The 141,583-nt window shown below is 37.8% G+C and overlaps 3 protein-coding genes across 4 annotated transcripts; 1 reads left to right on the top strand and 2 right to left on the bottom strand.

Annotated features, from left to right (window-relative positions):
- Nucleotides 1-25,909: 25,909 nt before the first annotated feature.
- On the bottom strand, nucleotides 25,910-58,866 carry Dsp1 (Dorsal switch protein 1). Of its 2 annotated transcripts, XM_083129630.1 has the most exons (6): nucleotides 58,841-58,866; nucleotides 43,981-43,996; nucleotides 35,755-35,922; nucleotides 30,614-30,771; nucleotides 28,655-28,829; nucleotides 25,910-27,296 (listed from the first exon to the last, which is right to left on the bottom strand). In XM_083129630.1, exons 2-6 carry the CDS (start codon nucleotides 43,987-43,989, stop codon nucleotides 27,141-27,143), a joined length of 666 nt encoding a protein of 221 aa, XP_082985756.1. In that variant the 5' UTR covers nucleotides 43,990-43,996; nucleotides 58,841-58,866; the 3' UTR covers nucleotides 25,910-27,140. The 2 variants fall into 2 exon arrangements, with proteins under 2 accessions (XP_082985756.1, XP_082985755.1); XM_083129629.1 differs by lacking the exons at nucleotides 43,981-43,996; nucleotides 58,841-58,866 and adding an exon at nucleotides 40,171-40,493.
- A 443-nt stretch (nucleotides 58,867-59,309) lies between these two features.
- Sap30 (SIN3-associated polypeptide 30) lies at nucleotides 59,310-79,071 on the top strand. Its single transcript, XM_083130346.1, has 4 exons — nucleotides 59,310-59,479; nucleotides 66,305-66,524; nucleotides 77,104-77,319; nucleotides 78,433-79,071. Exons 2-4 carry the CDS (start codon nucleotides 66,354-66,356, stop codon nucleotides 78,559-78,561), a joined length of 516 nt encoding a protein of 171 aa, XP_082986472.1. The 5' UTR covers nucleotides 59,310-59,479; nucleotides 66,305-66,353; the 3' UTR covers nucleotides 78,562-79,071.
- A 12,123-nt stretch (nucleotides 79,072-91,194) lies between these two features.
- LOC145994244 (exosome complex component RRP45-like) lies at nucleotides 91,195-138,599 on the bottom strand. The gene is made up of 8 exons (XM_083130345.1): nucleotides 138,462-138,599; nucleotides 136,351-136,445; nucleotides 132,298-132,520; nucleotides 125,876-126,096; nucleotides 120,518-120,739; nucleotides 112,358-112,884; nucleotides 97,963-98,074; nucleotides 91,195-91,423 (listed from the first exon to the last, which is right to left on the bottom strand). Exons 1-8 carry the CDS (start codon nucleotides 138,525-138,527, stop codon nucleotides 91,228-91,230), a joined length of 1,662 nt encoding a protein of 553 aa, XP_082986471.1. The 5' UTR covers nucleotides 138,528-138,599; the 3' UTR covers nucleotides 91,195-91,227.
- Between the last annotated feature and the right edge of the window lie 2,984 nt (nucleotides 138,600-141,583).

Raw genomic sequence — 141,583 nt, 5'->3', positions numbered from 1 at the left:
GTTCTACCCTGCTCGAAAACCTTCGCTATTGTTGCCATATTGTCATTCCATTCCTGGACACACTCGCGCAAACATCATTGAAAACAATTGAATAGCGCTCCAGCTCGCGGTTCACACCGTTCGGCAGGGATGGTAATGTGGCAATATAGCACGGCGTAGTGGTTGCTTCTTTTATGCAGTGCATGTTCATTGGCTAGCTAGTAACTAGTGTTGTCAACTGTAATATATGAAGCACTATTTCTGTCACGGAAGGGGACACACTAGTGAGTTTTGTTGGATTGGAAGCACCATATTTTTATTTTATACTAAGTATTTTACCGGTTTGACGTTGTGTGCGTGTATTGCGTGTGTGTGTGTGTGTGTGTGAAAGTGTGTGTTTGTTAATGAACGTTAAATTCCATAATGCATCCAGTTCTGTCAAAGTAAAAATCAAAAACCTTGCATAGCCAAGCTCGGGAAATTCTAAGCAACGTGCATGAGTTCATGAAGGAGGAAGCCAGTGAAGGTGTTAGCATCCCAATACAGCATTTTGGCAAGAGAGCAGCGGCTGCGACTGGAGTTCCTGAACGAACAATCAGGGCTATCATGAACGAAAGACAATCTCTTGAGATGTCAGAAGGCCCCTCCACATCATTCCACACTCCCGGGAAAGAACGACAAAGACCAGCGACCAAATCGTCAGTGGACGGTTTCGATGAAAATGTTATCCGTAGGCGCATATACGACTACGCTCTGCGTGAAAATGAAGTGCCGACATTGAAAAAATTGCATGTCAAATTACAGGCGGACATACATACATTTTGCGGGAAGTCAAGAGAATTTGCGACGTTTGCTACGAAAGATGGGATTTAGGAGGCTGTCATTTTTGCTGCTTAATGCGATGCATATTGTTTTCTGTGTTAAAATTGACATGCTTTGATGGTTGACCAAGTTCATAGCAGGGCCGGCGGAAGGGGAGGGCGAACCGTGCCACCGGCCAGGGCGGCAAAATTTGAAGAGAAGAAAAAAATAAGCCTATTGAAAACTGTGGTCGAGCGAGTCTTTTGCGCTTAATAGTATTGAAATAGCATAAGAAGTCTCATTATTTATTTTATATTTTGATGTTTTACTTATGAATATATTTATTTTCAATTTCCCGTTGCTACGTAATGGCGGGGGGGGGGGGGGGTTCGAAATGGAGCAGCATCTACCGCCACCACCCGGGGAGGCAAAATGACTAGCGCCAGCCTTGGTTCATAGCAAAAGAAAAAGCCGCGCAGCTTATCGTCTAGTGGCAGTATATGTACGTACAGTGTACTTGTTATTGTTGTGGAAGCTGTCATGGGCATCGTTTGTAAATGTAGAACAAAGGCAACCGACTTTCGCCGATCACAGAGAGGAAATAATAATACTGCTTGAGGAGGAGTGTTGTGGTCCAATTGTCGCGGTTTAACACGTTGGTATGTTGTTATCTGCCGTTGCAGTTCCTTACCAGTGTATACGGGTTTTGGGAGTGAACAGTTAGAACGCCACCAGTGCATTAATGCAATGAAAAATAATATTTTTTTATTTTGCTTGAAATCACTCAAATAAGGAATCGTATGAAGAAGTCTTCTTTGCAGCATTTTTGGTAATTTTACGTATGTGTTAGTTCATATTTTGCGAATTTTTAGTCCATATGTATGTAGCTACACACAAAGCCACTTGTTAGTACATATTAATCCTAGTTCTGGTATAATGCATGACGTTTAAAACTCAACGTTAAATAGACCTGAATTCTCTAATTTCCTTGTTGTACGTAACAGCTGTGCATCGGCGCACTGCAGCGATTTTTCTATCTGCTCCATTAGCAACACTGCTTCTTTAGTTCTGTCGCGCATCGCACGGCAGAAATATCTGTGCTGGACTTCTACAAAAAGAAGTTTCGAACGTAAAGATTGAAACCATAGGCGTGCGCAGACCCTCTGATTAGGGGAGGCAAGAGCCTTGATGGAAGTTCAGTCGGGACAGAAAAACCTAATTTTATCTCACTGTTTAAGTTTTATTGCATTGATGGTTGTGTGTATATATGCACATACATACATAATCAATTCATCCGCCCCATAACAAACCAACAGAAAATATCATATAAATTGTCTCTCAAATGTGCGCGCTTCATTTCCTCCAAACAATTGTTCATGCATTTAAGAGAAATCCATTTAGCAGCAGTGCCTAGTAATGCATCACAGAAAACAAATTGCAAGCGAAGCGAGCAAGAAAATTTTCAGATCTAAACTTTTGTAAAATGGAAACAATATTGATTTAATATGGCGCCAAAATTTTCATAGAACGCCATGGCATTCTATTTTACATTTTTTTTCATTTAGATCGTTCGGCGTCCAGGGCCAACTCCCGCCGACCCCTAGCTACTGCTCTGAACTTGACAAGACTGCAAGAAAAGCAGACATTGCGAGCGAAGCGAGCAAGAAAATTTTATGAAGCGTTTCTTTATTTGTATATAATTTGAGATCGAGGGAGCAATTGCAGCTCTGTTCAACCCCTGCAGGTGCTCTTGGCCATCTGGAAGAAATAATGCAAGAAAGACGTGAAAACTAACTCCATCTTCAGCATCTTTTCTACTCTTAGATTCTGCTAGTCTTGCTTTAATTTACCTCCATGTTTGCCCCCTAAAATTGATATCCGTCCAAGGATGGGGGCCAATGCCCCTGTGGTTGCGCCACTGCACCTCCTTCTCCCGTAGTTACTTTGAACTTTCATAGGCTTGAAAATATTTCATTTCCTTTAAGAGTATACAATCGTTTAATAACTGCGATAAGATTCCTCTATCCTCAATTTCTAGGTGAATACCTATATAATAATATAGGGACATGGACGTCTGGAAGGGGGCAAGGATGGCCACATCTCCTCTTAGAAACCGAGTGTCAAGCCAAAAGTACATTTTTACACGTATAATTTGATTTCAGTCGTAATAATTAACATTAATTATTATAATGGGGATGCAGGAATGCGATAATTTCAAATTCAAGAGGTGTTTTTTGAGTGTGCAACACTATTATTGGGGTAATATGACCAATGGAAAAGTACCTTGCGTGTCCCTTAGTGGAAAAAATCGGCGGATGTCCATGATTAGGATGGCCATTAGCCCCCCCGTGCGCACGACTATGATTGAAACTGAGCATTAACTTATTAATTTTTACCTTTTTGAATGTAGCCATTTTGAGTTTGTTGCTCATTGATTTTATCAGTTCATTTTGAATTTCAATAATGTGAATAATAATTGTGAACTTCATTTCATTGTAGACGGCTATCATCCTGTTTATTTAAAATAGCAAATATTTGACGTTTGATTAAAATTGTGATGTTTAACTAGAATATAAAGGCGGATAAAAAGATAATGTTTTAGTTCGATTCGCCCCTTTTCATCCATTTTTTTCACTTCTATTTATTACATTTTTTTCAAAAATAAGCCCCATGGGACGCGGGGCCCCTTCAGGTGCGAGGGGCGATCGCCCACCCTTTCCTACGGCTCTGAGTACCATAACCCCCTTTGGCCCAGTATTCCTAAAAAAAATGAACATCAATGGTAGGAAATGAGGACTGGCTACTTAGAAAAGTACACGTAACCCCCTTTTCGAAAATCTTGTCTTACCGAAAGCATGGTCTAAGAACATTAAGAAAAAAATAAAGAGGAATCTTCAAAAGTATTACTGAGACCGAGACGTCTTGTAAAAATAGAGTCCAGAATAAGACCACACCCTTGGATTAAATGCATTAATTAGTTTATTTTACTTAGTTTTTCTGCGACTTTTAGCTAACCGCGAAGACGAGAATGATATGATGAAGGGATACTCACACAGAACACCTAAGTGAGAACATGCGTGCCCAAGTAGGGATTCGAACCCGGCACCCCTGATGCCGTAGCTCGTTCTGCTAACCACTCCACCACGGAGGTCAGCACCTGGAACACTTGAAGATTTATCGAGACAAGACAGACGTCTGTAAAATTGAGACGAGACTTTGGTATGAATGATTCCACGTCAAATCAGGCAAATCGGATCTTGACATGTTTTGTGTCACCGCATGAAACTGAAAATTTTACCTAAATCAAATTTACTTTACTTTGCAACTGTTTTACACATACTAAACGGGTATCTTACCTGTAGACAAGTCATATATTTTGCTTGTAGTAATTACAACCTACATGAGGCGTAATAGTTTACACATTTTCACACAGGTAGGGGAACCTGTCCTAAAATGACATACGGTAAGGAAAAAATGCTCTAGCAAGTGTATTAATTACAACTCTTTATTTTTTACATATTAAGAACTCAAAGTATTACCTTTTATATTGTACAGTTAAAAATAATATATGTTATGTTATATACTCTTTACAAAGGTTTTTTGAAAAATGCAACAGTGTGTTATTTTACCTGAGGTACTTAGATAAAATGACATACCCATTTATAACACGTAATTGAATCTTACATACCCATTCATATAACACGTAATTGAAACTTTTTACTTGCATAAATTGCAAGTAAATGTCCTTGATGTCTTTGGTACACCAGCACACTCATTGTGCGCCCACATTGAACTTTGTATGCACTTCAGCCATGTTTCCTTAGGTTTCGAATGACTGAATAAGTCATTGCAATAGATGCATGGCGCATTGTCATCACTATCATGTAGCTCAGAATCATCATCGTCATTATCATCAAACTGAAGTTTAATCTTGGCTTATCGAGCTGCCATCTTGATTATAATAGTTTCTTCTCTGCAACTTTTGTCTTCACTTCGGTGAGAAAACGGCTTCCTGTTAAGACTTGTGGTCCCTCATGCTTCCTTTTTCTGGAGGACCTGGCCTGGGATGTAGAGGGCAGTGATGATATGTCGATTGGTCTGAGCAATGAGTGTGATGAAGTTGCAGTTACAGATGTGGTACCACAAGGTGATGGCATTGCGGATGGCGGAGGAAAAGATTGTGCAATTTCGATTACGGGAGTCAAAGCTGGAGATGATTATGATTCGGCCGCAGTTCCAGGTGTATCAATTCCTGGCTGGGTCCCACCTTCCATATGCCCAGTCTCTTTTTCATAATCCTGATTAGACCTTTCAGTTGTTGCCGCTGCCATCAACATATGGTCTGGAAAGACATCAGGATTAAAGGGTCAGATGCCTGTTTCAGAGAATCCACGAATGGCTTTGATGAAAGTGGCAGCTTTTTCATAAGCCAAAGAAAATAAACTGCCAACTTGGTACTGTGTTACTACCCTCCCGGGATGAGTTTTCAACCATTTGCGGACTTCTTCATTGTAATATGTCTTCAACGGGCCAAAAAAACGTTACATCCAAGGGTTGAAGTCGATGTGTCCATTTATAGCACGTTGCATATTGTCCTTATACCATGACTGTCTGTCAGTTTTTCTTACGTACTCTCCAACCATTTTTTCTGTAGCCTAAAATATTAATAAAAGAAAACATTTTCAGTCTGCTGTCCATAATATCTACAATAATTCAATTGCAATAGTGATTTTATTAATAATTATGGTTACTGTAGCCATTACTGGTATTATTTACACATTGAACAACTTTCAACACTTACATATTTTATGCCTTGGCAATAATAGAATTTCTATTAAATGTGTATGTCCAAAAAATATTTACTCTGGTAAAAGGACATACTATGTCATTTTATCCTAGTTGAGTATGTCATTTTACCCTCTGTCATAACCTCAAACAGGTGTGTTAATGCTCGCGTTTATGAATACTTGCAAGATTTTACAATGGGTTTATAATATGTACAATATAACTATTTCCTTACCTTATTTATACAAATGGGCCCGCTTATTGTAATTGTAGAAATCTGGCATCAAACAATGATCACCTCAAACTTTTACAACTCCGTATTTAAGGATTACGCTCCTGTTCCGAAATCCGTTACACAATGGCACCGCCACTCACACAGTTTCTGTGTTGTCTACTACAGTCAGTGATGTGCCGTAGACTATAGGTTTACGTCTACATGCGTTGTCTACACGTAATCTACGCGTAGATTACATTGGGTTGTAGTTTACATAGGCTACGTAGACAATCTAAAGTGCATTAACATTAATTTTCAAGGGTTTCATGAAAGGAAAGTGACATTTTGAACTGTATTGGTTCCTAACGAAATGAAAAGAACCCTATTTACAACAAAATTTATCTTCTCTTCTATTATCAACTATGGAAGAAGATAAATAGTATGCAAAAAACAACAACAGATGGCAGTCGTGAGGCAAGAGTGGTCTTTTTACCATAAAACACTAGAATATTTCCTGTGTAAAATGTAGACTATCGTTGTTTACGCGTAGACGCACATCACTGACTACAGTACACAATCAGAAACTGAAAATTGCTGCCCCTTGCGGCAGTAACGAGAAACTCAAGTTATGTAAGTTTATCTGAGTATGTCATTTTAGGACAGGTTCCCCTATCTTTCTCGTCTCGAGTTCTACCGACCTTCGCAACGTAAGGTACATGAACCCAATATGGCCTATTTGCTGTTTCCAAGTAGTTACATGGTTAATTCAACAGATGACGCAATATGTCATTTAGACTTCTGAATGACATGATTGAACCTGTTGGCTGTACCTATATAGGACAAAGAAACGAAATAGCTGGTTCTTGTGTTCTACGTGATCTAATATTGCATATTGAAATTATTACTTACTACATTTTCCAAGTGATAGGTGCTTATATCTCAAGTGCATATTATGTAAAAAAAAGTAAAGTAAAGTGCTCCCCTGTGCTTAGCACCACGCCATGAAGGCTTATAGGGGGTGTGGGGGTAACGCCCCACACTTTCTTGATCCGGTCGTGAGTGGGGGTGATGTGATCAGCATCACGCCCCTGACCGCCTTTACCCCCCAATTATGATAGCTCACAGTTTGTACTTTACAATAATGTACTTAGTTTAGACTTCAATCTAAAGTACTGTTTTTAACAAAGGAAAAAAAACACTATGTAAGGTGGACTCAATATGGCCTACATAGGAATGTATTGTGAAGGACATGCACATATGTGACACTTGTTACTATAATGTTCACGTAGTGTGTGTGTGTGTGTAACTCACTAAGGATGATAAAGGACCTTATTTGCTCAGACTGTGATGTATAATCCATGGTCTTCTGGTAACAAATTGTGACATGTCACTCCCTTGTTTATTGGTTTGTAAACAACGTTATTTATTTGTGCAAATCTCATGTCATTACAGCTAGAATTGACCTAATTCACAGCTTTCTAAACCAAGTCCATTTTTCAAAAGTTTAACAGTGTTAAATGAAGGTAAATTATGGGGGGGTATTAAATTACATAAAATTTAGAAACATACAAAAACTACATTTTTCTATATGTTTCAAAACATCACTTGAAGTGTTAATTGATTGCTACTGAAGTCATCCCTTACTACACACTCCATACTACTTCTGATGATACAGATATTTATATCACACAATATTCAATCATAGTGCCTACATTCCACCCCCAGCCGAAGCAATGAAACTCCCGTTCGTTCCCAACACTTAGGATCTGTTGACCTTTGACGCAATGACATGAGTGTCACAGATTTTTGTCTAAACGGGAGGTTGCAACAGGGGCAGCAAAGGTACAGATAAAGAATGTAATTCGCGATTAAAATTAACCGATATGCCATCTGGTGGGATATTTAGGAAGTACTCTAAGTAGGATACTTTGTGTTGAAGTCGTTTAAAGCATGGGGAATATGCGAGAGAGTAAGGTCTACTGTTCAGGTTTTTTTTTTACTCTTTAATGGGTCAGAACAAATTAAAAGTTTTCATGAGTTTCCACCCCGTGGAATCAACAAAATGAAATATGTTAATAAATCAGGGAAAACGTAATTGACAGAAGATTGGTATGGGGGATATAACACTGTAATTCGGCAAGGAAATTACGAAGAATGCACGAGTCTGCTTACTTTATTTTTCGAGAGATAAATATATATTACCATGAAAGTAAATTTTTGAATTGTACTTTATAAATAAAGCTTTTTTTCTTCTTTCTTTTCGAAAAATCATGAAGCACCTTACACAATGGGTCCATGTTTTACCGGTATTACGTAGGTATGTGTGAAATTTGGAACAGGTGCAAGTCGATTAAGAGAGAACATGAAAATAGTTTGAGAATGAATTAATATCAAAAGTAACCAGAAAGAAAAGTGGACATGCTAATGTTACTGTTTCATTCAGTACGATGTCCTTTTTCAGTGAGGATAGCCTGGTCATGAAATCGTGAATATTATTATTAAACCAGCCTTTCTCTTTCGAGAAAGAACTGCAACGATATGTTCGCAATTTTCTCCTGTCCCAGCTTTTCAAGTACAGGTCAATTTCAATTCCTTTATTTTCAAATAATTTCCGAGAACCCCCAGTTACATGACCTGCCGATGATACAGCACTGCTTTGGACAACCAGCCCAGACAACACACTAACGTTGCCACAACGTTGTATGAATGTTGTATTTATGATGAATGTTGTATGTAGGGGAACAACGTTGTGATAACGTTGCCACAACGTTATATTTATGATGAATGTTGTATGTAGGGGAACAACGTTGCATCAACGTTGCAGAAAACATTCCACTGAATACGCTTTAGTTTGGATGATCACCACCATGAGCGCCACAAGCATCAGATCGGAGTGTTTTGTTTAATCTGAATTTGTGTGTGGACTGACCACCAAACCTTATATTTCCTACAGCGTACACTAGATGGCAGTGCGACTCAAATGCAAAACAAACATAACTTTTAGTAACACAAATAAGGATACTTTCGATTGTAATTAGTGAAAAAATGTGTTTTATTACCCTTCGAAAGATGTGTGAATATTGAAGTTGTAAGGAAGATCAGAAAATGAAATGTGTTGAATACAAGTGAACTCCCATGATAAATATTTTTATTCCAGACTATATAATGAGGAGGACTAACAATTTTCCCACAGAGACAATCACCATCCCACAACTGCAGACAATTGAAGCCTTGGCCATCAAAATCATCACACCAACTGAACCGCTGGTTCTTGTTGCAGCATACAAAAGACCGGAAACGAGGGTAGAGCTTCAAGACCTTCAAACACTACAGTCATTAGGCACCAGAGTACTGATAGCTGGAGATTTGAACTCCAAACATCCAGAGTGGAATTCTAGGGTCACCAATCGAAACGGAGTATAGCTGTTCAACCACATACCATTTATAAACCTTGCGGTAACAGCACCAAAGGATCCGACACACTACCCCAAAAATGGAGCTAGGCCGGATGTCTTAGACATCACACTACACAAAGGAATCAACTTCACCGTAGCGCCGTATGTCGTCGCCGATCTCGACTCGGACCATGAGCCGGTTATATGTGTTGTCGCCCATAGACTACTGACGCATCTCACGACCGCACCAACACGACCGCTGACAAATTGGCAGCAGTACAAAACAACTCTTCACGAAGCAATCCAGCTGCCTCTCCACGTTGCAACCCCGGAAGATATCGACACGGCCGTTGAAGAAATTGGTGCCAAGATCATTTCAGCAATTCGAAATAGTACCACCAAACAAAACCGTCAAGAGCAACCAAACACAACGGACCTCAAGCTACACATCCTGTTGCACCTAAAGCGATGGATCAGACGCAAATATCAACAGACACGACATCCACAATACAGGCAGCTCCTCCAGAACTTGAAACGTCGAGTGAGAGGACACCTTCAAAGATCAAGGGAACACCTTTGGGACGAAAAACTGAAGAGCTCGGACAAGCCAAATAACGAATTCTGGAAGCTCGCAAGAAATTTCCGCGGACACACCGCCAGCTCAACGACGCCAGTCCTCCACGACCCACAGGGCAATCTTCTATTTCAACCACAAGAACAAGTTGACGCTATCGCTAACAACCTTGAAGAACAGTTTTCTCCCAATACAGAACCATGCGACGAGGAACAAATAGCAACTGTGGACAACTTCCTGGACACATTCAGAGAGCAGCCGCATGCAGACATACCACACCTAATTACTCCCCGAGCGATTCACACAGTCATACGACGGCTGCCAAACAATAAAGCGCCAGGCCCGGACAAAATACCGACAGAAGCCTTGAAGCAAGCCCCAAGGAAACTCCTGATTGTCCTAACCCAAATATATAACGCCATTCTTCTCACTGGCTACTACCCGAGAGCTTGGAAAACCGCCAGAGTATGTTCAATCCTGAAGAAGGGGAAAAGCCCGCTACACCCACAGAACTATCGGCCAATAAGCTTACTGTCTCACGTCAGCAAGGTCTTCGAGCGCCTCCTCCTGTACCGATTACAAAACCACGTACAACACTTTGATCTACTCCCAGACCACCAATTTGGTTTCAGGCAACACCACAGCACGACCACCCAGCTGGTGAGGGTGGTTGACCATCTCTCGGTACGCTTCAACTGGAAACACCACATACTAGCCATATTCCTCGACATACAGAAGGCCTTCGAAGGACTCATATACAAGCTACACAGACTTGGAATACCTGACTGTTACGTACGCTTGCTGGACAGTTACCTACATCAACGCACCTTCTTCGCAGTGTTTCAAGGAGCCATCTCCACCATTCGAACAACCACGGCTGGAGTACCCCAAGGATCCTCCCTCTCCCCGCTGCTGTACGCCCTGTTTACAGCGGATGTACCAACAGCCTTTGGTTGCCTCCCAGCCACTTTCGCAGACGACACCGCATACTTTGCGGCAGCCAAGGATATTCGTGTTTCCTACATCAGAATGCAAGAACAAATGCAACAATACGATCACTGGGCAAAACAATGGAGAGTGCGAGTGAATCCCGACAAGAGCACCGCCATCGTGTTCTCTCGTAGACGCCGTCCGCGCGAATACCATCTCAGACTACAAGGACAACCTGTTCCCCACAAACAAACCACAACATATCTCGGCATGCTACTAGACAGAGGGCTCTATCTCAGAGACCACATAGCCAAAATCGTCAACCAAGGAAACAAACGCGTGGGAGCACTTTACCCGATGCTACGATCGCCAGGACTGCGGCTGGAAACCAGACTTCAACTGTACAAGGCAATCATCCGACCAGCTCTGCTCTACGCCTGCCCTGCCTGGCAACACCTACTCAAGACGACCCTCCGCAGACTCCAAGTCATACAGAACAGGGTCCTACGTATCATCAGCGGACACGGACGGTATACAACAAACGTCCAACTCCACGAAGACCTCGACATTCCACCCTTAGATGACGTGATCCATCGGACAACCGCCACGTTCTGGGCCAAACTCCAGGAAAACCCAAATCCAACGGCACGAGCCATTGGTACCGCCAACCCACACAGACACACTCATCGTCTACCAAGACCCTGAGCCGACCAGCCACGACAAGTGAAAAGTGACCACAGCCTAACCGCCACTGCCACCCTCACTTTCCCACCCCAAGCGACAGCTGCAGGAGTGGAATTCAACACCGAAAACATCGCACGCCATTTCAAAAACAATTCAAAGAGGAGGCAAGGTGTCCACAGACGCTGGTACTCCACATCATATTGCGCAAAGCAAGCCAAGACTCGTAACTGGTAACTGGTAATTGCCTATTTTGGTGGAGCAGGAAAAGTTTTTTTTTTTTGTAAAGAGAAACTGTTATGTTACAAACATGAGTTTTTCCTGTTACACATATGTATTATATACAAAAATGGCTTACCATGCGAAATAACCATATTTTAAATATGCATTGTTATATTCATAAATTACACAGGCAGCAAGGTAATGTTGCAAAAAAGTTGTGGCAACGTTAAGCCCTGACATACCTAACGTTGCTACATAATGTTCAGTATATGTTGTGACAACGTTGTCAACCAACGTTGCAACAACGTTGAAAAAAATGACCCTTAAACGTTGACACAACGTTTTCACAACGTTGTATCAACATACATTCAACGTTGTAACAACGTTAGGTATGTTAGGGGCTAACGTTGCCACAACGTTGTGGCAACATTACCTTGTTGACTGGGAGTCCGTATACATAGTTTCGTCTGCATTTTCCGTGTTATTTTTGCCTATCATAATTAAATGCTTCATTCTCAGTACAGCTTCACGTTTGTTAGAGTACCTGGAATTAACATCGCATTCGCAATATTTAAAATTAATGCGTAATTTAAACTTTTTCTACCATACCAGTCATGACAACACGCTGCTATTTTGTACAGTGGAATCCACTAGTATTGCTCGGCAAATTGTCCATGACTATTTTCATTAATTTTTCTCTTACATCCTATGTGCTTTTAAGCGATGGATTTTTATGTACGCTGCTGATACAAAAGTTGTCAACAGCTTGTTTTGAGTTTTCTTTTAATTCTTGAAGCTCTTATAGGGTCAAATAAAGTGCACAAACACGGTGATGGACTATTTGCACGGTAATACTTATGGATCCCACTGTACTACTGCTGAATGTAAACAAAGATTTATCCTACTTAGAGTGGCCATATTGGAAGCGACACTAGCGCTCAGGTGGTACTTTTAATCGTGAATAGCTGCTGTTCATGATATGACTTCACCAAAGTTGTGAGAAAAATAATATGTACTGCCTGAATTTTCAATCTTCACTGCAAACAAATTATACACAATAGTTTTAACTAGTGTCAAGGGGGCTGACGGCAGTGGCAATGTGGGCTCAGCCCCCACTGGCCCAAGCCTGTGTCATTATGTAAATAAAATGTAAGTATATCAATATACTTGTCTACCTATAAAAACAACATTGTGGTACTTTCTTTACAATATCTGTTGCATATTTTGATTTGAAAGAAGAAAATATATACACATATGTACCCAATATGGCCTACACATAAATTTTTAACAAATTCTTCCTTACATCCATATCATTATTTGGAATTGGCTCTAATTTTCAGTAAACATCCAGAAATGTTCCCCCTTTTGAATCTTGCCACTAGTTTTACGTTTATGACTTGCTACACATCGCAAACCTTAGGTAGGCCATATTGGGTTAAGGTACCTTAGTTAACACAGCATGCTACTGCACCAGGGGTCCCACTCCCGGGTTCGAATCCTGAACTGTGCATGGATGTTCTTTGTGAGTGTGTGTCCATCAATTTCACATCATCTTTGGGATTAGCCAAAAGCGGCAGAAACGTGAAGCAAATTACTCAAAATACCATCTCGACAGTGGGGCATTATCAAAGTTATCGCAAGTAAACGTTTTCATATATTTTTTTTATAGATTTAGCTTAAAGAAACTTAGATGCTGGCTTATGTACGCCACTGTTCTTTCTTCATGGTAGCCTTCTGACAATGGTAACAGCATTTGCAGGAAACTTCTTGTTCCTTCCTGATTTCTGTGCCATGCTTGGCAGAGACATTTGCACCATGGAAATTTCCCCTGGTGTAGGGAAATCTAGGTCCAATTTTAGGTAAAATGGGAGATTCTATTCTATGAAAAATATAGAAATTGCCACAAAACTTGAAGTTGTCAGATTTGTTTCATGCCTGCATTGGTGTTTTATTTGTTACATTTAATTTAGATGGTGTATCTAATAAATACGTATATACCATGAATAAGAATGGTTACCGTAAAACAGGTCAAATTTTCAGAATATGCCACTGCATCTTGGTCTGAGCTCCATCTTATCTTACCACCATTCATCCTCATCTTCATGATTAGCCAAAGGGGGAGAAAAGTGAAGTAAAATTAACTAAGCAATCATTCACGAGACTTGTCTTGCTCGCTACCATATCTTATTGCAACAAAATCTCCGTATATGCACTCCAGTATAGTTTTCAAACATTGTTGAGAAAATTTATGAAGAATATCGACGAGATCCTGAAGAAATAAGCTGCTGCATACTAAATGTGACACACATCGATGGGAGTATTGCAATTTGGTTGTTTATTATCCTATGTTTCCAGAAAATACAACTATTTGATTATAATGAATCTCACAATCTTAGTTTCCATTATTCCAAATTAAAAAATAGAGTTTGCTGTAAAAGGTCCTAGGAATATCTGCAAATTATGTACCTGTTAAAATTGCATGACATTTTCAATAACTTATTTATAAAGACACAATGTTAATTAGACACTACCCATTGTCTAGTGGAGCAAAAAGTAGTACCGAGTATTTGGTTAGTGTCAGTGACGTGCACTGAGGAGTAGCTAGTCTAGCAGAGATAGGTCAATAAATCTCTCATCTCGAATTATATTCAAATCACAATATTTATTGTCTTGTTAAAGCCGCGGTTCATATGCAACACTTTCTTTTCCATGCGCTTCTCGTCCATCGGTGTAATCCGCGGGCAAAGCTGGCTGGATACCCTAGCTCGCTCTTTCTCCGCCTGACCAGTTTGCAGGTAGAAACGGCCGGCCCAAGGAAATGGAAGATTTCTACCTCTACCTCCCTTGTCCCCTCGACCCCCGCTGCACTGGTTGAAAGCCCAGGCTTTCAGGTCCTCCAGTCTATCTCCTATAGAACAGACAGGGGATTCGTTTCTCATAGATTTTTTTGTAAATCCTCTAAAGAACTCAGGGTAAAATTTTCTGCAGTACTTATGTTCTCTGTATTTACACAACCTTTTACACGTTGTACAATATGTGCGTATGTATAATATGGGATGTAGTTTTATTATTTATGAAATGTGAACGTGTTATGTGCAGACAATAATGTTACGCTTTCTTTCTTTCAAATATAGAATATATAATGATTAAATTACAAATATCTGCTCAGGCTCTCTCTCACTCTCGTTTTAGTAGTGTTTTATTTAAATATACTAATCTCTTGGCCTCTAACAGTCATAAATACGGATGTATTTGGGCAAGAGAACGCGCGTTCATATTGTTGTTGGTTTGGTTTATTTTACTTCGGTTTTCTGCCACATTTGGTTATCGCGAAAATGAGGATGAGTGATGATATGATGACATTGATGAAGGGACCTCATATGAACAATCCAGGCCAGGATTCGAACCCGCAATGAGTGCGCATTCTTGTCCTATGTGTTGCAGTGAATAATGAAATAATTTGGAATGAAAAATGTATCTCAGAACTCAAAAAGTCAAATGAATATCATTGAAGAAACTACAAAAGAGAGTGTTGTGTTTTGTTACCTGTTTTGTTTCTGTGCACAAAGTGTACTTAAAACACCAAATCAACCAACCGTTGGGGAGTGGTTATCACAGCGTGCTACGAAACCAGGTTCGAGCCCAGACCTCGGCATTGGTGTTATTTGTGTTTGTCTCTTCTTTAATTTTATCGCATCATCTTCGCAATTAACCAAATGTGACAAACAAGCGTCGCTAAGTAACAAAAATGAAATCAAATCATTGATTGCTTGATTTGGTTTATTTTACTTCGCTTTTCCGCCACTTTTGGTACGATAAAATTGATGAAGGAGGACACACAAAGAATACCCATGGCCAAGCCGAGATTCGAACCCAGGATGTCTTGCTTAGGGTCAAATCAAATCGTTTTTTATTTTCGAATGTGGGTGGGGGTTACATGTACTTTTTTTTAGTACTCATTCATAATTTTGCAATCTTTTCCTCTTATTGACAATCTTCTCTTTTTTATGAATACTGGGCCCTAAAGGGGAGAGGGGTTTGACACACACCAACCCACCCCTTGAGCATGCCACTGACTGCTACCCCAAGTGTCGACGTCATCACGTGTCACTGGTTAGTGTGTTAGATTGATAGTAAAACCACAGGTCTATCGCAGTTTTGATCCCCACCACCGGTAAACATAATTTTGTACACCTGTAGACAAGAGAAGAGGTGCTCTCTTGAAGCGATCAATAAAGAATCATTGTCACAATATTCCTTGGAAAAAGTTCATCTACAAGCCTCCTCCTTTTGAGTGGTTCTTGAAGCTGAAAGGATACAACGCACGGTACTGGTTCTTCACGATTAACAGTTGCTTTTTACAATTAGTCTTAACGCCATTGCCGCTCTTGTAATAAATAGTAATTGTGGCTCACTAAATTTTGTATTTGTGTTTACTACAGCAGACATTCAATGCACGATGGAACCATCTTCCTGCATCATAAGCCCTACACTACTCTTCACTGCGGGTGATCAATAGTTTACATTCTAACTGCTATGTAAACAAACCGGAATATAAAAGATATATCCTTCTTGCACCAAAATACCTAAGGATCGTCACTGACCTGTGCATTTCAAGAAAAGCATGTCTGAATGGCTGCAGCAGGAGCACCCTACCCTTACTTAGGGTTACCAGACATGTCCTACATTTTCAGCATCGCATAATTTGAATTAAGAAAATGTGTGTTTCAGTTAAACAAAGAGACATCATTAAGTTACCAGTCTGTGGATTACACTTCAAAGCTCAATAGTGAAATTTCTGGCATTTTTAGTACAATGAACTGGTTAGAGTAGTAAAATTGTCAGTCTACTGCTTTAGTATTATTTCAGTTTCATATATTTTGACAACTGAAATTTTTAGAAAAAATAACTCCCATGAGAAGTAAAACTAACATGTGTAGTAAGAAGTGTATTGTTTAATATTGAATAAAAGTTTGGGAATCTTGTAAGAAATCTTGAAGAAAAAATAATAATTAATTTTTAAAAAGTGAAAATATTAATTTAACATTTGCAAACGATTTGTGTCCTATATTTTGACTAAGTACTACATTTTAGGACAGTATGTCCTATTTTAACTTTATAGTGAACTGGTAATCCTACCCTTCAATTGTGTGTGTGGTACAGTCATGTTCAAAAAATCTGTCGCATGGATTTTTTCTAAGTCCAACGTCTTACGAAATTATGTTGGTAGCTCTGAAACAAGGAAGTGTTGTGAAATATACGATCCTCCAATCAGAGTGAAGTTCGATTCGGAGGAGCAGGAGGCGTGACTCACGGTCTTGTCCACAGGAAGTTCAACCAATGCAGCATTTCCAAATATGAGATAACGTCCCCATTGGTTAAATATTGTTTCAATAATGCGAATCGGCAGAAAGATTGAGCAAAAGTTTACTTTGTCGTTTTAATTGCCTTTAATCGTTTCAAATTAGTATTAAATTGTCCCAATTATAGTTCACGAACTTAATATAATGTATTCATGTATGTGTTTGACAATCATATATCACTCATTAGAACCATTTTCACATTGTTTTCACTACGTGAGATGACATTTCATTTACATTTACGATAAAATAGTGGTTTGGGTGTAATAACAGTTTTCATTAATTAATTAGAGATGCATTTTTATTTGTTGAGTTAATGATTAGGTTAATTCGTTATTTCTCGCGAAAAGAGGGAACCACAGCTGAAAGAAAATACACAACTTGTATTATTGAGGTCAAGAGTTCGTTTCAACATTAATTTTTGCACACATAGGCTAATCACGACTCGGGATACATTTAAATTGGAATCTGAAACATTATGCGACCTGACTGGAACTCGGAAAAGGACACACTGATTACAAGACGTCGATACATTACCACTTGGTCTGGCGAACGCCAATAATAATGAGGGGTTGTGAGAGTGGGAGAGGGGTGACGGAAAGTAGAAAATAAATAGTATTTTTGGGGGTATTTAATGTTATATTTATACACATACAAACCTAAGAAAATATTTATTTGTGTGGGGGTGGGGAAGGGGGAAAAGAGAGGGACAGAAAGATATTGGGAGAGACGGGACGAAGAGGTGATTGTGGAAAATGTTTTATTTGACGTTCAGTAATAAAAAACAATCAAATCAATAATGATTATCTTATAAATACCATATTTAATGTAATTTTTTTTAAAAATGGGGGCGGGGAGCTGTTTGTTTTACATTCAGTGCAGGATAACAAGTGGAGACACATAGCGGTTCGTATTTCACTTTAAACTGTAGGTCCAAGCCCCATTAGCCTATCTGTGTATAACGTGGGTTTAGAATTCAGTAGAAAATAACGTCGATCTAGTATTTTGGATTTTAGATGCGTTGAGACCACTAAAATTTCCAATTCCTATAATAAGAAACCTGTCCTCATATTACCATTTTGAAAGAGAGAGAGAGTTAATTGTATAATCTTTCGTTGTTAGTTTCAAAGAAGAGTAATTCAAATAGTAACAATGGGAACGAATAAAGCTTACGAAAAGTTTATGCCACCGTGGGGATTTGAACCTACGACCATTGGAGTGACAACCCAGTGCGATAACCACTATCCCACGAGTTCGTTCCTTCTTACGGCATGATTATGAGTTAAGACCAATTCGTTCAATATGCATTAGAAATATAATCCCCACCCGCCTTTTTATAAACAACACACCCAAACGCTCCTTTGTAGCAAATGAAATAAAGGTGGTATGAATGTCACCAAACATTTGAGCAAAATTTACTATATTTACGACGTAATCGTTTTACATGGAGAGGCTACAGCTTCGAAAATTGAGGTTGTGACGTGGCTTCTTGTAGTGGTAGGGTAGATATTCGTATGGCAAGGTTCCAGCGTGCACTAGCCAGTAATTTCCGAGAAAAAAACTTCAATTTTTCTTATGATGGTAAAGTGGTTCGGTGATAGGCTATCAGTATTATACGCCGAAGATTATAGGTTTGACTTCTGTTCGATTACCCCTATTATTATTATATATAGCAACTAAGTATTGTATTTAATTAATAATTTAAAGAAATAAAAATTTTATATATTTTTTTAAAAAATAACACTCCTTTCTAATGATTTTTCAATGTTATTTTTGAAAATAATTTTTCAGAATATGTTTTTGAATTTCTCATCATTTTACTAGGATTTGCATAAAAATGATCCATGTGTCATATTCGACGAAATGTCATGTTCAGCGAAAGTTATACATTTTTATTTTAGGGAAAATTATCAAGAAACAAAACAAATAAATACTATTGACATCCTTTTGTGAATAGTATTTATTTTACATTATTTTTTGTTCGCCATGCATAGTTGTATTCTTGTAAAAAGCATGAAAAACAATATATTCTCTACATTTCGCAAAGAAAATAATATACGAATTTTCGTAATAAGTAAAATGCAATAAATAATTTTTCGGTTTAATAAGAAATAAAAATCGCTGAGTTAACCGAACGGTGAATCGAACACAGAATTTTACAACTCATAAAATGCCTTGTAGCCTTTGCAATGAAGTGATGTAGATTCAAGTAATAAGATTTCATGCAAAATCGCACGTTATAAGATTGTTCAAATATATTAAATCAATATGTCCATAAGTTATTATACTGTCCGCCATTTGGCACATCTCGTTACAAAATCTCAGCATATCACCATTCACTAGTTAATCGAATTGAATATTGATTCACTTCACAGTTCAATGTTCAACAATAGTTTCGACTCATATCACGTGAGATGTAAACTCAATTCAATTCTCTCATTGTATGTAACTTGTATGTTGAGCTCATGTAGAAATATCAATTATGAGCTCTAAGCTAAATTTGACGCTACAATCGCTTGATCAACTCTTGCGTCTCGCTGCCAGACATTCTACGTTCCTGTTTGCTCCAGGTCGCTTCTGCATTTCATTATCATTGTTTTTACCTCTGTTTCATTCTCATCGTCGTTATAAACCTACGTAATTTCTACTGTTTACAGTAGACAGAATCGACTGTTATCAATTGTAGTACTCTACTGTGTCTCTCGGAAATCTACTCAAAATCAATGATTTCCTACTGAACACTTTCAGTAGGCCTAATGTGTAATTACAGTTGAGGAACTACAAGTGAAATATTCTCTTCAGTACTACATGTAATATTGCATGTAGTGTGTTTGAATTTGAATTCAAAATTTTGGGTGCGTCAGCACTTAGGCTATTTTGCACCTGTCACTTTATACGGGGCCCAGCCCCTTACCAGAACTAAAATAACATAACTATAACGTCTTGTTGTAACTAAAATATTAAAATATTCTGAATTCGGTTAAAGGCTGAGGCTGTAAAGAGGCACTCAGCACCCACAAGGACCAAACACAGGACAACACAGAAAATTATACTGGCCATGGGGCCAGTCGCCAGAACTTCGTTCGTCTGCAAACTGAAGTCCCGGGTGTACTACGTGGAAGCAACAATTGGGTGTACATACTTCGTGGAAGGTCATCCCTTACACCCTTGTAGTGTGTTTAGCTCAGCATGTTAGCTGTAAATATAACTTATTATTCCTCCTCACTAACAATTTGTTTTTATATCTATTTAAAATTTAAACCAACCTCACTTCCATGTAGTACACCCTGAACTGCATTTTGCAGACTAACGAGGCTCTGGTGACTGGACCTACTGTTAGTATAATCTTTGTAGGACTGTGTGTGTGTTGTCCTTGTTTGTGCTGACTGTCTGTCGCTTTACAGGCTCAGCTTTTAACCCAGGTAAGGATATTTTAGTTTTCACACACGCTTTTATTTTTGTCATGATAAGGGGCTGGACCCCGTATAACGTGACGGGCGTAAAATACCCTAAGTTTTCAGGCACACAAATTGTAATTCAAATTTAAAAAATCTAATAGATGTTTCAAAACACCTATTGATCTACTGAAACCAGTACAGTAGAGAAACTGCGAGTGAAATTAATTTATTCAGAATAGTGTATAATATGTTAAGTTTAATATTTTGGCTGTAAATATTAATTTCATATCCCCTTATTATTTTTTGTATTGATATCTTTTTGAAAATCTAAACACAGTAGATGTTTCAAAACACCTATTGATCTACTGAAAACAGTAGACAAAAGTTTCACTGGAGTAGGTAGAAAAGAGTCATGAAATAATACCCAAAGAAGTCAACCATTATGTATTAATGTTACATACTTTATTTCACTTTCCAAAACCTAGGAGCTCGAAATAATACATGGCATGCGATTTACTAGACAGTCTGCTTTTCTGTGATTGATTCGTCGTGCCCAGTCGGGGATAACTTCCGTTCAAGGTAAAAGGGGAAGGGGAAGAAATCCACCACAGTACCATGACGTATGAAGTAACATGTTCACAGGCATCCAATACAACTGATAAGGGTTCACCTGACCTTGGAAGTGTGGAAAACACGTTTCACGCTGGTTTCCAGAATGCTGTGGCTAAATCTGGAACTAACGGTGGAATAAGAAATAGTTTGTAACATTTAACAATGACATTTCGCATTTACAAAATATGAGATATGTAGACTTTGATTTATTTATTATAGTAGACGGTAGAGAATTACTTACCACGAAAGTCAAGTTCTAAATTGCAGACATCAAAATCTACTGCAGGTTGTAAAATACATTTGTGATAGACAGCAGACAGGTTAATAAGGTTTACAAGATTGCTAACGACTCTTAAGACAAACTTTCAACGAAGGTTATTGAGTGAGAAAATGGGAAATTGTTAAAAATAGCGGCCTAGTTGAGTGAAGATCAAAGGTTCGAATCTCTTATAGAACCGGCTATTTTTTACACTAATTTTTGGTGCGTAACATATTTAATGTATTGTCGACATTTATAAGAAACAAAATATGAAAACTCTCCTCCTCGGTAACGTTGCGGTCTAAGACTCTGTGCTTTGGACTCCGACTGCAGCGGGACGGCATGGATTCGAGTCGTCCTGGGTTCTCGACCTGTTATCTGTATAGGACCGGTGGCAACCCACCATCGTGAGGAAATTGGGGAGCTACGAGTGACTGGTGTAAAAAGGTTTCAGATATCTTCTATAATGGCTGAGGGTTCGACGTGCTGACCAACGTCACCTCGTTGCCCGTTGAAGATAACTCTGTGTAGGATTGTGGAAGGGAGACTGGCAGTCGGGAGATAGCCCAAGGCCCTTCGAGGTTTTAAAATATGAAAACTATTCCTTCCGTAAATCTAATTTCTCGTTGTCACGTGAGATTTCTTTTAAGTAAGACTCCTACAATACTAATTAGTTCCTAACTAGGATAATGAGATGGACAGAGAGATATTAAATTATGAGTTCACTGTTTAAAAAATTAGCATTAACACAATTTTATATTCACATACCTCTTTACAAATTCCTGAGCAGGTTACTACAAATGAACCAATCTAGTGCACACTAGAGCCTTGGCTTATCGATACCTATGGGGTATCCTACAATTACAGTCAAACCACAACCTCAATTTTCGAAGCTGTAGCCTCTCCATGTAAAACGATTGCGTCGTAAATATAGTAGATTTTGCTCAAATGTTTGGTGACATTCATACCACCTTTATTTCATTTGCTACAAAGGAGCGTTTGGGTGTGTTGTTTATAAAAAGGCGGGTGGGGATTATATTTCTAATGCATATTGAACGAATTGGTCTTAACTCATAATCATGCCGTAAGAAGGAACGAACTCGTGGGATAGTGGTTATCGCACTGGGTTGTCACTCCAATGGTCGTAGGTTCAAATCCCCACGGTGGCAAAAACTTTTCGTAAGCTTTATTCGTTCCCATTGTTACTATTTGAATTACTCTTCTTTGAAACTAACAACGAAAGATTATACAATTAACTCTCTCTCTTTCAAAATGGTAAGATGAGGACAGGTTTCTTATTATAAGAATTGGAAATTTTAGTGGTCTCAACGCATCTAAAATCCAAAATACTAGATCGACGTTATTTTCTACTGAATTCTAAACCCACGTTATACACAGATAGGCTAATGGGACCTGGACCTACAGTTTAAAGTGAAATACGAACCGCTGTGTGTCTCCACTTGTTATCCTGCACTGAATGTAAAACAAACAGCTCCCCGCCCCCATTTTTAAAAAAAATTACATTAAATATGGTATTTATAAGATAATCATTATTGATTTGATTGTTTTTTATTACTGAACGTCAAATAAAACATTTTCCACAATCTCATCTTCGTCCCGTCTCTCCCAATATCTTTCTGTCCCTCTCTTTTCCCCCTTCCCCACCCCCACACAAATAAATATTTTCTTAGGTTTGTATGTGTATAAATATAACATTAAATACCCCCAAAAATACTATTTATTTTCTACTTTCCGTCACCCCTCTCCCACTCTCACAACCCCTCATTATTATTGGCGTTCGCCAGACCAAGTGGTAATGTATCGACGTCTTGTAATCAGTGTGTCCTTTTCCGAGTTCCAGTCAGGTCGCATAATGTTTCAGATTCCAATTTAAATGTATCCCGAGTCGTGATTAGCCCATGTGTGCAAAAATTAATGTTGAAACGAACTCTTGACCTCAATAATACAAGTTGTGTATTTTCTTTCAGCTGTGGTTCCCTCTTTTCGCGAGAAATAACGAATTAACCTAATCATTAACTCAACAAATAAAAATGCATCTCTAATTAATTAATGAAAACTGTTATTACACCCAAACCACTATTTTATCGTAAATGTAAATGAAATGTCATCTCACGTAGTGAAAACAATGTGAAAATGGTTCTAATGAGTGATATATGATTGTCAAACACATACATGAATACATTATATTAAGTTCGTGAACTATAATTGGGACAATTTAATACTAATTTGAAACGATTAAAGGCAATTAAAACGACAAAGTAAACTTTTGCTCAATCTTTCTGCCGATTCGCATTATTGAAACAATATTTAACCAATGGGGACGTTATCTCATATTTGGAAATGCTGCATTGGTTGAACTTCCTGTGGACAAGACCGTGAGTCACGCCTCCTGCTCCTCCGAATCGAACTTCACTCTGATTGGAGGATCGTATATTTCACAACACTTCCTTGTTTCAGAGCTACCAACATAATTTCGTAAGACGTTGGACTTAGAAAAAATCCATGCGACAGATTTTTTGAACATGACTGTACCATGTGATTGAATTTCCCATGGTCACTGACCTATCCAATAGACTCCACATTCGTAATATGTGCTACTTCAGTAGTCAACGGCTTGTCTGAAATGAGATGTCCTTGGTTTTGACTACTAATGACGATCACTACTAGAACCCTGTTGTCAATTTATGTTTCTTTTACGATTAATGTGGAAAGAATGCCACTTTTTGAGGTCAGTCTGGCATTTTACATTATTCTGGAAACAAAGCTGAAAAACTTTACAATGTAGAATATAACAAGGAAACTTTTATGTTTGGACTATCCAGATTGAATGAATACTGCACGAAAATGTAAAACTGTGGCTGCACTCTAACACCTGTGTGTGCAAGTACATAATTTATATATTTTGGTCTCCTTCCTAGACTTCGTTAATCATGACAATAAGGATATAATGCCATCCTAAATATCCTTTCATCAGCAGCACAATTTAGCTATTTTTCTGTCAGTCCGATATGACATTGGTCTGAACTACCAGACTTGATTGGTAACACGACCTCCAGAGCACTCAGCCTTTTAATCATGTTGCCTCCTCAGGCAAATTGAAACTAAACAGCCTCCCTCTTCAACCTGTAACAATACTGTTAGTTAACTTTAGTAGTTTATTTTGCCGTGACCAAGGTTACATTGATACTGCACCTTTGGTCATGAGCCTCCCTGCTCACCATCAAATTATGTACTTCATTGAAGTTACATGTGTACGAAAATGTGCAAAGTTATTTCAACTGTGTGGAAAGTAGCAGCTATATTGTTAACTTAAATTGCAGGAAAATTATATAACATTTTGCTTCTTGGTACCATGAATATTGCATGTATAATGTATAGTTACGGTGTTGAGATTTTAACAAACCTTCAGTCAGCGGTCCTATATTATAGTCATTAACCTTGCAATGCATAAGAAAATAACACTAGTTTCTTATTGAATTCTGCCCACCTTCTGTTGTGCATAGAAAAGATTAAGACCAGTATTATGCCACGTTGAAAGGCAAATTTTGGAGAAGACCTCGCTCTAGTAATCAATTGAAATACTTAATGGTACAAGAAAAGTGGACTAATGAAATTCTCAACATCACAAAATAGTTGGGAGATATGGTAGGAGCCAGCATACCAAGATATGGAAGAATGGTTGTCCAAAACCATCTGCATGTTACCTTCCCTGCTTACTAGGAGGCTATTCCCTGGCCTGCAAGGTCACCCAACCTGAATACATTTGTCTACGGATATCTCAAATCACTTGTAGAGACCACATTAGACAAGGACACTGAAATAGTTGTCAGGATTCTCGCTACATGTGATTCGCAAAACTCAAGAAAAATCTCATATGCCACTGTCAAGTTTGCATCAAGGTAGGTGGCAGTGATTTTCAACAACTGTTTTGAGGTACCTAATTGTAAGTTAATACAGGTTTGTCAATGCTACGACACTAGTTTCCAAATGTACAAACATGGTACTCGTACATGTAAATCGATGTCAATAAATGTTTGTTACTTGTTGTATATCAGCAGTGTTACTACCAGTCACTTATTTGTCATTCCTATGGATGATGCAAGTGCTAGAGATCCACATGTTTCAGGCGATATCTAGTAATCTATCTGCAACTGTTCAACAGTGTATCACAGAATTCCATTTGGCATGCTTTTACTGGATCAATTGTATATATATATTCTACAGTCTCCTGAAAAACAAATCTTCAAGGTTCCACAGAGGCTAAGCCAAAACCATAATCTATATTCATACAGATTCTCACAGATACTGACGCTTTAAAATTGTGATGTCATCAGCACGCAAGTATTCCACTAATTATATGCATCAATTTGAGTTTTGCTTTAAAATATTAAATTATATCAACATTAAAATATCCATTATGTAATCAAAAAGTTACTGCAATCTGGTATTTTGCAAACTAAAATGCCAGTCAAGTCATTAGCTGCTGAGTAAATAAATTCCAATCAATAATTTCTGATACCCGTACACCAGCACTGGCTAGACAGTTTTAAACCCTTAAGGTTAGCTTCTAGGCCCTCCCGCCAATTAATACAAGTGTCACAACCAGCAAATTTAAGCTGCTTCCAGAAGTAGCTTTGTATACACTTAGAAAGGTAATATTACAAATTAAAAGTCACAATTTTCACACTTTCTAAAAACTTCTTTTTGAAAAGTTTTTTTTATTTTTTTTAATCTATGAGATACAAAACAAACACTGCCTTTTCTAATTATTTTTTCTTCCTAAAAATAACAGAGCATCTGTCATGAAATTCACATGGTGCTTGTTCTGCGACACATTCTGTGCCGTATTAAATTAAAAACAGTTTAAACACAAACCAGCAGTAAAATATGCTACCACTGTACAAATTTACTCGCAATGTTTCCACACTGTTTCAAATTATTATTATTACCATTATTGCACTGTCATGCAAACTGTAAAGATCGGGGAATGTTCAATAAAGAAAACCCATTTCAATTTTATGAACAAGATGAACCGCATCCCAGGTGCACACAGCCTGGTTGAAAAATACAATTTTGATGAAAAAAATAAACTTGTGGAACAGCACTGAAAAAAAGGTCAATGACACACTTTCCTGTCCATAATAATTTGTTATGTTGGTAACAGGTTCAGTCAGTTGACTACAGCATGTGCATCAAAAAAAGTCTAGGTGCACCGCTGTTAACACCCGACACTTGCACCATCTGGCAGCATCTTTTATATACTTTTTTTTTTTAAAACACCTGCTCTGCATTGGCATGAGAGTGAATTTTGTTAACACCTTACTAATGAGAAGTACACATGAATAATTAAAAAATGAACCATGAAATAGATACTGGCGAACACCAAAGCATGCAGCAGGTACAAGAACACATACGTACATACAGCAAAATCCTGATCTCCTGAAAAAATGTTATGGTGACATAACATAACGAGAAGGGAGGGATGTGGTGGTAAGAGGAAAGAAGTAGTTTACGATTGAAGAGAGCTTTGGTGGTGGCCAGCCATCACAAGTAATTTGGAACCCATGGCCTAATTCCTTTTGCCGATCCATGCAAAACTTGAGCAGAAGGAAAGATATATATACTATATATATATATATATTTTACAAACTGACAAAGTAAACGCGGAGTGGTGAAAACAATTTTTCTCAAATCACTGTATCACCGAAAGTGTATTAAACCGACTGCTCTAGTGAGCATACTGCTGTCTATGGAGTTAGTCCATTGGGAACCAACATTGGTATATAAGTACGAAGTGAAACCCAAGTTATGTACAATGGGTATGAATGGGATGAATGGTGTCAGCTCTCTTCACAACATGAAAAAAAGTTTCATCACACACACACACTCTCGTTTCCACCAAAAGTTTATTAGTCATCATCTTCTCCGTCATCGTCATCATCCTCTTCACCATCTTCCTGATCTTCTTCTTCCTCTTCATCTTCACTTTCAGGCTTCTTAATAACGACCGGAGCTGCCATCTGCATTGGTGCACCTTTTGGCTTCTTTTTATATGCTGTCATTTCCTGTGATAAAAAAAGGTACATTTTAACACACATCCATACATTTTATAAAAACTAACTTCAGAGTTGATACTGAAGTATTGGCAGAATTTTCCCCACCAATATCAATGATTTTGAGTGGCCAAACATGACGACTAATCTGAACCTTTGACAGGTTGGAGGGCAGCACATACATTTTCTTACCGACTCTGGATAAACCCAATACCCTCCTGCAAAGTAGGTGACAAAATCAAGGCAGAGTGAAACCTGAACCAAAACATGGCTGTAAAGGCATGTAACTGCCTGGTAAACACTACTATGTAGACAGTATCAAAGAAAATTTATGCAAACTACTACTTACAATAATATGCATAAAATATTAATAAGAAACTTTTACTTTTCATCAACTGGACCTAATATCAATTTTTTTGGTTTTCAATAATGTTAATTTCTTTTTATGCAACTTTTAGCGATCTGAACTACATACACATAAGCTAGACGATGAATATTTCTTGTTATATCTAATACAACCACAACTGACTGTTGCTAACAAGATGATGTGGTATACACCGAGCAGAAACATAGTCTGGTAGTTTAGTTGGTATAGCTGTTTACTCTGCAATTTTCAAATTTTTTTTTGACAAGTTATTACGAGCTCATTTTGTATGCAAGGACAATGTTTTTCTGCATGATATATAATTTCACTTGATTTGAAATATTAACTCAAATGACACTGACAAGTCCTAAGTTAATAATAACAACTGAACACTATAACCCTTTGAATACAGAACACACCACAATAATGAGCACTGTTAAAATTTCACTTATACAAAATTAGAACTTTTATAGTGATTATAGGAGGAATTTTCATACAATTATTTTTAGCTTGTTCCCTGACCTTTTGCTGTTCCATGCTTGGAAAAATTACCTATACTGTTTGTAATTTGAAATTGTTATGAAGGGAACATAGAGTTGTGCATGGTGATGCAATTATCCCATGACAAAAGCCCAAACCAAGCACTATTGTCAAAATGTAAATTTTTCAATAAACATTCTGATTCACAACTGTTTGGATCTACAGAAATTCAGACTGGTCAACATATTGTATTATTGTTAAAAAGGGACATATTTATACTTTCTTGACAAAGTTTATAAAAGTACCCAAATAATAGGATAAAAGTCTCATTTTCCATGCTACCCATCAATACTAGACTCAAAAATTAATAAAGTTTTAAACAAGCAATGAAAGATGGAAAAAGAATCGCAGAGAAGCAAACACTTGTCCAAATCTATATTCATGGGACGAGAGAGCCTAGTTCAAGACTATGAAATGCAAATACTATTAAAAGTTATTACAAAAATCAGTGTTAATTGGTACTTACTCTGTCATATCGAGCTTTATCTTTCTCTGCCATTGCTTCATACTTAGACTTCGTTTCTGGTTGTGCATCTGACCACCGTTTGCCTAGTTCCTTTGCAATATCACCAACTCCAAATTCTGGGTTGGCTGCTTTCACTTTTGGCCTTTCATCATTACAGAACCAAAAGAATGCTGACCTAAAACAAATACAGCACGGTTAATTTTAAAAGCAAAGGAGACAATGCTTTCAAATGTTCAGACTAAAAAAAAAAAAAAGCTTAATTCAATCTGTTGATGAAGTAAGAAAATGCAGTAAATCTCAATAGCTATGATAGATACTCCCTTTAGTCTGCAAGATATCAAGCTATTTATGATTAACCCCTTCAGAACAGTCCTGGAGGGGAAAAAAACAAAACAACTGGCTGCATGTAAATTACAAACTCACTGTGAATGTTGAACATTGGATTCATTGTCATTGCTGGAGATCTCAGAATCACTCAAGACACTCCACTTTCATAGTTAAACAACACACTTATTGCTAAGAGATTAACCAGCAATTTTCATCAGGATACACAGTTACTCAAAAACAGCACTACTTTACCATGCTTTAAATGGCATTTATTGAAGAAAATATGAACAAATTAAGTCGACGCAAATTCCTTAGTGATAAAAATATGCAATCAGAATTTGACACCAGAGGTTACATGTGGAAAGTACTGAAGGGGTTAAAACGCTACTTTGCATCACAACCTATTTATGATAATATTTGAAGCTTGAAAGGAGGTTGAACTTCAAGATTTACATTTTCAAGTTAATTTTCTACCAGTGAAAATTTTCATGACAATTTTGTCTGATAAATTTATGTCATGCCGGAAATCCAAAAACTAGCCACGAACTGAAAAGCATACACTAGAAATGCAATTGAGAACCACATGCGTAATGATAGCAAATTGAAATAATTGAAATGTCCAGGCCTTATTCTGGATTTGAATTTAGAACCTTCTCTCTCTCTCTAGCACACTATGTCAACCTCTCTGCCATACACCCAGTGTCTAGCAGAGAGAACTAGAACAGACAACAAACAAAAACATTGTAATTACACATACAGAAATACTTCGAACTCTATCAATCCAGCATATATCACACTTTTCATTTTAATTTCAAACAATGGCAAAAATACAGAACTGCAAACTGAAATTCTCAAAATAAAAGAACAAAACTGAACACGGGCGATAAAAAGTTCTTCGTTGTAAGACTCAAATCCTAGTTATCATGGTTCCCACCAATTTTAGCAAAACATTTCGGATCTTCTAACAGGTCGACCGGTTTTAAGTATTGAGTGCTCTGAAGGCACATTAAAGCAAATGCCTATGTACAAAAAAAATTGTCAATTTTTTAGCACCAGGCAGAAATGTCAACAATAAGAAGTCAGACAGAAAACTATTTGGAGTTAAAGCTGATACAACAGTGTGATCAATAGTTTCATAAAGCATTTCCTGGGAAGGTTTTTCACTGTACACTAGATTTCAAGCTCTACATGAAGTTTCACCCCACACTATGACCATGCAGTTCAAGGTGCAAGCTGGGCTCCAGCTACAGGACAAGCACAGGTTCAGTCTCCTGGGGGAAGTGTTAACTTTTCCTGAGATTTCAGCCTGTTTTGGGACCAATGGCCACCAACCATTGAGGAAATTGGAGAGCTACGAACGAGTAGCAGGTTCGTCGAGCAGATCATTTTGTAACTAGTAGGTGGGACGAGACCGGAATTCAGTAGGTACTGGCCCTTATGGGCTAACAGCACAGGTTATATGAAGTTTCACCACAAACCAATAATTTGAATAGGCTCCAGTGTGCTCTAATATACCCTGAATATGACAAATATTACAACTAGAGCTAAGCCAATACAGATTCAGGACTTTCTATTAGTATCTTGGGAATTATTTCTAAGCAAAAGTGATTCTTATGATTAAAAGATGCTTACAATGATCTTTTGGGTGCATTTGGGTCCTTCATGTGCTTCCTCTTCTTTCCCCTCTTCTCCCCCTTGGGAGGAATGTAATCCTGCATTTCTAATTCATATCGCTTCTTGTCCTTCTCAGCCATCTCGTGGAATCTCTTCTTTTCCTTGTCTGACATGGTCTAGAGAACAAATTAAATCCAATTATAACAAACTGTAATTGGCTGGAAATAAAATACAACAGTATAAATAGGTATGCATTAATGAAAATAACCAACCACACAAGTGTTATAGCAATTTAAAACTATTTTCTTGGATTGGATTGATTTGGTGTTTTAAGTCCTTTATGCCTATTAAAACTAACTTGTTTTAATAGAACAAGACTTTAATTTGCATACACATACTGGATCTTTTATTTCCAAAACATGAATAATTTGTTTTATCTAAGTACCCAAGTAATCAGCAAAATTCTCATCTTCACAATAATACAAAGCTAAAAATTTTCACACATCTTATTTTGTTGCCATATTTATGCATATATATGAAGAACAAAAAACTGAAGTGTAGCAATATTATATTTGAGTCCCACAACTTTAATGCTGTACATTTTGTAAAAAACTACCAGCATATTGCACGTTTCAGTTTGTGTTCCAACAGTTACTGACTGTAATTTTCTTGAATGCGACACCATCAACTTAAGTTTTGAGATGTACCTTGCTTGAATAAGAGCCATGTTTAAGAGGTGAGTCAACTTAAATGCCAACAGATTGATTTAGATTATTTTACTTCGCCTTTATGCCAGTTTCAGCTAATTGCAAACATTAGATTAATGGTGATAAGATGAGAAGTTGAACAGACAATCGTGTCCAACAGACGATTATACTGGCCGAGTGTAATTAGTGAATGCTAATCTGCAAAATGCAGTCCAGGGCATACAACATGGAAGGGAGGTTGACATTTGGGTGTCTTCGGAAAAGTTATCTTAGCAGATGTTAATTTTGAAATTTGCAAAATTTCCATATTTATCAATACTTCTGTTCCTGCTTTCAACCTTGAGCAAAAAGTTGCCATGTTACCACAATGTAACTAACAAGATACACTGTCAAAATGTTACAACAAAAACTGTGTTTTTATGTTTGTAGCAGCTGTACACTACAAGGGAAACTATTCTTGAACAAAATTCCAAGAAAGTTACTTCAGAAAATAGAAATCTGTCTAGGTCAGTGGTTCTCGAACTGTGATATGGAATCAGCTTCGAAAAGAAATATCAAGAACACCCACAGGACTACATACTTATTTGAGAGTGTTTTTCGACCCATGGTGTACATAAAAAAAAAAGTACACAATTAAAGTTTTTTACATACTTCTTAGCATACATGTTTCACATTTTTATTTGTAAGTAATCATCAAGATTGTAAAAGTAGGAACACCCAATAAAATAAATGCCAGATTCTAAAGTTTAGTTGTTTATTGTGTTTTTTAGAGGGAAATAATACAAGTTAAGAAGGTTAGACAATTGCATGCATACTTGGAGAAGAAAAATCCAAGTTTGTTATAAGTTCACACTTGAGCTCAGACAGGCTAATTGGAACTGGACCTATTATCTAAAGTTGGATCCGAACCATTGCACTGTACTCTCACACTGACCCCTTGAATGTAAAGCAACAGAACTAAGCACCAGGAGAAGTTCCAACTGGGGCATTCCAGTGTTAGAGACATTTCACAAAAAAAAAATTAAAAAAATATTAAAAAATGTAAGGTTCTAGACAAAAGATTGGAATTAAACAAAAATAACTATACCACAGCTTCAATAAGTATTACCGAAACTTATTTCCACACGAGTGACATTTGGTGAAAAGCATTCCAAGACTATAATTAAATTTTCATAAAATTATTGTTTAAATTGCAATGTAAGGATCAAACTGTATTCCTCAATGTAATATGGCAGGAACCTAACTTCATATTACATAAATCAGCAATTAGACGCTGTGCACCAATTTCAATTTTTCCACATATTTGAGGTTCAATGCAAGGACGTATTTAAGGGGGGTATGGAACTCCCATCCCAGAAAGACATATCAGGTACTATAATTAAATAATGAAAAATATACTAATATTGGAAGACAAGGACTATATTGGGATCATACAGCTTTGAAGGACAGGAAGAACGTCTTTAACTACATGTAACAATTTTTGTTATTCGATAAATATTCAATTATTCATCAATTTGACATTAATTTCATTGCCAGGGCACTTGTTTTATGTAAAATATTCCAATCTTAACTACAGGTAAGCTGCATAATGAATATGCACTGTTATTTCAGTATCCTTATACAGTTTTTACCTAATTGTGTAATATTAATTTATGTATTGTAATAAGTATTAATTTGATTTAATACAATTATTTTAATTTTATTCTTAAGGACACATGGTTCGGACCCCCCCCAAACATATTGCTAGATACGTGCCTGGTTCAATGCCAAAAAAATCTTCCATATGTGCCAGTCATTGTAGACTTTGATAAAGAAAACCGAGAGACAGTGGGTGAATATGAATAGTATCATGTAAGCATTTAAAAACTTTCCTTGGCTGATGTCTTGGGCAGCCAGAAGTAAACTAAGACATGATTAAGGAATTAAACACCCTTGAAAAAAAGCATGAATGAGATTGACAAGTCAAATTTCAACATTGTCTTTACATTTTGAAGTTCTCCTACTAAACCTCTGACTTTTACTATTGCGCAACTTGATACCTCTATGACATTGGAAGGGAAGTATAATGACACCCCCCCCTCAACAGATTTTTGCAACAAATATCATAAGAGAAGAACTATGATGTATAAGATGTAAAAAAGAATAAGGTTCCTTAATATAAATCTTTCGATATATTTCAGCCTCTTGGTTGAGCAAAGTCTACAAGGCAGTAGTTTGTTCAGATTTCAGTTCCACTTACATCCTGAATAATTCATATTCAAAATTGCTACTCCACTGTGTGTGGATACGGATACAAGATGAGGTGCAATGAAGTATTTGGTTTTCAAAAGGGACATCACCAAAAGATGTTTAAAATTTCAGTTCAATGTTACGCAAAAAGTAAAAAGTTGGGAATCTTATTTTCTGACATCCCCTCGTATAATTTATTTGTCCAAACGGATTTCTTCATTTTCACACCAGAAACTACTTACAGAAATTAGTTTCTGTTGCATTTAGAAGTTAGTGCAGGTATTTTCTTTTATCATAGAATCTATTTCAACCAGGAAATCATGTATTTTCAACAGCAATATCTTTCAGACGCAAAATTGCTGTCGCTTCCATTGCTTGCACTATGAGAACCCTGTCAATGTTTCGGAACCTCACCAAACCTAACCTTGCTGAGCATGGTTTGTGGGGCTATTCATGAATGCATGATGGTTGCGGTAAATGCAGTTTAAAATTACTTACGTGAAATTTAGAAGATTTCACACTCAAACGCCTTACCCTTTTGTGAATGAAGACAGTGGATCTTTGAAATTAATAGGATTGAACCATTTAATTGTGCAATGCGGAAGTGTGAAATCTTCTAAATTTCACGTAAGTAATTATTCATGAATGGTTCATGGAATATTTCGGTTGACAAGGTTGCAACATTGCCACTGATTATCTACCATGCTAGTCGAGCTGTCTCGCCATATCGTGGAAGCGAAAAAAGGAAGATCAATAATTACTCACGTCACAAATTGAAATTATTTTCGTGAAAAAAGCAAAATACCACCTAGAAGAATCTTTCGCAATGCAGAATAGGTAAGTACAAATGTTAAAAGTGATGAAATGAACGAGTGACAGATGTTGGGACCGTGTCAAACATATACCAAATATTCAAACTTTAAAGAACTCTGGGATGGTTATCACCCCTTAAAATGGGCCCAGACTACCATTCTTGCCTTTAATACAAATGTATGAGTGAAAAACCTCCAAATATACGAAATATTTGTGCCCCACCTCCCCGAAAAAATACAAAAAAAAAACTTGCTCCTTCAATAGTGCATGGGGAAGAACTTTTAGTTGCGGGAAAAACTCACATTTTATTCCAAGTTGCGATTTTTTTTTTTTTTTTTTTTACTAGCTACAACCGTAAAATTAAAGTTTGGGTGGGTAAATCAAATAGCCTGAATCGAATACCATCTGCAGCTTTCCATGTAGGCAGGTGTTAAAAGTAGATAGCGTTGTAACGTTCCATTTCTGTGGGAAGGGAGAATAAATTGCGGAAACCATTTTCAACCCCCTCCCTTCATGGTTACGTTTCGAAAGCAAGCGGCACATGCCGTCATAACGTCCACACAATGAAGCTTGTGCGCGCGCATTCAGAAGGGGAGAAAGAAAGCAGATGGAGGGGGAAGATCCGGGAACGAGCAAGAGCGATAGCCCCCGCCGCACAGAAACAATTCTCAAAACCAGTTTTCCCAAGTAGCGGCGTTGCCGTTCGCTTTCTAAAATATCAACGATGAATGTAGAACGCCCATGTAGCCTCGACGAATCCAACTCTGGAGCAGTGTTCTCATGAAGGCAAACTCTGATCGAATTTTTAAGCCAAAAGGGATATTATATGAAAAAATAAACCAGGGAAATATGAAGATTCGTATTCACATTTTCCATTTACTTATCAGTATAAGCCTCTATTAGTCTTTCTAATATGGTTCATACGTTTTGCCCAGTTTCCCTATTTAAAAAAATGAAAGGCAGGAAATTTGGCAAAATGTAGAGAGACTACTTAAGAAATATACGTAACCACATCTTTTGGCAATCTTGGGCACACCACTGACAAGGATAAACTTATGTAATGGATGATAAAACATGTCCGAGTAGGAATCTAACCAGGGATATTTGGCCCGGTAGAAATAACGTTGGCTATAAGCATGCTTGCGATTAATTTCAGATGTCCGTACATATAGAGTGAACGAACATAATGCTTCTTTAGATGGAGGGAAAACTTGAGCGAAAGGGATATTTTTCTTTCTTCACAATGTGACAACACTGTTCCTTCCGGAGCCTTGGCTGAGAGAAAGCTGCACGAGGGGGAAAATATTTCACAATACAAAGCTCTGCGGGTAGCAACACACATTTATATATAAATACCAGATTCGAAAAATAACGATCGGAGGTTGAAATAATCAATTCTGTTCAACTTACCTTCCACCTCTCGGCACACTTCTTCGAGAACTCGGCAAAAACGACGTTTTCATCTGGGTGCTTTTTCTTATGCTCCTCGCGGCAAGTCTGCACAAAGAAGGCATACGCCGTCATCCTCCCTCGAGGTTTCGAATCTGCTTTTGCACGGGGCATTCTTCCACGATTTTGCTGAAAAAAAAAGATACAATGTGCAATTCAAACAGTAAATCCAAATTTGCAGTGTTTTCGAACAGAATGTATAAAATCCGTATAGCGAAATACTAAAAGAATATTTGGATAGTCAGTAAAACGAATAAACAATAAAACTGGCTGGATCTGGATAATGCAAAGAGTGATAGAAAATTGCCCGATAACCTGATTTGTTCATCCCTACTTCACAAAAGGGCATAAACCCTCGAAAATATACATATGTTTGCAGTTGTCCTGGTGTGACCTTACGATTGCGATAAACAAAATATCTATTTAGCGGGCCAGGTTCAGCGTATGCTGTTCTCCCACCTAACCTATGCCAGGATACAGAGTACGCATATTTACTACGAACGGAATATAAATAGATTTATAAAATGTTCATCACTACATTTTCCGCGATATGAAGGTCTTGAATTGAAATAAAAACGCAAGCTGCTAATTGCACAATAATCAATACGAACTAGAAATGTGATTTTTGTATAAACGGACGTCTGGCGATAGCAAGACACTAAAGTAACGCCATTACAAACTTTCCTTATTGGCTAAATGTCGGAAGAACGTGCAGGTAAACGCGTGTGAAATTTCCCCATGTCATTCGCAGATAGCCGCAAGAATTAGGTATAACAAGCTAAATCAATAATTCACCACACCGGGTGAATTTTTAAAAAAGCCAGGGGGTATCAAAACATAAAATGTTGGTCCGGTATTGACAGCTGGAATTAACCCGCAACTCATGGCTATTGGAAATTGTTAAGGCAAGTGTGGGTTTTAATACAGGATTGAAATACGTCACGATCAGCACGCATCTAAAAATTATTTCCGGATGGGTCACCACAAGCTAAAGTAGTTTGTCAGATACAAGCAACACTACTTATATCTTCCTCTTGTTACCGGTGAATCGAGAACATTTTGCCTAGATGTTTAAATTAATCCCTAAGAAAATATGGCCGGCAGCATAACTTACTCAGAGTTTTCATTATTTAGTGTCAATTTTCTGCTAAACTTGGCTAATCATGACGAAGATGAGTACTGATATGATTAAACTGATGACTAAGAACAGCCATGCCGAGATTCGAACCCGGGACCTCTTGCGTCGTATCGCGCTAAACCCTACGCCACAGAGAGATGCCCAATTACATCGAGGTGTTTCGAATCGATACGCTGATATAGGTCCCACGCAAAATATTTCATTACTAATAAAACTATTTATACAACAGGGTGGCAATCAAGAGGGCTAACAGTGTGTCGCTCACCATAACGCAGACAAAATTGCACACAAGTTTCCATCTTTAGAGGTTAAAAGCCCTCGAGAACACGCATGTTATCTTGGTTATATGGCACGCAGCACACATTCACGGTAACGTCTGGCATTTATATTTTCTTTCTTTCGGAACACAAATTGGACGCAATGGAAACATTATGCAGGCAGGCTGAAGTCGCAAGGTTCAAATCCTCACTGTATCACGCATTTGGTCTCATCCGTGCATGTTTTTCATAAGTTTTGTCCAGATACGCTCCCACTCCTTGATATCTATCAAGTTTTTTTATCGATCGAGAATATATAGCCGCCGCCTTCGACAAAATGGTGACACCTTGTACATAAAGCGGTGAATTAATTCTCGGAATCGCGTTTTAGTAGCGCCGAATATCCTTCGGCATACCCACTTTAATACATTTCACCCACACCTAAAACGGTATTAATTTAGTATCAATCCCCGGCAGCCGGCCCCGTGGTTAGCACATCGCGCTACGACGCCACGGGTTCGATTCCTGGCCTACGCATAACCTTAACGCCTTTTCTCTCCAAACCGGACATCAAAATCCAGCAGTGTGTTATTAGACCATGTAGTTACTCACTTAATTGGTTCGCAATAAAATTTTCGCGTGTTCTATTGTAGAACTGGTCCGATTTTGAAGAATTTAAAAAAGTAAAACTTGATGCAAATGGTAGAATTTAAAGAACGATGATTTTTGCAATATTCTCCTACGACTTGGAAATTACATCGAGCTCACTGGCTTCCAAAAAGTACTTTCCTCACAAATCTGTTTCAAAACGAGACTGACTGTTAGATAAAATTTACGGGTTTCCCTCGATTCCCCCTTCCCTTTTGAGCGCGGAAATATGACTCGCGTAGTTATGGTGGCTAGAATGTATTCCGAAACTGTGGTTTTGGAAGTCCACTTTATGCACAGATAAGCTAACTGGCCTACAGTTTGAAGAGTGATTCAATAAGTAGGAGAGTACACAAGGTATCGAATCCGGGGACGTTTGATTACAAGGGGACAACATCGACACTATTGCATCGGGGAGGTCCTGTGTGAGTCTTCTGGTGCATCCAACTATATTTCATTCGCTCTTTACGGCAATTTCTCGTAATTTGACCAATTGTCTGTCACTCCTCGCCTTTTGTGCCACTTTTGGCTAATTTGCGAAGATTGGGATGAGTGAAGACATGATGAAAGGACACTCGCAAACATCCACGCCCAGGCCGAGATTCGAACCTGGGACCCCTGGCGTCGTAGCGCGATGAGCTAACCACTCCGCCACGGCGGATATGTCATGTAAATCGCAGTGAAATCTTACACACTTGTTATTTAGCGTCGTGTTTCTTCAACTTTTGGCTAATCGCGACGATGAGGTTGAGTGATACCCATGCCCACACCAGGATTCGAAACTGGGACCACTGTTGTCATAGCACGCAACGATAGCCACTTTGCCACTGAGGTTATCTAGGAGTACTAGAAATTGCGGCACAAAACCCACGAATGAGTTCATTTTACACGTGGCATAAAACTAATACAATGCACTCCAACGTATTTAGTCACTCTACTACGTGGAATAAGCGACGTGGTAGAATTAAGAATTTATTTCGCAGTCGGACCTTCATTAATTTTCCCATAATATATATTTGCAATAATTTCCCCTTGACTCTCGCAGCATCGTAAAAACAGGCCAGAGTTATGCGATTACTGAGAAGCCTATATAAATTTAATGTTCCCGGTTTCGCCAAATGATTAGTTTATTTTATCAAAGCTTTCTTCACGGTGGAGTCCCGGGCTGTTTAATCGCGACTAATCCACAATGCGCGAAAAACTTAAATTCGCTAAACGAAACCAGCTAAAAGAAAATACATGAACATTATAAAGTATAAATCAGGAAATACTGCAGTATGATAAATCGCTATTCCACATCTTCATCGATACCACTGCAACAGCAATGAGCGCGCGTCACATTCATTTTACGCACCTGAAAAGAATATCTGCAATGATTACGTCATAGTTTCCATTCCTTTATCATGAGTTCTATTGTTGCCGAAATCCGATCAACACCCGAGTTTAAACCGAACGAAACTAGTTCCACAATGCTGAAGCAACTATTCAACGTTGCGGGAATAAATGCTGCATATTATTAACTTTTTTCTTCATAAAATGAAATAAAATACATTTTTGCTCTTCGCGTATTGTTAATAACTTGAAATAATCAAATTCATGTACAAATATATCAGTAGAATCATTCTCAGATCAACCGATATACATTTCATCGGCATTCGCTGCAGTGGGTATCGAAAACAAAATTCACCCGCATTTCGCTAGTCGACTGCTCCGTCCATTTCGTGATAATATAGAATCCAGTTCCACACACGGCGATTTAACACGATCCCCTCCGAACAAAACCGAGTTGAATCCCAAGCACACCTTACCCGCGGCTCGAATTATCAAGCTTTTCTGCCCGAGGCGGAATAGCGACAAACAAAAGGCCAGATCGCGAGTAGATATAATACCAAATGGAATAAACCCTTTGCAGCCTCACTCAAACATTTATTCTCGACTTTTCTCTACACGAAAACACTGCGACGCAGTGTTTGAAAACATTGACAAATAATACCAAGGCAGCATGGGTAATGCGACGAGTGGAGGGGAGCGGAGAAATCGATTCTGAAACAAAACATTTTTATTGCGAAGCGACGAATCGCCGCAAAGGTGTCATGAATTGATTCATCTGCAGCAAGTTTCCTATTAACAAAATGATTTTTTTGGCACTAAAACATAAGCTCATAACTAATTAAGCAGCCCGTAATATGAAAACTGAATTTCTGTCAAAACGCACGGGAGGTATCCCCCGCTTTGCAACGAAAAAAAAAAAAAAAGTAGCGTAACGCTAAGCTTGACAGATGCCTGACATCTGCTCGGAACCGAGACAAAGGAAAAAACTGAAGAGGTACGTACCATAACAGGGGCGGGGACGTTTGGAATTCCACCCTGCATCCCTGGATACCACCATCCCGTCGTCGCAGCCGCAACCGCCGCCGAACCATCGGGCCTGACGACACCTCGATATTCGTTTTCGTAACTACGCATACACGAAGGAGCTGGGGCGGCACACGAACTTTGCTGAAAGTTTGGCATCTTGTACTGGAACAGAGCAGGAGATCTGCCATCTTCACGGTTTTGTTCGTTCGGCCACCAGACTGCGTCCTCCCGGGTTCCCCAGCGGTGGTCCGACATGGCTTCCTTATAGCGGACTTTGCGGACCAAGAAGGGACTCCGTCTGCGCCTGACGCGAAGCGGTGTTGCCAGAGTTGCGCGTCGCCGGTTCTACACAAAGGGAAAAAATGCATGCCCGCCGCCTTATGCGCATATTCAACTACGTCGATTGTCTTACCGATATAACTCGTAAAAAGCAACGGACTTAACACCTACATAGCGCCTTACTTTTCTTATGCACTTTCTTACTGTCCTCAGGATCGAAATAAACTACTTTAAACATATTACTGAAGACGAGCGTCTTGCTGCTCGTAAGACAACAAATTTAAGAATTAACGCGTAAAACTTATGGCTGGAATGGTTGCAACTTGTGACCGCGGTGCAAAACGAACATTAACAAGTAACTTTTGCACATATATTAACAATACGCAACCAGAAATTAGCTTTCTTGAAACTTACTAATAAGGGGCGGAAACTTAAGAAAAGTATCACAAATTCCTTTCGAAAAAAAAAAATAACCGAACGAATCAACACGTGCGAAGCAAGTTCTCTCAGAATACGTTGTCCAAACGAAATCAACATTTTTTTCGACTTCCAAAAAAAAAAAAAAATATGCATAAATAAATTTTTATTCATTTGGCAACATGGTGTTAGACGACGGTGATGGAGTGCAGCGCCCTCAACACGCAGCGGAGCGGGCAAGAATCAGCAACGCGCGACGATTGTCGAAATCCCTCGCCTTCTCGTACCCGCAAACCATTACATTTCGCCTGGGCCGATACGAGCAGCGACCGAACCGTGACGATTCGTGTTCAACTCCAAACGACGGCCCGGTCAATAAGACGCATAGCTGCGCGGCCTCGAGTTCTGGGACCTCAATTCGCGCTCAGTATCCTGGGGGTTCCGTGCCGTCACGAACCGAGCTAACTCAAGCCAACGCCAGGGCTTGCAAACGGAACCCTCATATACAAGAAGGGAGGGGAGAGAGGGGAAATAAAGCGTCTAGAAAGGAGAATTTGTATAACTTATATCTTTTAATAAGCTTAATATGGCAATCCCCTTACTCTACATTAAGCACCTTGACAATACTACCTAAAATATTCACGGCGGTTATCACCGACGAAGTTTACATTCTATATTACGCGAAACAATATCAATGCTACAAAATAATACACGAATGCCATTGTGAAGAACGCGAAGCCATTTTGATCACGATCTGGCCAAGTTCACCCAAGGCCATTCAGCCTTCTTCGAATACAAAGAAAATACTTGTAGAAAGCAACCTAGCTCCTTTGTCTTTACTGCATCACAACGTATGTCAACACCTTACAATTCTTTAATATCCGCAGCACACACAAAAATACAGAAAATGAAGAATTTGAGCTCATACAGGGACGCCATCTTTATTAAAGATCTTGGTTTATTCACGCACAACAACATTTTGGATACTTTTCGTACAAGACTTGTGTGTGGAGCAGGAAAAGATGAGTTGCACGAATAATTTGATTTTCAACGTCTTGAACGTAACCCGCCAACGATCTTCGTATCTCACGAGAGCGACGAAGGAAAAATGACAAGTGACTAACAAGTTTCGCATTAGCCGGGGCAATTACTATACCGTTGCCTTTCTCTTTAAACAAAATACTATAAATGTTTCAATACATGGCTAACAAATTATTACGCATTTTACTAAAATCAATACAGCTAAGCAAATTAAAGTCATTCTGTAATAATAATCGAAAATGGGGTAAAAGTACGAAAACCTTGCGGACATTTGCACGTCACCCTTGGCCAGATTACAAAAAAAAAAAAAAAGTTTGGTTTCAATCAACACGCATAAAAATTAATAAAACTACAATTTAATGTATTCAGCGCATATCTTATCGTTGGCAATCAACTACGAAACGCTCGGTCAAATGTTTTATGCAATTTGTACACTCGCGTTTATAATACCAGGTACTGGAAGATTAAGGAGTATACGATAAGGTCAAATTTCCTGCGGCCAAAGGCAAGTCTTCAAAAGTGGATCAAAATAAGATGACAATCGTTAACGTTACAAGTGAATTATTTCAATAAGTCCTGTCGGAATTACAACTAACATTTGTTAGGATCAGCCCTAAAGTCCGATCGAGTGACAAAATATTCCGTTGGCACATTCACAGAATGTACAATTTCAAACAAAGCGCCCTTTCAAATATACATGCTGAATGCTGCATCTTGTTCAGGCAAGACTCCTCTCGCAACTAACATATAGCCTAATAAAGTTTTTAGATATTTGCAACGTACTGGAAGCTTGTGGAATAAGAATTATATTTACCAGCCAAACCATTCAATCTGTTAAGAGGATTTATAAACAAATAATTTTGTAGAATATTATCGTTGCCCAATATCTAGTCAAACCTTAACTGCATACATATTTCAAACAAGTTTTCATAAGGCATACATAGTACTGTAACAAAAATTACGCGCATTAAAGAGGACAGACATAACTAAAATTTAGAACTATTTCACAAACTACTACTAACAAATCCAGATGCACAATATCAAACCACCAATACATTCTATTGAGAAAAAAATCTGGCCAAGAAAAAATCAAGGATGTGCAACATGACCTAGAATTGTGCTACTATTGGTCCATAACAGACCCCAAAACTGCCATGATTTATTTTAAATTAGAATAAAGATCTTTATGTCAGATACATAACAAACTTAATTATTAAATTTTCACCCTAAACGTTTCAAGATTCTTCTTGAATGAGGTGTTAATGACATGACATAGGAATATGTCAGCGAATATTCATTCATCAAATTGCAAGTCCCTCCCCAAAGATCTGGTATTTTATGCAAGAATTCCAGATCATTCATCTAATGATCAAATATAGAACCCTCCCCCCATTGATCACATTTTCTCCTGTGTACATGCAACTCAATTATACATAATTCAATGTTTCCTTGCATAATCCCTTAGTGATTTTCTTCACTGGATGTCAAGCATCATTTGGAGTGTGCATGTACATTAGTTTTTTATATATTATATATACAATTTCCTGCAAAATAATCAACCCTAAAACTTCAACAGCTCTACATTTGTAATATACAAACACAGACATGAACTTGGTTGTGAAAGGAACAGCATAATGTTAACAGTAGTTGAAACAAGAAAATGCACAATGGACGAGAAATATAAAATATTATATGAGTGTTTCACCGTACTAACCTCTCACACAGAATTACTGAATCAATTTACACTATAGCCAAGAATGCTAGTAGATTTTAACTTGTTTTAAAACAAGGCAGTACACTATATGGTAGCACCTAATATTTTCAAGGCTCACTTGTATGTTCCTGTTATTTCCAAAACACAATGAGAAAAATATATTAGGAGACAATGTTGATATTCTGATATTCACCTTTTGGGTGAGCCATTAGGCCAAAGACACTATTCAATTTGCATTTGAAGAAAACTAGTCTTATAAAATTAAGAACATGAGAAAACTATTTCTATACCTAAAAATTAAGATCCTAGAAAATGTAAAAATGACCATTACTTACAGAAGACATTCTCGATCTGTAAAATAATACATGTTGGGATGATATATACTCATGAATAAAATAAATCCAAGTCTTCCAATCTCTTTATTCACACACAATAAAGAACTAAATATCAAGGATAGAAGAATGGGAGAAAACAAGTCTGACAAAGCAGTCTACACTTTATAATTACCACATAATTCTCCATAAGTGAAAATGACATTCTAGTTGCATTCTTTAATTATTCTTCATGCAATTTAAAAAAATAAATAATGCTAATACATAAGGATGTCACGAAGTACAGGAAACTTTGGGACACGTACACTAGGTAAACCTATTGACGGATGGCAACATTTTCTTGTGCAGCTTGTAACAATCAACTTCAGAAAGTTGTAATGTACTTGTTAGATATTATGTGAGTTGGCACCTGGCAATATTGTTTACTCTGTTTTCCGGGCAATAGCCTGTGCAGTATTTTCCTTGTTCTATGCTGTGTTATATTACTGTCATCCCGCGCAGAAAAAGTATGAAGATTTTCATGTTTTTTTACTGTGTTCTGTACATGTTCTTGAGAATATAGCCAAAGGATATTAGCAGCGAGTCTTTTATTTCTCGATCCAACATTTATTGGCGACCGTGACAGGACCTGTCTTTTCTTTCTGTGTTGGACCGGAGAAGAAGTAAGTGCAAATATCGGAAAAATGTCAACGGACATTGATCGTCTCAAGAAAAGCCGTGCAGTGGCTAGGTCAGCTTTTACACGTGTTTCGGAGAAGATTGCAAATGAGTTAGCGATGCAAACTCCGGACAGGAATGTTATTCAAGCAAATATCCAGTTGCTTGAAAATAAGGCAAGTGATCTGCATGCTGCTGACATAACTGTTTTTGATTTGATGTTGGAATCTGGTGCTAGTGAAAATGAGTTAGGGAAAGAACAGTCAGTGTCGGATGATTATCAGTGTTCGTTCAACAAGCGACGTATTGAAGTGTCGAACTTTTTGAAGTTGTCGGAAGGAAACTGCTGTCAAGGCGAGTCGTTTTCGGAAGTAAAGAATCGAAGATTCAAGTTACCTAAAATCGAACTGAAGAAGTTTGGAGGGGACTTGAAAGAGTGGTTACATTTTTGGGGACAGTTCAAGAAGATCGATGAAGATGATACAATTCCTGCAGAGGACAAGTTTCAGTATTTGATACAAGCGACAATTGAAGGTTCTCGTGCACGCCAGCTTGTGAACAGTTTTCCACCAACAAAAGAAAATTACCCGAAAGTTGTGCAGTCCATGAAATCACGTTTTGGTCGGGATGATATGCTCGTGGAAGTGTACGTGCGTGAACTGCTAAAATTGGTGTTACAAAAGGTGTTGAACCGTCAAGAAAAAATTGTTTGAGCACTTTGTATGACACACTGGAGTCCCAACTTCAAGCATTAGAATCGATGGGTGTTACCAGCGACAAATATGCAGCAATGCTGTTTCCATTGGTGGAGTCCAGTCTCCCAGAGGATTTGATGCGTGTGTGGCAGAGAAGAACATTGTCTGCTGCTGAGGAAAATAATGAGACAACACCGACCGGAAGACTGCAGTCCTTGATGTCATTCCTGCGATCTGAAGTGGAAGGAGAAGAACGAATCAACCTTGCAGCAGCTGGGTTTGAATTGGATGGTGCAGCAGTGAAAGTTCGGAAGAAAAGGTGTTCTCCACCGCGTCAGCCTATTATCCCCAGTGCGACAGATTTGTTGAGTGTCAGTGGTGGTAGGGAGAAAAGTTGTGTGTTCTGTGGTGGTAAGCACAGTTCATATGATTGCTTTAAAGCCCAGAAAATGTCTCTCTCTGAAAGACAGAAGGTTCTAAAAAATAAAAAGCATTGTTTTGCATGTTTAAAATTTGGTCATTTTTCGAAGAAGTGCAAGGCCAATTTGAAATGTATTGTTTGCAAGAAAAAGCATGTTGTATTGATGTGTCCTAATATTTCAGACAAAGATAATGATTCTGACCATTATTCTGAAGGCAAAGAATCAAATGCTGAGGTAAACAATACACTGATAAACCAACTTGAAAATCCGCATGTATTCATGCAGACATTGGTAGTAGATTTGAAAGGTAACTACAATAGGAGCAGGAATGTGAGAATTCTTATTGACACAGGTTCACAAAAATCGTATATATGCAAATCTCTTGTAACAGGTATGGGTTATAGCTCCATTGGCAAACAAAGTTTGATACATTCACTATTTGGTGGTACCATGTCTAGTCCTTGTAATCATAATGTTTATAATGTTAAGGTATGTAGCATTGAGAGAGAATATTCGTGCACATTTGATGTTCTTGATCAAGATACAATATGTGGTGAGATTCCTTATGTAACACCAGGTGTTTGGTTAAATGAGCTGAACAAAAGTCAAATAAGGTTAACAGATACTGGTAAGATGAAAGGTCCAGTTGAAATTCTTATTGGTGCGGATGTTTGTGGTAAATTACTGACTGGCCATGTTGTGAAATTAAAGTGTGGTTTAGTGGCTGTGGAAACTCAGCTGGGATGGACACTTATGGGTAAAGTTCCAGGTGAAAACAGAAAATCAGATACAGCTTTGTTGGTATCGAATTTATATGTTGGTGAAGCCGTAGCTGATCTGTGGGAACTGGATACCATAGGAATCAAGGATCCCATTGCCAAAAAGTCTGCGGAAGAACACACACAGGCTGTCAAAGAACAATTTTTGCAGACATTGACATTCAATGCTGAAGGAAGATATGAAGTACAGTTACCATGGAAGGAAGATTGTTCGCCTCTCCCCACCAATAAAGATCTAGCAGAAAAACGACTTTGGTCAACTACACAGAAGTTGAAACAAGAACATCTGTTGCAGAGTTACGATGGAGTGCTACAAGAATGGTTGTCCGAGGGAGTTATTGAGGTGGTTCCAGAGGATGAAACAGAGAATTTTGGCCATTACTTACCCCATCGACATGTAGTGAAAGAGAGCAGTAACACGACAAAAATTAGACCAGTGTTTGATGCTTCTGCTAAAGTAAAAGGACAACAGTCTTTGAACCAATGTTTAGAACCTGGACCCAACTTGATTGCTCTTATTGCTGATATTTTACTACATTTTCGGAAAGGAAAAATTGGAGTTATAGCAGATATTAAACGAGCTTTTTTACAAATTGCTGTACACCCTAAAGATAGAGACTACCTGAGATTTCTCTGGTGGCATGATATTAATACTGGAACGGTTCAAGAATTCAGACATACTCGTGTAGTGTTTGGTGTTACGAGCAGTCCATTTCTGTTGGGTGCTGTTATTGAACATCATTTGGATCAAGCATTGCAGAGTTGTCATTTCGGGAAGGAAGACTTAGCTTATACAGAAGATACTATTTTAAAATTACGAGGTTCCTTTTATGTGGACAATTGTGCCACCAGTGTAGACAATCACAAAAATCTCCATAAATTTATAAAAGAATCACGTGCAGTTATGGCTGAAGCAGGTTTTGACCTTAGAGGGTGGGAGTATTCAGTCCCTCAAAGGGTTGATGAGGACATTAGCCCTACTTCAGTGTTAGGACTCAGTTGGAATCCTCAAGCCGATACATTTACAGTTAATTTGGACATTGAAGATGTTGAGCCCAAGACAGTTTCGAAACGTGTGATATTATCTGTAGCACACCGTATATTTGATCCTATAGGTTTTACTTGTCCCGTGACTCTTCTACCAAAATTGTTACTTCAGCAGACTTGGGCAGAGGGGCTCGGATGGGATGAGCAAGTTAGTGAAGAAATAAGAACACAGTTCTTAAACTGGGTACGAGAATTACCGATGCTAAAAGAGGTAAGGATACCCAGAAGTTTCATGAGCTGGGATTATGAATCCAATGAACTTAACTCTATGAGCATTCACGTGTTCTGTGATGCTAGCAAAGTGGCATATGCATCAGCAGTTTTCATGAGGGTTGACACAAGGAGAGGTGTTAGCGTACAATTGATTGAGGCAAAGGCACGAGTGGCTCCAAAGAATAGTACAATTCCTCGGCTAGAATTGCTTGCCGCAATGGTGGGGGCAAGGCTAGCAACCAGGATTCGAGAACATTTGAATTTAAAAGATAACTCCATTATCTTTTGGACTGATTCTTCTACGGTGCTGACTTGGATTCGACGAGAAGGAGTTTGGGGAGTATTTGTTGGGAACAGAGTTAAAGAAATTAGAAAACTGTCTGATCCCAGTGCATGGAAATATGTACCCAGTGAAATGAATCCAGCTGATTTTCCTTCAAGAGGTTGTGATGCAAGGCAGTTGTTGAGATCCTTATGGTGGGAGGGACCTCATTGGTTGAAAAGAACACTCGGAAAATCAGTTTTGTACTACGAAGAAATGACAACAATCCTCTGTGACTGTGAAGCCATAATTAATTCACGTCCACTTACCTACATGTATGAAAGTGAGACAGAATTAGTTCCTCTAACACCTGCTATGTTTTTACAAGAAATCAGGGAGACGGGTGTACCTGATTGTGACCATGTGGATTCTTCAATGCTCAACAATCGTCTCCGTTACTGTCAGAAGTTGAGACAAGATATCAGGCATCGTTTCAGGAATGAGTATCTTGGACAGTTAACGCAAAAGGCCATAAACAGAGCATGTGGGTCTGTCAGGGTAGGAGATATTGTGTTGATTGGTTTTGACAATATGAAAAGATATAATTGGCCATTGGGTTGTGTAACTGAGATTCTTCCAGGTAAGGATCAAGTGACAAGATTGGTACGTCTGAAAACTTGCCATGGTGAACTACTTCGTCCTGTCCAGAGATTGTATCCATTGGAGGTGACTGCAGTGGAGGGTGAAGCAATGAAGAGTTCATTACCTAAACCACAAACCAAAAAGAAACATCAGAAAGACATTCTCCCTCCCACTGAAACCAAACCTTGTACCACACGTAGTGGGAGAGAGATAAAATTACCTAAGAAACTATTATTGTTTGATATGCCAACTCAGGTGGGAGGATGTTAGATATTATGTGAGTTGGCACCTGGCAATATTGTTTACTCTGTTTTCCGGGCAATAGCCTGTGCAGTATTTTCCTTGTTCTATGCTGTGTTATATTACTGTCATCCCGCGCAGAAAAAGTATGAAGATTTTCATGTTTTTTTACTGTGTTCTGTACATGTTCTTGAGAATATAGCCAAAGGATATTAGCAGCGAGTCTTTTATTTCTCGATCCAACAGTACTTTTGTATATCACTATGTCAATTTGTAGTCTTGTATTGCTAATTACTATGAGTGAGTGAGCGTGTGTGTATATAATTTGCATGTTGTTTATAAATTAGGGTGTATATACATACAACCGATCAACTGCAACTTCTCCAGAGCAACATGCAAGGGGTAGACAAAATTAAAAATAATTCGAATGCCAGCACCAGAAGACTGCGGGGACGACAATGGTTGTAAGTCCCATAATTTCGCAATATGTTGACGTTTCCGGAGAAAGCTTTACCACTGTGATACACGTGTATCAATACAGTATGAATTATAACAATGCTGTTGGGAAGGTGAAAACCAATGGTTATGTAATCATTAAAACATCCCCAATTTCATTCCTTTTTCAGTGCACAAGCTAGGCAATGGTACAAACCAGAGGGCATGCACAACACAATGGTGCTTTTCATGTTAGGGTGCAAGATGCAGGAACCAATGCCCCCCCCCCCCTCCTGTATTACAATTTTCTGTTCAACAAAGAAACAGAAACCATATCACAAAATCTCATGGGAACAAGGAATTTTCACAATCTGCATGCAGCAAGCACCACATCTGAACTACAAACAACTAAAAGCAATTAACTCTGTAGTTCCTAGTTCATAAGCTAGCAGCCAGGGTACACCCCACTGAGAAAGTGCTCTTGAAATGCAAAGGCAAAAGGACAATTTTTCAGGGAAAAGTGGATGATCATATGAAGCTGTTGAAGCAAATAAAATATTTCATCATTTATATTACAACTAGTCTGTTGTAACAAAAATAGGCTTTCGAATTAGAGTAGTGTATGGCACAGAAAAAATTACCCCCCCAGAACCCATCTGTCTGTCTTTGCACAATATCTGACCACATAGTTCACATTTTAGTGTTGTTATAATCACACAGAGCTACTACTTGATTTGAGAATTGTTGTGCAAGTATTAAATAGCATTTTGTTGATTTATTGTACTAAAGTGCTTGATTTTTCAACACAACATGCATCATCGATGCTGTACACTGGCACAAATCAATGATAGCTAACGATGACATGTAAAAAAGGTGAATACGCAACATGTACAGCCCACTACCACAGAAAAGGCAACACCCTCAAATCTGGCTATATCACTACTGGTACTAATGGATAGTGGCGTAACCAGACATTTGTATATAAGCACTTTGCTTCTATCAACAATCACTAAGTATGGTATTCAAGGCAAACGTGTGGCAGCATGACACTTTCAGCTATCATTGGGCTCATACCAGTTGAAAATTCAAGCATTTTAGATTGAAACTCTCACATTTCCAACTTTCCCCTCTCTCCCTTTATCGTATGTGCATCTGCAATGGAGTTGCCCTATGGGACCAGAATTTTAACTATCCTGGATGGTACAGTTTAACACAACTCTTCTTAGAAAGGTGCTTCTCTAATCAACCTTCACAAGCATGACTTACATGTACAAATTCTTCCAGTCATGTAACCCCGGTTGGAGGCTAATAATTTATTTCCCAATAATTAGAAACTTCATTGTCCTAATGGGTTCTCAGCACTGCATGCTGAAGAATTCTGTATTCCACCACATGGAAAACAATCCTCCTTATCGCCACTTACTCCCAAAAGGAAGCAAAATCCATCTCTTCGTAACAAACTTTTAATGTACTCAAATCGATAGCAGTACTGTGGGTCATCTCCCAAGGCAGTGAAAGGACAATGGAGGGGGGTCTCCCTTGAAAAGAAGCACTTGGGCTCCCTTATAAAAAGCTAGGCAACAACAAGCATGAGATTCAATGAAAAGCAGTTTGGCAGGTCTGCCTTCAAAGAGCTCAGGGAAGGGGAGTGAAAGGATGAAACAGGTGTAGTGGGGTCTTACTTAATTTTGCCTTTGAGCATAAGTAAACTGAACTACCATTATATCGCTGAGATATGCATCAATCACCCAGGCAATATCAAGCATATTTAAATATTTGGATTCTTGATTAAAACTTTTCATATGTACTGCATTTCATCACTTGCTTTCATTAGACACCTAAGAAGTAAGCTACATAGGTTTTCAATGTGAAGGAAGTTCAAGAGTGCCAGATGGGCAAATTGGGGCTGAACCTATGGTTGAAGTGAGATCTGAACCAGTGTGCAATGTGCTTCTGCCAGTTATCAAACATGACACACATTGATTACAACAAAAACACAATCATAATTATACTTTTGCATATGTGAAGCACCTTACTTTCATATTATGGATTTCATGTTGGTCAACAGAAAAAAGGTTGTAAGCCTGTAAATAATGTTTATGGTAGAGCAATACACCCATTGCATGCAGATATAAACTAGTATAGTAATTCTTAGGAATTATCTACACTGGAGTGTTTTTCACCTCCATGTATTTTGATGCCATGATTGGCCATTAAACAAAGAAACAAGAGGGGAAAAGAGAGAAAGAAAATAAACTTCTTCCTTGAACTAAAACCAGACTGCCAACAGTGGTCAAATTAGTTTCGTGCAGCAACCATATGTTCGTTCACCTGTTGCTGCTTGCACGTGTGTTACAGTTGAGAAACAATAGCTGTGAAGTACGGTGAATATGTAGGAAAAGTACAAAGGCTGGGCAAATGTTGACAATGGAGAGGAGTGGTAAGTGCAGTATTCAGATCAAGAGCCTTGTTGAGCATGGTCAAGAACAAGAGAAAATCACAACTCTTGCCACTGAATTTAAGGAGACATTCCTCCCAATAGTCACACACACATTGGGCACAAAACTGGACTAGCTGAACTCCCAATCAGCAGAGGGGATACAAGATCTTGTTCTGGGCTAAATGTCAGAAGGGTATCTATTAATGGTGTTATGCATAAAAATGCTGTAATTAATCTCAATATTAGCAATATTGCATGTGTGTGAATAAATCATCAAAAAGTTGTAAATAACATGTGATAAAATTTGAGACCAAGAGTTCACCCCCTTCCAGAAGAAGATTAACATTTTTGTTATTCTTCCAAAATTGACATTACGTTCCAGGTTAATTCCAGCATGTAAAGAATCAAATGAACTGCCACGTAGTTAACAGGCACTTGGTTCAATACCCAATGGAAGGACACAGTGGTTCAGATTCCACATTCAACAGGTCTAGCTTTAATTAGCCTCATTCTACATAAGAATGGAACAATCTGGAAGACCGTCCATCTTATGTAGATTAACAATGCATTATGATCAATAGAGCCCGAAAATTTGGCAAAATGCCTCTTTTTATCTACTGCATATATTGATAAAATTTTTCCGGATATACGTTTTTTATGTTGTTTCAAATGTTTTAGAAGCCTTTTCATTTTGCCTATTTGGGACCCCACTGCCTATTTTTAATTATAATGCATTTTTTTTGCCTTTTTCAATGAAATTTGACCATTTTTTTAAAAAAAAATGTGTATATAAATTATTTTTCTCCCAAAAAACGTTGTTGGCATTTATTTTTCTTCCGTTTATTATGTGAATAATTTTCGCCTTATTTAAGTAATATTGAACTCATGCATGTTTCAATATTGTTGAAGGAGAAAAGTGAAAAAAGTATTTCATACTCAGTTAGGATATTGCCTTTCGGTTAACATTTCCTTGTGCATGATTGACTGCTGAAGTGGACAGGTTGATTTCAAACACAAAGAAGTTATTTCTGAAATCTCCCTCTCGAGCCCGAAAATTTAAGGAAGTTGCATCTGAGCTTAGTTTACCTCCGCAAACAGTCTTGACCAGATGGGGAACCTGGATATCAGCAGCTATATATTACGCTAACAACCTTGAAAAAATCAGTGCGGTGATAGATGCTCTTCCAGAAAATGAAGCAGCTTCAATTCGTGAAGTGAAAAAACTCCTGTGCTATTCAAGTTTATTTTTGCACATTATGGTGCATTGCCAGAGACAATTACAATTATAGCATCCATGAAATTCTACGAGGAATCTATGTAGCAGATGGAAGTGCCAGGAGAAAAGGGGTCAGCTGTAGCGCAAAAGGGTAGTGAGTGCAAATGAGGACGTGAAACAATTGAAAACAATTTGTGATATTCTAAAAGGTGAAAATTCTGTTACCAAAATGAGTCCAGCTACATTAGCTTGTTTTATGTATGCTCCAATAACTTCCTCCGAAGTAGAAAGATCATTTTCTATTACGAAAAACATTCTCTCTGACAGACTACTATCAATGAATGTTCAGAACTTTAAAAAACACCTTGTAGTTATGTGCAATCAAGACTGGGAGAAAATTGAAATGCTCTTCCCAATGTAGATTTTAACATGTTGCCAGAAATTATATATAAAAGTAAGCGACTTCCAAATGTGCCTTTTTTGGTTTTCCACATTATAAATGCCTTTTTGCCTGCCTATTTTAACGAAAATAAATGCCTGAACTTCCGGGCTCTAATCAATATCTTCCTCCCTCTAAATCTTGGGTTATAAAGATTTCTGTAAACATACTAAAAGCAAAATGTTGGAAAGATGGCCACTGCTGGAGAAGCACAGGCATTAACCATTAATACAGAGCATTCCCTACAAGACTCGGCGGCAAGCAGCCCGGCGCAGAGTATTGTACGAGAAATTGGGAGAATTACAGTAGACGAACTTGCATGTGTAAATGCCAATCTTTTTCGGAGATGCCAGGAATGTGTTGCAGCAGAGGGACATCATTTTCAACACCTTCTGTAGTCAAGGTTGTTACACAATATGAAAACTGTAATTTTAATAGCCAACTTTAGTGACTGTTGCAGGGCCGCTTGCCGCCAAGTCTCGTAGCGAATGCTCTGTATTATCAAGCCAAATTTCTGGATCTATATCAGCACACTTTCATACCACTTTATAATAATTATCTTCACCTTTGCATGTTAAGAACTCTTAATCAATTTTATGCAAAATCCTTGAAAAGGAATTTTAATTTAGTTTAAAAACGTTTCTAACAAGAAAATTAATCACAGCTTCCTATGTGCTTCAGGAGTTCAAACACAAACTGCATGCATTTAAAAGCAATTTTATTGTACACATAATACATGGGATTGTCAAGATACGTCAAAAAGTGTGGGAATAAAATAAAATTTGTAACCTATCAATATTAGCACACTTGAAATTAAGATTTTGTCCGAGAGTATTAATGGGTACCATCACAAAGCCTCATTAGATTAAGGGAAAGTGAACAGTGAATAATTTAAAGAGGCCCTTGAAAAAAGGTGAGAATTGTAACTGAAGACAATAGTAAAAAATACCTCTGTATAGCTAGTATTAACAGTTGTATGTGTATATATAGTTCCCACATACCACCTAACCTTGGTCAAAATTACAGATTAAAAAAGAAGAAAAAAAAGCATTTTCAAGGCTAAATACATCCTTTCATAGCGAATAACAAATGAAAGGAGAGAAGAAACCAGAATATATAAATCATTTTTGGTAATTATGGAGAAACTATGCTGAAATAAAACATCCATAACTGAACTGCTTTGCCAGTACAATAACCTTAATAATAGTAAAAAGAATATTAAACTTAACTGAAATATATCTTACCTGGAAGTCATCATGCATTCCAAAAAATTCAATAACAAAAGAACCACAAAATTGCAGTATAAAAACTAACTACCACTTTAAAAAAGGGAAAAATTACAGACCAAGGTAAAAAACGGCTTTTACCATTTTCCATCCCTGGATAAACTCTTGACAATGCATTCTAAGAGTTAATTAATTTTGGGCTTCAATTTCTGTATTAATCAGAACTATGAGGATGAATGAAGATCTGATGATTTATTTCATAGGACGAAAACCTTCCATGAAGTGCTTCAATATGCATTCATTCACATTCTCAGGAAAAAAATTATTCAGTCTTGTCTTGGTTCAAGTAGATGATGTGTGTTTTATGTAGGTTTCATAGATGTCAAAGACAGGATTTTGGGCACCAAAATCTATATTTCAGATGTAAAACAATGCAACTTGTAGCAACTAGCAAAATAACAAATCCATTTTTTTTCACTTTTCTTAAACCCCTACCAAAAGGCCTAACTGAAGCTGTATTTAACAAGAGGATTAGATTTAAGTTATCTATTAATGCATCCTAGACTGCATTTGGCACACTAGCAGGGCTCTGGCATCTCAGCCACTATAATGGTATGTGGGGCTAGTGTTGTTCGTATATGTTTGTGACCCTCTACATCCATCTTATCTTACCACCCACCATTCATCATCCTCGTGATTAGCCAAAGGGTCACAAAAGAGAAGCACAATAAATACCAGAGGTATAATTTCTTGACTTTTACGATTTTGACTGGTCGACACCGTGTAAAAGATTCATGAATGCACAATACTTAAAGCACTGATTCTGAAACCAGAATTTACATCGAAGTGCCATAGACTCCAAGTTGCTGGTATCAACTTAAGGCCAAATCACACTGAACTTGCTACCTGGGTGGAAATTATGACTGCCAGACAATTAGGCTATGTTCTAAATGCAACTGGCTGTCTCGGCCGGATCAGTGATATATATTATAAAATACATTATTGTATGTGGTGAACTAGCAGTTATGGCCAATGTACATAGTCTGTGCATAGCAACGATTATGCATCTTGTTTATGTGTCTAATGGATGATTTAAGTTTTAATAATGTAATCCACCTTGTTACAAGTTTGAATATATTTAATTATGAAGTTCCAATCTTGAGAAAAAGCAACAGGTGATCTGCATTCATGTTCAGTTCATTAATACTTAGGTATTTATGAAAAGCAATGAGATTTACATGTGACAAATAGGATTAGCTGATAACGAAAATCCTTATTGTTACAAGTATATTAAATGTTTTAACATATTTAGTTGAATAAATTTCTTTATGAATGAATGCTGCGAATCTTATGGGAACTAAAGTATACTGACAAGTACTGGTATCGTGAGAGGTGAAAACTAGCAGATGGGTAGTCAGTCCAGCGCAAAATAGGACATTCATACTGGAAATCCAGTTCCATGTGATTTGCCCTTCACTCAGTTTAAGGGGCTGGATTCCTCAAAACCATTCTTACGGGGGAGGGGGGAACTCTAGTTTCACTTGTTTGTATTCAAACTATTTCCTTGGCAGATTGGGATTTATCCCACATGTGTATAGGCAACCAAAGCATGGTGCTGACATCATCACCTCCACTATGCGGATTGCGGATGGGTGGAGCCCTACCTTCATGGAGGGGTATCAATCACAAGAATTTTCCTTTGCACATTTTACACAATTTAGAAATAAACATTTTTCAATATTAAGGTATGTATCGCATTCAACAAAGTTTCGCCGAAATTGGCAAGTTATATCGTCAATTGACATTTTGAATTGAACATGAGGCGGGAAAAATGAATGGCAAAAAATGGCAGCAATGTTTGCACAAGAAGGAAGTTTGAATAGTTTGCTTCTAAGGGTGGCGTCATAACAAAGGCATACTTATCTAAGATAATTAATGGTAGAATTCCAAAAGTATGGAATATCATAATATACACCTGAAAAAAAACTTGATGCTGAGAAACAATAAGCTTGACGAAGTTCGATTTACTGCGCTGTTTCCTCGAACAAAATCAATAAAAAAAGGATTGCTCAATAAAAGAGCCTCGATGATCGGCATCTTGCTTTGACCTCCATTAATTACATTCTAAGGCTAATGTCCTCACCCAAGTACTCAATTCCTATGCTTAATCCCGCCTGGCTTTTCATTGCCCGTGGAAAGGGGGGGGGGGGGTGACAAAGCATCACGATCTCGACGCGAGAATTTTGATTAACCGTCGACGCGACAACTTCCCCGACCTTGTTCACTTCGAAAATTTAGCTCTTTTCAAAACCGTATGACAGAGCATACCAGCCAAATAGGATTACACTATCTCATTAACTTACACTGGAGATCGGATTCTATGGAAAATTCACGGACCTTCACCATTCCGGTCAGTTTCTGTGCATAAAATAACCTCAATACGACGATAGGTTTCGCAACCGCCACGCATAAAACATCGCGAATACAATTCAAACTTTCCGAAAACTCTTACCCCCCGCTTAAATATTCGACATTTCACATTCAAATGAATTTTACAGTGGAAGATTTATAAAATTTCAAGTAGCAAAATTAGAAGAGCCATGACAAACCGACAAAAACTGAAGTATGTAAATGCGTGATTTTTATTTCCCGCTAAAAATATAACCCGCCTCCAGACAAAGCAATCAGCATTTCGAAGATGCGGTGCGTCCATAACGAAGTTAATTATATCTCGCTTCGAAGGCATATAGCCCGAAATTTCACAATACATACTTTCAATTAAGAAACCCATGTTACAGTTTAGAATCAATTACTCTAGACAATTAATACACCTCGCAATTAACTAATTTCCAACGGTATGGTGACCCGGAATTGAACAATAGTGCTATCCACTTTCTCTTTAACGGTTCATTATTTAAGTAACAAAACATAGTATTTATTCTGTTCCACACATCAGCCTTCCCTGCAGGAATAAGTCACGAAATTATGCTTTGCTTAGCCAAGCACCTGTAATTTTTTTAATACATATATTAAATCCTAAAAACATATCTGCACAAGAGTAACAAAACTTCTGCATGTACCACATACAAACAATGCACACGCGATATATCATTAACATCCAAAAACATATCACACATTTTTTTAAAAATCAGAAAATATAATTATCAAAATAAAAATTAAGAAAGAGCATTAAATAAAGTAATTTGTTGTCTAAAAAGACATATTCAATCATGTACGATCCATTTGCTTTATTTCTTGGTTCCAAAAATTAAATTTATTTGTAAAAATAATAACTGCAATTAACAGCATTAAGTAGCCATTTTCACGTAAAATCCTTTGTATGACCTTCATTTCCCCTTCCCGCCATTTTATAGATCGCCATTTTGCTAAAAAACAAATCCTACCACATATTTTCACAAGTTTTGTAACGCGAAATATATCCCGTTTAATTTCACATGCTACGCTCCTTCTCTATCATACCAATGTATATCCCGTTTAGTCCATAAGGATAGCATTGGGCCTCTCGAGCACACTCACGAAAAGGTTATCACGAAATTTTCACACAAAGAAAAGACATTTTGCAAGATCATGACATAAACACCACTTCTTTTTAAATATTTAACCATATCATATCGATACGACAATACATCATCGTCCCTTACAAATTATATTAATAAAAGTAAAACCCCTATAATACAAACGTATGCCCGGTATAAGGGCCATACGTTTCAACGTAGTAGCTCCCTATCTAAAGCACGCCAATGGAGTCCATATACACGGCCTTGGCTGCCATAAGCTTCCATTATAACAAAGAGGCCAATATTTGTAGGCCTATATCTTCTCTACCTTGCATGAAAATTACACAGAAAAAAAATAGCTTTTCTAATTTAAAATGCACATTTTATTCTATATCTTCATCTTCCCATACACATCGTAGTTTCAGAGATTAATATTATTTGTAACTTCTGTAGTTTCCAATGCTAAGCTTATGGCAGCCATTTCCCTGACAGTTAACACAGGAATTGAGCGGCGACTATTTCTAAAAAAATTGTTTCTTTCTCGTGAAGCAACATATACATGAACTAATTTTATCTATATCCGTAATAGATTTTGAACTATTAAAATTTTACAGCTCAACTTCTGACATTACCAAACAAAGCAAAAAATAAAATTTCTTCTTACCTCCTTGGCTTCCAACTGTAAACGGATACCCAGCTATGAGTTTAGCGACCCACGCCACTTATGCGGTGCATTGAAGAAACATAGGGAAATTCTGGCGATCCTCATTGGTTGAGTTCAGAAAGGCCGCAAAAATTTGTCAAATAGTAGGCGAGATTCCACTTCAGTACATCCGCTGAACTAGCCAATAAGGAATTCCCTGACGTATTAACGCGGGAAAGGGGCCACTACGGAGAGCAAGCAGACGAGAGATATTTTATTCGTAATTAAAATGAAAAGTTTGTACTTGAACGAAATAACTAATATACATCTGTATTAGAAGATATATTCTGCTGCTACAAATAATTATTTTTCCTGTCATTTGCTCAAATTTATTATAAAGTAGAGATTCACAGAAGCGAAAATTAAAGGCGGGGTTTCTGTCCGGCTATTTTGAAATAACCCAATCACATACTCACGTATTGACCTCAACATCTGACAACAACATTCGCCATGTAATTTTGAGGAGCCAGCTTTCTGGAAGTGGGACGTGACAACTGCATGTGTGAAAATCTGTAGGGAGATGTAGTGTTCCATCTATTTTAGGAGTGAGCTTTTAGATTTATATTAGGTGAGCCATTTTAATTACAGTTATCGTTTGTGCCAACATGATCATTTTTTTTCATGACGATTAGTGCTTAGCGTGCCTTTAAAAAGAAGGCTCAGCTGTTTTTCCACGAGATTAGTATTCATTGGGATGTTTAAAAGCTTTACCATACTACGTATTTTCTTCAATCTTTGCATTACTGCAGCGCGATTATTTGTTTGCAAATTCTTATTATACCGATAGTTATTGGAATTTTCCTATGCCTGGGTGTCAACTTAGGGGTGCCCGCGTATTTTATATATATAATTATATATATTGTCTTTGTATGCTTCTTATTACCGTAATGTTTATATGGCATTCCCAATAAATGAGAGCAAGTGCTGACATGTTGAGCAAAAATCTGCTTGAAACACTAACACTTCCTACCCTTGTATGTAAAAATATGGGTAACAGTTTCATAGTTCGGAGACACATTTCTTCAATTTTACACAAGAAACTACTTACGGAAATTCGTTTCTCCAAGGTTTACAATGTTCGGCGAGGTATTTTCTTTCATCGTGGAATATATTTGACCGGGATATGATGTATTTTTAAAGAGAAATATCTTACCGACGCACAATTGCCATTGCTTTCATTTGCTTGCCCTACGACAACCGGATGCTGCATACGTTTTATGACGTAAGCCCCTGTCAGTGTTTCAACCTTCTTCTTTTTTTTTTTTTTACTATGCTTTTTAACCAAACCTAACCTAACCTTATCGGAAATGGTTCGTGGGGCTATCGGTCAGCTACCATGCATAATTGTTCATGGGGCTATCCGTCAGATACCCGTGCATAATGTATAATTTCCACAGGTGACGAACAAGATAGCAGGTATTTTTCGGTGAAGAAGGTTTTGAAACACTGCATACGCACAACGTGAGTCAAGATATGCCCGCCATATTGTGTGTTCTGGAAGCGAAAAAGGAATAAAAAAAAACTGAAAAATTGCGCTCGTTCTCATGTAAAAAGCATAATGGCACCTCGAATTATGTTCCGCAAGACACAATTGGTAAGTACGAATCATGCTAAACACAAAATATGCGATTTTAATGTGTCTCCGATCTATGAAACTGTTACCAAAATATGTTTATTGCATTGTCATTTTATAACGTGTGACCAACACATGCAATTGTCTTTTCCTTATTATCATTTTGAAATAATGCTTGCACATGTTCATTTCTGCATGTCTTGCCAAATGAGTTTGTAAGCACAGAAACATGATGATAAAATTTTTCGACTTTATATGTAAGTATACCGTAGTGCAGGGGTGTTTCGAACAGATTGATAGAACTATGGATAATGTTTAATGACTGTGCTAAGAGTTTCATGTGTTTCATATTATGTTGGCAATTTTACTTTCGTAATTTTCACCTAATTGTTTTTAATCCCTTGTGACTTCTGCTTTAATATGTGTGAGATTAATGTGTGGTCTTCCAAGCCGTGGCCACTGTAAGTTAAGTTTTGTTAGACTAGGTATTATGACAGCTCCTGCTATCTTTGTATTCCAATGCCTACTCTATATAAAAGAGAACATTCACATTTATGCGGAGTTAGGGTGTTCACATGCCTATCAAACCAGAAATAAGGATTGTTTAGATGTAATTACAAGAAGAAACATAAAGCCTTCTACTACATGTCAGTTAAGGTTCACGATGCTCTCCCTCTGTCTTTAAGGCAACTGCCCTTTTTAGAATTCAAAAGAAAAGTACAAAAAATATTAACCAATAACTGTATATATAGGGTAGAAGAATTCTTTGAAATTAATTGTATTAGGTAAAATAGTTATGATTGTAAAACAATAATGTTAACAACTAAATTTATGTAAGTGGTGTTACGTTTCTAAAATGCTTTTTGGATGTTTTTTTTTGTAAGATCTATAGATACTTTATATGTATATTTCTGACGATTGTAATACATGTGATGTTCTCACATGTTTCTACAATAAAAATTATTATTATTAATTATTATTGTATGTAGACTAGCTGGTACTACTTTACTATACTGGAGACACCTATCAATGATTTATTTCGCAATTTTTTACATTGCTAACGTACTATTCTGCATTGTGCAACATTTCTTTAGGTGAAATAATGAATTTCTAACGAAAATAATATCTATGTCTTACATTAACGAGTACTTACTGTTGTTCCTTATTTCCAACAAACCATCCACGGGTAGCCCCAAAAACCATTGTCGTTAGCACAAAAATTCACGATAGCCCCACGAACCATCACGGGGACGAGGTATGCCTACTAGGTTAGGTTAGGCCTGTTAGGTTAGGTTCCATTAGCACTTCTTTCGTTCAATTTAGCATATACGGACAATACGAGAGCGTATTGTGCTCTCGTGCAGAAAGCAAATGGCGGCAGCAGCAATAGCGCGTCGGAAATAGATTTTCGTAGAAAACCACATGCATTCACATTAAAATGTATCAAAACTACATTCCCGAACATCAACAACGCTACAGAAAATGATTTGCGTAAGTACTTTATCCTGTAAATTTGAAGAAATCCGTCTCCGGTATAGTAAAGTGTTACCAAAATAATACTTGTACATGTTCATTTTTGCATCTCTTGCCAAATGAGTTTGTAAGCACAGAAACATGATGATAAAATTTTTCGACTTTATATGTACAGTGATGGACAAAAGTATTCATACAAAGGCATTGTCTGAATGAAACATGTTATTATACAAAGATGACCGTAAAGGCAAGTCAAGTCTGTAGCACATATGCTCCATTGGAATGGCAAGAATAGAAACGCAAAGCAATTGTGTGCATGCAATTGAAATTGTCACGATAAATGTGGGTAATCCTTAGATAAACTGCTTTCTGGATGGTCATAAGTATTCATACGCCAGGTTATAAACCCCCAAAAAAGTTCGTGAAACAACCGTTTCCAGCATTCAGTGCCAGATATTTGTTTACTGCACTTGCACCTGTGTAAGGAAGTGGTTGGTTTGGTGTTGGCGTGCTGCAGGAAGTCAAATGGGCCTCAAAGGGAAGGAAACCACGATCGAAGAGAGGAGAATTATAATATCATTATACCACAATAAGAAATCATATTCTGAAATCGCAGACATAGTTGGGAGAAGTCGTGCGACTGTGCAAAGTGTCATCAAACGATATAAAGACACAAAAGTGCTGATAAATAGGGAAAGGGTTGGGCATCCTCAGAAACTTACTTCGAGAGAGAAACAAGGACTGTTGAGAATGATCAAGAAAAACCCAAAATTAACATCATCAGCAGTGTCTGCACATGTTCACGAACACCTCGGAAAACAAGTGTCCTCAAGAAGTATTAGAAGGCTTTTCAACCGAGCAGGGTACAGAGCTAGGGTACCTAGAAGGAAGCCATACACCAGTAAGAAGAACAAGAAGGCCAGATTAACATTTGCAAAGGAGTATGTGAGTAAAAGTTTGGACTTCTGGGATAAAGTGTTGTTTACGGACGAGAGTATATTCAATATTATCCATAGTGATGGTAGAATTTTGGTGTGGAGAAAGCCCAATACTGAGCTTGAGCCTCGAAATCTCCTGGCCACAGTTAAACATGGAGGTGGTGGCGTTATGGTCTGGGGCTGTATGTCAGCCTCAGGTGTTAGAGAACTCGTCTTTATTGAGGGAACTATGGATAGACTGGTCTATTTGGATATTCTGAAGAACAATTTGCAGCAGAGTATCAATCATTTGGGTCTTGGGAATGATTTTCACTTCCAGCAGGACAACGACCCTAAACATACAGCTGAGATTGTCCGCCTTTGGTTGTTATATAATACTCCCCACACACTCAAAACTCCACCTCAGTCCCCCAACCTTAACACCATTGAACATCTTTGGAGCCATTTGGAAACCAGACTCCGAAAACATGACATAACAAGCAAGAATAGACTGAAAGAGATCATTTTGCATGAGCGGCACAATATTACATCTGAAATAACCACACCTCTTGTTCATTCTATGCAAAAGAGACTGACAGCTATTCTCCATAACAGAGGAATGCATACTAAATTATGACGACATGGTATTTGTTTCTTTCTTTTCTTCAAAGTGAACTTTTAGGTTGGTGTATGAATACTTTTGTCCAGCCAATGAAGCGGGTATTGAGAAAGTATTGTATTTTATTTTTCTACAAGCAGCATCTGATATTTATTTTTGTTGTCAATATATCGTTTGGTGCATACATGGTCAAGCATTAACAGTTTTGACTTCCTTATTGTTTTCCTATCTGCTGCAATTCGTCCTTTCTTCCTTTCAGTTCCACTGTATGATTACTTTTGTCCATCACTGTAAGTATACAGTAGTGCAGGGGTGTTTCGAACAGATTGATAGAACTATGGATAATGTTTAATGACTGTGCTAAGAGGTTCATGTGTTTCATATTATGTTGGCAATTTTACTTTCGTAATTTTCACCTAATTGTTTTTAATCCCTTGTGACTTGTGCTTTAATTATTATTGTATGTAGGCTAGCTTCCATATTGAACGTTGACAAACTCATTAGTAGTTGCATAATTCAATGTTTTATTATTTACATCATCATTGCTCAGTACACCTGATAGTAAATAAATTACATTAATACGACATACCTTAATATGGTGTGTTTTTCATTCAACGTTTCAAGCAAACAGTCTTCTTCAGGAAGCAGCTGAAACTTATTCAGGTAAAATTACATGGTTGAAATGTTTTCGAAATAAAAAGGATAGAACTTGGATACTATGTGTCAGCATCATTGGAAATGATTGGAATCATGGCACATTGTGCCCCATTTTGTCCTTTCTACCTTCATAACTTATAGAAACAATGGTGGAAGAAATTCTTCAAAATTATCAGTTAAAGTGGAATCAAAATTTCTGAGGATGCCAGGTAGCTGTGTACCTCAAAAATGATTAAATTACAGATCAAAAGGAAAAAGTAAATTTAGGAAGAACATATCACCGATGAAATTATTAATTTTTGTGGTCAAAGAACAGGCTTTGGTTACAGAGACCTGCAAGAGAAGAACAACACCTTTATAACTTGAACATTTTAACCCTGTATTTTTGTGTGAAGAATTTTTTGCTGCTTGCTGAAGATCAATGCTTATGTGGTTGAAATGTTGAATGAAAACATACCACGAGTTACTTTGTTTTAATTTCAATTTAATGTTGGGAGTGGGTGTTACTTTGTGAGCATAAGATACACCTTCAATTTCGTATAATCACCATCCATCTTCTTTGTTATTATTTGCCAAAAGTGAAAAGAAAGAAAAGATTATCTGCTTATCTACTTTACTTCTCTTGTTTAACCTTTTGTGGGTGGGTGTTGACACTAATTAGTAACTCGTGGCTATTCATTCATTTTTTTGCTATTTTTATTTATCTTAGGGTCTTGTGTTAAATCATGTGTTTTCCTATCCAAATTACATTCCATTTGTTGTCTGTTCTTCAAAATTTATTGTGTGCGATGTTCCTTTACACAAGATGTATTTCTGTTATGAACTTTTAAGATTATGTATTTAGTTCTTACTCGCAAGCACTAGAAATGTGTGTGAGGGGAATTCAATACATTATTTCAACTGAGACGAATTATAGATCACCACAACTGGGTGAGTTTTGAAATTGACAAATCCATGCAGGTAATACAAGATTGTATTGGTAATAAGATTTTGACTTTGTACAATTTTTCATGGGCCAAGTTCCGATTGTATAATACCAGTATCATCATGATACACATTCGTTTTCTACATGAACCTAGTTCTCTGAATTAAAACACGTGCTAAACAGATTTTCTGGTTTATTGGGCAGAGTGATTTTCCATCATGCTCCCATATGCTTACGTGAATAGGTTAGGTAGGTCATGTTTCTCAGCATTAATATTATGCTCTTACATGCTTAGTGTTGCTGCTTTTATGCTTTGAGTAGGTTAGAGTTGATTGTATTTATATTTCCACAGTTTATTTTATCCTTCATGTTTTTCAAACACTTCAGACAGCAGTGACTTACAACTACATACATTTGCTCATTCTCAACAAAATTGCTCACAAATTTATGCCTCTGCGTATTTAAAACACAAATTTCTTCAAACTTCAAGTATACTTCCATAAACATTTCAAAACTATGTTTTTCACATGGAAAACATATGGATATGCAGTAATGCCACCTGTTGTGTGGTCAGTGTGTTGCACTACGAAGACAAAGGTGCATGGTTAAAACCCTGGTTAGGCATGGATATATCATTGTGTTTGCCACATCACAAATTTCTTTATACATCTTCATTGTAACAATTAACACAAGGGGTAGAAAAGTTATGTAACAAAGGTAGAAATTAAATCATGCAGGAAAGTGTTGTAATGTGAAGGCACCTAAGGTACCTCAGAATGGATGGAAAATTGTCTTGACCAGAAAATGTGGTAAGTTATCAGAAACCTTCCTCACAATGACATGCATAGAATTTGACTCCTGTACAAAATGCATGTGTATCGTGATATTGGAACTTAACCAAGATGATAATGTCCCCAGCAAACTCTCTAACTAAAGTGCACAGACATTTGTTTTCTCTTTTGTTTACCCTTCTCCCATGCCTTTTGACGGTGCCGCACAATATAGGAACATGGAAAAATAGAAGCAGCTGGTTGCATTGTCCACACTCTCCACTTGTTTATGGTTGAAAATTCATCCACACCACCACAGGGGCATTCTTTTCTTGGCCAAACTGTACACAAACTGAACTTGGGCTCATAATAATCGCCAAATGGCAACTTTCCACTTTGAAACCTTCCATTCCAAAACTCACCAGCTTTGTATTATTATTATTATTATGTTTTTTGCAGATTGTTTTGATTTTTAAAGTGGATTACTGTCTTCTGACCACTGTAAAATATGAATGGGTTCAGTACTGGGGAGGAGGATTCACGAGGCCCACCGGACCAAATTTGTTGTCTTATTGACGACGGTGAGAGATGCTTGCGGCCGGCAGGAAATGCATCTTACAGCAAGAGAATACAGAAGACTGTGACGCAGAGGAGGTTGAAACTTCAGCTTGATAACTCTGTAAGTTCTGCTGAATTCCTTCTACGTTAGTGCATTCTAAAACATTGGTTCCCAAAGTGTGCGTGGCAGTACCCTGGGCTGCCGTGGAATGTTTTAAAATATTTTCACTGAAATAACACTTACTTGTTAGTCTACACTTTTTACACAAAATATTTTTGAATTTGAAATATGTGTTTATTTTTTAACTTAAGACAAGGAACTTAACCATACTATCTGAGCATTTGCAAGTGTTGGATAGGCCTACATTCTGTCTTGGCTACAGTGGAAAAATGTTGAAACACTGAGGGTGCAGTTTGGGAATGGGAACCACTGTTCTAAAATATTTGGGAACGACTTGAGATGACCGGACCCCTCTCCGATTTTCTTCATATTTGGCATACTCACTATTTGAGGCTTCCTAATCACGAATCTAAAGTTAAAATTTGTCAGAAACGTCTAGAAATTGCAAAATAAGCGAAAATAAGGCGTTAGTTTCCGGAATGAAAACTGTCGATTTTCGTAAAAATTTTTGTTTCACAACCAAATATATATATTCCTGATACTACCATGACACCAAATTTTAACTATGTTTGCCTACCCTAACCGAACTAACCTAACCACGCACCAATGGTTTGTGGGGCTAGCGCCAATGGTTCGCAATTATTTCCAATTTCTAGATCCTGATACTACATGGACACCAAATTTTAATTGTTTATTGTTGTTTATTGATTTAGTTTATTTTACTTCGCGTTTTGTGCCTCTTGGCTAATTTGCGAAGATGGGGATGAGTGATGAAAGGATGAAATTGATGAATGGACATTCACAAACAACCAAGCCCGACCGGGATTCGAACCCGGGACCCTTGGCGTCGCAGCACGATGTGCTAACCACTCGGCCACAGGGTTAACTATGTTTTAACTATGTTTGCCTAACCTAACCATGCGCCAATGGTTCGTGAGGCTAGTGTCAATGGTTCACAATTTCTAGACGTGACCTACAAATTTTAACTTCAGATTCGTGATTAGGAGGCCTCAATTAGTGAGTATGTCAAATATGAAGAAAATCGGAGAGGGGTCCGGTCATCTCAAGTCATACCAATATTTGTTCATTCAGTTGATAGGCGAGACTAAGGATTTATATGCAATTGAACAATATGGCAAATAATAGTTTTGCTGAAAATGTATCAAAACTACTTATAACTAGGGCTTGGAAGCTGATGAAAAATCATATTGAAAACAGTGGTAAACCTGATATCAGTAAGTTTCACTTCAGTTAAAACCAGAAAACATTATTTTTGTTTTGCATTTATCAGCTTTTTTCGTTTTTTTTTTTCGTTTTCATTGCATTTTTCTTCATATTTGAAGCTTCTGTTTTCTCCTCCCTTGTTGTTTCGTGAATTTTAAATGCATCTGCTAGCATAACTTACATATTTAAACTTCCTGTGCCCAGTTTGCCCAACGCGTGTTCAATTTTAAAAAAGCGTTAAATCAACAAACCTCTGATGTCGTCGTTAAATCTAAAGACACACTCTTTTGCTTCATTAAAATGCTTAACAGTGCATTGTGTTGTCGGAAATAAGATGTCGGCATTGCATGTGCCAGCTGTTGTGTTGAAAGGTGAACACATTATGCAATGCTCCACGTTGCGGCACCACAAAAACAATGCAATGCCCCACGTTGCGGCTACACAAAATGCAATGCAACGCAACGTGCCACCACTCGTAAGTAACTCCAGGGTATGGAGTTGCGAATTGGCAACACACCGCTCCTTGCTCCGGCTGGTCAGCTGGGAGCACCAGTTCTCACCCAGGGATCAGGATTAAGACGATCCGCCCTTCCTCCAGGAAGGTAACCACCGAATTTCGACACGTGACAGTAAATAAAATTCCAAATACTTTATAATTAAAATGTCCAAAATCTTTAATCACGAATCGTGCGCGTACATACTGATTCGCACAAGTTAAAAGTTATAATTTGTTGGGTCATGCACGCTCGCAGGCAGTGATAAGCAATTTATTTAACACGAGAGTCCACGCACCGCCTTCACAGTTAATAGCAAGACCTCAACTGCTACCTCAAGCGCGAGGCGCAGCATAACAGATTGTTCTAACTTACAATACAAACTCATAACATAAAATAACACAAGAAAAACTGGTAATTTATACAACACATCAATGTTAATTAGCGATAGTAAGCTTTGATTGTGGTTGGCAACAGTTAAAAATGCCAACTTGGAAGTTTTTACATCGCCAAGAACACGAAGCGTGGTTCCCCCACTCCTAACATAAACAGCCAATAGATATACGATATTTTATTGAAAACGAGGGACAAATACTTTGCTATAATATTACAATATTAAACTATATAGAAATAACTAAACTGATATTATCAAATAAATCATATTTACCCTTGCACATAAAAAAAGTGATTAAATAAAGATTTAGTTTATAACGAAGACAAATTGCTTCAATCTTGTACATTGTTGAACAAAAATCGATATTAAGAAGAAATGTATTTAACTTGTGCTTGAAAAACATTGAAAATGTTGCATATATTATTTGGGATAATTATTAGCCTATAAATTCTGAATGTTGCAAAAATACGCGAATAATATTAAAACGTAAGATAAAACTTAAATATATACATGAATTATAAAAACAATTAAGTATAAATAATTTAATCCAAGTTCTTAACTTGAAAGTATACGAATAAGATAAATGCCAATATAAAACTTGAATCTGCCTAACATGGCGGTCGTTACAATTATTTGCATATCATCGCAAGATGTACACTAGTTCGATTTCTTTCTGAAGCAAAAATTATTTTCCCATTTCTTATTTCATATTATAAATTTGTGCTGCAAATCAGAAATCACATGTAAGTTAAATGAGAAATATTGTATCAATGTACTTTTTAAGGTTTCAATAATGGCATCGTTATCATCACACCTTATTCAAATTTCATTAATTTTGCCTGTTGAGCCAAAAATATATGCTTATAATTATATTATATGAACTTGATTTTTTTAAAATGCATATTGGACTTCCACCTTCAATGCACTGTAACCATAAACACAAAATATCGCATGACTTTTTAAAATAATGTAACCTCCTTTTGCATATTTCAATTTGGATAAGTTAAAGTTATTCACCAAAATATTTGGTGTCGTCATCGATGCAGTTTTCCAGTGGGTCACAATAAACTGGAGAAAGTTGTAGTTTTTTGTGTTTATGTTTGTGTCTGACCATTCCAATTTTATCTTGGTTTTTTTAACTGAAAAATGTCAGAAAACATAGGAGATAAAATTAAAATGATGCAACTGTCCTAGAAATAGGCAATACATGTTCTCTACTCTCATTTAATGTAAAATAAATCTGTGACATTACACAATGTAGCCCGCAATCTTTCAAAGTAGTAGGGAATTGTTCTTTCAAACTTTTTTAATTATTATCCACCTACTCCAATTAACGTAATGGAAAAAATTGATTTTGCAGTGAAGAGAGTGCTCGATACAAATGTTCATCATTCTATATTCTGAATCACAGTGTGTGCAACCACAAGCGGCTAGCGACAGATGTAGTAACTTGGAGACAAATGCTAAAAGCACCAAACCTGACCTGCCTAACCTAACCAAGTACAGAAATAAAGAAAACCTGCCTAACCTAGTTACTTATTTACTTCGTAGCTGTACTTAAGTACTGTACACTTCTGTTCACAGAAATTGGCACACACGTTTGAGTTGAAGTCTAGCTTCGGGTCTGGCAGTACAGCCGAAGTAAGTGTTCGGAAACCAGCAGTGTTGCTTACTATCAAACATTTTAACCACATGCATGGAATTTTGTGTCTCTGACTCAAAGAAAAGGGCTAACGGAAAGATTGCAGCGTAAATATTAATTAACTGGACTGTCCAAGTCTACATTGAAAGTAATGTAAATGCGAAAAAATTGTGAAAAATTTATTTAAAAAAAACTCATTTTTGACGTTTGTGAAGAAGTGGTTATCACAATGCGTTAGAATGCGAACACCCCGGGTTCGAATTTGGCCTGAGCTTGGGTGTTCTTTTTGAGCTCCCCTCCATCGTAGCGAGTATCCGAAAAAGGAAGAAAAGCAACACTAAATAATTTTTTTTCTTTCGGAAAAAGTTTTATCCTAGCCCGGGAAAAGGCTTGAAGAATATATAAACACCTTCCCCATCCACTTTGGCTAACATAATCGCAAAGTCGGCACTGAATATGTTATGGGAAAAATATAGAAATCCGAAGCAAGAAGAGTTTGTCAGCCAGGGAGGTACATGAGAGGAGGTGCCCCTCCCCCACAAACACACACACATCAGTCATCCAGGCTATTAACAATAAGTCAATGGTTGTCTCATTTAACTTTTAACAGTACATGGAATTTTTGTAAAATGAAAATTGTCGGGCTTTCCTTTTTTACACGTGCACGTTGGTTTCATAATGGAGCCAAAAAAAAAATAGAATTGTGACTCGTAAAATCACTACCGGTTGAATTAACTCTTCTCTTTGAAATAAATAGTTTAAAAATAATGTAATATATGTGCCGTTGCTTAATAAGATTCCTCGTTACAGCAGAATCCACTATGTTGATGGAAGCTAGAACACGATTATCATTTAGGGTTGGAAACACTCACCTTCGCAACGTTTTCCTTCATTTTCATGCACAAGCTTGACTTGTATTCTGTCAGCAATGTGCACAGCATATAAAGACTATCTGATGAAGCATATTGCTTTCAAATTAATGTAATTAGAGAGAAGCGACATCAAAAGTTTCAAGCTGGACAGGAAAATATGCATTCTTTCGGAGAAATTACTCAAATAGCTTGGTTTCTTCACCCTGGCTTGTGGCCATTTTGGTTAAAGGCCAGCTTTAAGCTGAAATCCTAGGTTCGAATCCCTGTCCCCGTGTCTCCAAAATATTTTTTCTCACCAAATGTGTGCTACATAATATATGTTATTCTCGTCACACCAATTGCAGCCTGAGACTTTGTTATTATTTGCATGCCAGTAAGAAAATTTGTATTGAGACTATTACTCGTTCAGAGAACGTGACTGTTACTAGAGACTACTTGAAATTGAGATTTTTTAGTTGCTGCTAAGCCTCGATATTTACAACAAGTGCTAAAATTGAAAATTGTTGTGTGATAAAACACACCGTTAATATTCTCAAGAAGAAAACCACTGAAATTAAATAAGTAAGTTGTGAGGAACATCAGCAGATGTATTTTAAGATGTCTCCCTCCTCGTTTTATAGATAGATAGATATTTACAAGAGACCCACTCGATGAATGCTCGCACCTTAAGAGTAATTTTCAGATGGGAAAGAAAAAAGCATGGTCCAAATTGTAAAGTCAAGACGTGCGCAGATTGTAGATGTTATTATTATAAATAAACAGAATTACCTAAACATCACTCATATGGCACTTAGAATAGAGCTGTAAAATATGTGTTTTGGATTTTTAGCTGTTTGAATTATTATTCTTATATTAAACTTCTGCTTTCGAGGTGCAATTTGAGCGAGACAGCTGAATCCGGACTTTAATCTAATATTAATCTCAATACAACCATTGCAGTATAGGGAGATGAAAGGGACAAATATGTTGTTTCCATTCACATTATATTCGAAAGTATATTTTGATATTTCAGTTTATTTTGACCATCGATGTATAATATGTAATTTTGAAAACCCCCAAGGTTCAATTCAATAGCAAACATTCAGATGAAAAAAAAAAATATGGTGCTAACGGGAAACCTATATTTCTGCACTTTTAGAGGTTACATAGAGAAGGTAAAATTATATATACACATTTATTTAAAATATTTCTTGATTTTTACAGGGGCACGTGGGAAAGTGATTTTTTTTCTAAACTTATCAGAAGTCTCGCGATGGAACTTACAATTGCAAGTGAGATCTGAACCACTGTGTGCCTGCCACCTGCTATTGAACCCAGAGCCACTCTATTACAAGGGGACTAATTTACAACACAAGATACAAAAGTCTCTCTTATGTCACGAAATTTATCAATTTCTAATTTAGCTCACGATGAAGCTGGAGAACTACAAAATTAACTGTCCAAACAAAAATAAATTAAATTAATAATTTTCCAACAACATAAAAATCAAATAATCCATATTCCTAGATAAAAAAGAGATGGGCAAACTTTCCATCATGTTTATGAACTATATAATCGCCGAATATAGTGCTTTCCTTGGTAACAGTTTGATATAGGGACAACGCATTTCTTGAATTTTCGATTCTCTCTCATCTTTCTCATTTTCTTCTCTTTTCCTGCTCCTTTTCGTTTATATCCTTGAGAGAGAGAGAGAGAGTCCTTTTTTTTTAACGAAAGAGAAAGGAAGAGAGAAAGAAAAGTTTTACAGGAGAAACTACTTACGGAAATGAGTTTCTGTGGCATTTTCAAAGTTCGTGGAGGCATTTTCTTTCATCGTTGAATCTATTGGACCAGGAATTCATGTATTTTCGAAGAGAAATATATCTCTGATGCACAATTGCCATTCTTTTCTCTACGTGGACCGGATGTTCCATACGTTTGATGACTTAACCCCCTGTCAGTGTTTCCAACCATGTCGTTTTGCAAGAAGTGAAGGTGACTTTTCTTTTTGAAAGCTGTATCACATTGTTTTACGAACAAAATTTTAACTATGCTTGCCTAACCGAACCTAACCTTGCCGGAAATTGTTCATGGAGCTATTCATCAATAGTTTTTGGAGCTATGCATGAATGTTTTGGTTTTTAGTTTTAACTATGTTTGCTGAACCTAACGTAGCCTTCCGTGGATTTTTCGGTTAAGAAGGTTGGAAACACTGCATACACACTGATGATCCACGACGTGCCAAGCTGTGCCCGCCATATTGTGCCTTACGAAAGCGAAAAGAGGAAGAGCAATAAATACTCGTAATGTGAAAAATTGAAATTATTTTCGTGAGGAAAGCAAAATCACACCTTAAAGAATGTTTCGCAATACATAATAGGTAAGTACCAATGTCAAACAAGACAAAATGAACGAGTGAAAGGTGTTTTCCCCATACCAAAATGGTACACTTTCTTTTTATACAAACACTACTAGAAAGCAATTTTAGTTGAAAGTAGTATTTTTAATTCTTAGTAATAACTCCTGCAACCGGATCAAATTATATTCCTTGACGTTTACAAAATTACAGATTTAGAAGAGAGGCTTGATCCAAACACTTACTCGTCCACTATGAAGTAACTCAAACAGCTAATCATCCAAAACAAATATTTTACAGCTCTATTCTAAGTGCCATATGAGTGATGTTTAGGTAAATAATTGTAGTTACTGATTAATTCTGTTTGTTTATAATAATAACATGTACAATCTGCGCACGTCTTGACTTTACAATTTGGACCATGCTTTTTTCTTTCCCATCTCGCATTCCAACACAAATTTTTCGCATTTACATTACTTTCAATGTAGACGTGGACAGTCCAGTTAATTAATATGTACGCTGCAGGCAGTCTTTCCGTTAGCCCTTTTCTTTGAGTCTGAGAGACACAAAATTCCGTGCATGTGGTTAAAATGTTTGATAGTAAGCAACACTGCTGGTTTCCGAACACTTATTTCCGGTGTACTGCGAGACCCGAAGCTGGACTTCAACTCAAACAAGTGTGCCACTTTCTGTGAACAGAAGTGTACAATAAAATATGTTATTTACCTAGTATAATGTGAGTCTTAATATAATCACAAAATCAAAACAATTATTATGCAGCATACTGAAAGTGGGCTGACTAATAACGGTGCAAATGGAAATTAAATCTTATTCGTAACAAATTGAAAGAGCACTTAAAAATTGAAACAAATAATTAACAGTTACATGTACAAGGTGCATTTATGAACGACTACAATTTCATCACATAATATAGATTACTATACATATGTATGTTGTTTCATTAAGAAAAAAAGCTTGAGGTCCTAAGCAGTTTCTGGTATATAGTTTCGTGCATGGACATTGTAACATTTTCACACTGTGCAGTGACCTAAAACACACTACCATCCATTCAGAAATTATTCCTTGTACTCTACGTATAAGTGGTAATGATATTGTCTAAGAGTGCATTTGTTTTTTGTTTTCTTTCACCAGTTATGGTAAATCTTATACAGGATCAAATATAATATAAAAATATCATATTAATCAACCGTTCCATGTACAAGGTACATTTTCTGAATGACTACAATTTCATCACATAATGTAAAGAACCGTACTACACATATATGTTTCATTAAGATATTGAGCTTAATCCTAAGCAGTTTCAGGTATTGTAGTTTCGTGCATGGACATTGTAAAAGTATGCATATTTGTTTGTAAAGCACACTAACATCCATTCAGAAATTATTCCTTGTACAGTATGTTCGTACAAGTGGTAAGGGTACTGTCTAACAGTGTACTTGTCCTTCTTTTTACCATTTATGATAAATCAAAAATAAAATATCGCATTGTATATATATTTTTTCTTTAAAAAAATATTTGTACAAAACAACACACAACCATTTAGAAACGTCCCTTGTACATATGCATGAACTGAAAGCATACTGTAAACATTATACGTGCCTTCTATTTCATCAGTGATTATTTGGAAACTGTCGATTTCTTGTTTGCAGTGTCACATTCACATCAATGCCAACAGAAGTGACTTGCAATATTTACATATTATTTAATTGCCGTGGCACACCAAGTTAAGTTATGCATGGTGTACATTTTGTGAAATGTTCTCTTTTGTTGAGGAAAATTGTTATAGCAAACACACGTTCATTTCCACCTTTAGGCCTCTTTTGAAATGCCATTTCAATATAATTAAATTTATCAAACTTCAAACAGATTACCCTAACCTAGAACAGTAGTTTTTATTTATATATTTATGATCTTGTATTGTCAGTCGGCAGGCACGCATTTAAATCTAACTTCCAAAATTACAATGTAACTGTTAATAATACTTAACATTTTTGGTGTGCGGACGTATATACCTAACTAACATTACTTTATTTATTGCTGTTCCTGGGATTTCATACAAAACATGCTCAGAACAAATGTTTCGGAAAAATGCACTTACGCACAGTCTACTGTCCACGGCACAACCAATCAAAACGTTGGATTTCTCGTATCAAAGTATGAGAATAACAAGGAATCAAAGCAAAACGCCTCTAACATGTCATTAGTTATCGGGCCTATCATATTGCTTGAGCGAACATTAAAAGTTTAACAGGCTGCTAAGATTTTAGTGATGCTTGAGCGAACCGGGCACTGAACTTACATATTTAAACTTCCTGATATGGTCTCTTTAGCAAGTTTGCCATTATTTTAACTGAAATGTTTGGCAATGCATTAAATAATTTATTGTGGTAAATTTATTTTTCCTCCAGCAAACTTAAAATACTTTGTGTGAAGCCTACTTTGAGGTTCCCTTGGCAGCCTGTATTATCACTTTAATCTTTGGTTTTAAAGTAAAATTAGTCACAATATTTAAAGAATATATAATCTGATGTACGCAAAACACTGGTCGACTACTGTGTCATGGAAAGTCCACTCTGAAAGAAGATGAATGATTTTTACAGAAACACTTGCAGTGTATTTTAATGTAACCCTGAAGTAAAAATAAAGATAACTAACTACATTAGCACTTAATTGTTTTTATCCCTTTGCTTCAGTAGTTTAAACCACCAAACAACAGGTTTTATCGAATTATTCAACTACTCTTTTGTAATTTATTAAAAAAGTAAGCTTTCATTTTGAGAACAAAAATTATTTTTAAAGAATTTTAAGGTCGTTAAGTCATTTGTTTGGACATTTTTTAGGTCCTCAACTTCTGAGCCCTACTTAATAACAGCTCATGTTCCAATACCCCCCCCCCCCCCAAGATTTACACAGTCCCTTCTACTTTTGTTTCTATGTACTACATTGTAGATGGACAAAGATCTCTACCATTATGTGTTGTAATAGGTATGATTTCCATGTTGGAAACCTTAGGTATAGTTACTTTCGTTTACTGACCTCCACAATGTGCTATGACGCCAGGGGCTCGGAGAGAAATACAGCCCATGAGTGCCAGTTCCTACCTACTTTTTCACCTTATAACCAGCTTGAGATTGACGTTCTTCTAAATACTCACATGTCTGAATTGACGATACAATTGTAAGCGAGTACACTGGACTCTGTAAATTTTGAGCTTCATCACATCACTAGCAAGTGGTAATTGGGAAATGCAATGTTAATTAGATTTTTGGTATTTAGCATTGCTTTTCTGCCATTTTTGGCTAATTGAGATGATGATATGACGAAGTTGAGGAAGGGACACTCGCAAAAACTCATGCTCAGGCTGGGATTCAAATCCAGGACCTCTGGAATCGTAAGATGCTGTGCTAACCACTCTGCCACAGAGGCCGGCAAAGTTCTATTGAGTTAATTTCATGGTTCTGTCGACTACCATTCTAAACTGAAATTTCCAAATCTGCAAAATTCTGTTGAGTGAATTTTATTTGAAGTAATAGGTTATTTTTAAAAGTTTTATAGGCATTAAATTAACTATTTAAATTGTGTGTACATTTTTTTCAGGCACTCCATATTTACATATGCGACTACCATAAAAGTGTCATCCAATCTGCACGTACGAAACGGAGACGCAAGGATTCAGAGGACGATTCCAATGAGACCGATACTGATCTTCCTGAAGTGGATTTGTTCCAACTGCAAGTGAATACTCTTCGGCGTTACAAGAGGCATTATAAGGTGGCAACACGACCGGGACTTAACAAAGCTCAGTTGGCAGATGTAAGTAGAGCTGTTGTCGTAAGTCGCTGAATAGAGCTGTTGTCTTAAATCACTGAATTATATTCTGCTTATAAAGTTAATGTAGGAAGATAGCACAAATCCGACCTACATGGCAGTGACTAGCACAGCATGCTATGGGTTTGAATCTCAGCCGAGACATGGGTGTTCTTTGTGAGTGTCCCTTCATCATATAATCATTCACCCTCATCGTCACGATTAGCCAAAAGTTGCAGAAAAATGATGTTTAAATAACAAAAATAAAATTAAAAGTACAGTGGACAGTAATGATCTCGGGTGGAAGAGTTTAATGTGGATTTCTTTAACTTGTAAGCGGTCGCGTGGGTCATCATGACCCACACCTAACTTTGGTTTCTGTATCAATCCGTTAGGGTTCGAGGTAAGTGGGTCATACTCGCAGTAGCTTCTTATCGCCTTCCTCCCCCCACAGTCCCACAGGTGATATTCGGTTTGCGTTCACGTGTCGGCAGAAAACATTGTGGACCCACCACGACCATTTACGTTTGTGCAAGTATACAGTGCTGGACATGGAAAGAAACTAATTATGACCTATTTCATACAGAAGTGTGCTATATTTCTTTCATTATTATATTACTATTAAAAAACTCATTCTTTTTTTTCTAAAGATATACATATTATTTGAGACAAACACAGAAGTGGTGCATTTATTCAACATGTATTTACAAATATTACTAAGAATACAAAAATGTTAGTAAAAATAAGTATATACATTTATTTATTTGCCTAATGATGTAAAATAAATAAGACAAAACAAAAAAAGATCTTTAAATTATTTCTCTTGTAATCTATGGTTATTACCACCATTGACGTTTCAGGAGAACACATGCTCCTTTGGCGCTTTGTTCAAAGAATAGTGGTAGAATCCATATCAGTACTTTAGAATACTTTTTTACAAATTTATCCAATTCTGAAAATTTCCACAAAAAACTACCCAGCAAAAGCTGTATAAGCGTGCCAAAATCCCATAGCGAAAGAGTTAAGAGGTATAGGTGAATGAAAAAAATTTCACTTAACCCTATTATGCACCCATAGCCTCATGCTACATTTTAACTTTTGAATTATTTTTTTTTTCAGACCTTAATGAAACACTTCAAAACTATACCAGTTGTTGAGAAGGAGGCCCTTACGTTTTTTATATACATGGTTAAATCCAACAGCAACAAATTGGACCAAAAGAACGGCGTTAATGCTGATACTTCGTAGCTGTGGTGTATTTTTTTAGACAACGTGTACAGACGACTGTGAACTGGCTTCATTAAGCAGTAGTGTTTGTGTGGATGTGATGTACATTTGTGTAAACATTTGAGTGTAAGTGATGTAAAAGATAGAATTGTTACCCCAGTGTATGTGACTTTTATAAGTGAAATCTTCAAAGATGCAGATCAAACTTTGTTTTTTGTGTATTTAATTTTATGTGCAAATGTTTTCTGTGACTTCTCCAGAAAATAATGTAAATGTGTAAATGAGTTCCCGTTCTGTGCTGACATTGTGTATCATGTACTTTCATATGACTATTATTACTTTCTGTCATGAAAATTGTCAATTGAGTATGGTCACCATACAGTGGACTAATTTTATGTTTCATAAAGCATTTTTGTTGTAATTTCTGTACAGAGAGACTTTAATATGAGTTGATGCTTCACTTGATCTGTAAACATTGATTGTCTATTGTTCTGTTTACATTATGAAAAAATGAAATGCTGATGATCTTAATGTACAATTGCATTTTTAACTCACTACAAATATGCAAGAAACCTTCTTTGTGTTGAAAACTGGTTTCATTCGGAAGAGGGATACAGTTGGCTCTTTTTAACCCTTTCTGGAGTTTTTGTCAGGAAACAGATTTTTAGTGTTTTTTTTAAATATCATAGAAAATAGAAAAAAACATTTTTTTTCTAAAATCTACACTTCCTCTTTCTACAGATTTATAGTGTTACATTTTATGTAAATTGTTCTCACATTTACAATTTCTTTTTTCTGTAAAAAAAAATTCAAAAGTAAAAAAAAATAATTTTACATTGTTTAGCCTACTGAACACCTATTTTGAATAGGAAACAAAATTAATTCATGAAAATAATGTAAAAACTTTCTATTAGAATCAAAATCACTCCTATCTGCAAAATCTGAAGAACCATCATATGAAATTTTCACAATATGGATGTAAATGGTGTTCTTAAGAGTATAAACGAAAGTGCAATTTAATTTGACAAGTAAAATTTAGCAATGAAGAAAACATGACAGCCAGCTGTTGAAATTTGAAAGAGGTGGTTACAACACACGTGAACAACAGATGCAGTGCAATCATAACCAGTTGCTCATTCACAATTTCATTTTATAGTGAACGAAGGCTATGCCAGTCACACTTCTTTTTGGAAAGTAATTGTACGACTGGCTAAGCCCATCGCTCGTCCAGATAGGGTTAATTCAAACTCCGAGGGACCACGAGAAATGTTTGAATTATGCAAACTTCAAATTAACAAGCATGCATTATTAAAGTAAACTAATAAAAAAACTAATGTTCTACAAGATAAACGAAAATAATGAACATGCAGTGACCCTCACTAAAAATTGCTGTATTTTGTGCATAGTCCTATAGTGCAAGTCAAAACCAATTCCTCTCACAACTACCAGTAATTGGAAAATGTGTTTAGGTAAGTACACTGTATTTACACACAAAATCACATACATATGCAACAACATTAGCTACCTATTCTCACTTAAAGAAATTGGTGATTTTTTTTTTTACATAGAGCATCTACTTTTTTTTTCTCTGATGTTAAAATAGTACACTGGAATCCGATCTTATGTTCCCGGATTATACATTTCCCCATATTATACTTTCAATTGTGATGGTCCCATCAAAGAAAATTGTTATAAAATTTTCCTTGATTTTACATTTTATATAATTTTTTGTTCAACCTGGTCCCTTAAAAAATGCACAATCGAGGTTCCATTGTATACATGTCATGCTTTAACATTGCAAACAATGTACCCAGATTAATCACAACTGACAAGAGAGGGCAGATAAGAACAGTGGCGGCTGGTGGTCTGACTTTATGGGTGTGCACTTCAGCATCACGTCCGGAAGAAGTGTTCTATCACTCCTCTCAAATACTCGCTCCCTTTTTTGCATCCATAACGATGCTAAATGTATTGATAACCCAAGTTATGAACACCTTTTACTGAAAATGAGGCTATGGAAGAGTTTTGTTTCATGTAAAATATTATTTTTCACAAATTTGAAATACCGCGGCGAATTTTCAGTATCACGAAAGGAGCGATGTTATTGGGTATAGATAATTCAACATTCGATAACCTGATAAAATCACTATAAACATAGAAATTCCTATCTACAATATTCAATATTATTGTCGATTTGCAAAATATTTAGTAAAAACTTCCCCATCCCCCTGCTCCACTGATAAATGTAAACAAGAATAACAACATTTCCATACATCACACAAGCAGGATCGGGCGACTACCCAGGGTGCCAAATCTTGATTAGAGCCAAATCCTAAGTGTGAGTTTATTCTTTAAGTCCACTTTATGCACAGAAAAGCAAATGGAGACAGACTATTTACAATTAAAGAGGGGTCCAAACCACTATGTGCCTCCATGGGCTGGAGTTGGATTTATTGTTGACAAGAATTAATTGAAGCTACTGCTGAATAACTTAAGTATATTGCAAAATCATCTAAGCTAAGAGATTATTGTTGTTTTGATGCCATTATGTAGGTATAAAATAAACACATGCCCTTAATACAGGTGTTCTTTAGCAGCATTATAGTATTTTTAAAATAAGGCTATTATTTTTCGTCATTAAAACCGTAAATATATAACATGGTTATGATTTATATTTGAGGAATGTGGATAGTAGTGGACCCCAAAATTCCATCTTGCCCAGGTGAAAATTTTATCTTGAGCCACTCCTGCAAACAAGGTAGCTGATCCAACATCATTCAGAAAATCAGTTGAAATCTATCTAGTAGTTATTTATTTCTAACGACTGACTGACCAAACCAACTAACTCCCTAGCCTTCTTAAACCCGAAGGTTCATGGCTGCAGCAACACAGGCCTTCCATCTTTCCCTATCTTGAGCAAGTTCTATATACTCTTTTCCATCCCTACCGATTTCCCTTAGGTCCATCTCAACGTTGTCCCTCCATCGTCGTCTTGGCCTTCCTACAGGTCTCTTACCATCAGGTTTCCCAACAAGAATCCTGTAAACTCTTCTTTCCTCTCCCATTCGTGCCACGTGGCCTGCCCACCTAAGTCTTCTTGATTTAATTATTCTAATAATATCTGGACATGAATGCAAATTATGTAGTTCTAAATTATGTAACCTTCTCCACTCACCTGTCTCCTCATCCCTTTTAGGTCCAAAGATTTTCCTAAGGATCTTATTTTCAAATACTCGCAATTTATGTTCCTCTTTCAATGTAAGGGACCAAGTTTCGCATCCATATAATACTACAGGCAAAATTACTGTTTTGTATATTTTAACTTTTAGTTTCTTAGATATTAAACGAGAAGACAAAAGTTTATGAAGAGAGAAGTAACATGCATTTCCTGAATTAAGCCTACTTTTTATTTCCTCTTTAATATAATTTTCATTTGTTAATATTACTCATAAGTATTTGAATTTGGAAACTGGTTCAAACAAGTTGTTATCAATAATTAAATTTTGATTATTACCTAACGCTTGCTTTTGGCCTGTAAGCATATATTTAGTTTTCTCTTTGTTAACTTCCAAACCCATCTCTTTAGCAGTTTTGAAAAATATTTTAGCATTATTCTTAATTGTATTCACATCATCCCCCAGTAAGTCTACATCATCTGCATATGCTAACAACCGAGTCACACCATTTAATTTTAGTCCTTTAGTTTCTTTTACCTTCCTTACAGCATATTCTAAGGCAAAATTAAAGAGCAATGGAGATGCCAAGCGAAATCAAGAAAATGAATAAAAAATATTAAAGAAAATGATAGTACTCATTCAGCCCACACTGCCCTGCTTCATATTTGTCTTGTCCTTCCACCTTATCTGTCTTATTACTGCAGTCGCTGCATGCTTTGCAGAGTAATTAACTTCCCTCCAAATATTAAACAACGTTAAATATTATGTCTGCTTTTGTTATGTATAGTTTTTCCTTTCATCATGCTCACTTTCCAATAAAACAGGAATGAGCTTTTGATAGTGTAACAATTTTGCCACACAATGGAAACAGCTGACTGATCCAAGTCTCTCTCCCCACCCCCCTCTCTGGTGGATAATTCGACGACAGCGTCACAAGAACAGTTTATTTTGACAAAGCAAAGGCAACACAAGACATTGTTTAAAGCACGAGTTTCGCTTTCAGCTGTACTCCCCTCCCTCCTGCCTTCTTCCTTTCCCCTGTCATGCTCGGAACAGGGTGGGTAAAGATACCATAGAAATGTCACTTTTACAAAAAAAAAAAAAATTACGATTTACGATGATGTGTGTGCTGCATTTACTCCGCCACACAATCTCAAATGGAATGGGATTGCAACACTGCTGTATCATGAACACAGACATTGCAGTGTGTGTAAAGCCTATAATACTGCAAGCTACAGGCGCCAATCTCTTTTCACTCCTTGCTAGCGGCAGATGAGCACACGCAGACTTGTGTTCAGACCGGACGTATCTCAGCGTCAGGTGCTGGTAAATCAAAAAATCGAAGTGGGTGGGGTGTGGGAACATTTGATGTTTTTACCACTACTGAATAAGAAGACTCGCAATCATTGGCTAGTGGGAGTTAAAGAATGAGCACCTGCCCATGGGTGAGCAATCCCACATTGAGGAGAGGTGGAGGCTGCATACTTGCAAACACTTCCTTATCTAGATAACTATTCTCGAAGTATCCAATTTAATTGGTCTGAATAAGAACTTCAAGAGGAATAAACTTATGTTCGAATTACCAACTAATTTGAACTATCCAAGTTTGAATTTAAAGGGTCCATTATATGTAGAGCTAACCTAAAACTCACTCCAGATTCCCATGGATGCAGATACTGATGCTTGAAAATTGTAATAAGTGAAAAATCATTTAACTTACATTTATAATACATGTTACATCATCACAAAAATCAAGTTTTTCACATATTACTGGTGTAAAATAAATGAAACCTTTGAATTTTGTGTAATTTCCGGGATAGCTAGATGCTGCGAAAGTGTTGTGCAGCATTTTTGCAGACCCTGCAAAAGACCAAAAATGCAAGTACTGATACATCGATATTGGCTCAGCCCTATAATACAAATTTATGCACATACAAGAACGACAAAACTTTTTGTTTTCACATGGTGGTCAGTCTTTATTCTAGTCCTCTTCAGTAACATTCAGTATCGTCCTTTTCAAATTTTGATGAAATGTTTTAAAAGTATACCTTATAGAAGATTTACGAGACAAAAAAGTTTTCTTGGTATTAATTCATAATGTTATTCAAAGGTGTTTATTTTTTTTTTTTGTTAGATATTTTATTATTTTGAGTATTTTTCTGTAAACATATAATAGTTTCGCTTTGATACAATGGTCTAGTTGGGAGGGAATTTGACTGCCACGTGGGAGATCTAAGGTCGGAATTTTCCAGCCTTGTCCCCACACAAAGCAGCCATACAGTTGATAGGAGAACTTGACTGCACGGAGTTCGATTCCTGGGGGGGAGGGTGAGGGATGTAGGTTCTCCCACTGCATGGGGTGCATCTACGTACAAGGGACTGTACTATATAACTACGTGGGAGCAAAGAGACAATTTGCATCTCCTCTATAAATAACCGAGACTATAAATATGTAGAGCCACCATCACTCACCCACCAATATGCTTTCAAAACACATTGCATAATGCAGATGGGTGGCTTTACCAATTTTCTCAAATACAAGTAGCTAATCCTAGTAACAAAACATATTGTTTATACATAGATTATTCAAAATTACAATAAAATAAAAAAGCAACCCATTTTTTTTTTTGTAATTGTGTAAAGAATAAGTTAACATAGGCCAAAATTGGTAAACTTTCCGTTTGGACAAATGTCGCAGTTGAAGTAGTGGTCTAAACAGGTAAAAAGAAACTGCTTACTGACAAGTAATCTGACTTAAATTTAGCATAAAGCAAATTTATCTTTTAGTTTCAAAGGCCTTGTAACATTTGTCGAGCCAGGATGAAAGTTCTTCATAACTACTGGGATTAAAAAAAAACAAAAAAAACATTTAATTCATAATTCTACTAACGGACTTATGCAATTTGCATGATTTAATTAATAAAGACAATAATTCTAATTACATGATTATTAAAAAGCAAACATTTCTTTGTAAATAATAACATAAAATGCCTTTTCTTGACCAATCATCCCTGTTGTAGGTTTGTTATCCATGGAATATTAATCTGGAAATTTTGTTTTACAGTTACCTGTCATATTTATGCTGTAAATATAATTTTTTTTAAGTCCCCCCATCAGAGACATCTGGGCTTAAAATTTTGAAAAAGAGAATCAAGAAACGATCAAAGAGCTAGTAACAGTAACAGAACCGAAATACTTTCTGCTCTGTTTTGTTTCCTCGAAAAATATATATAACACAATATATATGTATAAAGCTCTGATATTACATTACTTCCCTAACAAAAAAAAATCCTAAACTTTGAATTTTGGTCAAAATCAGTTTGGCCCTAGATTTGAGCCATTTGCATTAGAAAAAATACACAAAACATAAAATGTAGCTTGAAATGTACCGAACACAATGTTTTTTTATCCAAGCTATCTATAATTTTTCTTAGATGAGTTATCATAATTATCTCGACTGTCTGGAAAGGCTAAAAATGCCGCAAGTCATAAGACATATATGGCCTCCATTTTTTAACAAAGTCAAGTTTAGGAAAATACTACCCTTGCATAGAGGTTACAACAAAAATATAATTTTTTTAAAAAAAAGTTGACCATTTTGTCAATTATTGTCTTTTTGGATCACTTGGTATTAAATAACTCTACAGGGTGTCCCAAATGTCCCTTAACAGCCGCCCTAGAGACATGTAGTGCAGAGATTGACATGATTTGAGTTTATAGTAATGCTGTAGGGGTAGGGGGAACATGATTGCTGTGGGTGACCATGGCGGTGGCCATCTTGGTATCCGCTATATTGGATGGAGGTCAAATTTTTTAAATGGGAAGGTATATGTGTGGCACATAATTATAGGCTAGAATTGCACCAGAAACAAGAATATGAAGTCAGTTTTCAGATATCTTTAATCTGTGAAAAGTTATTGCGCTACAAAATGTGTTCAATGTGCTCGCCATGCTCCCGTAAACAGGTAAGCAAGTCTCTCATGCACGCGAACATTCAAAAGACTTTCGGGAGTGACAGCGGCACATGCCTCAGTGATTCGTTGACGAAGGTGACGCATATCACGTATTGGAACTGCATAAACCATGGCCTTAAGATGGCCCAAGTAAAAATCAAGAGGAGTAAGGTCTGGGGACCTGGCTGGCCACTCTCTTGGTCCTCGTCTGCCAATCCACCTACCAGGAAATTGGACATAAGGTACTGCCGAACAATGTTCCCATAATGAGGTGGTGCACCATCATGTTGAAAAATTTTTGTAAAGACCCATCCGGCATACACACAGAAGGTAAGACAAGATCGCATAGCAACTGCAGGTAAGTCTCTGCATTCAATGTCCCCTCAATGAAAAATGGACCTATGATTTGGGTATTCCAAATTCCACACCACACCATAACTTTTGCTGGCCCAACCACGTTCCCCGGGTTTACCCAGTGCGGGTTCTCAGAGGACCAATACCGCAAGTTTTGACGGTTGACCTCACCATTGGTATAAAAAAGTGCCTCATCGCTATGCAGAATGTTTCGCCAGAAGTCAGGGTCACGTTCAAGTTGCACGACACACCACTCACAAAATTCCACCCTCCTATGAAGATCATCTTCAATGAGATGTTGTTGCGTTTGCATCTTGTAGGGATGCCACTTGTGTTCTGGCATAATCCTGCTAATCAAACTCTTGCTAACACCACATTGGGCGGATAGTCGTCGAATACTTTTTTCACGAATGATGCCAGAAATGCCGTTGTTGTTTCTTCATCTGTGGCTGTTTTTGGTCTTCCCAATCGACGTCTATCGTGCACTGCACCCGTTTCTTTAAACCGCTTCATCACATTGGCCACACTAACATGCGACACTGGAAGCCTAAGCGGATGTCTTTGATTGAAGTCATTGGCAATGTCCCGTGAACTCCTTTCGGCGGAAATGAGGATGATGTCAATTCGTTCCTCATTGGATAACATCATGTTCTTTGTCACTTACACTTGCAACAAAAGATATATGATATCAGTTATCACAATTTCCATACTTTATCATACGTCATCATTTATTCAACATTGCATCAATAACTTTTCACAGATTAATCTTCATATTCTTGTTTCTGGTGCAATTCTAGCCTAAAATTATGTGCCACACATATACCTTCCCATTTAAAAAAATTGACCTCCATCCAATATGACGGATACCAAGATGGCCACCGCCATGGTCACCCACAGCAATCATGTTCCCCCTACCCCTACAGTATTACTATATACTCAAATCATGTCAATCTCTGCACTACACATCTCTAGGATGGCTGTTAAGGGACTTTTTGGGACACCCTGTATATTGTTTTAGACCTAATATCAATTAAGATATGAAAGTTTTACTTTTTGATTAAATTAGTGCATACCCTGCGTATCAGTGAAAGTTTTATAAAAATAGATCAAATACATTCACAGAGGTTGGATTAACCCCAGAGTCGGTTTTATGCAAGGATAATGTTGGAAAAATTTCCGCTTGAAATCATACACCCTGAGAGTCGAACCTGGGTTTACGACGTGGCAGCCTGACGTCAAACTTTTTTTTTTTAAGCAGAAATTTCCGCCATCATCATTTCTCTGTTTTCTCATATATCAGTTTTTACTTAGTTCTCTATTTTTTCACATTTCTTTTTCATGTTCTACCCGGGATCCCTGCTGTCATAACATGCTGTGATAACTACTATGCCACGGAGGTCAACTACTAGACCACTGGGCAGGGGTGGTGCCAGCAGGGCACGAGGGGATGCTTGCGTGCCCCTTATTTTTCTTTTGCACCCCCTACATTCAACTGAAAACCCTAACATTAACATGTAATATTATGTCATGTCGTCATATTGAGTGCTGAATGATAGGTACTGAAGTAAGACCGTTATTTGTATGCAAGAGGCAAACACTGAAAGAGGTGCCGATACTTTTCTGTACTGGCGGCAGTCTCTGTAAAGATCAGCGGCAGTTTTTTTCTTTCGTCAGCATTGTTATTATGAATTTTTTCTTCTTTTCTTTCTTCAAATGGTCTGTTCATGGTTTTTGATAATTGCCTATAGCTTAATGTGAGTTATGTTCTTCTTTTTTGCATTGTTGATAAACAGTTTGTTTTCTGCCTACTTGTTCTTCCTTACACTGGAGCAAAAATTTCAGCTGCTTTTAAAGTATCACCAGGTCGTGCTCATGAAATTTTAATGCGAGTTGTAACATGAATGGTAGTTTTCTTCTTATACCGCGTTTGGTAGAACCTGTCCCTCTTCCCGCGCTAGGGAGCGCTCAACAGTTACGGTGCCAATGAGAAAAGAGGAAAAATTCGTCTGCTGGGCAGCGAGGAGCGAATGAAAGCCAGAAGAGAGGCGCTTACGTAGACGCTGTTGCGACGTTGCGTATTTTAATTGGCTGCCTGGCTTTGACTTTCCCCAGCACCGAGAAAAGGCAGGGAGCAACTAGCGCGGGAAGCGGGACAGGTTCTACCAAACGCGGTATAATACGTTCTATGTATTTGTTCCACGTAACATGTTTAGTAAACGTACCATTTCAAGCTTTTTCAAAAACCGTTAGGAAGAGGCCCAATGTTCACGAAGAAATTTTACCGTTCTTTGTTGGGGATAGTGCGGCAGAAGGGAATTTAAAGATGGCACAGTTGCTGTGCTCTTCGTGTTTTGTCGTGTGGCAGATGGAAGGTATAATGTATTATGTATTTTGTACCTCCATTGGTCACATTGAAAATGTTCAAAAATTGTGTTTTTAAGGGCAGGATGATTTTACTTTGTATTTGACTACATAGTTCAATAAGACTGCAACGTGTATCTGAATGTTTACACTGTATGACCACTTTCTTGGAGTAGAAGACTTAACCTTTTGGATCCCAAGCATCTCGATCGAGATACCTAAAAGCAACCCTCATGGTCCCAAGTCTCGATCGAGACGCTGTGTCAAGGTCGTAGTTTTTACGTTATAACTTTTCTATTTTTAGCTAGAATTTCGATTTTTTTTATATTGTTCCTAACACACATGTATTTAACAGAAATATTTCTTGCACTTTTTTTTTCATGAAAATGGAGGTGAAAAGGCGGGAAAAGGGACTTCTCTTTTGCGTCTCTTTTCAAGGGAAAATATACATTTCAAACATTTCAACAATTTTTTAAAATAATTTTTGTGGATTTTCTCCCTTCCCCCTCCATATATACGCCAAATTTCCATAAATTTTGCATTCTGACATTTTTTTTTGCTTCGGGGGAATGCCATTTTTTTAAGAAAAGTATTTTTGAGGGGATTTCCCCCCTTTCCCCTCCATATGTACGCCGAATGTGCATATATTATATATCGTCTGAATCTGTGATTCATTCTGCGTACAACGGTATACCTTTCATATCTCTAGGGCATTTAGTTTCTGAGCTATAGTCATTTCAAGGTACCGTTGCATTTTGAAGCTTGAATCAGTGGCGTGCCCACCATTCCTTTTGGGGGTACAACTCAAGTTACATTGGTCATACGACAATGATGCAAATATTTTTCTGTTTCTTACATGCCAGCGATAATTTCTATGTGTATTTTGAACTTTTCATATCCTTTTTTTTTGGGGGGGGGGGCGAAACCTCATTTTTTTTAAAAAAAAGTATTTTCAGGGGATTTCCCCCGTTTCCCCCTCCACATATACGCCGAATTTGCATAAATTTCATATAGTCTGAATCTCTGGTTCATTCCGCGTACAACGGTATATCACTCATCTCTCTAGGGCAATTAGTCTCCGATCTACACTCATTTAATTGAAACTCTGCATTTTGCTCAAAATCGGCTCGGGACCGTGAGGCTTACTTGTGAAAATGGCTTTGGGACTCAAAAGGTTAATACATATCATCATGGACATCCAGGGTGAGGGCAAGGGGGGGGGGTCAGCATCCCTGGAAAATGAATGTCAATCTAAAGTTATAAATTTCACAAACATATTTTAATTTCAGTCAGTAATTTATGTTAATTAGTAGTGGCGATAAGGGATGCAGTTGCCCCCCCCCACTTTTTGCTATTTTTGCCCCTGCACTATGCTAAACCTTATATACCAAGGGAAAGTAAACTGTCCTTGCCCTCCCCCCAGTTTTGAATGGTTGCATGCGTGTTTCATGTTTTCCTTATTTTCAGAATCGCACCCCCTAAATTTCTTTCCGCACCACTTCAGCACCCCTCGATGAATAATCCTGGTGCCGCCGCTGCCACTGGGACTCCTTATGCCGCTCCAGTATGCATGTATAGGCGTGTGCATTCACAATGCCCTCACAGACGTGTAGTGGGCCAACCCCAGATGCCGTCATGCATCCCCATACCATCACTGATGCAGGTTTCTGTACCCGACGTGCATATCATTTTGCTTCATTCTGTTCCTCCTTCCGACAAATGTCTGTTTTCCGTATTTTCCCGTACACAACATTGAAAATGAATTTGTCCGTCCACAAAACCCTGTTCCACTGCCGAAATGTCCATCCCCGGTACATTCGTGCCCACTGTAGTCGATTGCCTTTGTTTAACATGGAAAGGACGGGTTTACGTTTCACCTTGTACACTTGGTAACCTCACCGCTGTAGGTAACGGCGAATGGTTCTGGTTGACACTTCAATGTGAAAGCGTTCTCAAGTCCACAGTCGTAATTCGGCCACAGAAACATGATTGTTGGTCTGGATATAGCGCCTAAATATCCGTAGGTCACGCACGCTCAGCAGGCGTTTTCGACCGGGGGCCTTACCTGGCTCTGTAGTACCCATATTTTGGTGGTGTTTGATGATGCAGTGGACGGTTGACTTGGGTAAGTTCAGTTGGCGCCCTATTTCCCGTTCACTGAGTCCATCCCATTGCAACTCCACCACTCTTCTCCTCGCGGTGTTGTCAATAGGTTTGCCCCTGGCCATGGTGATGATGCACTGCGGTTCCTCGGTGCACATCACGCGCTTATATACGGCAGACTCCCTTATCGTGTCTGTGACGTCATGCTTCCGTCGAATGCGCCACTATCTGGAATTTTCCGTATGGGTCTGGTGCCTGGTCGAAGTTCAATGTCACGCGTATAGTTCCCCGTTTTCGTTCTTTACGTGACCTTGGGTGCAACATGCTGGGATCACGATTCTTGCCTGCTCACACGCCTCCTCTTACACACATGCGTCACTTCTGCGGGTCACCCATTCCACCGCCTATGCCTCTGTGCATTTAATCACGTATTCCTTTCTGGTCGAACTTCATTGTCACCAAGGTTGTACATTCAATCTTCATTATCACACGATATCAAAATGTTATAAAATTTCCCTCGATTTTACACTTTCCCACATTTTAAGTTTTTTCAGTTTGATATCCTGAAAAATGTAAAATCGAGGTTTTACTGTTTATAGAAATACTGTTGGGAATTTTAACTGGAATGGAATTATCAGCCAATACAGATCCTAACCTGCATTACTAAATAAAACTATCTTTTTTAAAAAAATCTTTTATTTTGCTAAGAAAATACAATATACAAAATCATTTGTAACATATTACCACACACTTTTTGGATACCAAGTTCTTCCTTTTTCATCTTCCTCCATATCATCATCATCATCACCATCTTCTTTCTCTTCCTTAGGCTCCTTCATCCCAAATTTCATCCTCTGTTTCCTTAGCCCCTGATCAATTGCATCTCTCATATTTATGTCACGTGGTATGTTTCTTTCATGTTTCGTCTCCTTTTTGCTATAAAACAATAAACAAAAAGCATATTGATATTCCATAAAGAATATCAAGCATATCCAAATAAATATATACACACAGACCTAATGTTAAATGAAGCATGCATCACCACTTAAAATTATAAATCATCCAAAAAATCTTGACCTGGATTATATAAAAAACTGATAGATCATGCTGGATCTGCAGTTGCTAGAAAGAAAGCAAAGACCCTTTGTGAACTGCAGCAGGAGGGCATAGTTTGAATCTAGAACCATGTACTATCAGTTTTTTATCTTCATAAATGGATTTTTACTGATTCAACTAAATATCAATTTGCACTTGGTGTACTTTTCAGTTTGTGTTCATTTCAAATGATAAACTGGAACAGGCAGGCATTGGATAAAATTTTAACCCTTAAACACCAAGGCCCATTTTACACGATACGGTCTGTTCTCAGCAGGAAGTTTAAAATTGCAAAAGATTTTAAATAAAAATTTAATATATCGGTAATTACGAGGTAGGTTTATTTTTTCAGTACAGTATAGCCAACAAGCCTATTGTTGAAAGGGGGGAAAAATTTACCAAATACAAAAAGAAAGTCCCCCTTCGGAATTTGAACTTTGGCAGGCCCCTACATAGGCAATACTACAATTTGAGGGTTCAAAACGATACCTGCATATTACCTGATATGTGTTCCATTCTTGTAGCAAGAATTGTACACTTGCTGCTGATACTTTCAGAGAAAAAAATTCTAGTGTAAAAGCAGTGATTTTTCTGCCCGCCTACCCCTCTTCTCTCCCCTATTGTAGCCAGAACTAAATTAAACATTACTAATTACCAGGGAACGGATTTATATGCAGTAAAATTGTGCTAATTATGCAAATACATACTTACTTATTTTCACTAAAATATGGGGTTAAATATGGACTTCAAATTGTAAAAAATTACCTTTTTCATAATATAAGACACTACACGAGCTACATAAAATACAGTACACTTACATTGACATTAATTGTAAAACAACAACAAAATATATTTTCATTTTCTGTTTCTAAAACAATGAACAACAAAATTCTGTTGTAAGTGTTTTAACGTGAATTTTCTCTGTTGCCTGTAAAATTGGATTTATATTGACTAAAACTGTGTTCAATATCTCAAGAAGTAATTTCCAATTTGTCAGTTATTTGCAAGAAATTCACTCAACTCTTTCGGCCACACGGGGACATGTAGTTATTGCACTAATATGTAGTATATGTTGAGAAATGTTCTGAAAGATTGAAATAATATGTAGAAATAACAAAAATATGTAAAATAAAAACTGAATTTTGCGTTTCTACATGCCATGATGCGCAAAGATAATACAAAATATAACTGATTTCAGTTTCACACATAAATATGTATTTATATATACATAAATCCGTTCCCTGCTAATTTTTAAAGAGGAACCACAAACAAAGAACATTCGGCGAAAAGTCTCCGTGCACCTCCCCCTTCTTCGGTTCAACTTGGTCCATAAGGAAGCATGCTCCAGTCTGCCCCTCCCCTCCACAAGGGAGTACGGTGCACAGGAGTCGCAGGTCTGCACAGGCTATTTAGCTTCGCGTTCCACTATAATACAAGGTGTACAACTTTGCTTCCGCCGTTTTCCGACAGGTGGCAACAACAGGAAGTAGCAGTCGAAAGAAGCAGATCGCAGACGTCACGCAGTTAGCTTGGACCTCTGTCAAGATAACCCCATTCAAACATTAGTCGAGTGGTGTGTGCATCGTGAAGTTGTTCGCGATTGAAAATGTCAGTGTACGAGCCAAATTCTCGCCATTTGCGGGAGGTTCTACTTTTTTGTTTCAATATGAAGAAAACTGCAGCTGAGGCTCATCGAATGCTCTCCACTACGTATGGTGAGGATGCTATAAGTGAGAGAACCTGTTGTGAGTGGTTTCAACGCTTCAAGAATGGTGACTTTAACGTCGAAGACTGGCATAATGGTGGAAGACAGAAAGTTTTCGAAGATGCAGAATTGGAGACATTGCTGAGTGAAGACTCGCGTCAAACTCAAGAAGAATTGGCACGATCATTGGGAGTGACACAGCAAGCCATTTCAAAACATCTGAAAGCCATGGGTATGATTCAGCATGACAACGCACGACCCAACTTTGCCAAAGTGGTGAAAACGTACTTGGAAACATTAAGATGGGACGTCCTACCCCACCTGCCTTATTCTCCAGACATCTCCCTCTGATTATCACCTGTTTAGATCAATGGCTCATGAACTGGCTGACCAACACTTCCGATCTTATGAAGAAGTCAAAAAGTGAATCGATTCGTGGATTGCCTCCAAAGATGAACAATTTTTTAGACGCAGCATTCGTACGCTGCCCGAAAGATGGGAGAAAGTAGTGGCCAGCGATGGACAATACTTCGAATAATGCCTGGGTAAGCAATGTTTTTCATTCCAGCGTCATATTTTTGGGAAAAAAGGCGGAAGCAAAGTTGTACACCTTGTAGATGACTCAAGACTCATGTAGGGCTCAAAACATGTATCTCTGAACATTACCCGAGTCACAGTATGTTCCAAAATTGACATATATACAGTGGCGTGCCCAGGGGGGGGTTGGTGGGGATTAAAACCCCCCCCATTGGTTTCGTCATTTAAAAAAATTCAAAGCAGAAATACATTTTATTTCATAAATTGCCAATATTGTAAAATGTTTACATTTGGCAATGAGAAATGTATTGCTTCTTCAATTACTTTTGATAATATTGGAGTTGAGTTACAGCAATGCACAAGCATTCATTCATTCCTTAGTCACTGAAAAGGAAGGAGAATTTCCTTCTCAGTATGGTCAAGAAAAGAGCCGCAACCCTTGGAATGCGAACTGAAGGAATCCCTCCTCCCCTTTCTTTCACCCACGATGACCCTCTTAGGAGAATGACCCTCCCTTTCCTGTTACGACAGTGCTGCTAACTTCCCTTTTCTTTCTTTCCCCTTCTTATACCATTTATGCCAGCAGAGCAAAGTTCTGTGAGATTTGAATCACTACAATTAGTAGGCAAAGTAAGTCAAAATCTTATTTCGCACCTGGATGCATATTTATTTCAAAATATCAATAATTATAATAATAATAATAATTGTTGCAGGCAGTAGCGAGGCATGGTTTTACGAAGTAGGCAATCGATGTTTTGTACAATAGCATGCCGGGAGGAAGAGAGGGATGCGTTATATAGCGCAACTGGCCCAGTCAGTTTCATAAACAAAATAAAAGCAATTAATATGCCAAAATATTATACGTTTTACTCTTGTGCTCTTTACAAATTAGATATTTTTTTCGCAACCAATTTCCAGCCTTCAGTTTATTGAATTTTCTTGTAACATGTGTGAAAGATCTCGCTTGAATTTGTGCGTAAATAATTTAGCAGTTGCCAACACTACTGACACTGACACTACTGGTTGCTGTCAACACTGGTGATGTAATTTGAGCTGGACTAAGCTGGATGCATGGTTCAGACATTCGACCGCCCGGTATCTTTCTCCCAAGTCCTGGTGTTCACTGGGGTTGTAGCGAGTTGCAGTCTGCAAGGTAGCAAGTCGAAGTGGTCGTGTTGTGTGTTACGTTTCTGCATGTGTAATAGATTTTTGACGTGGAACTAAAGATGGATAGAAAAAAGAGGAGAAATACATTATTAGATTATTTCAAAAAGAAACAAAAAATGGAAGTTGAAGCTTCACCTTCCACAAATAGAACGTCAGAAAAGGTCGATTTAAGTTCAGAGGAATTCCATCCGAATTGCGAGAGTGAAACGTGCGAACTTTCAGACTCTTGATATTCAACAAGAAGGCATAACAGAAGATATTGCAAACCTTGTTGCAAAATTATGTCAAGGAACTGTCGAGGTAAGTGCCGTTCATTATTTGATAGCAGATATATCCATAGGCGGATTTAGAATTGTTTTTCTGGGAGGGCACAGCATGTGCTGTAAGCATACAATCGTGTGTGTGCAGGGGAGGGGTGTGCCCGCGTGTGTATGTCTGGAAGACGTGTGTAGGATGTCACCCTATATCACCAATAAACTTTCGCAGGGCGAGAGAACATTATGATGAGCAAGTTTCCTCAATGATTTCAGGGGCCTCACCGATGGTGGTGTAATCAAAGAGGTCCTGGGTTTGATCCCCTGTGAAGGTGCATTGCACAGTGGTACGTATCCCGATTTAAACTTTAAGACCAGTCCCGATTAACGTATCTGAATATAAAATGGACTTTAAAATCATTTACTTTTTGTTTTGTTCACGAACCCTCGAAAAACGATATTACCTATCTTATAGATCCACCAAGGTATTTGAAACCCTGGCGTCGGAGCAGTGGCACTAATGTCGCTAGTGTATATGTATGCAACCACATTATAAAATCACGGTTGGCATGGACAGTTTTATTATTTTGTAGGAAAGGGATAAAGTTTGTATTACGACACGGGATAGACTAGATAGGCATCCTATTAACTGTAAATATTCCTTACAAATCTTCTGAATATTTCTCTTGTACAAACGCAACAAATACAATAAGTAATATACGTGTGCAGTAATAAATTCATTTTCTGAAAGCATCTTTTCTGGCATCAGAGGTCGAAGTAGGGGATGCTGCCTTCAGTTAAGAAAGTTTCACAAATCATACCCCCAATTAGAATAATTTTCATATTGAGCATCCTCCACCTACTGTATTGTCTCCATGTTGATCCATACAAGGATGTACCCCCTCGTATTTCCAAAATCGATCAAACATCCCCTCCCTTTTCGGCTACGAATTTGCATTTCGAGCACTGTCTGGCAAGATTTTGTCGGGCTCAGTGACAGATCCTGTGGTGCGGTACTGGGCTTCGGAGCGGAAGGGGGGAGTGGCCCCTTCAACAGTTGGTTTCGCAGTTCCATAACGTTAACATTATACAAAATTCCTCTCCATAGACCTAATATGAAAATGAATATGACACATTAATGACACTGTAGTAGAAAATGTTAATTACTGAAGCGGTTCGTATTTGTTTGTCGACTGTCAAACAAATGTTTTGACCAATAATATAATAATACAATGCCAAAAATGTACACAATATTTAGCAAAACCATCTCCACAACAAGTACAATGTTGATTGAATTGATGTTTTAAATCCACTTTATGCACAGTAAGGCTAATCGGGACTGGGCCTAAAGTTTAAAGCGAGATCCGAACCACTATTAGCCTCCACCGGGTATTGAACCCGGGACACCTTGATTACAAGGCGACGACGCTCACACTGAAATGAAACTGTGGTATCGTCATCTTGCAGCAATGCAAAGACGTCTAGTAAATGCTCTTGAAGCAATTGATATGTGCAGTGAAGTAATATTTCCCTGGGTAAACACACGTTTGCTCATATTATGTACAATCCCGGTAACAACAACATCAAATGAGAAATCATTCTCAACTTTGAGGCACTTGAAGACCTATCTTCGAAATACCATTTGCGAAGAAAGATTAAATGGGTTAGCTGCTCTGAACATTCACCGTGATATAAAAGTTACTTGTGATGACATATTGTCAGAACTCGCACAGAAACCTCGATGCCTAAATTTCAGAATTTGAATTCTTGAACTGTGGTACCTTATTTATTACTGTCTTTAAGACATCAAGTAGTCTTAATCTCTTTAATGTTGTTACAGTGTTGAGTGCACATACTTTTTGTTTAAAAATTATATTTGAGCAATTAAATATAAAATATTAATAATTTGGAAATATTCAAGCAGGTGCTTTTATATGATGCAATAAAAACATGAAGCATCCATAGCAAATACATTGATTGCGTTCATTGGGGTAAAATCCAAGTATATTAATTATCTAATTTATTACAAGAAATTTGACCTGTGAACTGGAAAATGTGTTAGATTCATAACCCCCCCTTACGAAAATCCTGGGCACGCGCCTGCATATATATATATATATCATATGTATGTCATATCTTGGCATTTAAGGGTTAATTCATAAAGTTCTAGGTATCCAATATACTACTGTTTGAGCTTCGCTAGGCTGTCACCTCGTACTAGTCTCCATTCAGCAAAGGGCATGAGTGTTATTTGTGAGTGCAGCTTCATCAATTTCATAGAATCATCACACACCTTCATCGTTGCAATTAATTAAAATTGAAAACAAAATGGCATTGAATAACAAAAATAAAATGCAAATATATGTCCTGGTAAATTCTTTTCACAAATAGTGTTCTTATCAAACCTCATATATTGCAAGCTGGATACAATTAAATATATCTGACAAATGCTGGATTCCAATAAATCCACTTTATACTACGTTATCAACAACAACAAAAAGGACATATAACAATGATAAAATACAGAACCTACATAATAATAATAATAATAACAAGAAACAAACCAAAGTTACAATTATGAACAATAAATATAACACTATAACATTTGATTATTTCAAATTGTATGAGTTAAAACAAAGCTAAGTCATGTATTAAGTTATTTTAAGTAATGGATTTGTTAAAAAAAAAGTTATATTAATTATTAACAGGGTACTTACGTTGGTGTTTTCTTCACTGGTGCTTTAGATGCAGAACGACCCTTCTGCGTCAAGTTTAGTTCTTCTGCTTTCAATGTAACAGTCTCTTCTTCCTCACTATCACCACTCAGTTCTGAAATTATAAAAACAATGTCATGCAAATACTTCATTCTAAGTTAATATTTAAGTACTGAAATTAAGATATTGAAATAAGGAAGGTTTTCTTGGAATATGTTCAACTGGTCCAAGACCAGACCACCTTTGTTAGTATACACAATTAAAGTAGCAAATATTTCCATTGAAAGAATGGATTTTAAAAATAGTGTTGTCTATTTGTTCTGAATGTTTCAATAAGTGAGCAAATGGAAATCACTGGCTTGGTGGCCAAATGCATTAAGTCCTTGACTTTCAATATTCTTTCTGAGTGTTCCTTCGTCAATTTATTCTAATCAGCCCTCACCCTCATTGTAACAATTAGCCCAAAGTGACAGAAAAGTAATGTAAAATAACAAAAATACAAAAGGAAATCATTGTTTTGTTTCAGAACAGAGGAAAGATACACCTCTGTGATGGAAGTTTGCCATTTTGAGTATTAAATGAAACTGTGCTATCCTTGAAGTAACTGTCACAAGATTTGATCGCTGCCTGACACTTCTCATTTGATGTGTGATCTGGATTCACAGCATTTATACCTCACTCTACAGTGGCCGCAATGGAAATCTTTACAAAAGTAAAAAAAAGCAGCAAAAACAAAAAGAAGTCTGATTCTTCTTTGTTTTATAGCTTTCAAAATTTCACAATTTTTTACTATCAATATTTTGTCATATTTCCACGAGCATCTACAACTGCTTCTAATCTTCTGGGCATTGAATCTGCCAAATTTTGAAAATAAGTTTTGTCCATTGTCACCCACAACTTCTTCAGCAACTCTTGTAACTCTGCGATGGTAGATGGTTGATTTTCTTGAACCTCTTTTTTTAATTGATTGCATGCATTCTCAATTAGGTTTAAGTCAGGTGAGTTACCAGGCCATTCAAGAACTGGTACGTTATTGTCATTCAACCACTTTCTAACCGATTGCTTCCTGTGAACTGGCGCACCATCATGCATAAAGTACAGACATTCATGAATTGGCCAGAATGTCAACATCTGTTCTTCCAATACTTTTATGTAATAGTCCCCTGTCATGGTTACGTTCTTCTCTATTATAAGTACCACTGAATGCACCCCATACCATCACACTAGCCAGATGTTTAACAGTTTTAACAGTGTACCTCGGATCATACCGTGACACATTTTTTCGGTCTTCTCACAATTTTTGATACTGATCTAACAAGTGTAAATTACATTTTGCCAGTCTTCTGATGTCCAGTGTTGATATTATCTGCAGAAATTTATCTTTTTCGACTTTATAGTTGAGTAATTAACTCTGATACACTTACTATTCATTTTTCCATGACACTACTACCTGGACACTACCAAAACAAGAAAAATGAACCAGCCACACTCCCAGCAAGAAAAGACGGAAGGAAAATGGATTGGCCTCCCCAGACATCCTAACCTAACCAAAAAAATCCAAAAAGTTCTTTCCACACACAGTTTCAAGATAGCAGACCAGTCCCCTCCTTCCACAGCCTCCCACCTAACCCATTTCAAACGTTATTACACTGACCCCAATGCAAGAAGCAGAGTCTACATGGTCATCTGCAGATGTGGAGGCAAATATGTACGGATGACAAAGCGCCAGCTTGATGAAAGGCTCAAGGAGCATGATGCTGACCACAGGCTTGGGAGGAGAAGAACAGGCCTTTCTTGCCACCTCATAGACAAAAACCATAGCATAGGCTCTTCTAAAATAATAATGCAAGCAAAATCTACACTAGAAAGGTTTTCAAAAGAAACCTACGCAACAGTGACCCTGCCCGCCGACCTCAACACCAACACTGGGGTCCTCAATAAAACCTGGCTTCCCACCATCAGGAGTATGCACACCTGCCCAACCTGCTCTTCTCCAACAACAAGTTCCCACACAACCTGCTCCTCCCCTGCAACAAGCACCCATCCAACCTGCTCCCCCCCTACAACAAGAAACCAAGCACAGACCCCAAACGTTCGCAAAAAAGCCCGCCTACGCATGCGAGCAAACACCGCCCCTCGAAAGCAGATGACAAGATCTGGAAGCACCTTGTGCAGCGCCAAAACCCCGAGGCGCGGCAACAGAAGGAAGCTCCACACCCACATGAGAACGACAAAAAGTGAAAGTGTTGCATCAATAGCGCCGCCACAAGCACAAGCGGAAAAAGAAGGAACCACACCAGCGGCTGCAAGACAGTTCATGCCTGACAAAGCCACCAGACGAGTGGCGAAATCGATCACTGAAAAATGAATAGTAAGTGTATCCGAGTTAATTACCTATCTCCCCGTAACCACCAAACTGATATCTTTAGATGCAATATTCATAGTTGAGGTTACAAGCGGTTTCTTGGCAGCACGACGAGCTGGTAAGTGAAGGTCTTTCTGTAGTCGATGTTGTATAGTGCGGATGGATACATCACTTAGCGGATCTGGATGCTGCTTCTTCAACTGTGCAGCCGTAATCGATGGATTTCATATAACTCCACGTTTCACAATCTTGTCGGTTTGTGGCGATGTTTTTCTGGTACCCCAGAGCCTACTTTCCGTTTAGGTGTTACCACGCCAAGTGGTAGACATGCAGCTGCTTTTTTAAGGTCGTAAATAGCCTGTCTTGAAACTTTCAAATCAGTTGCAACACGAATCACAGACATACCTTGTTGAAGCAATGTCAAGGCACGAGTCTTCTCTTCCATTGTCAACTTCTTCCTTCCCATTGCCTTGTTAGGCAGAAACAACGACATGACGAAACTGCACACTTCTGTAACACAGAGAATTTGTTTGCACTGGATACCACAACCGGGACTCCTTTTTCTCTGGTTCCCTTGTAAAGACTGTTAGCCAAAGCATAACCACAACACTGTCGGGTGTTGTTCACTGAGCTAACAAAGGCGCAGTTGGCACGCCCGATAACCATGTGAAGATTTCAATTGAGTTCAAATGTAAAGATTTCCATTGCGGTGACTGTACAAACTGCTAATACACATGAAAGCTGTCAGATGTCGCTAGTGTTGTCCCAAAACTAGGGTTGCTATATTTCATAAGTGAAAATCTGCTGACCGGAAAGCGGTTAGGGATAAAAGGGGGGGTAGTATGCATGTACACCATGATTATTATTATTAGTGATTCATTGATTTAGTTTATTTTACTTTGCATTTTTGTTACTTTCACTAATTGCAAAGATGGGGATGAGTGATGATATGATGAAGTTGATGAAGGGACACTCAAAGGTCGCCCATGCCCAGGCTGAGATTCAAGCCTGGGGCATACACTGAAATTTCTGTATGGTTCCAAAGATGGTAAGGTATTTCAGAACGATTTTTAATGATGTGGATAAAAAATGAAAATGCCACCTTGTAGCCTAAATTTAGAAGACACGTTTTTGCAACAAGAGTCACAGAAATTAAAGAGTTAAAAATAATTTTCAGAGCTTTCCCTCCGATTCTGAGACATTAGTGCATCGGGACACCAGGACAGATGATACCATTCTTGGACTGTCCCGGAAAGTCTGGGACATACAGCAACCCTACCCAAAACAGAAAAAGCAGTGGGATAATGCACATACTATATCAGCTGAAAAGTACCCAGTGATAATGGCTTCACACAAAACATGGCTCAGCATAAAGCAAACAGCCATTCAGGAGATCTCCTTCAGTAGCATACACAAGGCTCTGTCCAGATTTGCTGCTACTGGAAAACATGTGGATTGCAAATGTTCAAATCAGCCTGATGATGACAGCAATGTATGCGTTGAAAGCCAATATAGACCAGGCTGATAACCCAAGAACACTTGTTCGAATGACCCAATACATAGATGAAAATTGAGCAGATATATATATTGTGAACCCAGATATAGAACTTGCTGAAAAAAATGGCTGTTCTCCTGAGCTGGGACCTATAGTGTCATAGCATGATGTGCTAACCACTTTGCCTCTGAGACTGGCAGAAAACTGCTTAGCTGTGCTTTTTTTTAGCTACTTGCAACAATAAAGAAAGAAGTCTGTGACACAAGTGCTTTCTTTGAGGTTGAAGAACGATAAATAAAAGTGTGCATTTTATTTGTCAAGGCTGAACAATGAACCATGTAGCTTTTGAAGCAGGAGACTTGCAGCCATGTATGGTTCCAAGAAAAGTAAGATGTACAGAATGGCATTAAGATCAGACCAAAGAGACATGCGACAAGTGGAAATTGTTGGAAACCAACATTCAAAAAGAAATGAAACGTTTTGAACCAAAGTGACACGACAATCTTAATACTGTGCATTGTGTCATTTTGGTGCATTGTTCTAGCATGCACGGTGTATGTTTTGTTTTAGACTGAAGGGCCACTTGTCGAATCAGTGTGAAATCTCTGTCGCCTTGGTCTAAAAGCTCCCTATATACAGATTCAGAAGATGGTGCCCTCACATGGCAGCCAGAAGGGTCATGGTACGAGAGAAATGTGTTTTTGTGTAGTTGTAATTTTTTTAGCTTTACATTGGAAATTCTTTTTCTCTGAAAGTATCAGCAACAAGTACACACTTTTTTTTGCCATGAGAATGCAATGCATATCAGGCAATATGCAAGTACAGTTTTGAACCTTGGTGCGTCTACATGGGAACCCGACAAAGTCCAAATTTCATAAGCGCTGCGATGCCAAGGGTCCTGGATTCGAATCAGTAGCGGCTCGTGCCTAAAATAACAGGTGAAGAAGTTCGTTTTGTAATGGTTCTGTATTTCTAACGAACTTCTCGATATTAATAATGCAACAAGTTCCTTGAAATTCCCACGATTAAGCGAAGACACGCTTTCGTCGTGACCCCTGAACGCAAGTTCTTGTTTACATAAATACAGCGTTGCGTCAACTATTAATTGTAGGAAAAGCCTATTTAATCTTACATTTTCATTGAACCGTACATTTAAAAGCCTACTATTTTCTTGAAGGGCATCTGCTATGGTATTCCTGTTTTTTTCAAAAACTTTGAATTGTAATTTACACTTTAAATGTTCCATCGAATCATTGCTCTTATGCAGAGAACGCGTTATATTGACAAAATCGTTATACCCTTCTTTATTCCACACATTGTATTTGTTACTAACAGTAAACAAAGCCAGCAGAACAACGATTGCAAATAACGACTACTACACAACCAAGGAAAGTCGACAAACCAGGAACTTTTAAATTTAATGTTGTACGATTTCCCTGCCTTTTTGTTCTCTCGCTTAACTGATATTTGAAGAATGTCAGTGGGCCCCCCACAATTTAAAACGTCTTTTTTGTCTTCATCCGTCCATCTGGAAAATGGTGTCTGCAACAAATTACACACTAAGTCATTTACTGGGTTCATTGTAGAAACCACAGCTCAACACATGAACACAACACACGATAGGAAACGCGAAACACACACGCTGAACAAGATCTCGCGAGAACGCAAAGATTTTGCCACAATCACTGGATGCAATGTTTTCTCCGACGAGAGAACTGCTTCACGTAGAAGGCGACACCCGTTCAAGGCCAACGCTAGGTGACGTCACCGTTGCCATGACAACCGGCTAAGTTTTCCGCAATCTGGCGGCATTTGCTCTTGGGTTGTTTTATGCTACGACGAACTCTTCACGTGCGTAGCGCCGAGCGGCGTATTATTGAGTATTATCGTGTGCGTTCTGCTGGGAAATAGTTTCATTTAACAAGCAAATGAAAAATGTCAATATTAATTTGAAAATTAGGTGAAAACATCTGCACTTGTTGCACTTGGCCAGCCGCCACTGATTCGAATACCGCTCAGGCTTGGTTGTTTGTGAATGTCCATTTATCAATTCCATCATTTCATCACTCATCCCCATCTTCGCAAATTAGCCAAGAGGCACAAAATGCGAAGTAAACTAAATTAATCAATCCAAATTTCACACAAAAATAAGTTTTTTTACTGTCTTCTTCTTCTTCTACTTGATAAATGATTTTTTTTTCCAACCATAGGCTTAAGCCTAATCTACACTGAACACAATGAAGTAAAATTTGTAACTCTAGCATTCATAGTTTTGGAGATAAAAAAAGGTATTTAAAACCTTGAGGAATTTTAAATTTTCCGCTGAAAACATTCTCACATTGGATAATATTTTTTTTCTCAGAAAGTATCAGCAGCAAATGTGCAATTTTTGCCACAAGAATGAAACACATATCTGGCAATATCCAGGTACAGTTTTAAACCTTTACATCCTGGTGTTGCCTACATGGGGGCTCAATGAAGTTCAAATTTCATTTTAAAAAAATATGTTTACATTTTACTTTTGTCTACTTGAAAAATGATTCATTTTCCCACCAACTAAGGTATTGAACAAAACAAGGTAAAATTTGTAGTTCTAGCATTCGCAGTTTCTAAAGTATAAATTATTATTGAAAACCTTGTGAAATTTTAAATTTTCTGCTGAAAACACACTTGGAGTTGGTGCCTACACAGGGTAGGTTCAGTGCGCTTCTAAAATCCCCGAACTCTGACTTTAAAAATTCATTTTTGAGCAACAATGGAATTTTTTTTTAGAAACTGTTGCTTGTGATTGTTTGTTGGTGTTGTTGTAACATACAAATCAACACTAGACGACAATGAACAACGATGCATGCACAGTAGGCAGCAAGAATGAAAGCCAGATGTCCAGTTGAAAATGCGCACGAATTCAGTTCGCAATGAGTCTTACACGGGAGCAGAGGGTTGCTGTTTTGGAAGCTTACTTTCAAGTTAAATCATACGAACGCTGTATAGAGATCTTTCATATGAGATATCTCAAGCTCCTTCACCTGGAAAAACAACAGTGTATGATTTAATAAAAAGGTTTCGCGAAACAGGAAACGTTGCAGATAAGCCAAGGAGCGGACAACCATCAATTTTCACAGAAGACTTTCTTGTAGATGTTGGTGAAAAATTGCAGACCTCCCCTAGGAAGTCTCTGAGGGGGCTTTTACAAGAGTTGGGAAAATCTTTGTAATCTTGTCACAGGGCTGCAAAACATCTGAAGTTCCGAGCATACAAGGATTTCGATTTGATTGATTGATTAATTTAGTTTATTTGACTTTGCATTTTGTGCCTCTTGGCTAATTTACTAAGATGGGGATGAGTAATGAAATTGATGAATGGACATTCACAAACAACAAGCCCGAGCGGCATTTGAACCCGGGACCCTTGGCGACACAGCGCGATATGCTAACCACTCGGCCACAAGGTCCGGCGTTGGATTTCAAGAAATGCAGAAATTATTGTCAGTGGTTCAACAGATTTACGTGGAACAATGTGGTCAACAAACTGAACAAAACATTTTTCAGTGACGATGCCTGGTTCCATTTGTGTGGATACGTGAATAGTCAGAATACTCGGATATGGACTACAGAAAATCCTCATGCATTACATAAAGTTCCACTTCATTCTGAGAAAGTGAGAGTATGGTACGCAATTTCAAGGAGAAGAATTGTGGGTCCAATTTTTTTTCAACACGACTGTTGATTCAGAAGTGTATGGTAACATCACCACTCAATTTGTAGCTTTGCTTGAGGAAGGCGAACGTTACTGTTAGTTCCAACAGGATGGAGCAACGAGCCATGCATCAAATGAGTCAATGGAGATGCTCAGACATTTCTTTGCGGATCAATTGATATCGAAAAATTTGTGGCCGCCTCGCTCACCAGACTTAAGCCCTTCCAACTTTTATTTGTGGGGCTATCTTACGAACATAGCGTACAAAAACAATCCAAGGACAATCCAGGACCTACAGGAGAATATAACCAGAGCAGTGAGCGACATCCCGGTCACAACACTGCACAAAGTGGCCTCCAATATGTGTTGTCGAGTTAACTTGTGCTTAGCAGTTGATGGTAAACATTTTCAACATCTTCTCTAAATGTTAAACTTTGTTGTTCATCCTTATGTAAGAACAAACTGTAGTTACATGCAACTATTTTCATGATATAATAATTGAAATGTGAAGATTTTATAATTGTTTATCATTTTCTTAAATTGGAGTTCGGGGACTTTAGAAACACTCTGTATAAGCAACCTTCCTTAAATGGTTACTGCCTCTATAGTGTTGGGGTCAGTATCCTCTACTGAGCAACGTCTTACTCATCGTTTAGCTGGAAACAGAGTCACATCCGACTCAATGATTACTTGAAGAATTTGTGTTAATTTAATAATTTTAGCATGTTATTATGGGAATTAAACCAACTTTTGATTTTTCTATTTTTAAGTTACTACAGGAAACAGTAGTTACAGGGAGTGAATGAATGAGAGACCTATGTTTGCAGAAAACTGAAATTTTCAGGGAAGCACCACAAACGACCATCATTGAAATCATCAATCTCTCATTTTCAGGTTTTGATTTTAAAAAATGGAAATTTTGAAATTGTGCTCTTTCTCACACAGAAAAATATTTAACCCTTCATTGGTTGTGCTGTATCTGTAAGATACATGTGACTAAAATTATTATTTTTTAGAAACGTTTGGCATGCGGTTCTAAGCTTCTCAGTAGCTCCTTCCCTCTTTGCCTGTACAGATAATTACAATCTCCACCTGGGGCCCCTTTGTGTCTGGGATTAGTAGGCTGTTAGTATCTGTGAGATGCAGTGTGACCAATCTCGTTTGGGTTAATGTCAGCTTGTAGAATTAACAGTTAGGATCCGGAAAAACATTGAGTTCATTTGTTCCATGCTCTGCAGCAGTGATACTGAATGCAATGAATACGTTATCATCACTGATAAGGGTCTGTGGGTGAATGTGATAATGCAGAGGTAAGAGATGGTAATTTGGAGACTGAATTGGAATGTGATGTCAATTGCATGTCACAGCAGAGTGATGCACACAAATTAATGTTTTTGTAAGGTGACAATAAATAGTGTATGTAATGCTAAAGCAATGTTTTTAAGGTGCTTAAGATCATTATATGTAGTACAAAAATAAAATAAGGTGAAAATAAAAAAGTAATCATGAATATATAGTAAAACTGCACTTGTATCTCACAGATACAGCAGGACAAATCTCGTTACGTTTCCAGGTGCGATCGATGGAGGGTTAAAAAAATGTAGAAAATTAACCACCTTACTGCCCCTCTCATCTCTACTTGGCATGTTAAAGGAAGGGGGAGATACGGAGGCTAGTACTCATTTAGTGTGCTATTACTTGCAGTACAGGTACCAACATGTGGCACACTGCACCTGGTGAAAGTTCTTTTCATCTTTATTTTTTCCGTGCACCTGCAGCAGCTCATTCAAGCATTGGGAAGAGTCCCTCCAGAGTGGCATGCCCCTCTTGCTGAAATAGTTGATTGACCTGCATGACAGTACCAGTACCAACAATTTATTGGAAACCCAGAAGTGTCCCATGGGGAGAGTACATACTGGGGAGGAGAAAGGCCATCACTGTGTTGAGGAGATGAAAAAATAGCTTTGTGGTTCTCTTCACTGTTTGGCAATGTACATTGTAGGAGTTAATAATTCTCTCAGCCATAAACATATTTTGGAGTGATTTTACAATACCGGACACTGCCCCAATTTCTTTCATATTTCGCATACTCAATAATTTGGGCCTCCTAATCACGAATGTGTAGTTAAAATTTGACGCTCACGTGTAGAACTTGCAAAATAAGCGGGTCCGTGATCGCAACCAACACCCTCGAGTTCTCAAGAAAACCAAGGTTCATCGCACGATTTTGTGTTTCAAATACCTAAATAACGAAATATATTCCTGATATTACTACGACCCCAAATTTTAACTATGTTAGCCTAACCTAACCTTACCATGCATGGTTCATGAGGCTACCCGTGCAAGGTTATTTTACAACTTCTACATGTTATTTTACAAGTTCTACACGTGAGCGCCAAATTTTAACTGCAGATTCGTGAATAGGAGGCCTAAATTTTTGAGTATACGAAATATGGAAGAAATTGGGGAAGTGTCTGGTATTGTAAAATTATACCCATATTCCATGTACAGTAGGAAGCACAAGTATTGCTAAGTATAAAAAGCTCTTAAGGAACTGAAATTTACGCACACTGATGCAGAAGTTGTCAGAGCTAATTTGATGTTTTGTCTTAATTCTTCAAGCTATTATTGTGTACAACAAAGAGAACAAACATAGTGAAATCTCCTACAATAGGCTTCAGGTAATTGCTAGGCTTGTCTCTGAAGTTAATTATATGCTGTTGCCATATTGAAGTTGGAGAGGCTGAAGATATGTCTCTTATCATACCACCAGGTCAAAATCAGGTCACTCTTCTCATCTTATTTCATCTTTAGGCCATTGCACATTATTCCTGGTGCAGTTCAAGTCATTGTGGTTGATGGTCCCACAACACTGGATTTCCCTTGCTCCGAGATTAGCAAAACAGCTCTGAGCAGAAGTCCTCAAGCTACGAATCACTAACTTTTCCTAATTTCAGCATGTGAAATTATTTTTTTGCTCCTCAAAATTATGCCCCACATTGACAGCCATCTGCTATTCATACTGCCATTGAAAGCTGTTATTCAGCATCACTTTTGACTAATCGCAATGATGAGGGTGATTGAAGATATGATGAAACTGACAAAGGAACACTCACAAAGAACCCAGGATTCGATTCGAACTGGGATCCCTGGCATTGTAGAGCACTAAGTTAACCACTCCACCACAGATCGGCATAGGTGTTTTCCAATTTGAGTGTGTGTGTAATTGTGTGTGGTTTCATAGCAGCTTGTGTGTAATTGTGTGTGGTTTCATAGCAGCTTGTGTGTTTCTTGTGTAAGTCTGGCAATGCTGCTTCCTTCTGTCCACGTCTCTTACAATGCTACAGTAACGTTGCTCACTTTGAGTTCCACACATGCACACAATAGTGTTTTTTCACAAATAAGTTTAGTTGCCCAGACTTAGACTATAAGATCTAGAAAAATTGTCATTGAACTTACCAAACAGAACTCTAATTTTCCACAATCTGTCTAGTTCGGATCTGGAGTGCTATTAGTTGCACAAAACTCTTAGCATAATATGGAAAACTTTGCATCACATACAGAAAGAAACCACATTGCTTTGTAATTGGAGCAAAACAAACAGAACTGAAATATCAGCTGTAGTTTTGAAGAAGTGTCATGTTAATTGCTTGAATCTGATATCAGCCATCCTGACTCATTTACAGGCAGTGATGCATATGTGTATTGGCTGGTCACTAAAAATTAAGAGCTGAGGAAATAGCTTTTAAAAATTACTCAATGCTTATGGAACATAATTCAAGTACTTTTGCCCATCTGTTGAGAAATGATAAAATTATAGGACCTTGTTCTACAAGCTATCCAATGATAATAAGATTAGTACAAAAGTTAATGCTGGTGCACTGAAATGCAAGCCTTCACCAGAAAATTAATACACGGACCATCATAGATGCCCATTATATGCAGGAAACTAGCATTCATGTTAGTAGATTTCTGCTAAAAACTGGAATTATTATTATTTAATCAATGTGTAAGGTCATCATGGAATACTTCAAAACTGTTATATCATGTTTTTTTTTTAATCCATGTGAACTGAATCAGCAAAATCTTTTTCACAACAGGATATCATGTATTTCATTAATTTCTGCTGTACATGAACCTTACAATGAAAAATGAATTTTCTTTCATTGTTTGGACGATCATCCACTGTCCAGTTTGAATTTTTAACAGTTAGAAAAATGTACTGCATAAACAATGAGTAATGTTGGCCACAGGAGAATCCTTTTCACGAACGAAAAAATCTTCACGATTGAAGAGTCTTACAATCGTCAAAACGACCGTGTTTATGCCTCGACATCCCAGGAAGCTCGTGAAAACATGCCACATATCCTCAGAGGCCATCATCCCACCTCAGTGATGGTTTGGTGGGGGGTTTCGTACGATGGCACAATTAACATCCACTTCTCTGAACATGGTGTGAAAAATCTGCAAAAGTGTACCAAGCAACAGTATTGGAGCCATTTGTGAAATCGTTGTCCCACACCATGTCCAACAATGAGCCGTGGAGCTTCCAGCAGGACTCAGCACCGGCCCACAAGGCAAAGACCACACAGGAGTGGCTTCAGAGGAATGTGCCTGATTTCATTGCTCCAGCTGATTGGCCCTTCAGCAGCCCTGACCTCAGCCCATTGGACTACAAGTTGTGGTCCGTTTTGGAGAGCATGGTTTGTAGGAAGAGGCATCCAAACCTTGCGAGTCTCAAGCGTTCTCTTGTGAAGGCAGTGGCGGACTTTCCTCTCGAGACAGTGTGTGCTGCGATCGATGACTTGTCTCAGAGATTTCGGGTCTGTGTGAAGGCCAGAAATGGCCATTTTGAACAGTGATTGGTGCTCTGTGTTGGCAAGACCTGTACCTTTGTAATATCCAAATATTAATACATTAGCTTGCTCACTGTGCCTATAGTTCATTATTAAGTTTGTAACAGAATTTATGATATGACTAGGTAGCTGTATCTTTAATCAAACTAAAAAAAATGTCTGATGAAGGAAGAGTGTGTTCTCCTGAAATGTCACAACAACAATACAAACTGTGTTTTTATGCTTGTAACAACCATAGACTACAAGAGAAATAATTCATCTGAATACAACAATGTTATATTTCTACGAGGGCCATTTTTCTTGTAGTGGCAACACTGTTGGTATACGCTTGTAAGTTGTTGCTGGGACAAAAGACGATCGGGTCTGGTTTAGTCTTGTACTACGGATCATGTGTAGTTGTTTGGTGCTAAATAGTACTGTTGTGTGGTAGTTGGATGACGTTAAAGTGAAGTGTGTGTATAATATTGCCCTGAACAATGTTCACGCGTAAAGAACAGCGAATATTCATCAAATTTAAAGTTACAAGTGGAAGGAATGAACAGCAACAAGGCCTTACCTGAGGCACGTGGGGACCACACTTTACTGTATCGTACCGTTGCCAGATGGCCGAAGGCATTTGAAAGTGGTCGTGAATCAGCAGCGAAAGAACATGGTGCCAGGCATCCTCGCATGGCAACAGATCTACACCACCTTGATGCACTTCACAGATTGGTGGAGAATGATGGGCATTGGACATGTAGTGAATTAGCAAATGAACTGAAGTTTTCACCATCTTGTGTATACCAGATGTTAACTCAGGACCTCGGGTTGCGTAAGATATCGGCAAAATGGGTACTGCATATCCTGACGGAAGTTCAGCAGTGGCACACATGGGCCAGATCGTACGAGCTGGAATTGAAGCGGCAGTTGAATGAGTGGCATCATCCAGCATCACCACGTCCAAAAAAGTCAAACAGGAGCTGGAAAATTTGAAGGTGATGATGATTGTGGCATATGACCATTTCCTTGCTCCCTGATGACGAAAGGACACGCCTCTTTTTTTTGAAGGAGTTATCCTTGCACATAGTGTTCGACAAGGTGTTACAGTGAATGCAGACTATTACGTCAGTTACCTTTGTGACCATTTGCACCCTGCTCTTAGGCACAAAAGACCACATCTCCTGCAATCAGGACCCATCATTCTCCACGATAACGCAAGATGTCATACAGCACAAGTGGTGCAAAAAGTACTGCAACAATGGGGTTGGGAGGTGTTGGAGCACCCACCTTATTCTCCTGACATGAGTCCCTGCAACTTTCATTTGTCTCCCAAGATAAGGGAACCGCTGAGGGGGAAACGCTTTCCAGATGTCCTGAGCATCATTTCGGCCACAGAGCGGTCTTTGCGCACACTGGCACAAACAGGAGGCACCCAACGACTGCCAGATGTTTGAAAATGCAGCAGCAGGAGATTACATTGAAGGATTGTAAATGATTCTAGGTATGCATCTTCTTTCATGTCTCTTTCTCATACACATTGCCGCTACAAGAAAAATGGCCCTTGTAAATACAAGTAATCAATAATTTGTAGATTTTCTCAACATGTTCCTGTATATAAAGAATTTATAATTGCCAAGATAGTCATGAAGCAAGACAACCTATTTGTATTTTGCGACTGTTATTTTAAACCTGCAGCATAGTAATATCCTGACTGAGACATGCAGAAGGCCCAGTAAGCATTAAAACTACTTAAACAAAAAACTGAAGTGAGAGAAGCATTCAAGACCCAATATATTTAAGTTTACACATTTTAAAGACATGCAACAGATAGATGCAAAGCCAGTGCATCTAAACACAAAGAAAGAGAATTAAAGAAAAACACAAGGACAACCATGTACATCACAAAATAACATGCAAACCAGAACCTTGATCTAGAAGATAACATGAATGGACATTAAGTGAGAGCATGCAGATGAAAAAGATTAATAAAATTTAATGTTAGTTTACCGATATTCTCAATGAGCTTCATCTTCTCCTCGTATGTCAATTCCTTGACAAGTTGAACATCAGGTGAGCTTGATCGTGAGCCTGCTCCTTCTTCACTATCTTCAGCTTCAGATTCCGAATTGCCATTATCACCATCACCTGCTTCCCATGTACTTGGACCACCGACACCAATTTCCAATTTCTTTTGTAACTTCTTTAGCTTCTTAGAGCAGGCAAGCCCTACCGAACTCATTTGCTGCCAAGGGTTATCAAGCTCCGGCAAATTCATTCCCTGCCGAGGGCTGACAGGCTCTTCCGAACTCATTCGCTGCCGAGGGCTGACAAGCTCTGCCGAGCCGGGAGAAAGTGCCAACACCTCTTCCCTATCTTTGTCATCTTCATCCATGCTCGCGACTGAGCCATTCCGTACTATTTCATCTGCTGTTTCTTGTACACGGGCCAGCTGCATGGTCACCTTGTCTTTAGAGAGAGATGTTATCTTGCCCTTTCTGACGCACTCCACAAAGCCAACACTTTCCCCACTAGATCTGCAAAAGGACAAAGAATATTATCATTTCCTTAAAATTCATAGCACAAACACAGTTTAAATTAAATTACTTTCATTATAATGAACAGTGGGACTAATGGTTTCACACTAGGTCTGAGCTTTGTACCAATATGCATACCAATTACCAATAATACAGATACCGTTGCTTGAAAATTGTAATAATTAAAGTTCAATTCAATTCAATTTTCACCTAACCACAATGGATACATATCCTACATACTAAATACAAAAAAACAAACAAAAAAGAAGACACACAAAAAGAACAAATACAAAATGAGAACAAAGGCTCGCTTACACACAAAAAAGCAAAAAAAGAAAAATACACAAAGGCTACACAAATTAATAGACATGATTGTGTTTAGTCTCATATATGCAAGTCTAATACAAATTAAGATGACGTATAAAAAAACAACATATGAATATTTTTAGCACCTGAGAAAGGACAAAATATAATCAAGAGTTGGCCACATGGGAAAGTAAATAAGCAAAATGTTTGTTTACTTGTTTTTAGGAAGTTGGTTCAGAAGTGAGAGCTACTATTCGTGAGTGTTGGAATGCAGTGTTCATTTAACAATAGATTTTTGAGTTTGTCTTAAAAGTTGTTGTGATTAGTGAGGGATGTTATGGAAGGAGGAAATTCATTCCATGCTCTTGCTGCTGAATATGTGAAAGATGATTCGAAAAGCACTAGTGCGTTCTGATAACAGCCGCTGCGCTTAAACGTGCAGAACAATTACCAATGCAAATAAAATTGCGTAATTAACAACAATCGTTATATTTAAAATAAATACAATACAGGCACAGAAAATCTCACAACTTCCATCACCATTTTTTTTCTTATTATTTCTCGTTGCTATGGTTACAGCAATTTGATTTCTTGTATTTAATACAGCGTGACAAGATGATTATAACAATATATATAAACAAACACGCATAAGTTAAAAACAACATCAATAACATAAATAATATTAGCTTTGAACATCACAGTTTGAGAATAGGACAGTCTCAGTTCTTTGGAAGCTCAAGGCACAGCGTAAGCTTTTTTAATTTGTTCTTTAACATGAATGTCCAGTTAAGGTGTTTATCGAAAATGACATCTAGATTTTTGACAGCTGTTGAGTATGGGATTATAGATGTGTTTAGTTTGATGCATATCTCCTTAGGATTTATCAGAGAGAGACTATTTCGCGAAACAATAACAGAGAAAGTTGATTGTTGTGGGCTTATTTTAGACCGTTACATTTACACCAAGTATTTATGCTGGATAAATCATTATTGAGCAAAGCTAAGTTTGCATCCGGTGATTTCGGTGGAAAGGGAATTTGTAGAAGAGTTCTTCAAAATACAGTGGAACCCCATTTTTCCATTCCCGTATTTTGCATTCTCCCACATTATACATTCAATCTTGATGGTCCCTACATAGCAAAATGTTATAAAATTTTCCTCAACTTAACATTTCCTGCATTTTACTTTTTTTATCATGGTCCCCTGAAAAATGTAAAATCAAGGTTCCACTGTATTGATTACCATTAGTGTGTAATTATTCCACTTCAATTATATGCAGCTAATTACCAAGAGTTTTGCTTAAATAGTCAGGAATTACAACAGAATATAAAAGTGCACGTTATGTAATTATAAAATCCAGTTTTTCACATAAAATTGGTGCAAATTTTGCATAATTTCCCGAAAAATTAGACTACGAGGAAGTTTCGCATGGCAATTTTGTGAACCTCATGAAAGACCAAAATGTTAGAAAAGATATCAACTGGCATCGGTAAATAAATTCCCACCAATACCAATATATTACCATCGGCTCAGTCCTATTTCAGACCTGGGCAAAGTATGTTTTATGACTAGACCTCGGATTTTTAGGTTTCTAAAAAGTGTGCTTTTAGGTACCTAAAAATACTAAAATAGGTTCTAAAAATCCTTAAATAGGTCCTACAAATCTTAAGTTAGGCTCGAAAAGTCCTGAAGTAGGTTCAAAAAAAGTTAAAATAGTTCAAAATTCCTGAAAAATACTGATTAGGTACAGTCAGCGATAATGAAAATGGGACACCTATATCCTGAAGTACGCACTATCTTGCATAACGTTGTGTGTGTTGCCTAACCCTACGGCGATGGCAGAACTTACCATTGGAAATTTGCTATTAAAATCCACTCTTTGCCGTATAGTTAGGCAACAATCGTTTTTCATGTTATCCACAGTCAAACTCCGCACAACAAAAACATAGTCCGTGGTGCAAACTTGATTGCTGTAATCTTAGTTTGCAAGGCGTGAATGCCACAAAGCACCGAAGTGACGCGAAAGCGAGCAAGACCACATATATCAGACCACTTTGGATTGTACAGGTAACAGTGGCACCAGACATTTTGCTTTGTTTAGAGCTTTGAAAAATCACCATGGACTTGGAGGAAGGGAAATCGACAGAGAGTACGTTTCAAACACGTCCATTGATTTTTTCGTGACCAAACAAAGCAAATGCCTGTGTGCAACATAAAAATCCTGTAAAACCTTTAAAAAAACCTACAAACCTACAAAAAGGCTTGATTTAGGCACATAAACCTAAATAGGTTCTAACAAGCAAAATATTTTTTTTAGGCACTCTAAAACTTTATCAGTTGTTGCATTGTTTAACGAAATGCTGACATAACTTATTATTTTTTACATACCTGTAAAGGAAAAAATAGGTTTTAAACCTAAAATCCGAGGTCTATTTATGACATAGAGAGAGGACAGACTGATAGATTGGAGTGAAGGACATGGTAATGTAGGTTAATACTAGTTACACAAGATGAAAACCAGACAGTGAAAAAACAACATATTTAATTGAAACTGGACTTATGTTCCAAATATTCATGTATAGGGAGCGGAAGATGATGAAATGTCATCTTTTTCTGACATCTCGCACACAATGCCCATTAAATATACACAATATTACACTTCGTCTAGAACACAAAACAGATAATTTTAAAGTGCATTTATTTGCATTTTTTGCCAATTTTCAGGTTTTAGGTCATTTTCCCATCATTTTTCGCAATATTCTGTGTATTGTTTCGTCATATTTTGTCACTTCTTTCATTTTGGTAACATTTTTGAGTGTATTCACCAAGGTGAAATATATACCAGGTGTATAAGCTTAAATCTGCTGTTTGCTCAAAGATGGCGTTAGTGAGTGTATGAAGCTACCATGGGCACGCCATACCTGGTGTTTGTATGAGTTGGACATCTGCCAACACAAATCAGTGCACATCGCCACCATGTGCAGACAACAACAGACAGTGTTCCTGTGGTAAGCATGTCTAGTTTTGTGCCACAAAAAGAGCATATGCGGGAAGCTCTGCTTTTCTGCTTCCATTTGAAGAAATTGGCTGCCGAATCGCATCAAATGCTTGTGGAGGCCTATGGTGACAGTGCTGTATCGGAAACAACGTGCAGGGATTGGTTTCGTGGGTTCAAAGACGGCAATTTTGACCTGAGGGACAAGAAGTGTGAAAATCGGCCCAGGAAGTTTGAGGACCATCAATTGCATGCTCTTTTGGACGAGGACGATACCCAAATGCAAAAGATGCTTGCCGGGCAATTGGGTCTTACTCAAGCAGCCATTTCCATGCGTCTACGTGCCATGGGAAAGGTTCAAAAGATCGGAAAATGGGTGCTGCATGAATTGACCGATCGGCAGCTGGAGAGACTCCAAAACACATGCGAAATCTTGCTTGCCCGACATAAAAGAAAGTCTTTCCTGCATCGGATTGTGAGTGGCGATGAAAAGTGGATATATTTTGAGAATCCTAAACACAAGAAATCGTGGGTTGATCCCGGACAACCATCAACATCTTCCTCGAGACCAAATCGCTTCAGCCGGAAGACGATGCTGTGTGTTTGGTGGGATCAACAGGGTATCGTCTACTTTGAGCTGTTGAAATCTGGTGAAACTGTCCCTGCCCACGGCTACCACCAACAACTGATGAAATTGCACCATGCTCTGTGTGACAAAAGGCCGGATTATCAACAAAGACATGGCAAGCTGATTTTCCTCCACGACAACGCCCCACAGCACACGTCAAGACTGGTCCAAAACTACTTGGAGACACGCAACTGGAAGGTGCTACCCCATCCCGCCTATTCACAAGACCTGGGCCCTTCCGACTACCATCTGTTTTCGTCGATGGGCCACGTCGTCGCTGAGCAGCACTTCGATTCATATGCAGATGTCCGAAAATGGCTTGATGAGTGGTTTGCCTCGAAAGAGAATTACTTTTTTTGGCGTGGTATCCAAAAATTGCCCGAGAGGTGGGCAAAATGTGTATCTCGCGAGGGCAAGTACTTTGAATAAATTTCTTGTTGCCTTCTATGAAGAAACCATTTTTTTTTCTAACTACAAAACAGCAGATTTAAGCTTATACACCTGGTATCTCGCAGGATTGCAATTTACGAGCAAAAGAAATGCTGAACTGGTGACAGTCTTTGTTGTGTCAGGGGAAACCACCAGGTGTCCGACTGGGGCAAACTCAAATTTAAGATCAGATAAGGAGATTGCATTTTGTTTAATTTCCTTTTTATTTTAATTTTTAACCCGAAACTAACAAATTTATAGGTAATTTTTTGCATTTTTACGTCATGTTTTTCCATTTTTTTAGGACATTCTATAGGTCATATACCTATATTTTTTAGGTCATCAACTTCCGCTCCCTATTCATGTACAATGAAGCACAATACAGAAAAGCTATACACAGAATATATTTTTTCTTGTATGTATGCATTGCTTGCATTATAGAATTATTTTACTGTAGTTTACGGTTATTAAATATACACAATTGTATATTTAAATGTCTGATGAAAGGAGCGTGTGTTCTCCTGAAACGTCACAAAGAAAAACTGTTTTCTTATGCTTGTATAACCGTAAACTACAGGAAAATAATACAGAATATATCTGCTCATGATTTCTCTTCTTTTGGTCCTGAAGGCCAATCCTAGTAGTCATGCACTAATACCTGGACCACATCACAGACATAGTTGGTATCAGCTGATATAGGCACATTGGTGTCTCAGTTTATTTATAAAATTACAAATAACTACCAATGCAAGATATTTATAAATAGCCTCTATTTAAGCAAAATTCTGTCATTTTAAAATCATTTTGTGGACATAAACATATATGTAATTCTATGCCTTAGTTCTTTTTCAAAGTAAAATCCATCGTGGCAACCTGGATATATGCATTGTTTAAGAAGATTAAAGATCTATTCATATTCTTCAAGAATCATATGCAATGTTATATCGGATCAGTAGAATATCAGTTAACAATAAATTTTATAAATTTCATTTCAATCCCTGAAAATGAGAGTGGCGTAAGCTCTATCCAGAAATAACCTGGCTGATATCCCAAGAAAACATCTTCATCATTTGCCACCAGGAAATCTTCAAGAATTACGAAATAAATTTTATATCGGCACTTTAATGGTCCTGGCAAAAGTTTTATGTGGTTCATCCTTAGTGAAAATAATAGATTTTTGAAATCTATTTACTACGGAATGACGTTCAGTCTTAAGTCTAGGGCCTCTCCAATGTCACTCCATCCCCTAAATATGACCATAATCAAATTACTAACGATGCACTCCAAGGCTCACGTAGCAAATTAAAACATGTATCTCCAAACATTATCTAAGCCACAGTACATACCAAAAGTCACCTTGTTTGTTACTTTCGAACATGTTCCAATGGTGAGAACAAAAGTCACTGTTAGATCCGTGCAGTTGCCACATTCACAGAAAAGATGGCACGGACAAATTTTGTTCTCTCACCAGACTCATCAAAATGTGTGAGTAATAGGGTGAGGGAATTGCGTGAGTAGGAATCAGGCAATGAGAGGGGGAAAAGACCATTAGATAAAGGGTGGCAATTATTATTGGAAACAACTACCAACAAAAATGCAGTCTTTGTGTGTGGAATCCAGAAAAACAAATGGCCAACAGGAAGTGTGTACCTTCAATTTTAACCTTCCTAACCCAACTTACCTTCTCATGTTGAGGCTGCAGTAAGTGGATCTATAAATTTGGCTGGGGTATTATTAAGAGTTGGTTTGAGTTGGTGTTTTAAGTCCACTTTATGCACAGTAAGGCTAATCGGGACTGGACCTACAGTTTAAAGTGGGATCCGAACCACTTGTGCCTCCACCGGGTATCATTACAAGGCAACGACGATAGGGTATTATTAAGACTTTGGTGGGTATGTTATTTTGCGTATTATTTCGTGTATTGAGGGGTTAGCTATTAAATATTTTTTGTTTTGGGGTTAATATGGTGGGTATAATTAGTCATGTTTGACTATTCTTGTCTTAACTTTTGAAGAAGCCACATGAAGTGACGAAAGCTTGAGTAAAAAGTATGACCGATATGCAATTACGGTCTTGACAAAAACTTCCCAAGATTTTCCGCTCTCCGAAAAAACCACAGCTGTCTCTATCCAGCTAACACTCTTTCCACGGAACCAGACCTCACGTAATCTAAGAAACCCGAACCCTGAGATGGAAACCAGTGTGGTCTCGCTCTGACATTTGATCTTCTTCCTCCAGACTCCACTTGTGCTGGTGTTGCCTGACCACCTTATTCATACACAGTATTCTGAAGATGGTAATACACAGTGCTCTGAAAAAGTTGGTAAACAGTGTTTGGGCAAGATTTGAGGAACAAAAGTGTACTTTATACAAAGTGCTCAGATGGGTTTGGAGGAGACAATTTTCCCCCTCCGTACTTTACAGTTTTATTCATAGTTGCGCGTGTTCTCTGTATTCAACATTTTAACCATGAGTGCCTAACCATGAACTTGACTTACGCACAGGAGATTTCACAGGTAGATAGAAATGATTATTTCTATCAGTGTATGACACTTTGCGCATCCAGAGAGTTTCAACTGTTTTAACTTGGTACCGGCTGTGGCCTGTGCACTGCGACAGTCAACTGTTAGACTGTGTATGTCTGGGATGGGCAGTAAGTATTTTGTGCATTAAATGTCTTCTCTTATCTAAATAAGGTGTCCTGAATTCTTTCATTTGTAGCCTAGAGATTACAGCTGGCTTGGATCTAAAGACCAATGATTATGGGATGTAATCGCCTATAAATTTTGGCCGGACACTGAACCGAACTCAGCTCGAACACCCATTACATCCTCATGGTGGTTTTTGGTACATATGTTTCAGGGTATTTTTTCTTGTTTTGCTTGTTGCTGTTAATGAACAACCTATGCCAAAAGCTAATCACAATTTTAAACCAGACTGAACCCTGTTCACTGTTATAAAAGTACATGCTAAAACTGGACTTCAAGTACTTAGTGAAACGATGGCATGTGGTGTAAGTTATGCCTTATCTAAATTTACCTTTGTTGGCAGGATGCTTGGATCTAGTAAAGGAGAAACCCTTGCTTGCTCTCACGCCATTTTATTCACACCCTAGTTATAACCTATGATTTACAAATACATGGCAATGTCATTGAATGCTGAAAAACTGGGAAATATGTAAAGTGGGAATTTGGACACCCTAATGATCTGGTACCGAATATATATAATTTTAATTTATCACTAGTAAAGGTACTCTCTGAACAATATAAATCATACCTTGCTGAGGAATCTTTGGCAAGAGAATCCTTTATTTGCAGAACTACTGCTGCAGCTCTAACTGCAGCCTTGTCAGCATATTTACAAATTAAATCCGGTGAGGCTAGCGTGTTGCCTCCCAAATGAATGCTGCACAGCTCACGATAAGCATTCACTGCAAACACAATCTGTGCCTCTAATGCACGCTCTTCAATGGACGTAGGATCAGCAACTACCTTATTGCTGAAAATAAACAAAAGTGCATTTGAAAAACAAGCAAAGCCATGAACAAATACAGAAACTTTAAGATTTGATTTTGTGATGGAACCACCATTTTTCTTTAATATATTTTTTTTGTAATAAATACATACATATTTTTTGTTTCGTGTGTAGTTTTCATTCTTCTCTGAGATATAAGTGAGCCAGTCAAGGAGAACTCTGGCGAGAAGACGTGGGAAGAAATTTTATATTTTACTTATATATATTTTTTATTGTGTATTGGTTCTATTCCGATTCTCCTGGGGGTATTTTCTTTGATAGTTAGGGGTTAACTGAGGCCCAGTATGGTCAGTGTACTCTCATATACGGTACATGACAGACTACGGGAAGCTAAGTGTACAAGGGCAGAACCTTTTGTGAGTGACCCAAAGTGGCTATTGTGGTCACCCCCTCTGCTGGCCAGTCCAGGAACCACTCCAGGAGGGACAAGGGGGAAGTTTTTTTTGTTTTTTTTTTCTATTCGAAGAGAGAGGACTAGAGGCTACAAAAAAAGGAGACAACAAAGAAAAATATGGCAGAGTAGATGGACATAAGAAAGCAGTCTGTAAAGAGTGTGCGTTGTGCAAATAGTGTGGATGAGAATACATGTATGAAATCGAACTAAAGACCTGAGGAAAGAATCGGAAATAGTGTGTACGTGCGAGAGCAAGGAGCCACCGACTGAGAAGCTGATAAAACAAAAGAAGTGGACTGGACTAGGTTGGACTGAAAATGCAGGTGAGAGGAAGTGAATAAGGGCCCCCAACGGAAGGCGCCGGGACATAGCTCGTCTGATTGTGATATATAAAGAAAGTAATAGAGGCCTCTACTAGTGTCATTAAGACGGAACTGTTAATACAATAAGAAGCAAATGTATAATAACCAATAATGTGCAAAATCGTTTATTTTTTTTTTACAATACAGAAATAATAAATTCAGTATTTGTGAACAATAATATTTTACTGGGTTTTTATGAACAAAATTTACTGCCATCCTTTTCGTACCTCCCCGCTGTGCATCACAGATTTTCTATGTGTTTCGCTACATACAGAAATTCTGTAATTTATGAACATACGAGTGGTGACTGAAATGTTTTGAGCCTAACACAGAAAATGGGTTGCTAGGCAAACCATGAATGAAGAGTGGAACATTATCAAAAATAACATTTGTTTGCCTAGCTACCCATTTTCAGTGTTAGGCTCAAAACTTTTCAGTCACCCCTCGTATAAGGGCTGAACTGTTACCGATACTAATGCCAATAATCTAACTGATCCCCATCGATGCCAATGCAGGTACTTGAAAATTGCAATAATTAAAAGTAGTTCAAAATATTAATTAATATTAGTGTGTAAGTATTCTACCCCAATTATGTATATGCATCAAAATATATAAACCAAGAATTTTGCTTCAAAATATTCAAGAATGACATCAAAATATTAAAATACTTGTGTAATCACAAAATCAAGTTTTTTCACACAAAACTGGTACAAAATAAAAAGAAACTTCGAATTTTGCATAACTTCCATGCAGTATTTTTGCAGACCCTACTAAAACCAAAAATGGAAAAGTATTGGTTGGTATCGATGTATAAATTCCAACCAATTTAAAGGTTAAATTAGATATTGTTGCTTGATCTTAAGTTCATATCCTGCAGCATTCTTTTAGATGTATATATCTTGCATTAATATCTAATTTCTTTCTGTTGAGTTATGGTTATTCCAAGTATATAAATTAGGGATACTGATTAGTCGGTACTCTGGCAGTATTGGCCGATTATTTTATCGATCTGATATATCAACAAATATCTTATAATTTAGTCCAAAATTCTGCCATTTTGTTGTAATATTTAAGTATAATCTCCATGCCCTACTTTCTAAAAAAGTAAATGTCTAAATATTTCACCCGTCTTTGTCTTCCAGCTTTCTCTCCTTCTCTCTCGTTCTCATTGTAACCCCATCATCCCTCCTCTTCGTGCACCCGTGGAAGGAAAGTAAGAAATAAAGAGACAGAAATAGAGAAACACCAACTTCTTTTGCACTGCAGTCACCTCAGAACACACATTTATTAAGAATATGAATGAACATTTCAGGTTCTTCAAGGACCATTTCTAATTTTATATCAGATTGGTAGAATATCAGTTTTCGGTATAGGGCAAAATTTCATATTGGCCCGCCCATCCCTAATACAAATACATATTTAACATCAGCTTCTGAAGATTGGATTGGATGCTTTTTCATTTTTAACGAAATATGATCAAAATTACAGTTAAAACAAAAGGTTTGTTCTTTTCCCCATCAAGTGGTTTGCGTAGAAAATGAGGTGAAGATGTTATCTCCAAAGAAAAAAAAAAAAGAGAGAGAGAGAGAGAGAGAGAGAGAGAGAGAGAGAGAGAGAGTGAGAGAGAGAGAGAGAGAGAGAGAGAGAGAGAGAGAGAGAGAGAGAGAGAGAGAGTGAGAGAGAGTGAGTGAAGGGGTGGGTGAGTGTGTGTAACCTTTTCATTACACTTTTCCATGTGGGAATAAGACCTCTATATATTCATTACACTTTTCCATGTGGGAATAAGACCTCTATATATTCATTCCCAAACATCCATGGCCAGGCCAGGATTCCTCTCGAGGGAGGAAGAAAGAAGCAATGGTTTTTTCTTTCTCCTTTGCACGTTATTCTTCCCTTCCTTCTGTGTAGGTTACTATTTTAGAGAGAGAGCAGAGAGCCTCGAAGGGGTTAAGAGGCTAAAAGAGAGAATGACCAAAGAAAGAAAAAGAAATAAGGGGGGGGAGGGGGAGTGAACCTACACTCCTGGCTGAAAAGAGAAGAATGGAGTTCAAAGAGAAAGAATCACCTCTCTCGAAGAGAAGAATATCCGTGAAAGGAAAGGACCTGGGAAGGTTTAAAAAACATAGAACTTTATGCGACTTGTTGTTTGCATCATAAATAATATAAAATACTATTGTCTAGAAAAGCACCTTGAATAACAATGCAAATGTTGTACAGATTTCCTGAAAGTGAAGGAGTAACCATCTACACGACTTCCTGGTGTCACTCGGGGGTGTTAAAATTTCTAACCACTTATCTATTTTAACACATACATGTATAACTCTTGTTCCTTTCCAAAACTCGAAGAACAGTTGGAGCTGAAAAATTTGGATCGTTATTCAAGGTATGTGTCTATAAATTCATCTTTTACACAATTTATGAATTAAAAGTTTGTTACGCAATGGATCATATTAATAATGGTTCTATAGAGAATTTGTTGTCACGTTGTTGTGATGCTACACCAACAATAAATAACCACAATTTCCATATTTTTCAATTTTTAGTAGATGGATACCTCTTCACCTCTTAGTTTCTCAGTATCTGAACTTTTCAGGCACATGCTTTTGAAACTTGCCGCGATGTACAAAAGGAATCATATAGTGGAACCACCAGCAAAAAAACTTGCATAGACCCGTGACTCCTGTGAACCATACTCCCGCGAGGAGGAGAGGGGGAGATTGGAGCATGCTTCTTTATGGCCCGAGCTGAACGGATCGAGGGCAATATGCACAAGGAATTTTAGCCGAAGGTTATTTTGTTTGTGGTCACTCGATAGCAAGAGAACTGAGTGTTGTAGAGATATGAAATCAGTTTTTTTAAATTTTTGTGTGAAATTTATACAATTTACCTCCCACTAGAAAAAGTTAAACACAAAAACGAAGAAGAAAATCAAAATTTTATGAAAAAATTCATATTTAGCATCTCCCTAAGGCCACCATAACAGACCAAAGTGAAAAATAAGAAATGTAGTATGTAGCAGCGGTATACAGTTGAATCTGAGTTATACACATATCAAGGTGAAGAGAAAATAATGTGTATAACTGAGAATTAATTACAAATCAGATTTAGATACCGTGTCATATCATTATTAAAACACTGTAATTGTATCTATTTTGAGAAACAAGATACAAGTAATAAAGGTTATTTCTGTCATGAAGTAGTAAATTAACGAATCTAAAAGTTTGATTCTTAAATACAATACATTTGCCACTTTATTAGTGAATACTTTGATACTGAAATACTACAGTAGACACTTATGTTTTATAGTCTTACAACCAAATTTTTTTAAAAAAATGTCTATAAAATAGCATTTACTAATGACTGTGTAAAGTGTGATATAAGTGATGCCTAATTCTGCAGCTTTATCAGTTTTAATTTTATGTGGATTAGCGTCCACCTACTGCATAAATTTTACTTTCTGGTAAAGCATGTAACTGGTTTCCATGGCCGACCAGTAGAAATGGAAAACAGTCATTTCTGTGACATTATGTAGCTTGGTTACGTACAAATCAACTGTATTTTATGAATATTAGTACGTATCACATTGAATTACATATAAATACATTACGTACAAATGAGGTTTAATTAACAAGTTTTTAAATTATACTTTGCCAGGACCTACAGTAATTTACATATAAAACAGAATTACGCAGAACTGAGTTACATATAAAGCAGTCTCAACTGTATTCCTACAACCATGTCAAGTTCAAAAATAGGTAGATACTTCTTAGAGGGGGAAAATAACAACAATGTGTGAAAAAATCAGTGTAGGCATCTTGTAGAATAGACTTCCGGAATACTGGTTCTAGTGTTGGCTACTATGGATGCTTGACGCACCAAATTTGCAGGGAAGCACAACAAAAGGCAACACTCGAGGACATATAAATTTCCTGTCACCCAAGTATAAAAAAAATAATCTGAAAATACATTAGTAATTTTAAAAAATTGTAGGTCTCCAGCTATACACTTAATTGTCACATATGAACATTTTGTTTGTTTCCGCCTTATTACTTGTAAAAGTGAAACATATCAGCAAGAAGGAGTAGTTGAAAAGGAATACCCCATTCACATGTTATACATATCCATATGCAGTGTTTAAATAACACAGCATACATCTTCTTGGGAAAAACATTATACTTGCAAAATGCATTTGTTAAAAATAATAACAATAAATATATTGTTTTGTCATTCTAGTGCGTCACACCTTCATATGTATATAATTGAAGAAAAAAAAGGCACATTTATAGTATCACAGCAAAGCATACACAATTTCAAATACCAACCTCGATCCAAAGGAACACCTACCCTTTATTGAACAGAGCATATGATACACAAATGGGGTGATGATGCAAACTGATAGGAATGGGGTCCCTTTCTGATGGGTCATGTACTTTAATTTCTTGACCCAGAAGTGTTACGTCTGGCCTCCGAAAGTGAGCAATAGCAGCTAGGGCTGCGACAGATGCACAATCTAGAAGATTGCCTTCATGGTTCAGGACATGCACATCTACTCGTAATGCCCACACCTGCAATGACATATGAGAATGTGATATGTAGAAGCTGGGGGTTAATTTTTATTCGCACTGTATATGGGAATCATACACATATAACATTTATGCACTAAAAAACCAGAAAAAAAACACATTCTTAAAAAAAAAAACAATGTAGAAGGACATTGTATCTAAAGATATCCATTTGGAGGTTGAGCGGAGAGGTAATTCACTCCAATAAGCTTACGGTTGATTTTCCACACAGTTTTTGTTTGTGATCGATTTCGCCACCTGTCTGGTACCTTTATCAGGCATCAATACATGCTTAACAAAGCTATCAGACTAACTAACTGACTAAATCTCTAGCCTTCTTAAACCTGAAGGTTTATGGCTGCAGCAACACAAGCCTTCCATCTGTCCCTATCCCGGGCTAGATCAATCTAATCTTTTCCATCCTTACAGAACGGCCTGTAGTCGACGTGCAATGGACAAATACAGGTCGCGTATGGTTGTCAAGGCATGTTGTACCATTCTTCCTCCAAAGCAGCTGCAAGTTGTTGTAGAGACGATGGTGGTGCGTAGCGGGCTCGCACCTTGGTCTCCAAAACCGACCACAGGGGCTCAATAATATCGAGGTCTGGCGATTGTGGAGGTCATGGCAGATCTTCGTGCTCATCAAACCAGTCCTGGACGATGTGAGCTGTATGAACAGGGGCTCTGTCATCTTGAAACACGGCATCACCATCTGGGAACAAAGTTTGCAACATGGGATGCACTGGTCACCAGTAGGCCCTGGCAGTGACATGTCCATGCAGGGTGATGATGGGTCCGGCAGAATACCAGGAGATGGCTGCCCAAATAATCACTGAAGCACCACCATACTTCACTCTCGGTAACAGACAGTCTGTATCGTATGCTTGTGCTGGTGTTCTCCATACGTACACTCGGCCAGCAGTTGGAAACAATGTAATTAATGACTCATCCAACCAGATTACAATCTTCCACTGCTCCATTGTCCAGTTTTAATGGGCGTTGCACCACTGTCTCCGTCTAGCAGCATGGTCAACAGTCACGAGTGGTTTGGGAATTGCAGATCTGCCATGAATACCCTGCTTGTGGAGTTCTCTTCTGACTGTTTTGATGCTAACAGGGTTTGTAAGCACTGTATTCAGCTCAGCAGTGACTTTTGGATCTGTGGTGATCTTCTGCTTGGTCACAATCCTACCCAATGTGTGTCTGTCTCTGTCACGCAACACACACTTGCGTCCATGCTGGTGCTTCGCTGATGCGGTTTTTTTCGGAAGTCTCGTAGGCAGTCATGATCTTCGAGACTGTGCCTCTTGATACACCAAACATTTCCGCTACTTTCGTTACGGAAGCTCCCACCATACGCGCACACACAATTTGCCCTCTTTGAAACTCTGTCAGCTCAGACATGGTTCACTATAACCTGCACGGACGGGTCGCTGAACTGTAACTGGCCCATCTGTCAGGTTGGCCAGGGTGTATACCTCGCAGGAAGTGCCAGTGACCACAGCGCCACCTACCATTCAGACGCAAATCGTGTTTGAAATGGCTACCTGTTTTATACCAGGTGTTTCCATATTTTTGTCCATCCCCTGTAAGTCTTCTTGATTTAATTACTCTAATATCTGGACATGAATACAAATTATGCAGTTCTAAGTAGGGATGGCCATTTTCGAAAATGAAATTTTTCATTTTTCGAAAAAAATAACGTTCATCGTATTTCGAAAAAAAAATAGTTTTTAAATTTTTTTTAGATTTTTCGACTTCCCCCCCAAAAAAAACCATTTTTCTTAATAAAAATTTTTCGTTTCTTTTATGTTTATATACTCTTTACCTTTTAATGTACCAGACAGGTGGCGCAATCGATTGTGAACAATAACTGTGCGGAAACATCAACTGTAAGCTTATTAGAGTTAATGTAGGAGGAGCTTTGAACCAATACCCATACCACCGTAATAACTGTAACAACTGAAAGTTGTTCACAATATTGATTAATATTGGTGGGTGAGTATTCCACTCCAATTATAAATATCAATTTATCAAAGTATTAATTCAAAATACTCAAGAATTACATCAAATTATCTGTTATGCCACAACAAACTACAGTTTTTCACACAATATTGGTGCAAAATGAATGGAAACTTCACATTTTGTATAACTTCAGGACGATTAGAATCTGTAAAAATGTCATGCAGCATTTTTGTAGACCATGAGAAAGACCAAAATGCCGGAAAACTATTGATAAATAAAATTCAACCGATAATTTTTGATACCTATTACCGGTATCAGCTGATACCAATACATGAGTATTGACCGAGTTCTAATTAAAACAGAAGTAGTGCAACAATCCTTTGAGAGCCAAGGCAAACAAAGCAGCTTTTCTTTGGGTCATACATGATTATTATGAAGATTTACATTGCAACGTTCCTCAGGAGCCTACTACACCGACTCCTACACAAGTACGCCTGCGGAGGTGCAAACGAACTAGCTTGGCAACAATCAATCAGTAGCACCAAATGCACTGCAAAGTTTTACCCATCATGCTAACCTTTTCTGCAGCGGAGGCATGCGACTGTATTTCACTCAGGGTTCGGGAAAAAGTACACTGTCTAAAGTTAGAAAAAGTTTAATGAATGTAGCTGGATACACTTATGCAATAGCAACTGTAAACGGTGTAAGTTTAGCACACGCCCGTGTAGGATATTACATTCACTCGGCCAACATACTGCCACACAATAGGGGGAGAATGATGTCTGTAAACTGCTGTAATCTGGGAACAGGAACACTGCTGCAGCTGTCCTCTGCCATCGTAACCGTAGCTCCAACACATGTTAGGAATGTGCAGATCTTTACTTGCACAGACTTCTGTAACTGCAGGCTTTTGGGGAACAAGTGCATCTATTAAGGCCACCCTCACGATAACCATCCTATTTTATCTGACCTGTAATTTTACAGTCAAAACTACACCCCACCCTTGTCGTATACAGCCTAATAAAGCCCAGCACCTTGCAGTGGGGTTTAAGCATTAAACGGCAAAGCCTGTACTTACAATTACCGTTCTGTTTACGCACAGCGTTAACGATAACGGGGTACACAACGGTAAACCTAAAGAGTGGTTGCCTAGTAACCCAGTAAATAAAGATTAGTGTTACTAATAAGTATGATCTCTCAGGATCATTACAACATGCAGTAAAAACTTTAAAAATATGCACTAAAATGTAAAATAGCAGTAGTAGTAGAAACAGTAGTTTCTATTGCTACCCTACAGACCAAAGACAAAGCAAAACTGTTACACAAACAAGACACAATCTTATCTGAAAATGTTGCATAAGAATTACCTATGATTACTCATACTGGAATATTCAGCCAATATCTTTTTCAAGATCTATAGTTGCCAATCTCATACTTTTATTTCCCAGAATGGATCCAATTCTTGTACAACCAAAAAATCAAAATGACCAAAGCATTCAAAATTAAGAAGAAAGGTTTCAATGTGATACAAATTTAGTATAAATATATCTTGCTGACTAGTGATAAGGCAAGGTAAGACAGCCAAATAGCAATTGTTGTTGTGGAAACTAGTGTTGGGTGATATATCGTCATCACCCAGACCAAGGTCCATAGACCGCTAGTTTCCCCTGCTCTTGAAGGTCTGGTCATAACTTGCCTTCTTTTCAGCTCCCATGTTTACAGCCCCGGCAGAGTCTCTATGACATCATCAGGATGAGACTTCGAGTGTCTGCTATTTGAAACACTGTAAAGCATTCAACGCTCTTGTTTTTAAGAGAAAAACACATATTGAAGAGCATCGCAACACAACTTACATGAAAATTATAAGTAAGCAAAATCACAAATTTACTCCCGGTAAAGCAAAATGAAATAAATTCATGAATCAATCAATCATATTTCTGAAATGTGCTCAGACACATCCTGATTGGTTATCTGAAACTATAGTGAATTGGAAACAAAAACAACATTCACAGTTGGGGTATAAAAGACACGGTTGATAATAATTACATGGAAGCGAGTACTAACTTTTTCCGCAAGACTTACTTGTACAAGTTGTATTAAGTTCGGTGGCCTCTGCCACCATCCGCTTGGGAACTTGTTTTGAATGTGATTAAATGATTGTCTCATGTGAAATTATGAATATATAAAAAAGTTCTGGTACAACATAGTTCAATAGCAAACTTTTATATAAAAATGTTTAAGGCAGTTCCAAATGGCTGTATGAATTGCAAAAGTTTGACTTTTTATCAAACTCATCAGTTTCCTATAGAACTATATTGTACTAGAATTTTGCTTTAAAACATTCACATGAGATAATCATTTAACCTATAGGAACCCGATCGTCTCGATCAAGACGCTCTGTCAAAGTTGTAGTTTTTACTTTATAACTTCGCTATTTTTGGCTAGAATTTCAATTTTCTTTTTTCATATCATTGTTAATACATGTATTTAACAGAAATGGTTGCTGCACGTTTTATCTTTTCATGAGAATGGCAAGAAAAAGGCGACTTAATTTTTGCATCTTTTTACAAGGGAAAAATTTTGCCAACAAAGGAAGGCTGGCTTTGTTGTTCTAAAGCAATGCATTTCCCTCACCCCTGGAAACTGCATTGGAAGGAAGTTTGTATATCGGTACCTGAGGTCAAAAGGAATGTTTTCCGTGCGGGAGTTAAGAGTTGTTCTTGAGCAGTGTTTCACAAATGGCTACAAAGGTTACCCTGCATTGTCTAAAAATAGAATTTGGAAGTAGCTCAAGAATTGGCGCACTTTTGTCACTCCCTTCTAGCTTTTCCTCCTGGAAGATTGTGCGCACGTGAGACTCGTTTTTTGCCCAAGTGGCAAAGATATTTTGAGTGAAGTGAGACTCTTCCCAAGATTTTATCATCGCCTTTGCTTCGTTCGTGTGATACTGTTGTATGTGCCTGCTGTGTCCCCAAAAGACTTATAGTCGACCATGGCTGCCCCGAGTGATCTCCGTTCTGATGAAATCCGAGATGAACTAGAGGATATGGATACAGACTCTGAGTGAGATGAAGATGAAGAGCTTGACATTCCCTCTGATATATCATCAGAATCTGATTCTGATGATATGTTACAAAGACGTTCCCCTTCACCTCCTCCTCCACACCCGACTGGCAATGCCCTCCCCGAACTGGTAGGACTGCTTCCAACCCTGCATTTCGCTGAAAATCGAAGCTTGAGACAGTGGCATGCAGGCCTTTCGTTTCAGGGGTTCAGCTCGCGTTAATTTAATTGGTCATATGATAATCATGCAAATATTTTTCTGTTTCTTACATGCCAGCGAAAAGGTCAACATGTCCTTTTTTTCGGGGGGAACCCCATTTTTTTAAATGATTTTTTGGGAGATTCCCCCTTTTCCCCTCCATATATACGCCAAATGTGCATAAATTTTATTTCGCCTGAATCTGTGATTCATTCCGCGTACAACGGTATATCATTCATCTCTCTAGGGCAATTAGCCTCTTGAGCTACAGTCATTTCAAGGTACCGCTGCATTTTGAAGCTTCAATCAGTGGCCTGTTGACCATTCCTTTTGGGGGTCCAACTCGCGTTACATTGGTCATACGATAATAATGCAAATATTTTTGTGTTTCTTACATGTCAGAGATAATTTCCATGTGTATGTCGAGACTGTCATGTACTTTTTTATTGGGGGGAAGAAGGGGGGAAACCACATTTTTCCCGAAATTTTGGAATTTTGAGTGTTCTCCCCCCCACCATATACACAACAAATTTGCATAAATTTTATACAGTCTGAATCTCTGGTTCATTCTGCGTACAACGGTATATCACTCATCTCTCTAGGGCAATTAGCCTTTGAACTACACTCATTTAATTGAAACTCTGCATTTTCCTCAAAATCTGCTCGGGCTCAAGGGGGTTACATGTTAAAATGGCCTTGGGCTCCAAAAGGTTAATCACTTGGGAACGAGTTCCCAAGTAGATGGTAGCTAGGGATGGACGATATCGCCTGGACGATATATCACCCAACACTAATGGTGGCAGAGGCCACCAAAATTAATAAAACTTGTAGAAGTAAGTCTTGCAGAAAAAGTTAGTAACTTGCTTCCTTCTAATCACAAACAACATGATAAACAATTTACTGCCTTTTCTCCCCACACTACAATCTCAGAGAAAATATCTATTCCATGCATTTAGAAACTATATATAACACCTTACCTTTTCTTCGGCCATTATGCACAATGATTCTAGATCCACACAGCGTGAATCCTTTATGCACTTTTCTAGAAGACGATTAAGTTGCACACCGAGTTCTGACATCCTCCCAACTTCAAAGTGAGGGGCACCCATGGGCGACATCTCAATGTTAATGTACAGAAGTCCCTCATTCGGTCGTGTTGACCTAGGTTGTTCAATTTCACAGGATACCTGAGCTAGCACCCTGTAAAATATATGAGAAATATTACACACACACACACACACACAGGGCACAGGGAAAAAACATATTGACCATGTAACAAGTTGGTTGTCATCCTGAAATAAACTTCATTTATGTGACATTCCAAAATGGGTTAGAATTTCATGAGAAAAACATTGCCATGCATAATTTCCACATATCGTGAATCTTCATGATGCTGGGAGCCATAATGCTTTTCGTGATGCATAAGTGTGGAAATATTTGTTTAAAACAAATATGAATAGGAAAACATGAATCATGCTGATTCATGCTTTAAAATATTCATGACTTCACATGAGATAATAATTGAATCACATACTTCATTTCTCCCAATAATGGCAAGAAAAATAAAGAAAATTATGGAGCATTCCATTGTCACGGGTGCAACACAAGAACTACATTTTTGATGTGCAATGAAATATGAAACTTTTACTCTCTTGATTAAACATAACTACCCTTAAAATACTTTCCCAGATTTGTAGCCATAAGTGAACAATTTTGCGTCACAGGTGGGACAGACTAAACACTGCATCTTCACTTAAGGGGAGGAGGGACAATTTCCCCTAAGTCTTTCTCGCTGGGGCAGCTACCAATCACTGTTGCCAACTTCGGTCTTTTGAAGCCAAATCTGGCTCTTTCGTGCACTCGTTTGACTGTGAACTGTGCCACCCACCCTCTGCCGCACCATGTTGCCAGCACTGGCTCCGGAACATAAAAACCAACCTTTGCCATGAGTGTACATTTTGCACGTGACGTGATATTCATATATGTATAGGCTGCGTCACCCACCCCTCTTTACTCCCCAGGTATTATTATATATAGCGCTGTGGCTAAGGTGAAGATGGCAATATTGTTATCCGGGAATTCTTTATTTTCGATTTCATATGAACATCGTTGGATTATTGAGATGGGTGATGCCGCCAAATCTAGGCGGTGAAAACTAAGAATAAATTGCCATCACTTTAACTCTTTCGCTGCGGAATTCTCTGGCACACAATATCCCTTGGCTGCGTAATTAAATTTGAAAAAATATTTTTTTTATAAACAAATAGTTTTCACAATTACATTGCGTTATATATGAGAGAGAACTTACAAAATTCATTCTTGCACTGGAATACCATTCTGTAGTCCCTGGTGGTATGATACTTTGAAAAATTTTGAAAAAAAAAAATTTAGAAAGAATAATTTTAAAAAATTACCTTGCAAAATATGTTATAGAGAAATTACAAAAGTCATTCCTTGCACTGGCAAACCATTCTGTAGTCCCTGATGGTATGGTATTTCTCAAAACACGGGATGACACAGAGTGGTGGAGCGGCATGGAAATTCGTAAGTAGTATCAAGACAAGATACTGGGTGGTGAAAACTTCAGTTTGTTCTGATGTGTGTTCTGCTGTGTTCAAATACTGAGCGGGGGAAATATTTGATAAAACAAGAAAATGGTGTGCTAAATACTGTACTGTCACCAAGTAACTTAGCACTTGCCTGTGTCGAACTTCCCGCACCTAGATCAATGCTGCTTTGCACTCTGATCCATGATGTTACGGACGGCGGTACATATTCTTCATCAGACACTACACAATCACTGTCACCAATTGAAGTCTCATAAAAACTGCCGCTATTATCGTCACAATTTAATTCACCTTCTGATTCAACAGTTGAGTAACATCATTATCAGACAAGTGTTGACGACTTGACGAAGCCATGTTGTTTACATTCAAACATGCATTTGAAACTGACATGTCAGAGCACTCAACGCTCGTATTCTAAACGGAGGCGTAATTAGCGACATCATACGGATATAAACAAAACTACAAGTTCAAATAGTTCCAAATAGTATCTACAGATGTCTGAAGGCTACTAAAAGCGGCGTACTGCGGAAATGCGACACCCGCAGCGAGTGGAAGTATGAACTCGCAATAATGCGACTTCCGCAGAGCAAGGCACCTGGCGTGCTGTGCATAAATGCGACGACCGCAGCGAAAGAGTTAAAGCTAACGGCAATAGTAGCACCCCCACCCCTCTGACACCTAAAATTATCCTAGGAGGTACTTTATGCAGCCTTCGTTAATCTAGCTCCTTGAAAGTCATCTTTAGCTCTATTAATGATGAAATGTAGCTCTTTTATGCACACCAGGTTTGGCAACACTGCAAGGATGGCCGTATGAGGCAAGGAGAAATGCATTAGGTTTATGGGACCATCATTTTATTCGTTCTCTCGGGACTATCAAACATCCAATGACGTAGAAAAGTACATGGACCGAAAAAGGACATGTTGAACTATGTCATTGTAGAAGGAAAAGTCGAAACTCGCATATGATTAGCCGTAATTTGAAGTTGAAGTTGATTTCCCATAAGGAATACATGGGATTCTGAAAATACTTATTAATCATATTTTTCAAACATCGTGTCTAGCTTATTAATCAACTTGAAAAACAATTTTCACTTGCAACATGGAGAGAAATTCATACTCTCTAGCATACTAATACCTTTTTTAAATAGCAGTGCCCAATCCGACGATATTGAAATAAATGCACAACTAGTACGTAATTGTCCCTCCTCACCTTAAGAAGTTTATTTTAATTTCTGTGAATTGTCAAATGATGAAAAATAAATTATTTCACAAAAAGAGAAAAGGTAATTGACCTTTGAATATTCTAGTGGAGTTGAGGAGGAATTAATTCGTTTTTGGTGTCCTGGGTGGGACAATATACAGGGTGGCCCATAAGTCCCTACCCATTCATATATCTTATGTATCTAGTGTATAGAGTTTTCTGTGTGCTGTTGTGCATAATATTATGCGATGCCATGTCCTGCAACACATTTTTATCATATCTCAATATATTACAACAATGGTTTATACCGAAACTCGATAAACTTAGAATCAGAGATGAGGTTTGGTTTCAATAAGATGAGTTGAGGGCAGCTGTTACAGCGGCGTTTGGAACAATAACCCCTGCCATATTGTGAAAAATGTCTCTCAGATCATGGCATCGTATAATATTATGCAGCGAGAATGAAGGACAGCACACAGATACACTGGACACATAAAATATGTGAATGGGTAGGGATTTACGGGCCACCCTGTAGAAAACACAACTAAAGTAGAAAGTTAAAATAAGCTAATGATATGAAAAATACCTTCTACTTTCTAACTTAATTTTGTATAATACTTGCATTTTTATCTAACAGACAATTTTAGACTGTTCACTCGCAAGATATGATCAAGTTACAGCATTGCATTTAATTTTAAAAATTGAAGTTCGGGGGGCAGTTTCACATGGAATGTCCCTTATGTATTTTGTATAATTTCTAGGATATTCAGACTTTGTGAAAGTTTAGTGTAGTATTTTGCAAGATCCTGCAAAACATGTGCACTCTGGAAAATAATGGTGATTAAAATAACCAATACTTTCTGCTCTTCTTTGAAGCTGATCAGTGGTGTGACTAATTCATGTTGAATGTTTTTGGTTTTTATCTGTACCTATTTGTACCTATGTTTTGGAAGACCATCCTCAGGATGGTGTATTTATCTCTAACTTATCATCTCTCAGCAGTCCCTGAAGGAAACAAGAGATCCTAGGTTTAATTCATCTTGTAATTACTTCAAAAAAGGATCCAATTTTAAACTGTAGATTCAGTCTAGATAAGCCCCTTTTTGAGCAAAAAGGGGACCAATTTTGACGTAGATAAGGAAACATGCATGGAGTGGCAAAGACTCAGACTTATGCAAGATCATGAGTTGACAATACAAAGCACTTCACCAATGAGGTGGCTTCAAGAAACTTGTAACATTGGACTGAATATATACTTACTTTGTTTCACCCAAGGAAACTTGACAACAACCCCAATCAGTTCCATAGAAAATTTCCAGAGGTCGATATTCCTCAATGCGCCGTCCGTCTAATCTCTGTACAAAAGAAAATGGCTACATGTAATAAAGGTAAATATTAAAGCATTTGCATGTATTATATTATTGTATCATAATATTCGGACATGCAAGGTGTTATATTTTTTGGACCCTTTATCACAATGAACAACTTCAAGGAAAATGAAAACAACATGGAATTGCCAGAATTATCATTTACAAGATACCACACATACACAGACAGGTATATGCCAATCCCCATGCAGAGTGGTTACCAGATCATACTACAATCGCAAGGTCTCCAGTTTCGAATTCCAGCCTGGACTCGAATATATGTCAGAGTCCTTTTATCAATTTCATAATATCATAATTCGTCCTCATTTGTGGGGGGAATTCTAGGAGATGGGTACCCCTACACTTTTACTGACATTGAAGCAAAGAAAAAATGAACTCCACCATGTTTTTTACGGATAAGTTGAAAAATTAAATTTGTAAATATTAATTTATTTTGATATTTTTTAATGTTTGGAAACAATTTTATGTTACATTCATTAAAGATATTTTTCTATTGAAAAATATTAAAAAATAGAAGATATCCTCGGTGGTACTAATTTACTATTCCCCGAACAGATTTCTTCATTTTTACAGAAGAAACTACGGTAAAACTTTGATAGCATCCCAACGGATTTCTTCATTTTTACACAAGAAACTACTTACTGAAATGAGTTTCTGTAGCATTTAGAAGTTCTTGTTGGTATTTTCTTTCATCGAGAAAAACCGATGTCCGTATATGCTAAATTGAACGAAAGGAGTGCTAATGGAACCTAACCTAACCTCGTAGGCATACCTCGTCCCCGTGATGGTTCTTGGGGCTATCGTGAATTTTTGGGGATACCCGTGGATGGTTTTTGGGGTTAATGTCAATGGTTTGTGGGGCTACCCATGGATGGTTTGTGGGGCTAACATCAATGGTTTAATAATTACTCTCTATGTCAAAAATTGAACTTTTTTCTCCGTGAAAAAAGCAAAATAGCACATTGAAGAATCTTTCACAATGCAGAATACAAATGTTAAAAATGACGAAATAAACGAGTGAGAGGTGTTGGGACGCTATCGAAGTTTTACAGAAACTACTTACAGTAATAAGTTCCTGTAGCATTGTCTAACATCTGGAAGATGTTTTCTGTGATGTGGGAATGTATCATAGTGGAAATTCATGTATTTTGTTGAAAATTAATTCTCCGATGGACAATAGCCTTTGGCGCGTATACCTTGGTAGATCATCACGCGTCGTGCTTGTAGAAAACCACATGCATTCGCATTAAAATGGATCAAAACTACATTCCCGAACATCAACAACGCTAAAGAAAATGATTTGCGTAAGTACTTTCTCCTGTAAATTTGAAGATATCCGTCTCCGGTATAGTAAAGTGTTACCCAATGTTCCTTGAAGGAGACGAAATGAAGGAGTTACAGGTGTTCGGGGAATAGTAAATTTTTACCAAATGGTGATCCCGAGGAACGAAGTGCAAGTACTACCAACACAACTGCCTAGGATATACATAAAAAAATCTTGCAATGTTCAGCCCACAATTCAGTACAAATAAGGGTAATAAACCACATACAGGGCCAATTAATAAATCAGAATTCTGTTTACACAATTATTTTAAAATAGATACCGTATGTACAAGGGATATAAGAAAAATCGAACGGATTATTCTCTTACAAGAATTTGTTGCACAAGATTGAGACTGTTGATAGATATTCATGAATTTCGTGATATTTATTTTAATAGGTCTTCGTATTTCAGATTAGCAGCATATAACCGGAGTAATGTAAGCTGAACTGCTGTAGTTTTTCCTTTTCCATAATTGCGTGCAGTGTTCTGATTTCTGCAAAGAAAATATTCTGTAAAAATCGTAAGTTGTGGATTTCGAGAACTGTACACATATACACATGAAGAGCACTACATCTACGAAGAAATATAGTATTGTCTAAAATATATTATTACCCGTCAAAAAAAGTTCATATTTGTTAATTAATCAATTCATTTCTTACTTGATTTTGTGCAATAGCGTTTAGCACGAACGCTTTCTCACAGTTTGACAATGGAATTTCCTTCATTTTAGCGACAAATTAAGCTCACTTTTAATTCTATTTACGATGCACACATTACGTTTCTCTACATGTGTACTTCGTCTTCTTCTTCTTCTTCTTCTTCATGCCCCTCACCGCTTGAATGGTAGCAGTCTTGGGCAACGGTCTGAGAACATTGAGGGTTATAATTTCGCGCACTAATAGAAACAGCACACTATTGGTTTACACTTCACTTCACTGTCACTATTCTACAGTATTGATGAGGGAAGGAATCAAAAGCGAAGGTCGCACTGTCGGACAAATCCATAGAGAATCCACATGATAGAGGGGGAAGGAGATGAAAGTAGAGTGGGCAAGGAGAAGGGGAAAGCAACCTTTCGTCGAAGGAGTCTGTGGAGGAGTGCCTGTCGTTGTGTGTTCCATAGTGGGCATTGGAAAAATAAGTGGGTGGGGGTTTGTTTATGTTCTCCACAGGTGCAATTGGGAGAGGGGGTTTGATGAATTCGTGCCAGATGCTCGTTTGTGGTCACGTGTCCCGTTCTAAGGCGTAGGATACAGGTGATCACTTCACGAGGCATTTTGAGATGATGAAACCAGGGTCGAATAGGGAGTTTATCATAGTACCATTTGTAAGTAGTGGTTTTTGCTACTGCGTCATGAACCCAATTTTCCCATTGAGAGTGAATTTTTTTTTTGACCCGTGGGAGAAGATCCGTATAGGCAAGTCGGATAGGAGAGGGGAGAGGAACGTCCACAGCTGTTTTGGCATAATGATCCACAAGGTCTTGGTGGGGATTAAGATTGCTATGTGCTTTGACATAGGTAAACTGTACGCGTTGGGCTTTGTTTTGGAGGTGAAAGTACTCTTGTAAAATTAAAATGGGAAAGAGTTGCAACCTGTAAGCATCCTTACCACAACGAGCGATCGTGAATAATACGCTGAGAGCATCTGTGAGAATTAAAGTTTGCGTGTAGTTGGCTTCACGAGCATGGATCAAGGCCTGGTAAATGGCATAGCACTCTGCCGAGTAAATAGACGCTTCTGGCGATAAGGAAAATTGTCGTACAACATTGTATTGAGGGACATAAAAGGCACATCCAACACGGTCGGCATTTTTGGATCCGTCTGTGTAGATAAAAGTATGGTCGGGCCAGAGTTCTTTGTAATATTCGTGTCGACCGAAATCTGTAAAGTTAATATTAGGGAGGGGGGCGGTGAGTATTGGTAAAGTGTATATCAGAGGGGATGTAAATGTAAAGCTGAGATGGTAGGCATCGCGATCAATATTATAACAAGATAAAAAGAAAAGCCGAGGGCGAGAGCGATCGAGAGTTAAATTTGCTTCCAGTTGGCGTTGAATAGCGAACTCGGTATTGAAGGGATGAGGGTGTCGTTCCCATGTTTTCAATATGTATTTCGTGGTAGAATATTGATATCGGAATGAGAGGTGCGGTTCAGTACTCTCGCCATAAACGCTTACATTGGGACTAGATGCCATTAATCCGAGGCAAAGGCGGAGTGCCTGACGTTGTAAGATATCCATTTTTTGGAGCCAGCGATCAGGCATCCCTCCCAATACGGGCGCCGAATAGTCAAAAAGTGAGCGGAAGCAATTCTTATAAAATAATAGCATAATGGAGGGGTGGCCCCCCCATTTGGTAGTGACAAGCCCTTTCAGAATGTTAATCAATTTTTTCCCTCTTGTGATCAAATATTGAAGATGTGATTGCCAAGTTAATTTACGGTCGAAATGAATACCTAAGTATTTACAGGTTTGGACCACCGGAATGTGATGTAAATGAGTTAATGTGTTGGGATAGCGAGTAAGCATATACGGATTGAAAATAATAATCTGAGATTTCTCCGGGGAAAATGATAAGCCGCGGAGCGCTAATTGATCACGTAATTGAAGGATAAATTTGCGTAGGTCTAAGATGCCGCGAGTGGCATCTGATGTGCGATTATAAAAGCAAAAATCGTCAGCATATTGAAGGATATGAGGAGTAGAATTTGATGTTTGATGCAAGTATTGAGTATATATATTGAAAAGAATTGGGCTGAGTGGGGAGCCTTGGGGGACACCACTCCGGATTAGTCGTGGTCCCGTAACGTTATGGGGGAACCAAAAAACCAATATTCGTTCGTGATATAAATGCCATATTAAGTGAGCTACCACCGGATGAATGTGAAGATTAGCTAGAATTTGATATAGTATGGGAATTTGGACCGAATCGTAGGCGTGGGCAACATCTATGAATAAGCTAAAGCAGTATTGTCGCAAGAGTTGGCTATTCTGAAGTGCCACTGTGAGGGTACATATAGCGTCTTGGCTTCCAAGCCCGGTACGGAATCCCATTTGAGAGGGAGGAAAAAAATTTCGTTTCTCTAAATTCCACGTTATTCGGTGTTGTAAAGTTTTTTCGAATAATTTAGCCATTACTGGTATAAGAACAATGGGGCGGTAGGACGTGGCATGGGTAGCTGGTTTAGTCGGTTTTAATATTGGAATGACAACATGTTGAGTCCAACCTCGCGGGATTTTACCCCTACGATAAACAGAGTTGAAGATGGCCGTGAGGATATTAAGTCCTTGTTCAGGGAGGTGTTTGAGGGTGTCGTAAGTGATGCCATCATAGCCTGGGGCGGTAGAGGGGGTATTCTCTAGGATATGTTGAAGTTCCGATATTGTAACAGCGGGGAAATCTGCTGTGAATGAAATGGTTGTCTGGGCTAGAGATGGGGGAGGTAGGGTGACCGTAGGAGGTGTTAGGAGGTCCATAAATTCGGCTTCCCAGGCATTATTAATCGGTCGGGGGCGAGGAACATGGGGGTGTCGTAAAGAGTTAAATTTGCGCCAAATGACTCCTATGGGGAGAGTCACATCAAGAGACTGACAGAAAATTTTCCATGCCAGTCGTTTGGCTTTGGTATATGTATTTTTTGCGAGCGTCTGAAGTTTGTGGAGCTCGAGCCATGTTTCGGGCGTGGGGTGTTTAGCATAGAGTTTTGTGAGTGCTATTTTTTTTTTTTTGATGGCGGCACACTGATTGTTCCACCAATGAATCTTAGGAAATCGATCGTT

The sequence above is a fragment of the Lepisma saccharinum genome, chromosome 10 (assembly GCF_977018435.1).
Source record: "Lepisma saccharinum chromosome 10, izLepSacc3.1, whole genome shotgun sequence".
NCBI lineage: Eukaryota > Metazoa > Arthropoda > Insecta > Zygentoma > Lepismatidae > Lepisma > Lepisma saccharinum.
Note: the sequence above shows the minus strand (reverse complement) of the source record. Positions and strands in the feature narration are given on the sequence as shown.

Coding starts and splice junctions, on each gene's coding strand:
- Dsp1 (XM_083129629.1), bottom strand. CDS start 40,449: ATGTCGGACCACCGCTGGGGAACCCGGGAGGACGCAGTCTGGTGGCCG. Junction 28,830..30,613: donor AATGCACCCAAAAGATCATT/GTAAGCATCTTT, acceptor TATTTGTTTTAG/GTCAGCATTCTTTTGGTTCT. Junction 27,297..28,654: donor ATAAAGCTCGATATGACAGA/GTAAGTACCAAT, acceptor TTTTTATCACAG/GAAATGACAGCATATAAAAA.
- Sap30 (XM_083130346.1), top strand. CDS start 66,354: ATGAATGGGTTCAGTACTGGGGAGGAGGATTCACGAGGCCCACCGGAC. Junction 66,525..77,103: donor AACTTCAGCTTGATAACTCT/GTAAGTTCTGCT, acceptor CATTTTTTTCAG/GCACTCCATATTTACATATG. Junction 77,320..78,432: donor ACAAAGCTCAGTTGGCAGAT/GTAAGTAGAGCT, acceptor TTTTTTTTTCAG/ACCTTAATGAAACACTTCAA.
- LOC145994244 (XM_083130345.1), bottom strand. CDS start 138,527: ATGAAGGAAATTCCATTGTCAAACTGTGAGAAAGCGTTCGTGCTAAAC. Junction 120,740..125,875: donor TATGCTCTGTTCAATAAAGG/GTAGGTGTTCCT, acceptor GTTTATTTTCAG/CAATAAGGTAGTTGCTGATC. Junction 91,424..97,962: donor CCAGTGAAGAAAACACCAAC/GTAAGTACCCTG, acceptor ATTGTTTTATAG/CAAAAAGGAGACGAAACATG.